The sequence below is a fragment of the Salmo salar genome, chromosome ssa25 (genome assembly GCF_905237065.1).
Source record: "Salmo salar chromosome ssa25, Ssal_v3.1, whole genome shotgun sequence".
NCBI classification, from domain to species: Eukaryota; Metazoa; Chordata; class Actinopteri; order Salmoniformes; family Salmonidae; genus Salmo; species Salmo salar.
Genome location: NC_059466.1, coordinates 7,430,589 through 7,552,484, shown reverse-complemented (window position 1 = coordinate 7,552,484; position 121,896 = coordinate 7,430,589). Strand labels below are relative to the sequence as shown.

Sequence of the window (121,896 nt, the reverse complement as noted above, 5' to 3'; positions counted from 1 at the left end):
ATGCTTCAATATATCCACATAATTTTCATTCCTCATGATCCCATCTATTTTGTGAAGTGCACCAGTCCCCCCACAACATGATGCTGCCACCCCCGTGCTTCACGGATGGGGTTCTTTGGCTTGCAAGCCTCCCCCTTTTTCCGCCAAACATAATGATGGTCATTATGGCCAAACAATTCTATTTTCATTTCATCAGACCAGAGGACATTTCCCCAAAAAGTACGATCTTTGTCCCCATGTGCAGTTGCAAACCGTAGTCTGGCTTTTTAATGGCAGTTTTAGAGCAGTGGCTTCTTCCTTGCTGAGCAGCCTTTCAGGTTACGTCGATATAGGACTCGTTTTACTGTGGATATAGATACTTTTGTACCCGTTTCCTCCAGCATCTTCACAAGATCCTTTGCTGTTTGCACTTTTCGCACCGAAGTACGTTCATCCCTAGGAGACAGAACGCATCTCCTTCCTGAGCGGTATGACGGCTGCATGGTCCTATGGTGTTTATTCTTGCGTACTATTGTTTGTACAGATGAACGTGGTACCTTCAGGCATTTGGAAATTGCTCCCAAGGATGAACCAGACTTGTGGAGGTCTTGGCTGATTTCTTTTGATTTTCCCATGATGTCAAGCAGAGGCACTGAGCTGGAAGGTAGGCCTTGAAATACATCTATAGGTACACCTCCAATTGACTCAAATGATGTCAATTAACCTATCAGAAGCTTCTAACACCATTACATTATTTTCTGGAATTTTCCAAGCTGTTTAAAGGCACAGTCAACTTAGTGTATGTAAACTTCTGACCCACGGAAATTGTGATACAGTGAATTATAAGTGAAATAATCTCTGTAAACAATTGTTGGAAAAATGACTTGTGTCATGCACAAAGTAGATGTCCTGACCGACTTGCCAAAACTATAGTTTGTTAACAAGAAATTTGTGGAGTGGTTCAAAAATGAGTTTTAATGACTCCAACCTAAATGTATGTAAACTTCCGACTTCAACTGTATACTTTCAGTCACCAACAGTAATTGGTTATCACTTATTTTCAGATGGACTATTCTGGTGACAGAGCACATCTCAAGAAATGGAAACAGTAGCTATAGTAATTTTTATGGCATAGTTGGAATTCATCCTCTCTACATAACGATTGAGTGTGTACAAGGAGGTTTGAGAAAAGTTTGCTCAGGGCATGCTTGAATTATCATCATTATTTTTTTAACATCTGAATCCTAAACATAAAGTGTGAAATTTTCTTCAGTCTGTGTGCACGCTCTACTTCAAGACACCAAAGCGTGGACAGCAACAGATCAAAGACAGAATCTCAATATGGTGAATCTCAATACAGAGCTCATTCTGTTTTTTCACACTGTCTGTATGCCCCTTGTCTACCCTCCCCATTAAACTAAATAATGATTCTCAGGCCTAAGAGGCAGATCTGACAAAGCCTAGTTTTGACCACTGATTGCGGTGCTGCCTGAGACAAGGGCAAAAAACTCAGCAACCTGGTCTTACACAGACTTCCGTATAGTAGTACAATTATGAACAGACATGTTTGACTTTTGCTCTTTTTCTACAGTGGATAGTATGTGACTTCTGGCAGATAGAAAGCTTGCCCCAAATATTCCCCATGTCTTTTCTGGTCTTGAGTTTGAGAGCTATTATGCTCCTGAGGAGCATCTCAAGATTTTAGCAGTTAGGGGGATATTCTTGTAGGGTCAGGAGGAAGGATGGTCTTCCATTCTCTGCCTCTCTACCACTCTCCATCTCCCCCTATAATCTCCATTCACAATCCGAGTTTAATCCAGCAGCTTGGAGTGCTCTATCCTGGTAATGGTCCAGTCCGGCGGCACCCCCTTAGTAAACTCCCTTTGGAATCTGCAAACAGCCATGATGTATAAAAGGGTTGTTAAACAGGAAGTCTAAACATTAAGCACGTGAGACACTTGACAGTCATGCAAAGGAGGTTACTGCAGGTAGTTGTTCAGATCTAGGATCTAAGAGTGGCTCATCCCTGAGACTGTTGGCAGACTTAAAGCTTTCTATTTGTCAGAGAGATACTTAGTATGAATTGCTTTATCACAGCCACTTCCAACTGCAGACCATTAAATCATCTGTGACAGATTCATTGTACTTTAGCAACAATAACAACAACAAAAAAACTCACTCATAGTTCGCTGTGAGCAGTCTCTTAGTCTCCGGCTCACCCTCACCACCTATGGCCACCTGAAAGATGCGTGTTCCCTCCAATGATTCCTCAGGCAACCGGGCACTTGTTAGATACCAGTACCTCATCAGAATACTGACAAACTTCCGCCCTGAAAGAATAGAGAGAAATGTTTTTGTAACAACAACAAAACGCCTACAGTAGGGCTGTGACAGTCATGGAATTTTGGATGACGGTTATTGGCCAGCCAAATGAAAGTGGTCACCGTTATAAATGGTAGAATAGCAATTTTTTTTTTTTATATACACACATTTTCTCCTCTCCTCCTTTCCTTACTGCATGTGCAGCCATAGAAATAGAATGAATAGAACAGGCGTTCGCATTCAGGTCGATGATGGCATAATGAGTGGACTGGCGGCTATTGCAATTGTACCCATAGGAGCAAAGCAGGAAGTAAAATCAAGACGTAAAAGCTAGGTTGAAGATAAAAGCAGGAAGTGTACCCATCAATATGCTGTGATTTGTTGATTCAACTCAACTGACCTTAAAAAAAAAAAAATGTCATTGCATGAGCCATGTCAACATAATTTGAATGAATATTTACATTACCATGGAAATTATACCAGGCAGCCACACTCCGAGTCAATATTTACGTAATAATAACAAATTCCCCTCGACCACGCCCACAAATTGGAGAAAACAACATTCTTTCCCATTGACCCCCAGTGTAAAAGAGCCAACTTCGTCGTAGATTTTTTTGTCTTACAGAAATAACAAAGCATGCTGAAAAGCTGCTGTGTTGTTCAATGTACATGTAACCAGATCAAAATTCCCACCTATGGTTCGCAATGCTCCCACTTAGGGAAATAGGGCCTTGGAGAAGAGCCCTGTGGCTTCAGACTATTCAGCATGGGGAGTAGGAAATTGTGGGGACAGGGTGTCCAAGTAGGCTACACGTACAGTAGCTATGTGTGTGGAATACATTTAAATCACAGGTAAGACATTTAACTCATTTAGTATCCATTATATTGCTATGCGTGCTGTTGCAGGGAGGGGGGTGTTTCCTAGGCAACCAAAGACTTGTTTGCTACAACACCTGGCTTGTTTCAGCAAGGAGCAACAAAGTTTCATCATGTTGTAAATAGTACATGTTACCTTAGAAACGGACTCAACCGCACGAATGCTGGCCGTCTCGTCTCTGATCAGTTCCATTCTTTTTTGGGGGGGGTAATTTTATTTTCAGGACAGTTTTCATCCATAAACGTCAGTTATACAATAATAGTAGTGCCAGCCCTAAAAACGCCTATGCCAGGTCATTCAGTGCTTATGGCAAATGCATTTATTGCACACCAGGCATACAGGCTCTGGTGAATGAGACTACTGTGATAACTCATTTCCTTCCCTTGATGAGCTCCCATTTGTCAATCTGAAATGTAATGGCACAGTGCTTACTAATCCAATCACTTATTCCATCCCTACAGATATGCAATCGAAGTCAATACAGAAGGAAATACATCATTTTATTGGAATCCACCCACATTTAGTTACAACATATTACTGACTGTTAACATCAGAAATGATCAGTCACAGTAAAGGACTAGGTGGTTTAGTGTGTTGTTTTCTGCTGTGTAGACATAACCTGGCTCTTACCATCATCATCATAATAGATGCCAACATCCCCTGGTGTTGTGTACATCAAGTCTTCCGGATCTGCAGAAAGCGCTTGCAGGTGGCTGGGAGGGAGCAGAGCACATTTCTCTTCCAGTTTTGCAATCAGCTGTGAGGGAGAAAATGGAGAGAGAGGAAATATGAGAAAGGGCCTAATGACTGCAGATAATGTGGTATACATTTATATTTTCGTTATTTAACACAGTAGTTCGGCAGTCCGGCTTTCAACTTACTCCTGAAAGTTGTAATAGTAGAATGCACAAGGTGACATTTCAAAATTGGGTAGCGCATCGTCAGTTTTCCTCTCGTCATGTCAGTCATTGCACACCTTAGAGCAGGGTTTTCCAAACTCGGTCCTGAGTTTGGGAAACCCTGCCTTAAAGAGACATTTATAATTTGGAAGGAATGTCTAGATGAACAAGCCCATAGATTATGTTGTAATGTTTGAGTCACTCAAATATCACATGAATACACATTAGACATGGCAAAATGTATAGAATTGCAATAAAGAAAAAAACAGAGGGGTGTGAACAGTTTGTGTCATGAACAGTGGTTGTGTCCATAGAAACTGATGTGGGGGGGAAGAGGATGTTCCCCAATGCTGGAAGGGGGGCCTGAGTGAAAAAGCTTTTGAACCCCTAATTTAACAGACACTAGTATCCAGAACGACTTACAGAAGCAATCAGGGTTAAGTGCTTTGCACAAGGGCACATTGGCATATTTTTGACCTAGTGAGCTTGAGGATTTGAGCCAGCAACCTTTCGGTTACAATGTTCTAAACCGCTAGGGCTGGCTGCCACCCCCAACCCACTAGCAGCTCTCCTATCAATGCTACACTGAAATTACTTGTGCAAAAATGTCTGAGAATATAATACTCACGTCTTTAGCAACCAGACCTTCAAGAGACTCAAATTGACTCCCTGACAACAGTCTTGAAACATGGGAGAATGCCTGCAACAACATATTATATTTTAGCTATAATAACACAACGTAACAATTATGTAAGATGCACTAAGGAACAAGTTCAACTGTTCATGATTAGAAGGGGAAACAGTCAAACATTTCACAAGAACTGGATTGTGTACAAAACTTGGCTTGCAGTAACGCCCACGTTATTTCTCTTGGCAAGCTGGGGTCTTTAGCCAAGCATACTTTAAGAAATGAAGTATTTCTGGTCTAACGAGCTTCCACTAGCTAGAGACCACTTATTCCACGGACTGTTGACTCCCTACCTGTTTCGATCCCTCTGTGAATTCTTCGATTTTGAATTCCTTGTCAAAATAGACCCGAATCAAAAAATAGTATATTCGGGTTCGGAACCATATGAAAGGGTTGGGGATGCCAACCACAACCACCTTCTGGTTTTGTTTACCTCCACCTCGATCAGAGCTGTAAGGTCGGACTGTGGGCACGACACCAACGGACAAAGTTGGAGCCAGGCGAGTAGTCTTGTTGGACTTGGGCTGCACAACGTGATCAGGTTTCAAGAAACGAATCAGTACTGAAGGCGGCCTGCTACAGTAGCAACCTCTTAACATGGGCAGCGCCATCTTTTCCTTCCACAGCAACTCGGTCCTTTAGTCTGCATCGTCCGACAGAAAACATGGGTACACATTACTTGGTTACTATACAACCTCTGACGATAAAATCGAAAACTATGAACGTTTGAGATATAATTCCTACATTACTTAATGTGTACTTTACTTAACATAGTTGATATTTATATACATATTTTTAAGTAATATAAACAACACAACATTCACCCACTGATGGCTAGTATACTATGGTTCAATTTTTTTTGCGGAAGGTAAATAGTGTCACACTGATACATGCTCGCATATGGAACTTAAACCATAATATCTGTCGAGTTCGGGTGTATAAAATGAAGTTATGGAACACCAGGAGAAAGTTTCACTCCCTGTCTTTACAGGAGTGGATAAAGACAATTTAGCACGAGACATTTATCAAATAGTAAGCCATCTCTTTCAGAAAAAAAAAAATCGAGTTAAATCAAATCTAAGTGTAATGGTCTCTTACACAGTTTAGCAGATGTTATAGCGAAATGCTCATGCTACTTTAACCTAACACTGTGTAGTAAAATGTCAAACAAGTACACAAATAATTAAAATGTACAATACAAATAAACTAGAAATCAAGAACTTCTGGGCGAATCCAATTAACAACCCAAATACACTGAAACTAATCAAAACGCAATCAACAGGACCACACCTACTCATTCAAGGGCTTTTCTTTATTTTTACTATTTTTTACATTGTAGAATAATAGTGAAGACATCAAAACTATGAAATAACACATATGGAATCATGTAGTAACCAACAAGGTGTTAAACAAATCAAAATGTATTTTATATTTGAGATTCTTCAAAGTAGCCACCCTTTGCCTTGATGACAGCTTTGCACACTCTTGGCATTCTCTCAACCAGCTTCACCTGGAATGCTTTTCCAACAGTCTTGAAGGAGTTTCCACATATGTTGAGCACTTGTTGGGTGCTTTTCCTTCACTCTGCGGTCCAACTCATCCCAAACCATCTCAATTGGGTTTAGGTCGGGTGATTGTGGAGGGTGGACAGGTCATCTGATGCAGCACTCCATCACTCTCCTTCTTGGTCAAATAGCCCTTACACATCCTGGAGGTGTGTTGGTCATTGTCCCGTTGAAAAACAAATGATATTCACACTAAGTGCAAACCAGATGGGATGGAGTATCGCTGCAGAATGCTGTGGTAGCCATGCTGGTTAAGTGTGCCTTGAATTCTAAATAAATCACAGACAGTATCACCAGCAAAACACCGTCACACCACCTCCTCCATGGAGAACCAGAATGTTGTTGTGCTCCATAACCGCACGGTGTGTCTGCTCCCTCACGCTTGTGTAGCCAAAATGTCCCCGCTTTGGGGTACTTTTCAGCAGGTCACTGTGGAATGACTCCAAATAGCTTGAATTTGAACTAAAAGAAAAGGTAAAAAGATAAGAGGGGTAGACTAAATTGAGGACATTGTCTGGAAGGTACTCTGTGCCCCTCAGGTTACATCTAACCACCTGTAATCCAATAACACAAACCATACAAACACTACCCAATTCATTTTTATCATGCTTACTGTAAATTTTGCCATCAGCTTGTAAATATTTTGGCCAATTTACCTTCACCTTGTGCAGAGCTAGGGGTTGGAAATGCATGTTGGTGGAATCAGATTCCACCTACAACAATACACAATGTAACCACCCCACTAATTGTATTTATCTCTATTAGACTGGATAGCTAAGCATGGACATTTCAATATTTTCAACTTGCTGTTAGCTAACTAGCGTCACTAAATTGTCAGCAAGATTTCTAGCCAGCCGAGACTGGCTGAGGACCAACTAACCAACCAAAGATGATTTATACACATTCATCATTGTTACCAACACACAAACAGAGAGTGAGTTAGCTATAACAATTCTATTTTTAGTGTTTTCCAGACAAGGGTGGAATAGACGGCTACCAAATTGAGATACCAAATAAGAGTAACATTAGCCAGCTTATGTTCGCTAACATCAGTCAAAGATGGAACTGAAATTGTGTTGACCATGTGTATACCAAATGATATGATTTAGCTGATGTCTTTCAAAGTTCAATACAGGACTGACACATTAGTTAGCTAGCTAACGTTAGGTTAACTCTAATTGAGAATTGTCCGTTTTGTTGTGGAGGACCATCATCTATGGTATCACATCATTTCTCAGTTGACGTCGAAATGGATTCCCCTCATCAGTTCAGCCTGAACATCCCTCTGATAATCTTTAGTCACCGCATCATTCTTGATGGCCGCAAGCCACTAGCAGAATCGGGGTGAATCTCTGGTAGGTAGAACCGTAAAAGGCAACTAATTTTCACGCTTGTGTGTAATTAGTACAGCCAGGCACAGAACACCACACGGGCATGATGACAAACATTAGTCAAAAACTGTTTTCCCAAAAATTTAGCTAGAGAGGTTCTAAGATTACTGTGTATTGGTCATTCGAAGTAAACAACTCCATTATTCAAGTTTGTGGGAAGCAGTGTTGCCAACTCCTCAGTAAGGAAAGTGGCTATTGGCTGTCCTAAAAGTCGCTAGAAGTCGCTAAATGACATCATCACCTAATTTGCATAATTGGCCATGTGCATGTAATTGTGATGGATGCTGTAGGAGAGAGGAATACCGTCTTGGGAGAGACAAAAAGTTAGTAAAAAACACCAGGTGGGCTGCAGCGTTCTGGATAAGTTGCAGGGTTGGATGGCACAAGCGGGGAGCCCAGCCAACAGCGAGTGAGGTAGGGTTGTACTCTGTGGATGTTGTAGAGCATGAACCTGCAGGAACAAGTCACTGCTTTGATGTTTAAAGAGAATGACGGGGTGTTGTCCAGGGTCACGCCAAGGTTATTTGCACTCGGAGGGGAACACCGTGGAGTTGTCAACCGTGATGGAGAGGTCTTGGTGCAGGCAGGCCTTCCCAGAGAGGAAGAGCAGCTACATCTTTTCGAGGTTATGCTTGATGTGGTGGGCTGACATCCATGCTGAGATATCTGCCAGTTGTGGAAAAATGGGTGTCAACAACTGGGTGTCAGAAGTGAGGAAAGGAGAAAATCACTTGAGTGACATCTGCACAGCAATGATAGGAGAGACCATGTGAGGATATGATGGAGCCGAGTGACTTGGTGTATAGAAAGAAGAGGAGTGGGTCTAGAACCGAGCCCTGGGAGAGACCAGTAGTGAGAGTACGTGGTGCAGAGACAGATCCTCTCCACGTCACCTGGTGGGAGCAGCCTGCCAGGTAGGATGCAATCCAAGAGTGCGTAGAGTCTGTGACGCCCAACCCTGAGAGGGTGGAGAGTAGTGTCTGATGGTTAATGGTGTCAAAGGCAGCGGATAGATCTAGGAGGATGAGAACAGAAGAGATAGAATCAAATTTGGCAGTTTTATTTTTTATTTTATTTGACCTTTATTTAACTAGGCAATTTAGTTAAGAACAAATTCTTATTTTCAATGACGGCCTAGGAACAGTGGGTTAACTGCCTTGTTCAGGGGCAGAACGACAGATTTTTACCTTGTCAGCGCGGGGATTCGATCTTGCAACCTTTCGGTTACTAGTCCAACACTAACCACTAGGCTACCTGCTGCCTGCGACAGTGCGGAGTGCCTCCGTGACACAGAGAAGAGCAGTCTTGATTGAGTGACCTCTGACTGCAAGTAACTACAGAGGGTAGTGCGTACGGCCCAGTACATCACCGGGGCCAAGCTTCCTGCCATCCAGGACCTCTATACCAGGTGGTGTCAGAGGAATGCCCTAAAAATTGTCAAAGACTCCAGCTACCCTAGTCATAGACTGTTCTCTCCGCTACCGCACAGCAAGCGGTACCGGAGCGCCAAGTCTAGGTCTAACCCCTCCTCACTGCTACTCTCTATTATTATCTATGCATAGCCATTTTAATCATTCTTCCTATATGTACATAATTACCTCAACACTGGTGCCCATGCACATTGACTCTGTACCAGTACCCCCGTATATAGCCCCACTATTGTTATTTACTGTATTGTCTAATTATTTGTTATGCTTATCTCAAACCCGGGAAATGTTGGGTCAATTGTGTGCCACCCTATGGGACTCCCAATGACAGCCAGTTGTGATACAGCCTGGATTTGAACCAGGGTGTCTGTAGTGACCCACCTAGCACTGAGATGCAGTGCCTTAGACCGCTGCGCCACTAAGGAGCCCTTTTCACTCCTGGAGATATCGGGAGTCCTCCTAGTTATAGAATGAAGCACTAATCACACAACATATAAAGATATTTTCTAATAATTTTATTGAAAAACATAAGACTGCCATGAAATGGTTTAGAAGTGTATTATTTTATTAGGGTTGACAAGTCAATAGCCCATTTCTCCATCACATTTTTGGGCTTGTAGGAAACGTCTTCATATGAGAATTGCACCATAGGGATAGCTCTCTGAGGGTGGTCATTTGTTGGACTATACAAGGAGAGGTGGGTTGAAGCATTAGGTTGCTAAGAGAAGGACAAACGGAATTACTTTCATGGAGGACTGGCTTGACTTGTGAGGATGACCACACAATTTATTTTCATCATACTACTTGCCAAACATAGAGAACTGATACTCTATACTGGCCGTTGGGGTGGGCTTTGGGGGGGTCTGTGGGTGGCTTTTGACCATTTAATTTGATTATTCACGCTGAATCATTGTTTAGAAGAGGTTTGGTCCAAATCGGATGTTGGGTAATATATTTGTTGAATATTATATGAATCCTACCAATTGAAATGGCCAATTTGGGTGCAATGATTTAGCTTAATTTCTCAGGTCAAATTATCTTTCAACAAAATGATGTTTCAGGAATGCTAATCGTATCTGTTTTAAAATACATAAACCATTTCAGAACAATCTGTGACGGTGGGTGTTGAAATCCTCTTTCTTCTGCTTTTTGAGGTGAAACAACTCCGGTGCCATGTAAGGGCTGTCTGAGGAAGTGGATCAAAATGCAGCAGAGTTAGTGTTCATCATCATTTAATAAAGAACGAACACTATACAATTTACAAAACAAGAAAACTGACAGCCAAACAGTCCTGTCAGGTGAAACACACTAAACAGAAACAATTACCCACAACCCCAAGGAAAAACACACACTACTATATAGGACTCCCAATCAAAGGCAACTCAACACACCTGCCTTCAATTGGGAGTCCAACCCCAATTAACTAACATAACACAAAACTCTGCTACGTCCTGACCAAAACAAATACAATTACGCCCTCTGCTGGTCAGGACGTGACAGTACCCCCCCCCAAGGTGCAGACCCCAGAATGCACCTTAAAAAAGAAAACACAAAAAATCCCCAACAAAACCAATAAACAATACCCCCTAAACAATAAGGGAGGGAAGGGAGGGTGGCTGCCGTCAACGACGGCACTGTGCTACACCCTCCCTCCCCAACCCACCTATCCTGGAGGTGGCTGAGGTGCGGGACGTGAACCTCACTCCACCTTCGGCGTCGCCCACTTCGGTGGCGCCGATCGCTGCGCCGGACAGACGGACCGCTCTGGCTGGGCCGGAGGACAGGCGGGCCGCTCGGGCTGGGCCGGAGGACAGGCGGGCCGCTCTGGCGGCTCCTGACTGGCGGGCGGCTCTGGCGACTCCTGACTGGCGGGCGGCTCTGGCGACTCCTGACTGGCGGGCGGCTCTGGCGACTCCTGACTGGCGGGCGGCTCTGGCGACTCCTGACTGGCGGGCGGCTCTGGCGGCTCCTGACTGGCGGGCGGCTCTGGCGGCTCCTGACTGGCGGGCGGCTCTGGCAGCTCCTGACTGGCGAGGCTGGGCTGACGCACTAGACGCCTGATGCGTGGGGCTGGTACCTCCATGCTAGTGCGTATAGCGGGAAACACCGGACCGTAGAGGCGCACTGGCGGTCTTGAGCGCAGGGTTGGCATCAACCCTTCAGGCTCGATGCTCACTTCGCCCTGGCACATGCGGGGCGCTGGTACAGGGCGGACTGGGCTGTGCGTGCGTATAGGCGAGATAGTGCGCACCTCAGCGAAACATGGCGCCCTCCACCTCATACGCTCCTCCATGTAATCACGGGTAGCTGGCTTACGGCTCTTCCTTGGCCTAGCCAAACTACCCGTGTGCCCCCCAAATTTTTTTTATTGGGGGTGCCTCTCCGGCTTCCTCGCCAGCCGTGTTCCAGCATAACGTTCGCTCCCTTTACCTGCTGCCTCCGCTCTCCTGGCTGCCTCCACCTGTTCGTTGCGCTCTCTTTCCTCATAGAATCGCCTCTCCGCTCTCGCCGCTTCAATCTCCCACTGCGGGAGGCGATAATCCCCAGCCTGAGTCGATGGTCCCTCTCCGTCCAGGATTTGTTCCCATGTCCACGAGTCCATAACGCTGTACTCCTGTTGCTCCTTCCTCCTCCGCTGCTTGGTCCTTTGGTGGTGGGTAATTCTGTAAGGGCTGTCTGAGGAAGTGGACCAAAATGCAGCAGTGTTAGTGTTCATCATCATTTAATAAAGAACGAACACTATACAATTTACAAAACAAGAAAACTGACAGCCAAACAGTCCTGTCAGGTGAAACACACTAAACAGAAACAATTACCCACAACCCCAAGGAAAAACACACAATACTATATAGGACTCCCAATCAAAGGCAACTCAACACACCTGCCTTCAATTGGGAGTCCAACCCCAATTAACTAACACATAACACAAAACTCTGCCATGTCCTGACCAAAACTAATACAATTACGCCCTCTGCTGGTCAGGACGTGACATGCCATTCTGTCTAATTGTGTTTTTCCTTTTAGAACTCTCCCATTTCACGAGTTTATCAAAAGAGCGGCCGAGAAAAAGCACTCTGATTTCTTCCTCTGTGAGGTCAGTGAGAGATCTAAACCTTAACCTACAAAATACAAATTGGGATTGAATAAAACATTGACCAATAGCAAGCTACACACAGACCTCAATATATCACACACTGTAACCCATGTCAGTTTGTCTTATCTGACTCAATGTACTGTTCCTTTCGTTAGGAGAGCTATTATCTGCGTTCACTGGTAGAGGAAATTAGAAAGGTATCCGTCTGTTACAATAAAAGCTACCCTACTCTGTACTGCAAATGGTTTGAAATGATGAACTGGGCTCTCTCCTGCTGAATCCCAAACCAGTCCCTTCCCCTTCTCCTCGTCCCTCCATTTTCACGTTCACGTGCGCCTCCACCATATGTACAAGTGTCCCAAAGCTGAGGGATAGAAAGGTAGATGGTGTACGGGCTAATTAGACCTTCCGATCGCCACTTTGACCGATCCAAAAAGGCTGCCGGTGTGGGGACACTGATGGCTTCTAGGTTGTGGCTATGGAGTACAGCATTTTTGCTAAGCCTAACCCTTTTACTAACCTTAACCTAATTCTCCTAACCTGTTATGTTAATATTCCTAACCTGCTACATAAATTCTCCATCTAGCCACAACCGTGAAAGCCATCAGTTCTGAGAAACCATCAGTGCCACCACACTGGTTCCAGAGATACATTTTTGCAATTTAATACAAAAGAATGGATAGGTGTGCCTTATTATATGTCACATGCATTTATTTATGTATTTATTTGTGTCCGATTTCGAGGATTGACACGTACAAATGAAATATCTCCAAATGTAATGTTTTACTGTTACTGAGGTTCATATCTTGTAAAACTAATTAACTTAATAAAACCAGCATGAAATAAAAATTATTTAAATGTGGAACATGAATTGCAACGTTTAAGTCATGTGTGTCCCAAAGTTGATGGGTTTATTGTACAACCGAGGGCCCTGCGAGCGAGATGCTGATTTGGGATTCACCGTCCTCCCCCTCAGGAGCCATCTGACCTGAGGAAACACTTCCCTGACCTGGCGGAGGACTTCCATATCCCAGAGTTCTTTGAACCTGCCCAGTTTTTTTCCAGCGTGTTTCGAATCAGCTTATGTGGCCTGCAGCTGTGGACACACTACAATGTGAGTGAGGGACTGTGTGAAAGGAGAGCAAGAGAGGGGAAGGACTGCCCTTTCCATGATCTCGCCATCACGGTGGACAACTCCATTGTGTCCTCCTCCCAGAGTGCTAAGAACCTCGGCGTGACCCTGGACAACACCCTGTCGTTCTCCGCTAACATCAAGGCGGTGACCCGATCCTGTAGGTTCGTGCTATACAACATTCGCAGAGTACGACCCTGCCTTACACAGGAAGCGGCGCAGGTCCTAATCCAGGCACTTGTCATCTCCCGTCTGGATTACTGCAACTCCCTGTTGGCGGGGCTCCCTGCCTGTGCCATTAAACCCCTACAACTCATCCAGAACGCCGCAGCCCGTCTGGTGTTCAACCTTCCCAAGTTCTCTCACGTCACCCCGCTCCTCCGCACACTCCACTGGCTTCCAGTTGAAGTTCGCATCTGCTACAAGACCATGGTGCTTGCCTACGGAGCTGTGAGGGGAACGGCACCTCCGTACCTTCAGGCTCTGATCAGGCCCTACACCCAAACAAGGGCACTGCGTTCATCCACCTCTGGCCTGCTGGCCCCCCTACCTCTGCGGAAGCACAGTTCCCGCTCAGCCCAGTCAAAACTGTTCGCTGTTCTGGCACCACAATGGTGGAACAAGCTCCCTCACGACGCCAGGACAGCGGAGTCAATCACCACCTTCCGTAGACACCTGAAACCCCACCTCTTTAAGGAATACCTGGGATAGGATATAGTAATCCTTCTAACCCCCCCCCCCAAAAAAGATATAGATGTACTATTGTAAAGTGGTTGTTCCACTGGATATCATAAGGTGAATGCACCAATTTGTAAGTCGCTCTGGATAAGAGCGTCTGCTAAATGACGTAAATGTAAATGTAAATGAGTAGTCTGGGTGTGGGGAGACATTTCTATAAGTACGTACACCAGTGTCACCATATTTAAATACCTTTACACAACCTTCTTTGCTGGTGCCCACTTACCTTTCCTTGAAGGGCTAGACCAGGGCCCGGTTTGCTGATAGCAATGGAATTTAGGCTTATATGTGTTTTAACGATGCACCTTTCCTGCGACGGCCGAAAATGTAACATGCGTTTCCCATAACACCACGCAGAGAGGACATTCGTTAAGTGCGTCGTTGAGGCATGTGTTGATAATGATCAGATCGAAAGAAAGGCAGCGCTGCTCTCGGATCAGCTTTCTCCATTCAAATCTTAGCTTTAAAAAAATTCTGCGAAAACCAGATGTTTTAGGCTTAGTTATAGTAAAACACATATATTCTGGTCTTCATTTTGGCAGTACGCTTCAAAAGTGATATATTTACTCTTTTAATAGTCAGTCTAGCTCTTTTTCCACCTTACGGTTCAACTCTACCATTGAAATTGTAATGTAGTGACACCATCCAAAGGGAGGGGTTCGGTATGAAATACGCAGAGCTGGGTGGTACCACCTCAAGGCTTACTATAAAACCAGGTGACAGCATGCCTTATTTGGCAATGATCTTGGTAAATGCATTGTGACAATATATTTTGCATGATGCTTCCTTGACTAGACTGACATTACACAAAATTCAGAAGGCAGTAAGGAAGGGCACCTTTCCGCATATGACCAAATTCAGCTTACTGTTTCATACACATTTGTACTTTTACTTAGAAAAGAAACATGTAGTCTGAGGATTATACATTTACATTCGTAGCTACATCCATGTTAACAAGAAATAGATGACAATGGTGGTCAAATCGTTGTGTTTTTTCCAATCGCAATTTTTTATTAACTGCCAATATGCCAACATTCCATTCAAACAATGCAGTCAATCCTCAGCCATACACTGGCTAAAATCAGTTGATGATAGGACTTAGACTTGTTGGAAATGTAGTCACTTTACCACTACCTACATGTGCAATTTACCTCGACTAACCTGTACCCCCGCACATTGACTCGGTACCGGTACCCCCTGTATATAGCCTCGTTATTGTTATATTATTGTGTTACTTAAAAAAATAAAAAATAATCTTAAACTCTGTTTTCTTAAAACTGCATTGTTGGTTAAGGGCTTGTAAGTAAGTATTTCATGGTAAGGTCTACACCTGTTGTATTTGGCGCATTTGACAAATAACATTTGATTTGAACAAGTACTGGTATTGTATCATATAACAACACTCACAGCTTTCCAAGAAAACAACATCTGAGACATTTATGGTCAGTTTACATATATTTTGGAGGCTATTTATACCGAAAATGTGTTTAAAACCCGTATAAACTGTATTTATAATTATATGCCAATATTTTAAGTTGACTATAATTACATTACACAATTACATTACAATTACACAACATACATCACATGCCTTACTTTTAATTGTCATGCATAAGTAAAAGCAGGAAATGCATCAACTAGGACTCTACTGTCATTTATTCCAGTTAGACTGGTTTTGGATTTCTCCCTGACCTAGATGGCTACCATTTCCCCCCCATTCTGGAACTTTGAGGATTTATGACATAACTCCTCTAGTAATGTTTTTTTTTTTTTATAATACTTTTTTACCACTTTTTCATGATATACAATTGGTAGTTACAGTCTTGTCCCATTGCTGCAACTCCCCTACGGACTTGGGAGAGGCGAAAGTCGGGTCTGTAGTGGGTCTGTAGTAACGCTTCAAGCACTGCGATGCAGTGCCTTAGACCGCAACGCCACTTGGGAGGCCCCACTCCTCTAGTAATTCAATAGGATCTCTATGGTTTTTATACAGTACCCAAGACCAATCTGTAGGTTAATTTGACCATTGGAAAAGAGCTACTCCGTATATACTGCAATCTGGGTTGGATTGAATTTAGCCCCTAATCTTAATTTTCAAGGTGAGGATTGCACTTTTCTTCCCATCACAATACTGCAGGAAATGCAAGTCCATATTTCAAAGATTTTTTTTTTGTGCCCCATTGGGGATTCTAATTTACACCGCAAGTGGCAATAGATGTCAGGAACTAGACACCTGACCACTGTGAGCTAACTGTCCAGAGCCTTATTTGCTCGCAATGCATATAATTGTATTATCAGAGAGTGCCAGTGGATTTCTGGTAAGTATGCTTTAGTGAGAAAGTGTTAGGATCAGGTACAATTACGTTTACCCACCCCCAAAATTAATATTTAAAAGCAATTTCCCCCCCCCACCTTCAACTTCTCACCTGAATGCATTTTTTATTTGTTTGAATGGGTTGGGCAAATGCTGGAATTGAGAGTTAGAGTAACAACCCATCCGGCACGCTCATACTCAACACTGCAGCCCCTCAGGGGTGCATGCTCAGTCCCCTCCTGTACTCCCTGTTCACCCACGACTGCGTGGCCAGGCACGACTCCAACACCATTATTAAGTTTGCAGACGACACAACAGTGGTAGGCCTGATCACCGACAACGACGAGACCACCTATAGGGAGGAGGTCAGAGACCTGGCCGGATGGTGCCAGAATAACAACCTATCCCTCAACGTAATCAAGACAAAGGAGATGATTGTGGACTACAGGAAAAGGAGGACCGAGCACGCCCCCATTCTCATCGACGGGTGTGTAGTGGAGCAGGTTGAGAGCTTCAAGTTCCTTGGTGTCCACATCACCAACAAACTAGAATGGTCCAAACACACCAAGACAGTCGTGAAGAGGGCATGACAAAGCCTATTCCCCCTCAGAAAATTAAAAAGATTTGGCATGGGTCCTGAGATCCTCAAAGGATTCTACAGCTGCAACATCGAGAGCATCCTGACGGGTTGCATCATTGCCTGGTACGGCAACTGCTTGGCCTCTGAACGCAAGGCACTACATAGGGTAGTGCGTACGGCCCAGTAGCCTGCCATCCAGGACCTCTACACCAGGCGGTGTCAGAGGAAGGCCCTTAAAATTGTCAAAGACCCCAGCCACCCCAGTCATAGACAGTTCTCTCTACTACCGCATGGCAAGTGGTACCGGAGCGCCAAGTCTAGGACCAAACGGCTTCTCAACAGCTTTTACCTCCAACCCATAAGAATCCTGAACAGGTAATCAAATGGCTACCCGGACTATTTGCATTGTACCGCACCCCCAACCCCTCTTTTACGCTGCTGCTACTCACTGTTTATCATATATGCATAGTCTCTTTAACTATACATTCATGTACATTTGAAGTCGGAAGTTTACATACACCTTAGCCAAATACATTTAAACTCAGTTTTTCACAAGTCCTGACATTTAATCCTAGTAAAAATTCCCTGTCTTAGGTCAGTTAGGATCACCACTTTATTTTAAGAATGTGAAATGTCAGAATAATAGTAGAGAGAATGATTTATTTCAGGTTTTATTTATTTCATCACATTCCCAGTGGGTGAGAATTTTACATACACTCAATTAGTACTTGGTAGCATTGCCTTTAAATTGTTTAACTTGGGTCAAAGAGGCACTGAGTTTGAAGGTAGCCTTGAAATACATCCACAGGTACACCTCCAATTGACTCAAATTATTTCAATTAACCTATCAGAAGCTTCTAAAGCCATGACATCATTTTCTGGAATTTTCCAAGCTGTTTAAAGGCACAGTCAACTTAGTGTATGTAAACTTTTGACCCACTGGAATTGTGATACAGTGCATTATAAGTGAAATAATCTGTCTGTAAACAATTGTTGGAAAAGTTACTTGTGTCATGCACAAATTAGATGTCCAAACTGACTAAGAAATTTCTGGAGTGGTTGAAAAACGAGTTTTAATGACTCCAACCTAAGTATGTAAACTTCCGACTTCAACTGTACATACTACCTCAATTAGCCCAACTAACCGGTACCTGTATATAGCCTCGCTACTGTATATAGCCTCGCTACTGTTATTTTTCACTGTCTTTTTACTGTTGTTTTTATTTCTTTACTTATCTATTGTTCACCAAATACCTATTTTTTACTCAAAGATTGCACTGTTGGTTAGGGCCTGTAAGTAAGCATTTCACTGTAAGGTCTCTATACCAGTTGTACTTGGCGCTCGTGACAAATAAACTATGATTTGATTTTTAGTTGAGAGTTACCCTTTAACATTAGAATTACTCCACAATACTGACGACGGTTCAGCTCCTAGAGAGATATTATCACCTATGGCTGCAAATATTGAGGCAGATAATTCTAATGCTTATGTAAGGGATAATCAACGAGGGGCTGTGCGTTCTATGGAAAATAATGAACGACGTGGAAGGTGTGTTCTACGATGCGCTAGAGGAGTAATTAAGTTACTAGTAACTAGCAAGTTTACTAGATAGCTAGCTACAGTAGTTGCTGTGGTAACCAAACAGACTTTCTAGTTTAGCTAACCAAACTATCAGTCCTGGCTTGCTATTATGAAAATTGAATTCAACAGTACCAATACTGTTTTTAATTGAACTTTCACTTTTAAAAGCAGCTCAAACAAAACATGTAAAAATGAACGATAGCCATTGAATTCTACCGTGAAACTATACTGTGCATTATAGGGAAATAATGCACGCTCTAGAATGTCCTTCAAGCCAATGATAAAGGAGTATTCAAAAATGCCATGGTATAACCTATAATAATGCACTATGTCAAGATTTGGCACATCAGTGCGCACCTGACAACTTGTGTGCATGTTGATTGTGTCTATCCCCACCGGTTGAAACACAGATGAAACATTCATGGACATCTAGCTAGCTAGCTTGCTGTTGCTATCTATTTTGTCCTGGTATAGAAACATTGAGTTGTTATTTTACCTGAAATGTACAAGGTCCTTTTTTTTGCTGGATCTTTCTAGAATTTTGACCCATTTTGAGTCACACGTGTGTTCTCTACTACGACAATTAATCCACAGATAAAAGGGGAAACCTAGTTACTGCAACCAACTGGACTGGATTCTGGACTTTGAAAGACGAACAAATCACCCACACTTGGGTATATGCTGCTAAAAAACAATTGAGGAGATGGGAGATGCGGGACATGCAGCATGTCAAGCATCTAAAATTGAACCAAGTTCTATTTCAGCGCCTGGCTATGCAGACGATCGTGTTGACCTGCAAGTAGTTTGGATGAAATGATTGAATAACATGTACAGTATGTGTACATTTATTTTGCAATGCTCGTGCATGATCTCATGCCAATTCATTGCTGTGACTACGTCAACATTGCTTCCATGCTTGTTAAAAAGGAAGTTAAATATTTAGGAATTGTTATCACGACAAACCTTTCAGATAGAGAATCTTTAAACATAATTTCATTAAGTCAGTGGCTGCAACGTGATTTTGGGTCATTCTTTTGTCCAAGACTGATGGTTTATCTAGAATCATTTACCCAAGTCAGTCTCTTCTTCTTTATTCTAATAACATAGAAAAATCAATTATGTTATTTAGATTGATTTATTTGGAGCATTAAAACTCATTATATTCGGAAATCTCAATTAGTGAAAGACTGATTGTGGAGGTTTACAGGCTATTGATTTGTTGAAATTATGTCTGTCTAATCCTACCTCTTTTTTTTTAACCTTTATTTAACTCTGTTGTGTCATATCCCTAACAGTCTGTTTAATAAACTTGGTGGACTTGAATTCCTAATGAAAGTTGATTTATTTTGACCCTCCAAAATTACCTGTGAAATTGTTTCACCAGCTAATTTTATTTTTCTGGAAAAATCGTTCCTCATGATGCCATCTATTTTACAAAGTGCACCAGTCCCTCCTGCAGCAAAGCACCCCCACAACATGATGCTTCACGGTTGGGATTGGGGTCTTTGGCTTGCAAGCCTCCCCCTTTTTCCGCTAAACATAATGATGGTCATTATGGACGAACAGTTCTATTTCTTTTTCATCAGCCCAGAGGACATTTCTCCAAAAAGTACGATCTTTGTCCCCATGTGCAGTTGCAAACCATAGTCTGGCTTTTTATGGCGGTTTTGGAGCAGTGGCTTCTTCCTTGCTGAGTGGCCTTTCAGGTTATGTTGATATAGGACTCATTTTACTGTGGATATAAATACTTTTGTACCCGTTTTCTCCAGTATCTTCACAAGGTCCTTTGCTGTTGTTCTGGGATTGATTTGCACTTTTCGCACCAAAGTATATTCATCTCTAGGAAACAGAAGGCGGTATGAAGGTTGTGTGGTCCCATGGTGTTTATAATTGCGTACTATTGCTTGTACAGATGAACATGGTACCTTCAGGTGTTTGGAAATTGCTCCCAAGGACGAACCAGACTTGCGGAGGTCTACAATTTTTTTTCTGAGGTCTTGGCTGATTTCTTTTGATTTTCCCATTATGTCAAGCAGAGGCACTGAGCTGGAAGGTAGTCCTTGAAATACATCTACAGGTACACCTCCAATTGACTCAAATTATGTCAATTAGCCTATCAGAAGCTTCTAAAGCCATGACATCATTTTCTGGAATTTTCCAAGCTGTTTAAAGGCACAGTCAACTTAGTGTATGTAAACTTCTGACCCACTAAAATTGTGATACAGTGAATTATAAGTGAAATAATCTGTCTGTAAACAATTGTTGGAAAAATTACTTGCTCTCTAATTATCTCTCTCTTTTTCTCTCTTTCTCTCTCTCGGAGGACCTGAGCCCTAGGACCATGCCTCAGGACTACCTGGCCTGATGACTCCTTGCTGTCCCCAGTCCACCTGGCCGTGCTGCTGCTCCAGTTTCAAGTGTTCTGCCTGCGGCTATGGAACCCTGACCTGTTCACGGGGCGTGCTACCTGTCCCAGACCTGCTGTTTTCAACTCTCTATAGACAGCAGGAGTGGTAGAGATACTCTGAATGATCGGCTATGAAAGCAAACTGACATTTACTCCTGAGGTGCTGACCTGTTGCACCCTCGACAACCAATGTGATTATTTATTATTTGACCCTGCTGGTCATCTATGAACATTTGAACATCTTGAACATCTTCTGTTATAATATCCACCCGGCACAGCCAGAAGAGGACTGGCCACCCCTCATAGCATGGTTCCTCTCTAGGTTTCTTTCTAGGTTCTGGCCTTTCTAGGGAGTTTTTCCTAGCCACCATGCTTCTACACCTGCATTGTTTGCTGTTTGTGGTTTTAGGCTGGGTTTCTGTACAGCACTTTGTGACATCAGCTGATGTAAGAAGGGCTTTATTAATACATTTGATTGATTGATTGACTTGTGTCATGCACAAAGTAGATGTCCTAACGACCAAAACTATAGTTTGTTAACAAGAAATTTGTGGAGTGTTTGAAAAACGAGTTTTAATGACTCCAACCTAAGTGCATGTAAACTTCTGACTTCAACTGTATACCATGAGTACCTTTCATATAACCATTAATATAGTGCTTACCTTTAATCTCTTACAGGAATAAGAAAATAAAACTTAGTCAAAATGCTTTACACTTTAACTACAGCACTAGGCTCACATGGACTGAACAGTAACTAGCCTGGGCATTGCGAAGGACTTTACACAACTACGACACCAGGCTAACATGGACTGAACAATAAATAGCCTTGGAAATGCAAAGGACTTTACACAACTACGGCACAAGGTTCACGTGGACTGAACAATAGACTAGCCTGGGCAAATGAAAAGTACTAGTGCTTACACCTACGTGTCATTTCTTATAAAGTAATCTAAAGTGTACCAAAATGGATTATGATACTAGCTAATCACATTTTATAAAAGTATGAAAACTAAAATAGTTTGCATGGGCATCCCTGTTGCTTGCTCAAATCTTCTGCAAAGCGAATGCCCTTCTCCCTGCAGATCAGCGCCAGCTTTGCAGCTCTCCACACGTCGTCTCTCACGTTGTCTCTCACGTTACTCAACGCAAACATCGTGATGACCTGTGTCTGTTCTTCTTTCTCTTGTATCCGAGACAGTGTGTGGCTCAGTTGGTAGAGCATGGTGTTTGCAACGCCAGGGTTGTGGGTTCGATTCCCACGGGGACCAGTATGGGAAAAGAAAAAAAAAATGTATGAAACATTTGAAATGTATGCATTCACTACTGTAAGTTGCTCTGGATAAGAGTGTCTGCTAAATGACTAAACATGTAAATGTGTGCAACATCTACCGCAGGGTAGCAAGGGGGATATGGAACAAACTTCCAATAATGTCAATCCCGTTGATATTCACACCATCAGTTTCAGGTAGCCTGTTCAGTCTCAGTGCTTGTATTGGCCCTGTTCAGCACTGGAGCTGTGCACTTCCTGTACAACAGTTACATCAGTTCACTCTCCTTCAGCCCTGTGGTTCCATAACACCCTGGTGTTAGTTTGGCGAGGGTGTCAACATCTTCTGGTGCCACCTGCTTGCAGAAAGTTACAAGGACCCCTATGGTAATAAGAACCCTGTGGCACCTGCTTGGGCCTTTCAGGCACTGGAGAGGGCATTACACATTCTGAAATGAACTGCCAGCGGACTATCAGGACTTCTAAGCTGCGCATACTCCTCCCTGCCAGCTAGGGTGGCACGGGCTGAGTTGGAGTCTACGTTTCCCTGCAGCCCACTAGCTCATCTGGCTGAGGATGCTCCTCTGAAACTCAGTCCATGTCCAGAAACAATCTCTACCCCCTAGGCACTAGTGAATTAATATGTCTGACAGGATTTAATAGGTACGTAAGGGGTAGGCGCTAGGGTTTCTGGACACTGCCTTGGAGTACACAACTTAAACTTGAAATTACCACTTCTTTCCAAATCGTAGGCTCACATGACTGCCACATTAGCAGCTTTAAAATATGAATTTGAGACAACATGGACCTTAGATTAAAGAAGCCTCTATGAATGTGTGTAAGTGAGCCAGTTAATCAGAAATTCTATTTCACCTTCCTTCATATTGAATATGGGAAGAATTTGGTCCTTGTACTTGTAGAAAGAACTAAAATTGAGAGTGGGCACAGCAATCACTCATCTATTGGAGGTCAATTATTTAGACTCAGCTGCCGGTACAGCATGGTTGGACATTTTATTGCACAAATATTACAATTCCTTAAAGTCTCCTTACAAACATTTTAAAGCTTTGTAAACAGTGAAGCAGTATCTCCCTAGAGTGTGTGTGTGTGTGTTTGAGGGGGTCTCCTACCAACGTTCCCTTCCCCATTTTATGTAGTCTTTTTCATCACCATAAGTATCATCAGCACTAGCATGTCTCAACAAGCAAGAGTATGTGAGGTGGCAGGCCAACCAGTGACTTTATTGCTCGAGACTGAGGGAGAATCTCAATTGCATACTCCTCACCTCCTTAAAACCCATTGGAAGAGGCCAGAGGGGAGGGACCTCTGGCTTTTTCATGAAATGGGTTTTGAGGAGAGAGGAGTATGCAATTGAGATTCTCCCTGAGACAAACTTCAATGGGGCTCTACCAGATTGTCACAGATCTGTCATTGGCTGCTCTGAGCCTAACTCAAAGCTGTGGCTGTAGTAGATTGGTGAATTAGTTTTGTCAAGCTGTTTAGGACCTAACTACTGTCCTGTTCATTAGGGAACTGTAGCAAAAGGATTGCAACGGAAAATGAAAATGAGCGTATTTTATTGGACAATTTCAGGTAGTCCCTCCCTGTTTTACAATTTCTTGTTTGGTGCCTAATGAACATGACCTGGGTACATTCAAAGACAAATCTGTCAACAAAAATAAATATATGAATCTGAGTTCGAAAAATGGGTGAAATCACGTCGGCATGTAAAAACATTCTGTGTGACAATGATTATATTGATTGTGGTAATAGAGACGGTGTATATCCTGGGAAGGTGGGATGCAGCTTTCCATGGCCTTTAGACTACACACGCCCTTGGACTTGAGACACAACAGGTAACAAACATACACACCCAACCACGGTAAAATGTGCTCATACTTTGGCTTTAGGACACAGATGAGAGAAATGCAGGGTATAAGAGCGGGATAAAAAAATTAAATTATACACGTGCACACAAAATAAATGCTCTCATATACACAGCACACCATGTTAACCCAGTTCAGTCCATTGAGACTTCAGGCCATGTCCTCTCGGTTTAGTAAATGTGGACATAGGGGGTTGAGTGAGGAGGTGGGTGGTTCCGGACAGAGGGACATTCAGTATTAGTCTGTACACTGGGGATGTGGGGTGGATAGGACCGCCATGTAGCCCAAGCAGCCAGTTGCGGTCCAAGTCGCCCCCCTGTAGCGCCACATTTCCTACAATTCTCTGGTGCAGAGCAGCGCCACCCCCTGGTAGAGGAAGTGAGGCACACAGACTTCCTCTTTCCCAGCCAAGTAGTGCTTGGTAGGGGCATTCTGGGTGTCATTTACTGTGTCATATATACCTATGAAGAATTCTCATCATTGGAAAAAACAAAGACATGAAGAAAATGGCACATTGCGCATTTTTGTGTGTTGTGCGCTTCAGCGATTAGGATATCTCAAATTTCTCAAGGTTATTTTCATAAGGTTGCGAGGCAGATGGAGAGGAGAGCCCAGTGCAAGGTCGGACACTCCACTTCCGTCCTACGTAGGCAGCCATTAGTGGACAAATAGGATAGGGTCGGAATTATGCTGGCAGGTCATCGTTAGGGAGTCGGTGCCGTGGTGCGATTGGCCTTCATCTTGTCCAGCCGCTTGGAGAGGTGGCTGTTGTTCGACTCAAGTTCGTCTATCTTATCCAGCGTTGACCGCAACTGCCATAAAGGAAGGAACAGAAGGCACAAAGATCAATCATTAACTTTAAATCGAAGACGCTATTATTCAAGATCAACAATGGATTAGTAACACTGTTCCAATGTTTTTGTATTAAAAAAAATCCAATAAATGTTGTACCTTACAGCCCAATTCCCTTACTTCACCGTCTCCCAAAAGTGTGTGTAACAGGGTTGGTTATGTTTCCGCTTGCCTCTAAAGAAATGTGTATTTAATGTTCAAGCACTTTTATTGGTTGGTTCCATTTCGTTGACAATAAGGCGTGTTATTGCCACCACTTGCAGATAGGGGGAGATCGCGACTGTCAGGTCTCCCCAGTATGAAAACGTGATGCAAGGGGTAGGTCACGTTCTGAATACTGTATTCTATTTTACAATGTGTACCAGTTTGCTGTACATTCCTGAATTATACATGTGTGGGTATATGGTACCTGTCAGGGATTAAGGGGCTTTCCGGGATGTGCTTTGGAATATGAGTGTGTTAGCTAGCATGCACCAATGTAATGGTCACATAAGCTCACTGCTAACAGTTTTCATGCTACAGATTTGACCATCGACAGCCATCAACATCATTAAGCCCTGCACAACTAACGTGCTGTTTCCTATTTAAATCACAGATAATAAATAATGCTTAACTGGGACCATTGGCTGGGGTGATTTCTTTGAACTAAACACAACGCAAGGAGAGTACAATTAACATCTGTTACATCAGAAGCAATGTTCTGAAGATTGTAGGCCCCTGACATCTGGTCTCTGCATAGCAGCTTGATTCAAGCCACATGACTGACAGCTGGGGGCCATACCTCTCTCTGCAGCTTGCGTTTCTCAGCCTTCAACACGTCTTCCACTTTCTCGGCATTCTCTGACACACCCTTGTAGCGGGTCACCTGACCCTCGAGCCTGGTAACCTGCAGATTGGTGAGAATCATGAGAATCTCAGCCAATAAGTCAAACTAATAGTAACTATCTGTGATGATTATCGCTCTGCAATCAACCAGGTTAATGACAGTACACTTACATTCTGTTCCAAAGCGGTCACCTCCTGCTCTGATTTGACAAGTTTGAACTTCAGGTCACTAAGTTGCCTGCTGGCATCTCCTGCAAATGTGGGGGTGGGGGGGGAGAAAACAAGATCTGATGTGCGGCATATGAATGCTATGGAAATAGCATTGTTAGGACTAACATTCATTTGTGTCTTGAGTTATTCATTTCATAGGTCACAACATTTCAGGTGTGTGTCAGATGCTAAGGAACCAAAAAGCCAGCATTGAGCTGTGGATCTTACTCTGCAGGTCTTGTATGTGGGGGTCTGTGCCGTTCTTCAGAACCTCACCCTCTGGGCTGGAGCCCTCAGTCCCGTTCTTCAGTTTCTTTTGCTCTACTTGGGCCTTCAGTTTCTTCACCTATAGGGAGGAGCACATTCAGAACATAGTTAAAACATCTGTCTGTATGTAAGTGAGTGACTTCACATTGTACAGTGACTTCACAATTTAGTCCAGTCACCCATGCACCTCAGTTTATCGGCCTATCATTTCAACCAAGCATGATTTAATGTTAATTAATCTCTACACAATTTAGCTGCAGCAAGTTCATTTTAGGTCCTACAGATTCAGATTGAGAAAAGTTGCAGCCATATAAAAACAACAAGAAATAGCAGCAACACAAATGTAGCCAATTCAGTTGGGGAGTTCAGCTAACGTAACAGGTGACCCAGACAGACTATGGATGGATGTCCTTCCTCACCTGTCCTATCAAGTTCTCCCTCTCGTCAACCAGCTTCCTCAAGCGGATCTCTGAAAGAAACAGGCAGATTCACTTCAGTATTACAGAAAATGTTAGACAACTGCTTACAGTACAGGATCAGTCTCACATTAAATGTACATTAAATACACATTAAAAAGTCTCACAGAACTTCTCACAATTATCGGTATAACTTTGAGTAAGCATCTACAACCCAATTATTACACAATTGCATTACGTTCATGCAAGAACAATCATAAGAACATCTTGTAAAACCAATGTTGACATACCAGGGGTGGGAGGAGCCAAGTACATGGACAGGGAGGGGCTGAGTCAGAGTGGGAGGAGTTTAGAGTCCCTTGATGCATGCAATGGAGCAGGTGTCCATTGGGAGAGGATATGTGAGGGGTGTGGCTATGGTTAGCATGCAGAAACTGTGGAGAGGACACTCAACCTCTAGGGCATTTTTATGCTAAACAGCGAATGGATGATGGAAGACAAACATAAGAGATTTGCTTGTGCGTCAATGACAGGCAGACACCACTACATATTATACTATAATGTGTAAGTACTACAGTTCCTTTCTCAAAGCTGGTAATGACTTACTTTATTCATTAAGGACAACTGTCAAGGTATTTCCTTACAAAAAGTGCACATGAAGAAACATTGAGACCAGAGACTAACAAAGGAGTCATATTCTTACACTGTGTACGACTTGTCTAGCAGTCATATCATTATATGAATTCAGCAGACATGGCATACAGTGCGCCTTCGGAAAGTTTCAGACCCCTTGACTTTCTCCACATTTTATTATGTTACAGCCTTATTCTAAAATTGATTTAAAAAAATGTTGCCCTCATCAAATCGACAAACAATACCCCGTAATGACAAAGCGAAAATAGGTTAAGAAATTTTAGCAAATTAATGAAAAATAACAGTAATACCTTATTTACATAAGTATTCAGACCCTTCGCTATGAGAATCGAAATTGAGCTCCGGTGCATCCTGTTTCGATTGATCATCCGTGAAATGCTACTACAACTTGTTTGGAGTCCACCTGTGGCAAATTCAATTGATTGCACATTATTTGGAACGGCAAACACCTGTCTATATAAGGTCCCACAATTGACAGCACATGTCAGAGCAAAAATCAAATCATGAGGTCGAAGGAATTGTCCGTAGAGCTCCAAAACAGGATTGTGTTTAGTCACAGATCTGGGGAAGGGTACCAAAAAATGTCTGCAGCATTGAAGGTTGCCAAGAACACAGTGGTCTCCATCATTCTTAAATGGAAGACGTTTGGGACCACCAAGACCCTTCCTAGAGCTGGCCGCCTGGCCAAACTGAGCAATGGGGGAGAAGGGCCTTGGTCAGGGAGGTGACAAAGAACCCGATGGGCAGTCTGGAGCTTGTCAGAGTTCCTCTGTGGAGAACCTTCCAGAAGGACAACCATCTCTGCAGCACTCCACCAATCAGGCCTTTATGGTGGAGTGGCCAGACGGAAGCCATTCCTCAGTAAAAAGACACATGACAGCCCGCTTGGAGTTGCCAAAAGGCACCTAAAGACTCTCAGACCATGAGAAACAAGATTCTCTGGTCTGATGAAACCAAGATTGAACTCTTTGGCCTGAATGCCAAGCACCACGTCTGGAGGAAACCTGGCACCATCCATAGGGTTAAGCATGGTGGTGGCAGCGTCAGGCTGTGGGGATGTTTTTCAGCGGCAGGGACTGGGAGACTAGTCAGGATCGAGGGAAAGATGAACGGAGCAAAGTACAGAGAGATACTTTATGAGAACCTGCTCCAGAGCTCTCAGGACCTCAAACTGGGGTGAGGGTTCACCTTCCAACAGGACAACAACCCTAAGCACACAGCCAGGAGCTAGGAGTGGCTTCGGGACAAGTCTCTGAATGTCCTTGAGTGACCCAGCCAGAGCCCAGACTTGAACATCTCTGGAGAGACCAGAAAATACCTGTGCAGCGACTGTGATAGCGAAAATTACAAGATTATGATATAATGCTGTTTTTGCATCAAATGGTTGTTTTATGGAGTAGAATGGGGTTTTTGGAACACTCATCTGTACGTGGTCTTCTAAAATTGGGCCTCTGGGGCTAAATGCTTCCAGTAGATTTACAATGCCTTAGGTCACATTCCATTAATGTGAGGGAGATGGCTATGGATTGACTGGAAGGTACCAGGGAGAGATGGCTCGGGTATGGGTTTCTACACAATGAGAACAGTCTTTACAGCAGATACTGCCTGCAGTAAATTATTAGTATCGTTCATACAGATCCTAACCTTGTGACCCATTCCATACATCTGTTGTTTGTCATGAACATTCAGGAGGATGTACTTTGCTATAAAATGCTGTGGATCAAATCTGCTCGTTGGACCTACGGGTGGGTCGTCGACCAGCTTCATTATTGCAATAATTAATCTATGTTATTAATACATTTTTAATAAAGTAATATCCTGATTGGTGATTGATCTTGTCTCTCCTCATTATTGATTAGAATTTCCACGATACAGCGCTACCCCATCCAACCTGACAGAGCTTGAGAGGATCTGCAGAGAAGAATGGGAGAAACTCCCCAAATACAGGTGTGCTAAGCTTGTAGCATCATACCCAAGAATACTCAAGGCTGTAATCACTGCCAAAGGTACTTCAACAAAGTACTGAGTAAAGGGTCTGAATACTTATGTAAATGTGATTTCAGTTTTTTATTTTAATACATTTGCAAACATTTCTGAAAAAAATGTTTTTGCTTTGTCATTATGGGGTATTGTATGTAGATTGATGAGGGAAAAAAACAATTTAATCAATTTTAGAATAAGGCTGTAACGTAACAAAATGTGGAAAAAATAAAAGGGGTCTGAATACTTTCCGAATGCACTGTATACTAAACACAATGCAATTTTACAGTTTGCACATACAGTAATAGCCCAGGGCTTGGATTTCACCTGACACAGCCTACATGGAATTGACTTGTAACAAGGAGGATGTTTCAGCCAATTATTTTATGGCATGAGAGACTTGAAACAATTCCATCTGTTAGTTTTTTTCTTCATCAAACGCTTTTTCCTACCTATACCACCAAAGCCAGTAAATATTTTTTAGTTCTGGGTAACATTTTGACATTGTGAAGATGAAAGGTATTACAATAAATGATGTGCAATTAATTGCTACAGTATTTGTTTCTCTTGGTAATTACACAATATATAGATGCTTTATCATGCGTTGATGTAACACCGTCCTTTGAATAGATGCAAAAAAATAAAAATAAAATAAAGTCATTCAAAAATCAATCAATCAATATTATTACATTATATAGGTGCTTATATGAGAGTATGGGAAATGTACCCTGCCAGGGCCAATGTGGTCCAGGCAAGCAGTAACACACCTGATGGATTCTACTTATCAACTACTACAACTAGCTTTCTTAGTTGTATCAGTTGAGTTACTGCTTACTTGGGGGAAAAGTCTGCATGGTAAGATTACCCATCCCATGGCCAACTTCCCAAAGCACTTAAGCAAAAAACATCTGGAAAACGCTAATGGTGCATTTCACATAGGAAAACGCATTGTAAAATATAAAGCATAGTTCAAAGAAATAACAAAATAAATATATAATCCGCTGCAATATTGTCTACTCAACATCATTCTACCCATGTTGATCTACAGGATGTCATGCACATTAATATATATTCAAGATAACATAGAACAAAATCTCAACACAATTATAGACGATTCTGCACAGCATTTCACCTAAAAAAAAAAATAGTGTAACCCTTTACACTCGTGGGAATTGGCCTTATATGGATAGGGATAAATTGAAAAGTTTCTTACAGAAGAAATATGAAAATCATATGCATAACCATGGTAGCAATTGAAAAGGAAAAGTTTGGAGATGGGACAATTATTAGACCAAAGGTGAGTACACAACTGTTCACCTGACAGTACTGAATCCTAACATTACACAGATTTTATGTGCATTTTACATTTACTGTACTTTTCGCCGCATTTGTTAACAAATTCAGTAGCATAAGACTATTCCTGCAGAATGTGGGGTAGGTGCAACATAAGACCAAAAAAATGACAAGGGTTTGAGTGAGAGGACTAACTGGTGTCTCCATTGTCTCGGAGTTTCTAAATTGTTAGATTACTTGTAAGATATTACTGCATGGTCAGAACTAGAAGCACAAGCATTTCGCTACACTCGCATTAACATCTGCTAACCATGTGTATGTGACAAATAAAATTTGATTTGATGTGGCCATACACCTCTCCAAAGTGTGCACAGTTCCTAAGCAATTTCCAATACACTTTTATGACACAAAGACGAGTCTTCAACTATAAGGTACTTTTTGGAGCTCTCCTAGCTGTGCCATTGAGGAACTAGAGCAAGCACACTTGTAGTTGTTTCATTTGGAACACACTTCATCCCCACCATCACACAAGCTAAGTTATAAAATACAATCTTACAGTGTTAGGCTTTCACAAGGCAATTCAGAGAAACTTTGGTGCACGTAGAAAGGAGTCATGACTGAATTAAGGTGCGTGTGCCCTGGAAATTTGCTTCACAATTAACATAAGCTCATTCTGTTCAGGACAACCCAGGGTATAACGCCATGTCATCTTGCAACTGAACATCAAACATAGTGATCATAAACATTGACACTGTATATGACATGAGTTTTATGAATTTGAAGTTCAAATTTTGACTCGGGTGTTTGGCTTGCTTGTATGATACCAAAGCGTTAATAAACCTCAACGTCTCATCTTTCAAAATACATAGTCATCTTAATTTAGAGCTTTTCCCAGACAACCAAAATGGTACAAAAGTTGCCCAATTACAGGGAGGAATGGGGGAAACTTCTTGTCGCGCACCGTGCTCAAGTTCAGAACGGCTGTTCGTCAAACCCCATACAGCGCTGTGCAGCGCAGAGCCAGAGCTCTGACGTCATGTATAGCATGTTACTGTGCAGCCCAATTTAGGTGCTTATTAGTGCCCAATTCTGCCATTTTCAACCTGTATACGGGTACGAGTGTAAAGGGTTAATCGAAATGAGCTAAACTACCCACACACCTCTCTGATTGCTTTGGAATTCATTTGAATTGAAGGTGGTTCGGCTACAGCAGTTCAAATTCTGCAATTCCAATCATAAATATTTGCAGTTGTTTCTATTGAGGGCAGACCTAAACAAGGTCATTTGTCAGTCCTCTTTCCCCTTGCCTTTTCCTTTCTTACTGCCCTTTTTCGAGCCTGACCTAGATTTCTCCGTCACCCCCTGCTGAATATGTACTTCGACTACGCTCTCTTCTACCCTGCTTTGACCCATATGGGATTTTCCTCTTCCCCCTCTACTGGCAAAGCGCCTACCTCTGTTGCAATCTGCAGCCTCTCACTCTCACCTACACATTGTTGTTCAGTCACACACACTCCCTCTGCAATGTCTTTCTGTTCGTATATTACACAAATAAGTGATTAGTTGTTGTTCTTCATTGGCACTCTGGTTTGTGCTTTTTCTTCAGGGCTTCGGAGCGATTCTGGTGCACTATCTGACCCTCGTTCAAGTGGCTGCTTTGCCACTATTGTGCTAACTCCCTCTACTGTGGCCTGCGGTTTTCCTGTTGACTTGTCCCAGTCTTCCTCTTCCTTGATTGCCTTCTCTCTACCTGGCTCTACCTCCATTTTGTTGCCTTCCATCATTCTCACCTCCTGGCTGACCTCTTGGGATGTTACTGGAAACACATTCGCAGAAACCACCGAATCTAGGTCGTTAAAGTCAAACGATTGACCCTCATCGATATCATCGGCCCCCTCATCATTCCCCTGCTCACTGGGTCCAGGTACCTTGTTATCCTCCAGCTTGGCCTCAATGGGATCGTCTTGTTCTTCTGCTTCGGCCACCATAGGGCATAGTTTGCTTTCTTTGTAGTACTGTTCCCTAAAAAAGTCAATTGTCTCCGAAGTTTCTTTTACAGGGTCCTGTAGTCGTGTTTCTGTATCATTCAGCTTGGTCTCTGTGGAGATCCCTCCATTTGAGGTCTTTTCTTCATCAAGTGTTACTGGCTCGTTGTTTTCATCTAAGTGCTTGTCAGCGACTGGACAACCAGGTAGATCCATCAATTGTTCAGGCTGTCTTATGGTCTCAGCAGCAGGGCAGTTGCTGTCGAGCGATGTGCCACAGTTCTCTCCTGATACATTTTTGCATTCATCTACACTTGCTGGCAATGCTATCGAAATATCTTTATGTACAAGAGCATTTTTACACTCATCTGGGCTCCCATTTTGTTCATCCTGACCTGCCACTGTCAGGTATTTTATGGCATTTTCGGTAACATGCTCTGGGTGAGTAATGACACCATCATTGGCGATAAGGTCTTCAGGTACCATGCTCTTCTCGAGCACCGGTCTTAGAACTATGCGACTGTGAAAGTTAATTCCCTCTTCCTTTGTGTCTTGGATTGTTTGAGCCTCATCAACTGAGACCTTGATTGCATCTTCTTCTTTGATATTGTTTGAATTCCCAGCAGTGGACTCTTTCAAGTCCAATGGACATTTCGGGTCAGCTGAAGAGTTCAGGCAGTCTACAAAGTTATCAGGGTTGGTTATGTACCCTGACTCGTCTTTTTGGGTACCACTATTTGTTGTGGATTCTAATTTCACTTTAGGGTTATCAGCACTGGTTATACAATTGGTTATACATTGCTGGTCAACAGGATCCACAATACCAATGTCGCACTCATGGCATAATACTGATATCTGGCCTTCTGATTTCTCTGAAGGTTTTTGTTTGTCCTTTTTGACAACTTCCTCACTCTTGGCTTGGTCAGTCAGAGATACTTCTGGGGTTTCAATGGGAGGCTCCTCACTCTTAACCTCTACTCGGCCCTCTGCTAGTTGTTGTTCTTCCTTCAGGGTCCCTCCCTCAGCTATGGTTTGAGCTTTACCTATAGGGCTTTGGAGTTCTTGATTTGGTGAACTACCAGTCCCCTCCTCTAGAAGCTCCTGTGTCTCTATTGCGATAACTTCCTCCACTACTGGCTCCTTATCTGTTGAGATTGAGTCCACATCCTTTTCTGTTTTGCTCATCTTGTTATTGTCTCCCTGGTTTTCATCACTTTGTGTCTCTCCCTTCTTCTTGCCTTTCTTCTTCTTTTTGCCTCCTTGGGCCTGTGGCTGCATATCAGTGGCCTCTGGCAACACTTCAGCCTTTTTTGTTTTCTGAAGCTCAGGCTTTGATTCGACTGGGCTCTTAGTAGTATCAAGGTTTGTACTTTGGGGAATCTGTGTGGTATTTTTCATGGAGACTACACCCTTTTCTGTTGTGCTCTTCTTATAGTCTTCCTGATTTTCATCACCTTGTCTCTCTCCTTTCTTGCCTTTCTTCTTCTTCTTCTTGCCTCCTTGGGCCTGTGGCTGAGTGTCAGTTATCTCTGATAACGCTTCTGCCTTTGTTTTCTGAAGCTTAGGTTGAGGCTTACATTCTGATTTTATTGCGCTCTTACTAGTATCATGGTCAGTCCCTGGGCTAATCTGTGTGCCATTTTGTATGGTGTCCTCAATGGTTTCCCTAGGCTGAGGACATGAGTCTATACTTTTCACAACCTCTTTCCTCAATGCTATATTATCTTGTTCAGCTAATGCACCATATTCTGAGGTAGGCTCTTTTGTGTGATCACTACTCTTGGTGACTTTGGTCTCCATATCATCTGCCTTGTCATTTTTTACTCCCATTTCCCATTTGTTTGTGGCCTCTACTCTCCCTTGCACTGTCCCCTCTATGCCTGCTGGTTTGTATCCCTCCCCCTCTTCTGTAAGCTCTTCCTCAGGAACTGTTACAACCACAATTACCTCAGAATCGCAAACCGGTCCATGCTTGACCTCTACTACCGGTATGCCATTATCAGAGTCTTTGTTGTCATTACTGCATTCAAGCTCAACCTCATCCCCCAATTTGGGCGAGCATGGCCGAGCCTCCATAGATGTTTCGGTTTCAGAAACACCAGCGAGGCTACAGGAAGTGGGCGAGGTCAGATGGTTCTCTTGAACCGCCTCATGTGTTTCCACTTGCTGCCTGGACATTCCTGGATCCACCATCTTATCTCCTCTACTTCCCAATTCCATATCCTGAGCTCTGCCTAAGAGATCATGAGGGGAGAACGTAAGGGTGATACAGGCCAAACACTGTGGTCTGGTGTTTCAAGTATTGTCATTTTTCTGATGATCAAGATCTGTCAGTTGAAGCTGGGCCAATTACCGCAAAGCAGAATTTGTAAAGAATTTGGCCAAAATCTAACCAAAAAGGAAGAGAAGAAAGAAAGGGAAGAATAGGAGGAGATCACAAAAACAAAGCCCTTCAAAGTAGATGAATTGTCAAAGCAGAGTAGGTCAGAGGCACCTTGGTGCCTCAAACTTTGGCAAGCTGCAAATCTTTTAAACTCTGAAATGTCTGCTGTGGTGTTATATTGCTTTGGGGTCACGCTCACTTCCACAAATCAGACAGCCTTATGACCATTTCAATATGAAACCACTGTGTAGGATACCAAAACAAGGGTGTTTACGCCATGTGCTTTAAATCATGGTTCAGATGGATTAATTCAAATCAATCAGGTGTAGGGGTTGCAATGGGTTGGGAGGAGAATCAGCAGTGAAAGCTTAAAAGTTAGTCGCAGAAGTCCCCCAAAAATTGTGTCAGTCAACCAAACTCATGTTACGTATACAGGTTTGCATTAGATTGGGTGTGGGCATGATTTAAGTTTTCAAGTTAGCTATAATTTGGTAAAGCTATGAGGTAAGCAAAAGATGATAACATATGGCGATATTTGTCCAGTAATGGTGCTTACCGAGCATGATGTTCCCCCCTTCCTTGGGTGATATCTGGGAGACCTGAGCCAATTGAGAAGCTGGCCTTTCAGTTACCACCTCCACCTTTTCCCCATTGGTGGTCAGGTCAGTTCCGAGGACAATTCCATGTTTCTGGGTAGGACATGAACACAGACTGATGATATGCTTTTGGGTCTCACAACAGTAAATTATAGCTGCAATTGATAAACCCTGTTTCAGGGGCCACTGTTGCATATTCAGAGCTCCGACTCCCATGAGATGACAAAGTACCTTCAGAATATCTTTCAGCTGGACCAGCTCATCCCTGAGCTCATCTCGCTCATTTTTGACTGCGTCCAAATACTCCTTTTGTTGCTCTAAGGCCTGAACAGTGCCCCCAGTGGTGGGGAGGAGGAAGTGCAGGTGAAGAACAAAGGAGTGATATGGGTGAAGGAAGTGAAAGTGAGCATACAGAAAGTGAGGGTACAGTATACAGTTTCAAGTATTCATGCACTTGGCTAAAGTTAACTTCTCTGCATAAGTGAATAAGTGTATTTTAAGACCACAACACAGGTGCACATATCACAATTGTGTGTGGGGGTTTACACATGCATACACCAAATGTACTAACAAAGTGAATGGATCAGAGTTCACAGGGCATACCCCAATCTTTTTATCCTTCCACTCTACTGTTTCCTGCAGGTCAGATATTTCCCTAACAAAGCTGTCCTGCTTGAGACGCAACTGACAGATCTCCTGGACAGTAGAAAAGCAGAAGATGGAACAAATAGGAGAGAGGGAGAGTGTGTGGGAGAGGAGTGAAAACAGTAGAAGATCAGCATGCAAGTAAGGTGACCCGGAAATTCAGAAATAAGAAAACTGAAAGGTGGCAGGTAAGGTCGTTTTGGCTGATCTGACAAGCTTGGGGTATTCCTTGGAGGACTCACCGTTAGTAACTCCTCGCTCTGTTTTAGCGTTTCTTTCATCACGTTGAACTGGAACTGGAGCACGCCGTAGGCATGTTTCTCGTGCTCAAAGTCCTGGGAGAGATGACAGAGGAGATGTTTAAATGGACTTACAATATGCAGTGATGATTTTGGCCCTAAACAGCTGCTTTATAATCCAGGAAGTTGCACTAGCTACATTAGTTGTGGATTAAATCAATTTGGATAAAGGGTGTTGTACACTATGAATTTAGGGATTTGTCGGCCATAGAAATCCTTGGTCGGACCGCCTAAGCGTTTTTTGTTGTTGTTGTTGGATCGCCTAAATCCAAACATCGTAATATATACACACACTGAACAAAAATATAAAAAACGCAACATGCAACAATTTCAAAGCTTTTGCTGAGTTACATTTAATAAGGAAATTAGTCAATTTAAATAAATTAATTAGGCCCTAATCTATGGATTTCCCATGACTGAGCAGGGGTGTAGACATGGGTGGGCCTGGGAGGACATAGACCCACCCACTTAGGAGTTAGGCCGACTCACTGGGGAGCCAGGCACAGCCAATCAGAATTAGTTTTTCCCCACAAAAGGGCTTATTACAGACACTTTGCTGCTATAACAGCCTCCAATCTTCTGTGAAGGCTGCCCACTAGATGTTAGAACATTGTTAAGGGGACTTGCTTCCCTTCAGCCACAAGAGTATTACTGAGGTCAGGCACTAATGTTGGGGATTAGGCCTGGCTTGCAGTCGGCATTCTAATTCATCCCAAAGGTGTTCGATGGGGTTGAGTTCAGGGCTCTGTGCAGGCCCATCAAGTTCTTCCATACCGATATCAACAAACCATTTCTGTATGGACCTCATTTTGTGCACAGGGGCATTGTCATGCTAAAACAGTAAAAGGCCTTCCTCAAACTGTTGCCAGAAAGTTGGAAGCACAGAATGGTCTAGAATGTCATTTTATCCTGTAGCGTAAGATTTCCCTTCCCTGGAACTAAAGGGGCCTAACTGGAACCATGAAAAACAGCCCTATTCTATTATATCGCCACCAAACTTTGCATTCAGGCAGGTAGCGTTCTCCTGGCATCCGCCAAATCCAGATTCATCTGTCGGACTGCCAGATGGCGAAGTGTGATTCATCACTCCAGAGAAAGCGTTTCCACGCTCCAGCGTCCAATGGCGGCGGGCTTTACACCACTTCAGCCGACGCTTGGCATTGCGCATGGTGATCCTAGGCTTGTGTGCAGCTGCTCGGACATGGAAACCCATTTCATGAAGCTTCCGACAAAGTTCTGATGCGGCTTCCAGAGGCAATTTGGAACTCTGTAGTGAGTGTTGCAATCAAGGACAGACAAATTTTACACGCTAGGCGGTCCTGTTCTGTGAGCTTATGTGGCCTACTATCCTATGACGGTGCCACGTTGAAAATCACTGAGCTCTTCAGTAAGGCCATTCTATTGCCAGTGTTTGTCTATGGAGACTGTATGTATGTGTGCCAAATCCACTAATTTGAAGGGGTGTCCACATACTTTTGTATCTGTGTGTATATAGTGCATTCGGAAAGTATTGAGACACCTTCACTTTTTCCACATTTTGTTACCGCCGTATTCTAAAACGTGTTAGTTTTTTTCCCTTCAACCTACATACAAGTGTGTGAGTGTGTATAAAAAAAGGAAATATCACATTTACATAAGTATTCACACCCTTTACTCAGTACTTTGTTAAAGCACATTTGACAGCGATTACAGCCTCGAGTCTTCTTGGGTTTGACACTACAAGCTTGACAAACCTGTATTTGGGGAATTTCTCCCATTCTTCTCTGCAGATCCTCTAAAAATCTGTCAGGTCTCTCCAGAGATGTTCGATCGGGTTCAAGTCCGGGCTCTGGTTGGGCCACTTAAGGACATTGAGACTTGTCTCAAAGCCATTCCTGCGTTGTCTTGGCTGTGTGCTTAGGGTCGTTGTTCTGTTGGATGGTGAACCTTCACCCCAGTCTGAGGTCCTGAGAGCTCTGAAGCAGGTTTTAATCAAGTATCTCTACTGTGCTCCGTTCATCTTTCCCCTCGATCTTGACTAGGCTCCCAGTCCCTGCCGCTGAAAAACAACCTCACAGCATGATGCTGCCACCACCACGCTTCACTGTAGGGATGGATTTGGCCAGGTGATGAGCAGTGCCTGGTTTCTTCCAGATGTGACGCCAAAGATTTCAATCTTGGTTTCATCAGACCAGATAATCTTGTTTCTCATGGTCTGAGAGTCTTTAGGGGCCTTTTGGCAAACTCCAAGCGGGCTGTCATGTGACATGAGTGGCTTCCGTCTGGCCACTCTACCATAAAAGCCTGATTGGTGCAGTGCTGCAGAGATTGTTGTCCTTCTGGAAGGTTCTGTCATCTCCACAGAGGAACTCTGGAGCTCTGTCAAAGTGAGCATCAGGTTCTTGGTCACCTCCTTGACCAAGGCCCTTCTCCCCCGATTGCTCAGTTTGGCCAGGCAGTCAGTTCTAGGAAGAATCTTGGTGGTTCGAAACTTCTTCCATTTAAGAATGATGGAGTCCACTGTGTTCTTGGGGACCTTCAAGTTCAATCTCGTGCTTCTCTCTGTGGGCTAACATGTCTTCTGCGCTCTGAGTCCTGGGGAGCTGCCCAGCAGTCTCGGGCTACTGCACAGCTTAGAGGGAACATTGGTTGCAGCTCCAACTTTTGCCCTCAGAACAGCCTAAATTCGTTGGGGCAGGGAATCTACAAGGTGTTGAAATCATTCCACAGGGATGCTGGTCCATGTTGACTCCAATGCGTCCCACAGTTGTGTCAAGTTGGCTGGATGTCCTTTGGATGGTAGACCATTCTTGAGACACACGGGAAACTTGAGCGTGAAAATCCCAGCAGCATTGCAGTTCTTGACACAAACAGGTGTGCCTGGCACCTACTACCACACTCCGTTCAAAGGCACTTAAATATTTTGTCTTGCCCACTCACCCTCTGAATGGCACACACCCACAATCCATTTCTCAACTTAATCATATTTATTTTATTTTTTTACCTGTCTCCATCTACACTGATTGAAGTGGATATAACAAGTGACATCAATAAGGGATCATAGCTTTCACCTGGATTCACTTGGTCAGTCTGTCATGGAAAGAGCAAGTGTTCTTAATGTTCTGTATAATGCAGTGTTTGGTTTTCGCCAGGCTTAATGGGACCCATGTCATCTAAAAAGTTATATTTTTGACTCATCTGAAAATAGAACATTCTTCTAAGAGTCTTGATGATCATCCAAGTGCATTTTGGCAAACTTGGGTCCCATTATGTCTGGTGAAAACCAAACACTGCATTTCACAGTAAGAGCCTCATACCAACGGTCAAGCATGGTGGTGGTAGTGTGATGGTTTGGGGATACTTTGCTGCCTCAGGACCTGGACAACTTGCCTTAATAAAAAGGAACCATGAATTCTGCTCTGTAGCAGAGAATTCTACAAGAGAATGTCCGGCCATCTGTCTGTGAGCTGAAGAACAGCTGGGCATATATAAAAGTAATAAAAAAAATGTTTTGTTCAAGAAAAAAGTTAATCCAACATGTCCGAGCAGGAATGCATGATAAAGATATGTTGATACGCAATACCTAAACCAGTGATTGGCATGAATTATATATATAAATATATATAGCCAGGTGATGCAATGCTGGCCATATATATTTACATATATATGGCCAGCATTGCACCTGGCTATATATGAGTCCATGATCCCACGGGAAATCGGCTTATGGGTGTTTTTTCTTTTTAATGCTCCGGAGCTGAGAATATTGGTATATCCAGAGACCAAAAAGCTGAACAGATAAACACATTTCTAATTTGCATGAAATGTAATTATTAATTTCCAATGATTTACTGTCTGTATGGACTGGGTGCCGCTAGTATTCTAAAATAATTTAAATCTTTGAGAACTAACAAATCACCAATAAAAGGCTAGACAGTCAGGGAGAATTGAAAATTACAAAAACTATGAATTTAGCATTATTGATTTTGTTATTATTTGGAGCAAAAGAACAAAGCCATGGCAAAATGCATAGAATTGAAGGAAATTAGCTTTAAAACTTCAATCATTTCTCTCAGTTCCATGGCAGAATATATAGAATCACATAAAATGTGCTTTAAAAAAGGGCCAATTTCCACACTATGTGAAAAAAATGCCCTTGTAGTGTAAGAGCTGTTTGAAAAGACCACCTGAAACTTCAGCCTGCTATAGTGGGAGAAAGTTTTGGCCTTCCATGATGACATCGACATGCAGCAAATTAGTCAATAAAAATAAGAAATAGAGATCCAAACCTCTGCCTAATGCCATATTTTTCGGTTTTCCCCTCACCACTCCGACAGTCCTAGAAAAATTCTTGCTTGAGAAATTGCTATTTGCTAAGAAGCCATTTTTGTTTCTTTATGAGTTTTATTTGAAAAAAAAAAAAAAAATAGGTACTTAATTGTTACCCAGGAATGATTTGATATTGAGATAAAAACAGCTATATTGGACATTTAAAAAATAAACATTTTGTCATTTGCTTTAAAACAACATTTCACTCAGTTACAAGGATACATTTTTAGTGGCTTACAAATAAAATCTAATAAATTCTCTACACCACCAAGATGGGGGCATCTAAAATATTCTTTAAACTTCAGCCACACTGACCATGCCCATTGCCACACCCCCTGCCATGCCCACCACCTAAGCACCTTTTCGATCCAGAAAAAACCCCTGGAAATTATATCTTTACAGTTCATGTATATAATCCTCCATTGGCACAGGCAGCTATAGTTTCCAAAAGGCACCACTTGGCTAATGTCAGTCCCAGTTTTCACCTAATATCGCCCTCCTCTATAGCCTACCCCTTACTCTACTAACTTGGCCTCTTTTCCCGCCATCTTTCATCTTACTGTAATTGTATATTTCTCTTGATCTGGCCCTATCCTTTCTCTGCCTCTCCCTCCCATACCTTGGTCATTCCATCGTACTCGCGGCGTGACTCGGACAGCAGCTCTTCCAGCTCCATGAGCGAGTCCTTCAGCCTATCTACCTGGTACATCAGGTTGTTCTTCTCATTGTCCAGCTGGGCGTTGGACACCATGGCCTTGCGGTACTTCTCCTCCACCTCCACAAGGGAATCCTAAAGGAAGAGAAATGCCTGTTGGTGTTGTCATGACGTTGGCCTGTTGGTGAGGTTTATGACCCCCATAAATACCTTTCCCCCTTTCCTCTCTCTCTACAGAGTGACTCTTGGAAAGCCCTTTGTTAAAATAGAGTCAGGTAACATCAAAAGGGTGGTGAACAGAACCATATTTCGGTAATCCAACCAGTTGAAAATATGTGTTGGTACTTAAAGAATATGATATCAGATCAGTTGTCATCTGAGACATTATTACTGATGATAGGATGACAAAGGGTATCTTGGAAAGTCTACACATTATAGTTATCAGATTCACATGGAATTGTTGTGAAATAAATGTTTAAATATGAAACTATTTGTGAACAGACAAAATGTAATTTTAGCTTCTAAATGAGAGAATTGGTTTTCATAAGTGAACTAGGCTCAACTCAGTGGCCCCGCCCATGTGAACAGAAATTGGTTGTGAACTATGAAACACGCCCTTCTCTCCCTACTACATAAGCCCTTTACGAAAATGTAACATTTGTGTTTCCGACGACGACGGTCCATACGTTAAAAGGGCTAATATCAAACTACAGAACTAAGCCAACTTCAGCGTGAGCTCAAAGTATGGCAACTTGGTATGAACTTTGAACTCTTATTCACTAAAGAAGTGATACCGCCTAGCCGTTGAGTTAGCAGCAGCAGCTGTAAACGTGGGCTAGGAAAGGACGGACAAAGTATCTGTCAACCACACGACGACGGTACTACCACGTATCCGTTCTACCACCAGACATATTCTTCAAAGGACAAGGGAGATCTCTGATGGGCAACACGGCCTACCGTCTACGACCAACCTATTGAAGCACAGCCCAGAGTAAATATTTCTTGCATTTTCCTTTTCCAAAATGGGTGGTTATTTAGAATGCATAAGATTCTGTATTTACGATAGCATAGCTGCATTGGAGTCCGATAGAGACCCAAATTCCTTTGTTCCTCAGTCTTCCCGCACTTTCATTCAAAACCAACCCCCTTTCTTTGTGTAACCAGCCATCATATCTGTACCGTCCGCTAGGGACGTTTTCTTTTATGATATAATTAATAATCAATGTATGACCCATCCTGTGTATGTGTAATTGTTTAGGTATTAGTAAATAAATAAATAAACCACATTTTGTATCGTTGATTCAACTTGTTAGCCAGGGTTCGTGAAGATAACCAAGAATTCTACAACTTCAGATGAGACTGAATAAGGTGATGATTAAGAATTGACTGCTATTGATGTAAAAGATGACCAGATCTTTAAGAGTTTATTAGGAAGATAACAGCTCTATAAACATTTGTGGTGCCACGACTTTCTAGTTAATTACATTTACATGATTAGTTCAATCAGGTAATATTAATTACAGAGAAATTATTTTATAGAATAGCATGTCATATCACTTAATCCGGCGTAGCAAAGACATGACAGTGTATGCACATGGGAACACACACAGACAACATAACAGACAGAGTAACAAACACTCACAAAAAAATGAAAATATACAAAAGAACCCCCCCCCATTAAAGACACACCAATTTCCAAAAAGGGGTATTGTATCAAACGCTGCCACTTCCATTCTCTGTCCATCTCCACATTTCAATTCCATGCGGTCACTTGTACACTCAAGCGTAACATTGTCATCTATCGCCCACCAGGTGCCCTTGGAGAGTTCCTCAATGAGCTTGACACCTTGATAAGCTAATTTCCTGATGACGGCTCACCGCTCTTCGTACTTTGACTTCAACCTCCTGATGTCTGCCTCGATTAATTTCTTTCCAACACTCGCTTTCCCCTCCTTGCCTCTTTTGACCGCACCCTTTCCCAATCCCTTCCAACTCACAAGGCAGGCAAGACACTTGACCTCATCCTTACTAGAGGCTTCTCGCCTACTACTCTCACTGCAACCCCTTCCAGGTCTCTGATCACTACATTGTTTCCTTTTCTGTCTCCCTTTCCTCCAACCCTAACCGCTCAGCCGCTACACACAGATGGTCATGAGCCGTCACAATCTTTGCTCGCTCTCTCCCACTACTCTTCTATCCTATCATCTCTCCCTTCTGCTAAATCCTTCTCCCTCCTGTCTCCTGATTCTGCCTCATCGACCCTACTCTCCTTCCATTCCGCGTCCTACGACATTCACTACTCATTCTCTCAGCCTATTGAGTCCACTGGTCTCACTCACATAGAAATTCCGCTATGCCTTGACTTTTCTCCCCTTTCTCTCCAGATGACATCCTGCGACTCGTGAGGTCTGGCCGCCCGACAACCTGCCCACTCGACCCCATCCCCTCCTCCAGACCATCTCTGGAGACCTTCTCCCCATTCCTCACTTCCCTCAACTCATCCCTGATTACTGCCAAAATGGCCCAAGTTGCTCCCCTCCTCAAGAAACCAACACTTGACTCATCTGACGTCAAACTATAGATCTGTATCCCTTCTTTTCCTTCCAAAACATTTGAGCGTGCTGTCTCTGATTAACTTTTGCATTAACTCTCTCAGAAATATCTTCTTGACCCTAACCAGTCAGGCTTCAAGATGGGTCACTCAACCAAGACTGCTCTTCTCTGTGTCACGGAGGCTCTCCGCACAGCCAAAGCTGACTCTCTCCTCTGTTCTCATCCTACTAGATCTATCCACTGCCTTCGACACCGTGAACCATCAGATCCTCCTCTCCACCCTCTCAGGGCTGGGCGTTTAAGGCTATGCACACTCTTGGATTGCATCCTACCTGGCAGGCTACCAGGTGACATGGAGAGGATCGGTGTCTGCATCACTGCACCACTCTCACTACTGGGGTCACCCAGGGCTGGGTTCTAGGCCCTCTCCTCTTCTCTCTAGACACCAAGTCACTCAGCTCTGTCATATCCTCACATGGTCTCTCCTATCACTGATATGCGTATGACACTCAACTACTTTTCTCCTTCTGACACCCAGGTGGCGACACGCATCTCTGCGTGCCTGTCAGAAATCTCAATTTTCATGTCGGCCCACCACCTCAAGCTCAACAAGACGGAACTGCTTTTCCTCCCGGGCAAGGCCTGCCCACTCAAAGACCTCTCCATCACGGTTGACAACTCCACAGTGTCACCCTCCCAGAGTGCATAGAGCCTTGGCGTGAAACTGGACAACACCCTGTCGTTCTCTGCAAACATCAAAGCAGTGACCCGCCCCTGCAGGTTCCTGCTCTACAACAGCAGTAGAGTACGACCCTACCTCACACAGGAAGTGGTGCAGGTCGTAATCCAGACACTTGTCTTCTCCCGTCTGGAGTACTGCAACTCGCTGTTGGCTGGGCTCGCCGCTTGTGCCATCAAACACCTGCAACTTATCCAGAATGCAGCAGCCCGCCTGGTTTTCAACCTTCCCAAGTTCTCTCATGTCACCCTGCTCCTCCGCACACTCCACTGGCTTCCAGTCGAAGCTCGCATCCACTACAAGACCATGGTGCTTACCTACGGAACTGCCCCTCCCTAACTTCAGGCTATGCTCAAACCCTATACCCCAACCCGAGCACTCCATTCTACTACCTCAGGCCTCTTAGTCCTCCCAGCTCCCACTCAGCCCAAGCTCTTCTCTGTCCTGGTACCCCAATGGTTGAAACAGTTTCCCCCTGAATCTAGGACAGCAGAGTCCCTGCCCATCTTCTGAAAACATCTGAATCTCTACCTGTTCCAACAGTATCTTAAATCCCCCCCGCTTCGAGCTCTAACTCTACTGATATCTACATTTACTTTCTATGCCTGTGATATGTGGTTGTCCCACCTATCTATCTTAAGATGAATGCACTAACTTTAGGTTACAACACATCCGCCACACTGATCCTCAACACAGGGGCCCCTCATGGGTGCGTGCTAAGCCCCCTCCTGTACTCCCTGTCTCCCCCCCCCCCACACCACTGTTGTCATCTATGCATAGTCACTTTAACGCTACCTACATGTACATACTACCTCAACTAACCGGTGCCGCCACACATTGACTCTGTACTGGCACCCCCCTGTGGGGGGGTATGTATGTATGTGAATAGTACTTTTTTACTGCTGCTCTTTAATTACTTCTTACTTGTATCTCTTATTATCCATATTTTTTGAAACTGCACTGTTGGTTAGGGGCTCATAAGTAAGCATTTCACTGTAAGGTCTACAACTGTTGTATTCGGCACATGTGACTAACAACATTTGATTTGATTTTAATCTGGATAAGAGCATCTGCTAAATGTTATTGAATTTGACATCAGGACGGCATAACTTGTTGACTGATTTGAAAGGAAGCTGAAAAATATATGGGAAAAGATAGGCAAGCCATCTAGCCTGACAAGAACACTGTAAATTTGGCACTTGCCACAAGTTTTAATACTGCCAAATATCCTGCTGATCTGGACTTTCAACATCACTAGACAGAAATCGCAGAGCATCTATTACAATTAGAGGGGTCCCAGCCTCAGGCAACCATTTAATAGCAAGATAGGAGTCTAAAACTATCTGTAGTTGAAATGGGATAGGTAAAAAAATAAGTCTGAAACATTCATTAAACAGTCGCTAGGACTAATCATTGCTTAATAGGAGGCTCTCAACAACTTTATCACCAAAGTCTAAACCTACCATTGGTTAATTCTGAGGAGGTCCAAAACTATTATGGGCTTAAAGTAGTATCATTGGTCATCTCAAAAGCTTACAAAAGGGAAGACTAAAACCATATGAAGATTAACAGGGACGCAGGCTGGTTTACATTGGGGTGGGTCAGTCAGGTATTGTACCTTGACTTCTTTGAGGCTCTGCATGTACTTTGACTCCACATCTTGGATCTGATCCTTCAGCTCATGAATATCCTGGGGTGAAGAGCATGGAAGGGGTGAGGAAAGAGACAGAAGCATGCTGCGACAGGGTCGATACATGAAGTGATGAGCATAATGACAGGTAGAGAATGACATCTTCAGAGCAGTGTGTGTTGTACAGGGATGGGCTCTTAAAAGAGTGGACGTGATGGAAGAGGGTGCTAGAACACCCATGGCTTTCTTACCTTGATCTCTAGTATGGAGGTCTCTGTGTCGCCAGTGATCCACGATTCGCCACTTCCTCTCCGGGAGGAAGACCCGCTGAGTGAAGCGAGGGTAGCTGCCGTTCGGGTGGAAGTGGATTGAGATCCCTTTTCCAGGAAATCTCTGTCCTCCACCTGGGAACAAAGGGGACATACTGATATAATAGGGGCCACATCATGTCTTTAAAGGGCCAAAATGCCATGGATTCACAAGGAATGGGGAAAAAACACTGAAATTGAGTGCAGACGTAAGTCTGCACTCAATTTCCCCATCACATTTTTACCTTTCTCCACTTTGGCCAATCACATTATCCCTCCAAAGCTTTGGGGACGGTCAGCAATCTTTCCATCCAATCATAAACCACAAGCAGTTTAAATGCTGTTGCAACAACAATTGATGGGTAAGTTAAGAGTGCATGCCTAATTGTCAGAGTGGTCTGTGAACTTCAGTGCCTTGCATTGTTCATATCTGTCACAACAACTGACATATCACTACATATGGAATATCAAAACTGTCCTTAGTATTAGACATGCAATGTTAGTCATATTGTTCACTTCCCATGCCTATCAATCAGCATCAATACTGGTTACAGGAGTTCTTGGAAAATAGTTTAGTCAAAAGTAGTTCTTGTCCACGACACACCATATTGTTGTTAGTCTCATTTATCCCATTCTACAACACTATTTTGTTTAATCTACAACACACCATCCAACTGCATGCTATATAATTGCAATTCATATTTTTTATTAACTAGTGCCAGTGTTAACGTCTCATTAGTTCTAAAAGCACTTTCCCATCTTGACAATGATCCAGGATCAATCCAAGTCAGACATTAGTATCTCTCTCCAGGTCTACCCTCCAACTCCACACGAAAGCAGACAGTCTCTCTGTGTGAGTTGAGACCACACTGCCATGACTCTGGGAAGGCAGTGCCGCCCCACTCATATCAGATAAATCGGAGATGGTCATGTGACCCAGGTCTCTGGGCAGGCTACTGCCAGTGGCCGCGCTGCGCAGGAAGCTGCAGTGATCACAGTGGCCCACCAGAGGGCGCAATGCCACAAGGTATATTTCAGGGAGGTCACTTTCTCACATGCACATAAACACAGAGCTCTCTATATAGCCCAATACTCACTATAGCCAAATACTCATGTATATTGCCTCTTTCCAACCAAAACACATGTATGAATGAACACACAATAAATGGCTAAACTGAGAATGTGTCAAACGGACTCTAGGAACAAGGATCAGCCTACAGCTGTATAGAGTAATGAGCATTCCAGACAGTATACACAGCAGCCCACATGCACTAAATTGTGACAGGAGCGTTTGATTCTTATGTAAGAGATGGAGACCAGACAGGTTTCTTTAGGAAACTTTCTGAATGGACATACACCGAGTATAGAAAACATTAAGAACACCTGCTCTCTCCATGAAAAACTGGCCAGGTGAATCCACGTGAAAGCGATGATCCCTTATTGATATTGCTTGTTAAATCCACTTTAAAATCAGTGTAGATGAATGGGAAGAGACAGGTTAAAGAAGGATTTTTAAGTCTTGAGAAAATTGAGACAGATTGTGTATGTGTGTCATTTAGAGGTTTATTCAAATAATCTAAACTTGATGAGTTGGTTATTGAAACAGCTGTGTAGTGCTAGCAAGGCTGCAAAGGGCCAGAAACCTTCAGGTAAATATCGGGAATTGTTCCATGGGAAGTTGAGCAAAATTCCCCAAACTCTAGGGCTTAAATTCATCAAAAAAGTTAGCTTATTACAGTGAACCTTTTTTCTGTGGGATACACATAAGGCAATTCTAGGTCTTGTGGCATATTTTGGTTAAACTACCCCCAATTGAATGGAATGCACTCTTCCATCACATGTACAGTGGATTCTAAAGCTCTTGCACACTAATGAGATGCTATTGAGCCCACACTACTACACAGTCTGAGCCAATGACTACATGCTTTCTGGTAAGTTTTGATTACAATACTGGGTGGGGTGAATATATTACAATACTGGGTGGGGTGTCATACATTATTTTTTTGGTTAACTAGTAAATAGTAGCCTACAGCAAAGTGTGTTAAATCATTTCTAACTTAACAATTTCTACTAGTTAGTTTTTGCTACCATGTGGGTTTTAGCTTGCTTGAGCCTGCTAGCTGAGGTGTGTTAATTCACCTGTTTCCATACATGTTTCATTTTAAAACATGTATCTTACAAAAGGAGTTGTTTAACTATTATCTGTACATGGAAATGTATATATTTTTTACAATCTTTACAGGAAAATGCCACAGGCACCATCTGATGTGTGGAGACATTTCACTGCAGCTAATGTTGAAGTAAAAGCTGTGTACATTTGCAAATACTGTGCCAAATCATATGTGAAGAATGCAACAAAGATGCAGAATCATCTGGCCAAGTGCATAAAGTTCCCTCAGCGCTCACAACAAGCAACCTCTGACAAAAGTCCCTCCACTTCTATTTGAGTTAAATTATGAATTGGACACCTTATCGATAGCAACAGCTCATGGTCCTCCTCCAGGAGTTTTTTTGACTCAATGGAGGAACGTAGTCAGAGAAATGCTGATGAATGTTTTGCTCGAGCTGTGTATGCAACTGGTTCACCTCTGACGCTCACAGGCAATGTCTATTGAAAGAGACTTCTGAATGTTCTTCGCACAGCATATACCCCTCCAGCCAGACATGCATTATCTACTCATTTGCTGGATGCAGAGTTCAAGTGAAGGTCAAGCAAATCATAGAGAAAGTAGACTGTATTGCAATCATCTCTGATGGGTGGTCAAATGTACGTAGGCAAGGAATAATTAACTACATCATCTCCACCCCTCAACCAGTATTCTACAAGAGCACAGACACAAGGACAACAGACACCCCGGTCTCTACATTGCAGAAGGCAGTCAATGACCTTGGACCACACAAGGTATTTGCACTGGTGACCGACAATGCTGCAAACATGAAGGCTGCTTGGTCTAAAGTGAAGGAGTCCTACCCTCACATCACACCCATTGGCTGTGCTGCTCATGCATTGAATATGCTCCTCAAGGACATCATGGCACTGAAAACAATGGATACACTCTACAAGAGAGCCAAGGAAATGGTTAGATATGTGAAGGGTCATCAAGTTATAGCAGGAATCTGCCTCACCAAGAAAACTGAGAAGAATAAGTGCACCACATTGAAGCTGTCCAGCAACACCCGTTGGGGTGGTGTTGTCATCATGTTTGACAGTCTCCTGGAGGGGAAGGAGTCTCTCCAAGATATGGCCATATCACAGTCTGCCAATATGGACAGCTCCATCAAGAGGATCCTCCTGGATGATGTATTTTGGGAGAGAGTGGTAAGCAGCCTGAAACCTATAGCAGTAGCCATTGCACAGATTGAGGGAGACAATGCCATCCTGTGATGTTCAGACTCCCTGGCCTAGGCTACTATTCTACGTGGCAGGGATAGGAAGGCGGCAATTTTTTTGGTCTCGCTTAGGGCAGCATATCAGCCAGGACCGAGCCTGATCAGCGTTGATTAGTCTATAAATTAAGAAAAGATTCCATGTCAAATTATACCATGCCAGGTTGGAGAGGATTGGCGCATTGTCCATTTGAGACAACATTAGAGCATTTTAGGCTCAGAGCCAGAACAACCTTGTATACTGCTGTTGAATAATTAATGAAGTCAGATACATCCAAACTTTAAAAGAGCGATTTATTTATTTACTAGCAAGCGATGAAAATGTGAATTGTATAAAAGAAAGTCCAAACTTTTTTCTTTTACAATAGTAAAATACACCCCCGGCATGTAGCGGATTAGCTGCTTGTGCATCAAAGGACAGTTGGAAAGAGGAGGAGCTGTAGAACGTTTAAAAGACAGACTAAGTCAGCAAAACAATTGCTTATAATCATTAGCAAACACTCCCGCTATTAGGTAAAGTTTATCTACATGAAAATAAAGTTACATATTTGACAGTAATTTTATTTTCATGACGGTGTTCATCCATAACCGTCGGTTATTCAATTACTGTCACAGCCCTAAGTAATGGATAAGTTTTTCTGCATTCTGTAAGTTTAAGAAACATTGCCTTGAGAATCCATTACCAAAAACCAACATATCTTTAAGATATTTTCAAACCCCTCTCCCTCATGAGAGAGAAGATAATGAAAGTTCACAGAAGTAACAGGTAAATATAGATCTATCAATTAGTTAATGTGTTTACTGATATCAATTAAGTGATTAAAACTGGAAATGCCGTTACCAAAATCGGTAACAGATTTTCCGAAAAATCTGAATGGAATTTTTGCAATGGAATTGGCTACAATGGGAAATTGTTTGATGTCCAAACTAGTGAAACAGACTTCTATGATTGGTTCAGATTTGGTCCGGTCCAACGAAATTTGGTCTTATTGGGGGCAGAGCTCATTAAAATAATAGCTGGTGTGTAGAATAATACCCAAATATGCAAAGGAGGATATTACATATTTCTACCTTTGTGTATCTATTTATGACATCACCATGAAGAGAACGACATTCATATCCATAATTATGCATTTATGTGTAGTACAGATCAGGGACCCATGATGAAATTCGATTACCGCAATTCCGTTAACTAGTGTAAATCCAATTCACTTACTGTAGTTTAATTTTGTCAATGTGTCATGTGACAGTGACACCCCATTATTTCAGAAGACATAGTTGAATCTTAATTTGGAGCAGATATTTAAGAGTTTTTGGAAAACATGGACACAAAAACAGAGGGAGTTTTTGCGAAAAATTCTGTTACCAAACTTCGCATCTGCACATTTCTTCCATTAAATGTGTTTTGTGAAATGTTCAGTGTAAATTGGGAACGGTAGTCCTTAGAGTTGTATGGTTTGTAAAAATTTGAAATTAATGGTTTTGTTTGGCATACACTTTAAGTGAAAAATCGGAGTCTCAGCGCAATTCTGTTACACAATGGGAGTCTTACATGGGAACTGGAGCCGATGACCCTTCGAGACCCACTGTGCACTGTCCTCATATAAAGAGCCCCGCAGGGGTGGGATCGGATGTCAAACACACACAAAACAACATTACATTCTTCGAGGCAGTGCTCTCAGATCATGCTTGATAGTCCACATGACACAGTGACAATCATAGCCAATTTTCTCCAGTGCAGTTACTTCTCCAATAAAATAGGAACAGCAAAAGTGAAGTGATTGCTGCTATACAGTAAGTTCGATCGGAACTTCTTGTTTACCACAGAGTGGCTTATTTTCAAGAGCTGATGTTGATTTTTAATTTATTTAGTTGACTGTAGGAAAAAAATGTGTTACAGCTGGCATATACAGTGCATTCTGAAAGTATTCAGACCCCTTGACTTTTTCCAAATGTTGTTACGTTACAGCCTTATTATAAAATGGATTAAATAAAAAATAAAATCTCCGTAATGACAAAGCGAAAACAGGTTTAGACATGTTTGCAAATTTATAAAAAAGAAACATTATATTAACATAAGTACTCAGAACCTTTGCTATGAGACTCGAAATTGAGCTCATAGTAACATGTCATCCTTGAGATGTTACAACTTGGAGTCCACCTGTGGTAAATTCAATGCCAAGCGTCACGTCTGGATGAAACCATCCTTACGGTGAATCATGGTGGAGGCAGCATCATGCTGTGGGGATGTTTTTCAGCGTCAGAGACTGGGAGACTAGTCAGGATCGAGGTAAAGATGAACAGAGCAAAGTACAGAGAGAACCTTGATGAAAACCTGCTCCAGAGCGCTCAGGACCTCAGACTGGGGCAAAGGTTCACCTTCCAACAGGACAACAACCTAAGCACACAGCCAAGTCAATGCAAGAGTGGCTTCGGGACAAGTCTCAATGTCCTTGAGTGGTCCAGCCAGAGCCCGGACCTGATCGAACGTCTCTGGAGAGACCTGAAAATAGCGGTGCAGCTACGCTCCACATCCAACCTGACAGAGATTGAGAGGATCTGCAGAGAACAAATGGGAGAAAGACCCAAAATACAGGTGTGCCAAGCTTATAGCGTCATATGAAGATGACTCGAGGCTGTAATTGCAAACATTTCTTAAAACCTGTTTTTACTTTGTCATTATGGGATATTGTGTGTAGATTAATGAGGGGGGGGGGGAAAAAACTATTTAATCCATTTTAGAATAAGGTTGTGACATAACAAAATGTGCAAAAACTCAAGGACTGAATACTTTCCGAAGGCACCGTTCAGTATCATAATGGGTGGGGTCAAAGGTCAGATTAATGAATGCCTTCACAAACCCTGTGATGGCGCTGGTAGTAGATCTGGCAGAGTAGCCCAGATTACTAAATATGTTGGTACAGTAGGGAGGGAGTAAGAATACATGTCACAACATGTATTCAAAAGACATTGTAGTCAGTGCCTGGGTAACATTAAGACCATGTCATCTAGCCTGGTCCCAGATCTGTATGCCGCCTTGTCAACTCCTACGGTCATGGTCACACCAAACATATTGGCAAAACTAGCACAAACCGATCTAGGAGCAGTTCTGGGAGTGCACACCTCAGGAAAGAGGTAATTTTGTCTTTATAAACAACTTCGAAGTGTGTGTGAACAGACCTCGTAGCCATTGTAGGAAGAAAGCTGTTGTCTAGGAGAGGACAGATCATTTTTGTTGTAAAGGTCAGAGGAAGTATAGGATGCCTAAAATTCGAGAAAGAGGCAGAGGGGGTGGGATTGAAAGAAAAAGCAACACAGAAAGAGAGAGAGGAAACCGAAATGACTAGGAAACCTAAATCGAAATGTGTTTTGTTGAAAAGTTAAACTGGCCAATGACGATCCCATTCAATACAACAAAATTAGGTGGAAACATCCTCCTAGCCAACATCGCGATGTACAGTGGAGTCTGAAATTGACACCCTTGACAAAGATGAGCAAAAATGACTGTATAAAATAAATAATTCAAATCCTGAGCTGTACACCATTAGCATTATTTCTGCAGCCGTAACTTCACACACAGTTCACGGTTTCTTTCTAAAGTTTTAATAATGATGAACGAAACCATGCCGAGTCATACTAAGTCATAATCAGGTCAAACGCTTCTGGCATAAATTCATTTGGCATAAATGCTGAACAAGAGAACATATCCATTTAAAGCTAAAGGTGGAGGTGGAGGTGAAGAACCAAAAAACACCCAGATTAACTAGAAGAAAAAGACACTGAGTGAGAGGAGTCAGACATGCAGATATCACTTGACGGTTAGTGGACAAGCCGTGCTGAGAAAGAGAAAGGAGTGAACATTACGCAAGACGCACATATCGCACAATACAATTGGGGTCAGAAGTGAGATCCAGCATCTGTAGGTAACACCAAAGTATTAATGCACAGTCATTTACACGACACCCACCGGCTGCAGGTCTAGTCTGGAGGAGTGAGAGAGACTGCTAATGCTCATATCACTGAGTCTGGAGCTCTGAGAGTGGGTGAGGAGAGAGAGAGCTAAACCCTGGTGTCTACAACAATTAAGAAAACATTGCTATCAAACAGGCCACATTTCTGCCACAATTAATTTCCTTAGAAAGCGGAAGATGCAGGGTTAACCATCTTCAGATCAATACATTTTAATTCAAATGGTTCTTTATTGGCAGAATAAATGAAGGCAGTAGGGCTTTTACCAGAATTATAAAGGAAAGAAATAGGGAGAGGGAAAGAGGGAACCCACCAGCTGCAGGTCTAGTCTAGAGGAGTGAGAGACCCTGCTTGTGCTCATCACGGAGTCTGGAGCTCAGAGTGGGTGAAGAGGAGAGACGGAGAAAGCCTAATGAACTACAGGGCACCTAACTACAGCACAGTGAGCACACCATGTAAAATTGCACCCTTCTATCTGCGAAATCATAACCAACCCTCACTGAATCCAAAATTGAACAGTCAAGGAACTATCTTTGAATAGTTCAATGTGGTCAATAATGACCTTTTAAACAGTGGACTGATGAAATAAGGAATACGGAAAAAAACAGTATGGAATTGTGTGGCATGGAAACCCCACTATCCTGAAACTCCCTTATAAAACATGCGCAATGAACACACACATTTCTGACCATTTAACTTGTTCCAACTGAAGTCAACTTTTACCCATTGGCATCCATCCATTTACCCTGCTGGAGACTAGCCAGTTACTACGGGTTAAAAGACACTACTAACCAGACTGGATATAGCACTGTACCCATCGTCATAACTGTTGCTCTGTAAGGGACAGAAGCCACGCAAATGAGCAAGAATACCGCAATAATTTTTCCATTTGGGCTATTCATTAAGATCAGTGGCTTTCGTCTTTACATGTGTCACGATCTTTGTGTTTGTCTTTTTTCTTTTTCTTGGACTTCTTGTCCTTCACCCCGGAAAGGGAGGAGCAGCCCTGGGAGAGGGGGGTGGAGGAGAGGAAGATAGGACAGGAGGGTAAAGGTGTGTCAGGAGCTCTCTCCACCCATCGGGAAAGCCATCGGGCTGTTACCTACCCATGCCACACACGCACAGTAATTACTGATATACTGTACCAGATGTCACAGAAAGAATACATAAACACATGTGCAACAAGGCAAGATGCGAGGAAGAAACCTTGCAATCGCCTCATTGATTCCCATCACCACCAAACAACTGATCAAGATGTTAGCCATATGTTACTTTATGATTTGGGTCAAACAAGCAAACCGGTGCAAAAGCCAAGAAAATCCCAAACTGACGCAACTAGGCCTAGACCCATCCCTTTTTTGGTTTTAACAACTTGCGTTTCCCTTTATGGAATTGTGTCTCACTCAACATATCAACGCTACTCCAGAACCTTAGCACTACAATATTTTCCATGATTACTCACCATAAAACAATTCTCTATGAAGATTCAGACAACAGTGTTAAAGAGACACCGACGCAGCACTGAATCCCAAATGGAACTCTATTCCCTATACTGTGGGCATTATGAGTACGCACACTACCCTTGGATTTTTTTCACATTTTGTTGACGAATTGGGATTGAAACTGATTTAGTTGTGATTTTTTCTTCATTGATCTACACAAAATGTTTCATAATTTCAAAGTGAAAAGAACATTTACATTTGTTTTACATTTATGAAAGTCTAATAACTAAAACAGTTGTGATAGTATTCACACCTTTTGTTTATGCAAGCCTAAATTAGTTCAGGAGAAAAATGGCTTAAAAAATAATAATAAAAAAGTCACATGGACAAATAAGAAGGGGTTGACATTTTATGACTACCCTTTTCCTCGGTCCCCCATACATACTACATATGTAAGGTCCCTCAGTCAAGTATTGGATTTCAAGCACAGATTCAACTACAAGAAGGGCAGTCATTGGTAGATAACAAATCAGACATTACAATTTTAAGGAGATATTCAATTATGCTGTGAATGATGTATTAAACCACCCAACAAAGATAGTTGCCCTTCTAAAGTTGCCCTTCTAAACTGCAAGACATGAAGGAAACTGCTCAGGGATGTCACCATGAGGCGATTGGTTATTTTAAAACAGCTACAGAGTTCAATGGCCATGAAAGGAGAAAATTGAGGATGAATCAACATTGTAATTACTCCACAATAATGACCTAAATCTCAGAGTAAAAATAAAAATCTACAGAATACAAATATTCCAAAACATGCATCCTGTATGCAACTGGGCACTAAAGTAATACTGCAAAAACAAAACACAGCAAATGAATAACCTTTTTGGCCTAAATGCAAATCCAATGCAACACATCACTGAGTAACTGCCTCCTTATTTTCAACCATGGTGGTGGCTGCATCATGGTATGGGTATGCTTGTCATCGCCAAAGACTGGGGAGTTTTTCCAGGATAAAAAGAAAACGGGATGGAAAAATCCTAGAGGAAAACCTGCTTCAGTCTGCTTTACAGCACACTAGGAGAGTAATTCACTTACCAAGAAGACTGCGAATGTTTCTGAGTGGCCAAGTTACAGTTTTGACCTACATTTTCTTGAAGATCTATGGCAAGACTTGAAAATTGCTGTTTAGCCATGATCCCCAAAACCTTGACAGAGCTTGAACAAAATAATAATAATTTGAAAAGAACAATAAGCAAATATTGCACAATCCCAGTGTGCAAAGCTCTAAGACTTACGTATAAGCGCTGCCAAATGTGTTTCTAACATGTATTGAATACTTATCTAATCAAGGTACCGGTAACTGCCAAAAAAATGGAAACACTGGGGTAAATGAGAAATACAAAGTATATTGAAAGCAGGTGCTTCCACATAGGGCACGAGTGGACACAATGGTTTGATGAGCATGAAACGATGTATGCCATGGCCGGCTCAGTCACCAGATCAAAACCCAATAGAACACCCATGGGAGATTCTAGAGCTGCGCCTGAGAGAGCGTTTTACACCACCATCAACAAAACAACAAATTATGGAAATTCTCGTGGAAGAATGGTGTCGCATCCCTCCAATGGAGTCCCAGAAATATTCCACTTTGACAGAGTATTATGTGTAGATCGACAACAAAAAAATCCCAATGAAATGTATTTCAATCCCACTTTGTAACACAATAAAATGTGAACAAATCCAAAGGGGGTGAATACTTATGATACCCACTGGGCCCTGGTCCAAACTAGTGCACTAGAAAAGGGAATAGGGAGCCATTTGGGAGGCGACTTGTGTTTGTGTTGGAAAAGAAGTTTGGCAGTCAGGCTAGCCAGCTCTTTAATAGTTGATTTACTCCATTATACTAGCCAGGGACAAACAGAGTAGTGTGATAGAAAAGTCACACATTACCTGATTTGTTTAATATTAATAGTTAGGAATTAATACTTAACAAATAGTTGGACATTTCTGTTCTGTTTAATTCTGTGTTTCTGTAAAGAGATGGTTTCCACTCTACCTTCCTGCAGTTAGTCTGCTAGCGATAGCTTGAGCTGACAATGACTTGGTGATGATAACCTAAAAGATGGCATTCCATAGACAAGATGTGGTGCGTGTGACCCGAGATAGACATAGCCTGGAAGAGTTTAGAACAATGCCTCATTATCTCGTCTTCCTGGCATCTGGGAAACTAAGCTGGGTTGGAAGTAAAACAATATCCCGTGCAGATAACCAGGAGATGGACCAAGGTGGCTTATGGGAAGGTTGGAACCAGGATGACTAAGCATTTTTAGGTCCTATATAACATGTTTTTTCATTATCAGTTAAGCACTCCGCAACACACTTCAGAGTGTGGGGTCGATGGTTTCATTATTGGAATAATTAATCATTATTAAATAAAGGTTACTGTTTGAAAAAAACAGTACTGATTTCTCATGATAGTACTCCGCTGAAGCAATTATTTCTTAGGGCTGTGACTGTAATTGAATAACTGATGGTTAAAGACCATCATGAAAATAAAAGAAACATCAAAACCATTTAAATAAGGCTACATTCATTTTAGGATTATATTAACTTTATTTTCATGTTGATAAACTTTACCTAATAGTGGAAGTGTTTACTAATGATAAGCAATTGTTTTTGCTAACTTAGTCAACCAAACTTTCTACAGCTCCTCTTTCCATAATTTGATGCTCGAGCTACTAATCCGCTAGACGCGCCAGGGTGTTGAGCGAGCGCTATGAGACTTCAGTATGGACTTTTTTTGTACAATGCACGTTTTCGTCACTTGCTAGTCAATAAATAAATTGGTATTTAAAAAAAGGTTAAATCTAATTATTCAACAGCAGTTGACAAGGTTGTTCTGGCTATGAGCCTATAATGGGCTAATGTCCCAAAAATGGACAATGCGCCAAGACCTCTCCAACCTGGCATGGTATAATTTGATACGTAATCCTTTCTCAATATATAGAGTAATCAATGCTGATCAGGCCTGGTCCTGGCCGCTATGCCGTTCTAGGCAACAAAAATAAATAAATTGCTGCCCTATCCTCGCAAATTAGGGTAGTACCCTAGGATATATAGTGTCGGCCGCAATGCACTTTTACGAATGACCATGTGGTAGCCTTCCATTTGTAAAACAGGCAATTTACCATTAATCGCTGTCATTTGGTTACATTAATTTTGATAATGTATGTATCAATTACAGTAATTTACCGTTTTCATTCTCGGAGTGAAAACATTGTGGAGTTCACAACCGGTTTCTTTTAAGAATTTTTTTCTTCACCTCACACAGTAAATCAACAAAGTCTGTTTTTTTAACACCCATTCAAATTATAATAGTTCCAATTTTAATGATTGTCAATTTCATCTTCATACTATAGCATAGCTGTGCCCTTCATACTTTCCTTGTCAATTCATTATCTTATAGCCTACCTTCGGAAAGTCAAAGGTAGGCCTAGGTTTTTTGATAGGTTTTAAGGACACTATAAATATTTGCTTGTGTCTGACATACGCTGGTGGCTTTGATTGACGGATGCATTTACGGGGGTGTGCGCGCTCTATATGCCTTTATGTCCAATCAGAAAGTCTCCTAAAGTACCCTTCTGAACTCCATCTCTGGACCACCTGTTGGGGATCGGGGGCAGTATTGAGACATTTTGAAAAAAATATGTGCCCATTTTTAACTGCCTCCTACACCAACTCAGAAGCTAGGATATGCATATTATTAACACATTCGGATAGAAAACACTCTGAATTTTCTAAAACAGTTTGAATGGTGTCTGTAAGTATAACAAAACTCATATTGCAGGCAAAAACCTGTGAAAAATAGATTAAAAAATGTGAATTTTGTGACTGTACTATTTAGTGTCATTGTTTTATAGATACCATAGTGAGAAAGGATTCATTTCGCAACACCTACGGCTTCCACTAGATGTCAACGATCTTTATAAAGTTGTTTGAAGCGTCTATGATAAACAGAGAGCAAATTAGAATCCAAGGAAGTTGACATGTCATCACTTCATTTTTTGCGCCTGCGCATAAATCTGAGAAACGTGAGTTTTGTCTTCATTGTTTATCTAGACATAGGATAGGTTGTGTGAAAATATTACTGATGTTTAACGTTAAAAATGGACCAAAAGATTAATGCTAAACAACATTTGACATGTTTGAACGAACATAAATAGATTATTTACTAGTTTTTTTTAGCTTTTCGGCGTGATTTTACCAGCCCCACACCACGTTTTGTGGGAGCATAATGAACGCTAAGTACTTGGTGTTATTTGGACATAAATTATGAACTTTGTCAAAAGAAACCACATTTGTTCCGGACCTGGAATGCCTTCCGGACCTGGGATCCTGCCTTCTGATGGAGATAATCAAAGGTAAGGGGGTAATTACAATGTTATTATCGATTTTAGATGATGCTAACTGTATAGCATAGCCTGTTGTTCTTAGCATAGCACCCCGTTTATTGCAAAATGTGATTTCCCAGTAAAGTTATTTTGAGATCTGGCCATTCGGTAGCAATTACGAGATGATAATATATTATTCTTTGAATGACAATATTATAATTTACCAATGTTTTCGAATAGTAATTTTGTTATGTTCACCGGAAGCATTTCAGAGAAGAAAAAATCTGAATTTCACGCTACTGTAAAATGCTGTTTTTGGATATAAATATGAACTTGATGGAACAAAAAATGCATGTATTGTATAACATAATGTCCTAGGAGTGTCATCTGATGGAGATTGACAAAAGTTAGTGCATAATTCAAGCTGGTTTCTGCATTTGGTGACGCCTGACCTTGAATTGAAAATGGATGTTTGTACTTTTGTGGCTATGTACTGTCCTAACATAATCTAACTTTATGCTTTTGCCGTAAAGCCTCTTTGAAAATCGAACAATGTGGTTAGATTAAGGAGATGTTTATCATTTAAATTGTGTAAAATAGTTGATTGTTTGAGAAATTGAAATTATTAGATTTTTGATGTTTTGAATTTCCAGCCTTGTTAGCAATCCCGGCTCGGGGTTCATTGCTAACCTGTAGCCCCAACTAGTTTTAATAAGAATCAAAACGTTCATGTCATGATTTAATCTTGTAAAATGCCTATTTTCAGTAGCTTAGGCTGTTTTTGTGCATCAAAATAGGATCTGTATTAATATATATATATATATGCACAAAAGCCAACGGACAAGGTAGGCATATATACGAAAATGTGACAGATCCTCTCCAACCTGGCATATCTTAAATTTGGTGATTCATATTTATAAGTAATAACCTGAATAATAATAATAATAAAAAAACATGATAATAATGAAGTGTAATGGCTTGTTTCGAATAGGTTTTATTAAGAAGCATATCCATGTAAACACGTGTACAAACAGAAATGTGATTAAGTAAAAATGTAATGTAAGGAGGCTTTCCAAACAAATTGGTTTGGATTTTCCAAACTCTGGTGCGTTTCCCCCTTAGAGTATTCACACCGGTCCAAACTATCTGCGAACAAAACAACATCCAATTCCGTTCGCACCGTAGTGCGATTCGCTGCAGGTGAGAACACAGGAAAATATTCCGAGTATTATTGGCTGGCTGTGAGCATTTGATGAAATGCATGCATTACCATAACTTGATACCTCAAACACTGTGTTAGTAGCAGCACATTTATGAGCGCATCCTATGCAGATTAGGGGAGACGGGGATATACCGGGTATCTAGGCTATTCACATCACAGTTAGAGCGGCTATTGCGCTGCTTCCTCCCGCATATTGTTGGGAGACCAAAGCGAAAGTAATCTGAAGTATGAGACGCACAAATTATGCTTCTTGATAATCATAGATGGATTTAACTTGATAATTTTTCTCCAATAAACAAATGACTTGTTTTGTGTAGGCATTTTAGTTTGACATTTGGAAAAATTAAACCAACTGGACCAAATGGAGAAAAAAAAATACAATGTAACAAATAATCATACTAATTCGAATTATAGCTAAGAACTGTGTGTGAAAATGACCTAATACAAGTGCTTGTTTAGTTACTAAGCATCGAAACACATGGCTCAGAGTGGCAATCATTAGTAGTTCAGATGGTAATAGAACATGCAACTCAACTTTAGAACACAAATGTCAATTAGTCAGGCTTTGTGTCACACAGCCGTGCCAACTTTCTCCATTGAGCACACACCATTATGTCTGAACACAATTAGTCCTCCATGCTAATGTTTGTGACACACGCAGAAACACGAACCCAACACTGCACACCTATCCAATCTTCCAAACACACATTAAAACACATGGTTAGTAACTATCACATCAGCAGTTCAACTGATGGAAGGTTTGAGTTCATGTAAATAATGAGCCAACCGACCAATCTGTAGGTCTTCCTGTGAAGCTATTTTGCCGTCGCTAAGAGCAAAAACTACCGGGGCATAATTGGTGCCTGATCAAGGTATACTTAATTTTCTCCAAAGAGGACTGTCATGTATTGGTACTCCATTTTTACCTTGCTCTGAATAGAGTTTAAATTATATAAACGAAATGTTACCGACAAAAGGACCATTATGGAATGCAAGGTTTAGCTCTTACCTCTCCTCCGTAGGCCCCTATTGCATCAAGATCTGACTGCTCAATGACATAAAAGCATCGTCACCAAGGGTTTAAGCACCAAGTGATGGTTGTACTTGCAACCCCCTTGTGAGCAGCTATGGAAACATTCATGCGTAACTCTTTACGCAAGTTAATAGAAATTGCCCCTAACCACTGGTCCAGGGTCAGATGTTTATTTTTACTGTCCTAATGGCTACAGTTAGGATGTGGAACTAGAAAATCTGATCCTGGATCTGAGGTTAGGGGTAGTTTCTACCTCAAGTCTCTTAACTAACAGGGTCAGAGTTTGTGCAATTGGTTTGAAAATAAAGATGGCGGAGTTTGAGTGATACTGACCCTCACACTGCCTCGGCTGCCCACCGACATCTGCTCATCATCGTCTGAGATCTGTGTGGGAAACAAATAAGGAGGTTATTTTATTTCCCAGTACAACATCTGTATTTGGAAGAAAATGTTTACTATTGACATGTGGTTAAACAGTCAATTAAAGAAGTAAACAAATGCCAATTCATTTTTTGAAACAAGATTGGAATTTCAGTTTGCTTCCTGAATCGAAATGGACTTGACCCCAAACCTGGTGTTTAACATGGTTAATTGAAACATGATCTCTCCCCTCGGTCTATAAAATGACCTGACTGACCTTTGACCTCTTTCTCTCTGCTCCCTGACTGGCTGTCCAGCCCAGATAATGTGCCTGAACACACAGCTCAATGGCCCAGGGCACTGGAGTCAGAGTGGGCCACACAATGAGTTGACATACATCCCAACAAGCCTACTACATGATAAGGCATGTACTACATGATATTGTCAATCGACCCATACTAAATAGTATGCTAGTATGGATTGGATATTGGAACACTATTCGAGTGTATTGACTGATAGGATAATAAGATCATCATTTGACTCAAGTGGATCAGTGTCTGACTGGAACAAAAGCGTGCTGACATTGTGACTCTCCAGCACCCGAGTTCAAGGTATCCAGTAACGGTTCCAAGAAATGAAAGCTGCTTTTTTCAGATGGAGAGAAGGTTTAAAAAAGTGAGGGGGGGAAAGAATACACACCGAGGTATGTCTCTTAGGGGTGAGAGTACCTCTCACTGTCCTCCTGGAGAAATGAAAAGGAAAAGAGAATACACAGATAGAGATTAAGGGACAAATGACAGGACAGGAGGTGACGCTTAGGACAAGGTCAACATAGGTGTTCAATTAGGCATGTCAGAGAGGGGTTTCAGCAAGAACCCAAATTTAAACTCAACAGCACACTTGCATGCAAAAACACACAATGATTCCAAAAGGAAGACTTCTAGCACATATGCTCACTTCTTACAAGTCAACTCACTGTGGCTATTAAACTGAGGAGAATTGAAAGTGAAGGGTAATTGCCTGCTAAACTTTGACAGTGAACCATTGTCAATGGTCAAGTGCACTGCATCCATTCCCTAGGCAGCCATGCATGCAGTTCAACATATCACTATGGCCATGGATAGTAATCCTGTCACCCAACCACTCAAGCTGTAAACATGGTCACACACAGATTAGCTTCTGTTCTGCAGCGGCACCTCTCATACCTCCTAAATGCTGTGGTTGGTTACTTGGTATTGATGCCCGATACCTTCACATCATTTCAGTACATCTTTTAAAAACACAATATGACAAGAGACGCATGTCACACAGTGTCCAGTCTGGTGGATCTGAACCACCCAGGTAAACTGTACAAGAATAAGATAATCGTTTGGCAGTACAACAGGATAATCAAACCCCATGCAGTCCACACGAAAGGGATAGGACATGCAGATCCAAACCCATTCAACATGCACATATATTGTCTGAACAACTGGATTATCATTAGATGTGCGACCTTATAAATCAATAATCCGCTCTAGAACTTCTAAGCTAAAAGGTACATTGCACACAAAAGCCTCTTGGATAAAAACAAAAAGCAAATGCAATACAGGTTTAGGAGGAAAGCCCATTTTTTAAATCTCAGCTTTGCCCTGTGGCTAACAACTGACATACCACTGGCTCTCTGACATTTTTAACAGTTTTGAATATTCAAAATGAGTAAATTTCCATACTGCATTAAATCAAAACAAATGATTATTCCACAACTGTTAGTACAGCTAATTCATTCAGCGATGCATAGGTTTGTCAAAGATGAATTCTTGTTATTGACTCCCATAACCAGGAGGCGACTGTACCATCCATTGCGTGACGTTCATATTTGAGATTATTAAAAGTAGCCACCCTTTGCCTTGACAGCTTTGCACACTCTTGGCATTCTCTCAACCAGCTTCATGGGGTAGTCAACTGGAATGCATTTCGATTAACGGGTATGCCTTGTTAAAAGTTAATTTGTGGAATGTCTTGTCTTCTTAATGCATTTGAGCCAATCAGTTGTGTTGTGACAAGTTAGGGGTGGTATACAGAATATTGCCTTTTACCATATAGGGCAAGTCCATATTAAGGCAAGAACAGCTCAAATAAGCAAATAGAAACGACAGCCCATCATTACTTTAAGACATGAAGGTCAGTCAATAAGGAACATTTCAAGAACTTTGAAAGTTTCTTCAGGTGCAATCGCAAAACCATCAAGCGCTATGATGAAGCTGGCTCTCATGAGGACCGCCACAGGAAAGGAAGACAGAGTTACCTCTGCTGCAAAGGATTAGCTAGAGTTACTAGCCTAAAATTTGCAGCCCAAATAAATTCTTCAGAGTTCAAGTAACAGACATCTCAACATCAACTGTTCAGAGGAGAATGTGTGAAATCAGGCCTTCATGTCTAATTGCTGCAAAGAAACCACTAAAAAGGACACCAATAAGAAGAAGACTTGCTTGGGCTAAGAAACACGAGCAATGGACATTATACCGGTGGAAATCTGTCCATTGGACTGATGAGTCCAAATGAGATTTTTGGTTCCAACCGCCATGTATTTGTGAGACGCATATCAGGTGAACGGATGATCTCCGCATGTGGATCCGACTGTGAAGCATGGACGTGGTGGTGTGATGTGTGGGGGCACTTTGCTGGTGATACTGTCTGTGATTTCTTTAGAATTTAAGGCACACTTAACCAGCATGGCTACCACAGCATACTGCAGCGATACACCATCCCATCTGGTTTGAGCTTAGTGGGACTATAAATTTGTTTTTCAACGGGACAATGACCCAACACACCTCCAGGCTGTGTAAGGGCTATTTGAGCAAGAAGGAGAGTGATGGAGTGCTGCATCAGATGACCTGGCCTCTACAATCACCCAACCTCAACCCAATTGAGATGGTTTGGGATGAGTTGGAACGCAGAGTGAATGGAAAGCAGCCAACAAGTGCTCAGCATATGTGGGAACTCCTTCAAGACTGTTGGAAAAACATTCTACGTGAAGCTGGTTGAGAGAATGCTAAGAGTTTACAAAGCTGGCAAAGGGTGGCTACTTTGAAGAATCTGAAATATATTTTCATTTGTTTAACGCTTCTTTGGTTACTACATGATTCCATAAGTGTTATTTCATAGTTTTTATGTCTTCACTATTATTCTACAATGAAGAAAATACAAAAATAAAAGAAAAACCATGAAATGAGTAGGTGTGTCCAACATTTATAATGGGAATGCATTTTTTTTTTTTACTACTTAGCATTTGAATTCAAGCACATTTTTACAAGATGATAATGAAAGTAGAAAAACAGTACAGGAAATACATTTTAAAAAGCAAGTAGCAACAAGCCTTCCTTCTGAACCTGATAGATCTATAGAAGCGGCCAGGGCAATTGAGGAGGAACCAGGGAAACAAAGGGAAAGAATAAAACAAGTGACTTTGGGAAACAAAGAGAATAGAAAATAGATAGACCGAGAAAGAAAAGAAAAAAGAAAGTAAATCTGTATTCGGTATGTAAAGCTACATAGGAGAGAGAACAGTACAGTAATTAGAGTAAGGGCCACACAGAGAGAAGATATTGCTAATGACAGAACAATAAATATACTTCCAAGAGCTCTGCTGAGATTGGGAGAAGTGTCCAACACATCACATCCGGAGGACACTGATGCAATTCTGATCTAAGTATTTATATATATTTTTTAAATTATTAAAAAAACACCTTTATTTAACCAGGTAGGCCAGTGGAGAACAAGTTCTCATTTACAACTGCGACCTGGCCAAGATAAAGCAAAGCAGTGTGACAAAAACAACAGAGATACACAAGGGATAAACAAACGTACAGTCAATAACAATAGAAAAATATGAGTACAGTGTGTGCAAATGAAGTAAGGCAATAAATAGGCCATAGTGATGAAGTAATTACAATTTAACAATTATTAACACTGGAGTGATAGATGTGCAGATGAGGATGTGCAAATAGAAATACTGGTGTGCAAAAGAGCAGAAAAACTAAAACAAATAAGGGATGAGGTAGGTAGTTGTTTGGATGGGCTATTTACAGATTGGCTGTGTACAGCTGCAGCGATCGGTAAGCTGTTCTGACAGCTGAAGCTTAAAGTTAGTGAGGGCGATATGAGTCTCCAACTTCAGTGATTTCTGCAATTAGTTCCAGTCATTGGCAGCAGAGAACTGGAAGGAAAGGCGGTCAAAGCAGGTGTTGACTTTGGGGATGACCAGTGAAATATACCTGCTGGAGCGCGTGCTACGGATGGGTGTTGCTATGGTGACCAGTGAGCTGAGATAAGGCAGAGCTTTACCTAGAAAATACTTTTAGATGACCTGGAGCCAGAGGGTTTGGCAACGAATATGTAGTGAGGACCAGCCAACGAGCGCATACAGGTCGCAGTGGTGGGTAGTAATTGTTTGACATTGTAATTTGTAGAATTTTTTTTGTCCATTTGGACAACAGAAATACATTTTCTGCTTTTCCAACAAAAAAACCCCCCAAAAAATTGACAGGCTTATGAATTCATTAATTATGAAATGCATTAGCAATTGCAATCACCAAATGAAGTCTGATGAACTCAATATGGGCGGTTCCTTAAAGTGTTTGTAGAGGCTCTTCTAAAAAGCCTCCAGTTTACTTGTACAAGCTTTTTGATCTGGTCTTGGTGGACATCTACGTGAGCAAATAAGCAAACCAAACAAGATCCTCCTACCGATCTGGTTCAACAACCGGTTTCAATTATCTGTTCTATACGTTGTAACTTTGAGCTCTGTCTACAAGCTGTGGTTGCTGAGTCAAAATCTCTCTCCCCAATACCAAGCCAACAGTGCTCCTCATACTTTTAATACTAGAACAGCCATAGGCCAACACACCCTGCCGTTTGATTTTGTAATAAAAATAAATCTGCCATTTCCCTGACTTTTCCTAAACAGTTGCATTTTACATTGCGCAGTTGTCAGAATTTTTAAGTCACGAACAGAAAAGTTTAGAGCCTGTTTACCAACAATCGTGCACACGACCTTACAATTACATTTGAATATCGATGATGAGTAAGGAGATTCAATTTAGAACAAAAGCAAATGAATGAAAAATTATGAACACCAAGAAAGCAGCTACTGCTGCCAAGGAGACAGCCACCGGAGGGGAGGTGCACCAAGCTGTCAATAATTCAACTGGCTAGTTTGCCTGTATGTGAAGAGAAGGGTGGGCTGTACTTTGATCCTGCTGCTCTGATTGAATGGAGATCGCTTCGCTCTATCCAATCGCTTCATATTTCACCCGAAGCCGGCTCCATTCTCTTGCTTCATATTTCACCCGATCACTCCTCATCACGTTTCGGTCTGATCATTGAGATTGCTGCTGCCTCCTGTTAGCCTGCTACTATGATAAATCAATAGGTGAGGATGTTTTCTAGCAAGCTATCAATATGCATAATATCTAATAAGCGAAGCGAGAGTAGGGAAATTAGAAGAAACACTGATGTGCATTCAGACTGAATAACAGCAAACTTATAGTTGAGTTTACATACACTAAGTTGACTGTGCCTTTAACTTCATTGGGATAGGGGGCAGCACTGGGAAGTTTGGATGAAAAGCGTGCCCAGAGTAAATTGCCTGTTACTCAGGCCCAGAAGCTAGGATATGCATATAATTGGTAGATTTGGATAGAAAACACTAACGTTTCCAAAACTGTTAAAATAATGTCTGCGTATAACAGAACTCATATGGCAGGCAAAAACCTGAGAAGAATCCAACCAGGAAGTGGAAAATCTGAGGTTTGTAGTTTAAGTGTTTGCCTATCCAAGATCCTGTGTCTGTGGGGTCAGATTGCACTTCCTAAGGCTTCCAGTAGATGTCAGTCTTTAGAAGTTGTTTCAGGCTTGTATTGTGAAAGGGGATCGAATAAGAGCTGTTTCAACAAGTGGTCAAGCTGAAAGACATTAGTTTAGTCTCACGCGTGAGCGCGACGCTCGTTCTCTTTCCTTTTTAATGACAACGGAATTGTCCGGTTGGAATATTATTGAAGATTTATGATAAAAACATCCTAAATATTGATTATATACACACATCGTTTGACATGTTTCTATGAACTTTGACTTTTAGTCTGGATTGATTGCCCGCGCTTTGTGCATTTGGATTACTGGACTAAACACGCAAACAAAAAAGGAGGTATTTGGACATAAAGATGAAATTTATCGAACAAAATGAACATTAATTGTCTAACATGGAGACCTGGGAGTGCCATTAGATGAAGATCAAAAGGTAAGTGATTAATTTTAACGCTATTTCTGACTTTTGTGACACAGCCATTTTCCAACCAAGGAGAGGTATGGTTCTCTGTGGCTAGGCGCTGACCTAACATAATCACATGGTGTGCTTTCGCCGTAAAGCCTTTTTGAAATCGGACACAGCAGCTGGATTAACAAGAAGTTTATCAAGAATCCTATGTCTAACACTTGTATCTTTCATCAATGTTTATGATGAGTATTTCTGTAATTTGATGTGGCTCTCTGCAATTTCACAGGATGTGTATTTGAGACAATGCATTTCTGAACAAAACGCGCCAATTTCAAATGAGGTTTTTGGACATAAAGATAAACTTTATCGAACAAAACACACATTTGTCTAACATGGAGTCCTGGGAATGCCATCCGGTGAAGTTCAAAGGTTAGTAATTCATTTTAACGCTATTACTGACTTTTGTGACTCCTCTCCTTCTTTGGAAAATGGCTATGGTTTTCTGTGGCTAGGCACTGACCTAACATAATCGCATGGTGTGCTTTCGCCGTAAAGCCTTTGAAATCGGAAACTGTGGCTGGATTAACAAGAAGTTTTCTTTAAAATGGTGTATAATACTTGTATGTTTGAGGAATTTTAATTATGAGATTTCTGTTTGAATTTGGCGCACTGCAATTTCACTGGCTGTTGGCGAGGTGGGACGCTCACGTCCCAAACGATCCCAGAGAGCTTAAACAGCTTGAAAAATTCCAGAAAATGATGTCATTACTTTAAAAGCTTCTGATAGGCTAGTTGACATCATGAGTCAATTGGAAGTGTACCTATTGATGTATTTCAAGGCCTACCTTCAAACTCTGTGCCTCTTTGCTTGTCATCATGGGAAAATCAAAAGAAATCAGCCAAGACCTCAGAAGAAAATTTGTAGACCTCCACAAGTCTGGTTCATCTTTGGGAGCAATTTCCAAATGCCTGAAGGCCCAACATTCATCTGTACAAACAATAGTACGCAAGCATAAACACCATGGGACCACACAGCCGTCATACCGCTCAGGAAGGAGACGCGTTCTGCCTCCTAGAGATGAACGTACTTTGGTGCGAAAAGTGCAAATAAATAGCAAAGGACCTTGTGAAGATGCTGGAGGAAACAGGTACAAAAGTATCTATAAAATGAGTCCTATATCGATATAACCTGAAAGGCCACTCAGCAAGGAAGAAGCCAGTGCTCCAAAACCGCCATAAAAAAGCCAGACTACGGTTTGCAACTGCACATGGGGACAAAGACCTTACTTTTTGGAGAAATGTCCTCTGGTCTGATGAAACAAAAATAGAACTGTTTGGCCATAATGACCATTGTTATTTTTGGAGGAAAAAGGGGGAGGCTTGCAAGCCGAAGAACACCATCCCAACTGTGAAGCGCGGGGGTGGCAGCATCATGTTGTGGGGGTGCTTTGCTGCAGGAGGGACTGGTGCACTTCACAAAATAGATGGCATCATGAGGTAGGAAAATTATGTGGATATATTGAAGCAACATCTGTCAGGAAGTTAAAGCTTGGTCGCAAATGGGTCTTCCAAATTGACAATGATCCTAAGCATACTTCCATGGTATTGGAGTGGCCATCACAAAGCCCTGACCTCAATCACAGAACATTTGTGGGCAGAACTGAAAGGGTGTGTGCGAGCAAGGAGGCCTACACACCTGACTCAGTTACACCAGCTCTGTTAGGAGGAATGGGCCAGAATTCACCCAAATTATTGTGGGAAGCTTGTGGAAGGCTACCCAATACGTTTGACCCAAGTTAAACAATTTAAAGGCAATGGTACCAAATACTAATTGAGTGCATGTAAACTTCTTACCCACTGGGAATGTGATGAAAGAAATAAAAGCTGAAATAAATCATTCTCTACTATTATTCTGACATTTCACATTCTTAAAATGAAGTGGCGATCCTAACTGACCTAAGACAGGGAATTTTTACTTGGATTAAAATGTCAGGAAATGTGAAACACTGAGTTTAAATGTATTTGGCTAAGGTGTATGTAAACTTCCGACTTCAACTGTATATAGACTATGCACGGCCCTGTTCAATTTATCAAATCAGTTATTGTTTCCTTGCTTAAACCGCAAGCAACACCTTTCAAACATTTCTCTCAAAACACAGGGATGTGGATTTGCATGGGAATAATATCAGAGGATTTTGGAGTTTGCCAAAAAAACTGTTGGTTATTCTGGCTGGAATTGTAACTCTCCTGCCATGTAAATGGCAGATTCGGACAGGACTAAAATTACAGATGTGTTTTGTGCTCGTACACATACAGCAATTACATTACCTGACCGCCCCAAGAAAATGAATGCCGTTCATATAGGGCTTTAGGCATAATAAAACAAGTATTTTTTTTCCAATCACTAGTATCAACTGTCAATTTACAGATATGATTACGAGTATTAGCCAGAAACGTAGGCAAAAAGGGGACGACCGTTCTCTAGCGGGTACTTGAAGGAAGAGAACCCCAGCGTTTCTATTCGCACGGGACTAGTATTACTATAGAAGGTCGCCTATGTGAGTCTGCAAAGCTGTCAAAGGAAAAGGGTGGATACTGAAGAATCTAAAATCTATTTTGATTTGTTTAAAACTTTGGCTTAATACATGATTCCATGTGTTAACAGTTTAAGTCTTCACTATTAGTAATATTATTATACAATGTAGAAAATAGTAAAAATAAAGAAAAACCCTTGAATGAGTAGGTGTCCAAACTTTTGACTGGTACTGTATATTACACTTGATCTTTCTTGAATAAGTAAGTTAATTTCTTTTTGTTTTTCCTCCAACTTATTCTGTGCCTCTATGGCACAGCTTTTATTGCCATCTGTGTTATTCCTTCCATTTCCTTTGTTAATATGGACTCTTGAACTAAATTGCTTTTGTTTAAGAGAGGAATATTGAATTGCATGGCCTCTAAAGGCATAATTGCAAAAAGTGTTTTCTAATGATCATTTATTTAGCCTTTTAAAATTATAAACTTGGATTAGCTAACACAACGTGCGATTTGAACACAGGAGTGATGGTTCCTGATAATGGGCCTCTGTACGCCTACGTAGATATTCCATTAAAAAAATCTGCCATTTCCAGCAACAATAGTAATTTATAACATTAACAATGTCTACACTGTATTTCTGATCAATTTGATGTTATTTTAATGCACAAAAAATGTGCTTCTCTTTCAAAAACAAGAACATTTCTAAGTGACCCCAAACTTTTAAACGGTAGTGTATATGCTAATTGTTTGATGGTCCGACAGCATTCGGTCCCCTTTCATCACTTTGAAAACTTTGGTGCCAGTAGTCTTAATTCATGATTTCCCTGTCTGACGTCTATGTCCGTGCTTGCTCCATCGTTCTAGCCAAAAGATCTTGCCCCAACCTTGGCAAAGTCCCCTCGCGGCAGATTCACTGACCCTTTATGGTTAATGCCCGAGACCTGTCAGAAGAGCAGTTATTGTTAGAGATCGACTTCTAAAGAGAAACGCTGACACAAGTCTGTCACATTCAAGGACCTCCGAGCTGAACAAACGTGTTTGCCATTCAATCTCCAAAATATCACGAAGGAAAATCATGTGTACTTAAATAAAACAGATGTCCCATTGCCACATGTATGCCAAATTCAAAATAAAAGCATTATGAAACCTCTTCTCCCAAGCTTTGACTGCTGAACTCTGACCTCAGAGCACTGTCTACAAAAGACACCTAGCTACTAAACAAAACCATGTGACAATCTGTTTTGTGGCTCTGTGAGACACGTGGGAGTCGGCATTCTGGAAAAGATGTTCTGAGAACCAGCATGATTTAAGTGCCTCTCAGCAAAATGTCAATCAACAATCCATATTTCTCTAGCGATTCGATTACAGAAAATGTTTTGGATTCAAGATCATTTCAAAGGAAACACCATTTCAAATGAAGGTAACACTTCGTATTCAAATCAAATGTTATTTATCACATGCTTTGTAAACAACAGGTGTAGACTAAGAGTTAAATGCTTACTTACAGGCCCTTCCCAACAATGCAGAGAGAAAAATAATAACACAAGGAATAACACAATGAGTAAAGAAAACACGGCTATATACACACACACACAGGGCAGCAGTACCGAGTCAACATGCAGGTGTATAAGGTAATTGAGGTAGATATGTACATACAGGTAGGGGAATAGTGACTAGGCAACAGGATAGACAACCAGTTGCAGCAGAGTTAGTGCAAAGGGGGAGGGTCAATGCAGACTGCTAAATAGTTAGTCTGTGTAGCTATTTGGTTGTCTTATCAGAGAAAGACATAATATGGAAAAGAGCAAACATGTTCACTCCTTACTGATGTGGATACAGAGGAACTTGAAGCTCTCGACCCGCTCCACTACAGCCCTCCATTTCCTGTAGTCCACATTCAGCTCCTGTCTTGCTGACATTGAGGGAGAGGTTGTTGTCCTGGCACCACAGCGCCAGGTTACTGACCTCATCCCTACAGGGAGTCTCATCTTCGGTGGTCAGGCCTACCATTGTCATGTCGTCAGCAAATTTAATGGTGTTGTTGCAGTCATGGGTGAACAGGGAGTACAGGAGGGGACTAAGCACGCACCCCTGAGGTGCCGCCGTGTTGCGGGTCAGTGTGGCGGCTGTGTTGTCTACCCTCACCAGCTGGGGGCGGCCTGTCAAAGCCCAGGATCCAGTTACAGAGGGAGTTGTTCAGTCCCAGGGTCCTGAGCTTAGTGATGGGGTTGAACACTGAGCTGTAGTCAGTGAACAGCATTCTCACATAGGTGTTCCTCTTGTCCAGGTGGTAAAAGGCAGTGTGGAGTGCAATAGAGATTGCATCATCTATTGATCTGTTGGGGCGGTATGCAAATTGGAGTGGGTTCAGTGTGTCTGGGATAACTGTGTTGATCTGCGACTTGACCAGCCTTCGAAAGCATTTCATGGCTACAGATGTGAGTGCAACAGGACGATAGTCATTTAGACAGATTACCGTGGCGTTCTTGATCACATGACTATGGTGGTCTGCTTAACCTGTTGGGGCTAGGGGGCAGTATTTTTACGGCCGGATAAAAAAAACATACCCGATTTAAACTGGTTACTCCTCTTGCCCAGAAACGAGAATATGCATATAATTAGTAGATTTGGATAGAAAACACTAAAGTTTCTAAAACTGTTTGAATGGTGTCTGTGAGTATAACAGAACTCCTATGGCAGGCCAAAACCTGAGAAGATTCCATACAGGAAGTGCCCTGTCTGACAATTTGTTGTCCTTCGTGTTGCATCTATCGAAAATACAGCATCTGTGCTGTAACGTGACAACTTTCTAAGGCTTCCATTGGCTCTCTAAAGCCGCCAGAAAGTGGAATGGGGTGTCTGCTGTCTCTGGGCAAAGTACAGCAGCAGAGTTTGTAAGTGGTCAGCCTGGGGACAGTGAGACTGAGATGCGCGTTCACGAGACTTCTCCATGTTTTTCCTTTCAGCCTTTGAATGAATACAACATTGCCTGGTTGGAATATTATCGCTATTTTACGAGAAAAATAGCATAAAAATTGATTTTAAAACAGCAATTGACATGCTTCTAAATACGGTAATGGAATATTTAGAATTTTTTGGTCACAAAACGCACTCGCGCATTACACTTCGGATAGTGACCTGAACGCACGAACAAAACGGAGGTATTTGGATACAACTATGGATTATTTGGAACCAAAACAACATTTGTTGTTGAAGTAGAAGTCCTGGGAGTGCATTCTGATAAAGAACAGCAAAGGTAATCCAATTTTTCTAATAGTAATTCTGAGTTTAGTGAGCCCCAAACTTGGTGGGTGTCAAATTAGCTAGCCTGTGATGGCCGAGCTATGTACTCAGAATATTGCAAAATGTGCTTTCGCCGAAAAGCTATTTTAAAATCTGACATAGCGATTGCATAAAGGAGTTCTGTATCTATAATTCTTAAAATAATTGTTATGTATTTTGTCAACGTTTATGAGTAATTTAGTAAATTCACCGGAAGTTCTCAGTGGGTATGCTAGTTCTGAACATCACATGCTAATGTAAAAAGCTGGTTTTTGATATAAATATGAACTTGATTGAACAAAACATGCATGTATTGTATAACATAATGTCCTAGGAGTGTCATCTGATGAAGATCAAAGGTTAGTGCTGCATTTAGCTGTGGTTTTGGTTTTTGTTAGATTAACGAGTCTTGTCTTTAAAATGGTGTAAAATAGTCATATGTTTGAGAAATTGAAGTTATAGCATTTGAGGTATTTGTATTTCGCGCCACGCGATTCCACTGGCTGTTGACTAGTGTGGGACGCAAACGTCCCACCTAGCCCAGAGAGATTAACCTCTCTTGGGTAGGGGGCAGTATTTTCATGTCCGGATGAAAAGTGTGCCCAAAGTAAACTGCCTGTTACTCAGGCCCAGAAGCTAGGATATGCATATAATTGGTAGATTTGGATAGAAAACTCTAAAGTTTCTAAAACTGTTAAAATTGTGTCTGAGTATAACAGAACTGATATGGCAGGCAAAACCCTGAGGACAAACCATCCCACAAAATAAATTCAGCCTACCACTGTTTAATGGCTGTCACTTATAAGACAAAATCCTCCCAGATTGCAGTTCCTAGAGCTTCCACTAGATGTCAACAGTCTTTAGAAAGAGTTTCATGCTGGGTTTTGTAAAAATGAGCCAGAAATTTTTGTTTTTCTAGGTGGCTCCCATTTTGGCTGTAGTGTTTCCAAGCGCGTGGAAGATAGCGCATTCTTTGGCATTTTTCTCTGGTAAAGACAATAACGATTCTCCGTCTTAAATGTTACTGTTTATTTACATATTAGGGTACCTAAGGTTTGATTATAAACATTGTTTGACTTGTTTGTAAAAGTTTATTGGTAAAGTTTGGGATTCATTTTGATGGAGGGAACCTGGGTGGATTATTGACTGAAGCGTGCCAGCTAAACTGAGGTTTTATGGATATAAAAAGGACATTATCGAACAAAAAGGACCATTTGTGATGTATCTGGGACCTTTTGGCGTACCAACAGAAGATCAAAAGGTAAGGCATTTATTATATCGCTATTTCTGACTTTCGTGGAGCACCTGTCTGGTTGAAATATGTTTTTCATGCTTTTGGATGTGGGGCGCTGTCCTCAGATATTCACATGGTGTGCTTTCGCCGTAAAGCCTTTTTGAAATCTGACACAGTGGCTGGATTAACAAGAAGTGAAGCTTTATTTTGATGTATTACACTTGTGATTTTATGAAAGTAAAATATTTATAATTCTATAGTTTGAATTTCGCGCTCTGCAATTTCACCGGATGTTGGCCAGGTGGGACGCTACCGTGATGATTTTCCTGTGCGATTGTCTCAGAGGTCATAGCGAAATTTCTTGTAAGCGCCCGTATTAGTGTCCCGCTCCTTGAAAGCAGCAGCTCTAGCCTTTAGCTCAGTGCGGATGTTGCTTGTAATCCATGGCTTCTGGTTGGGATATGTTCGTACAGTCACTGTGGGGACGACGTCATCGATGCACTTATAAGCTGGTGACTTGTGGTATTAGATGAATCACAGAACATATTCCAGTCTGTGCTAGCGAAACAATCCTGTAGCTTAGCATCCTCTTCATCAGACCACTTCCGTAATGAGCGCATCATTGGTACTTCGTTTGAGTTTTTGCTTCTAAGGCGAAATCAGGAGGATAGAGTTATGGTCAGATTTGCTAAAGGGAGGGTGAGGTAGAGCATTGTTTATGTTTCTGTGTGTGGCGTAAAGGTGATCTAGAGTTATCGGCTCTAGTTGCACAGGTGACATGCTGGTAAAAATTCAATAACATTTGTTATTGAAGTAGCAGTCCTGGGAGTGCATTCTGACGAAGACAACAAAAGGTAATCAAACTTTTATAATAGTAAATCTGATATTGGTGAGTGCTAAACTTGCCGGGTGTCTAAATAGCTAGCCCGTGATGGCTGGGCTATGTACTTAGAATATTGCAAAATGTGCTTTCACCAAAAAGCCATTTTAAAATCGGACATAGAGTGCATAGAGGAGTTCTGTATCTATAATTCTTAAAATAATTGTTATGCTTTTTGTGAACGTTTATCGTGAGTAGTTTAGTAAATTGTTAGTGAATTCGCCGGAAGTTTGCGGGGGGTATGCTAGTTCTGAACGTCACATGCTAATGTAAAAAGCTGGTTTTTGATATAAATATGAACTTGATTGAACAAAACATGCATGTATTGTATAACATAATGTCCTAGGGTTGTCATCTGATGAAGATCAAAGGTTAGTGCTGCATTTAGCTGTCTTCTGGGTTTTTGTGACATTATATGCTAGCTTGAAAAATGGGTGTCTGATTATTTCTGGCTTGGTACTCTGCTGACATAATCTAATGTTTTGCTTTCGTTGTAAAGCCTTTTTGAAATCGGACAGTGTGGTTAGATTAACGAGAGTCTTGTCTTTAAATAGCTGTAAAATAGTCATATGTTTGAGAAATTGAAGTAATAGCATTTCAAAGGTTTTGAAAATCGCGCCACAGGATTCAACTGGCTGTTACGTAGGTGGGACGAATTCGTCCCGCCTGCCCCAGAGAGGTTATAGCCCTATACAGCTTGTTGAGTGAGATTTTAGTGTCAGCATCAGTTTGTGTTGGTAAATAGACCGCTATGAGAAATATAGATTCAAATTATCTTGGTAAATAGTATGGTCTGCAGCTTATCATGAGAAAAACTTGAGACTTCCTTAACATTAGAGATCGCGCACCAGCTTTTCTTAACAAAGAGACACACCCCTCCCCCTTTTGTCCTACCCGAGGCTGCCATCCAGTCTAGACGATGCATGGAAAAAAAACAGCGAGTTGTACAGTACATTATCCATGTCAGCCACGACTCCGAGAAACATAGAATATTATGATTCTTCAGGTCCCGTTGAATAAACTCAAGCGGAGCTCATCCAGTTTGACTGTACAGTCGCTAATAGAACGCAGGGAAGAGGCGGTTTATATGCTCGCCAACTGTCTCGTCAGGATCCAGGCTCGCTTGACTGTTGCACCTTCATTTCTTTTGAATCCCGGCGATTAGGGCCCGGTCGGGAGTAAGCAGAAATTCCAGAGCTGCCGACTCGTTGAAGTAGAAAATTGTCATGCAAATCGAGGTTAGTGATCGCTGTTCTGATGTACAGAAGCTGTTTTTGGTCATAGGTAATAACTAAAAGAAGTTAAGATCAGCTTAAAATAAAACACAAAACATAATTGGTCAAGAGCCCATAAAATGTCCGCTATCCTCCACAGCACCAGGCCCCGACCAAAGTATTTGATAAATGCTGATAGATTTTCTTTAACGTAAATGCAATGTTATAGAAGGGTGCAGACACTTTTTTGGTGATTTCACTTGTTTTTGAAAAACTTACCCCAGCCGCAATAGACTTCCCCATTGCTCATTGTGCACTGTGGGGGTGACCAAAAGACCTTAATAAAATCCCCCAAAAACACCCAAATACGTCCCTTTTATAAACTGCGTGTAGCCCACGCAGCACAGCTGGTGGAAGAAATGGCTCGAGTCACACTAAATGGAATATAATGTTGCGGATAAAGCTAGGCATGACAATTTCATGTGTACAACATCTAAAGACCTACATCACTATACAGTGAGCGTGTCTGTTTTTGGTCAAGAATGAAAAGCGTTACTTAATTTTTCAAGTGTATATAAACACGTAAATACTTAACTTGCCTCGCTCAGTGCAAGCCAATTAATCAGATGAGTTACATTCACACAATAAGCTTTGGTACTGTACCGCCCACTTCATGTCCCAACTAGCTTCAAACAGCCCGAGCTCACCTTTCTATTTGGAGGGGTCCCCGGACGCCCATTGAGGGCAGCCCGGATCCTCCTCCCTGCCAACCACCGCCCGGCCGTCCTGCTGCTGTCACGATGCAAACGTAGCGTGTGCCATATAGACGTCGCCAATGATGACGGCCTGGCTTGCAGATGGGATCAGGGAGGTTGAAAGGTCCCAGGTCAGATGATGCTACAACAACGACCTGATGATTCAGGTTAGCGCTACTGTAGAGATACAGCTAGTAATCCACAGCTGGCTTGAGAGTTTCTCCAGTTGAAAAGTTTATCTCCTAAAGTTAGCATCCGGACAGTAGTAGAAAGCATAGCCACCCTCTGCTCGTGTTGTTCAGACTCAACGTCGTTGGAGCAAAGCACTGTTAGTCAACTAGAGGCTTCACTAAGGAGCACAGACCACTAAGCTACTTTGAGGCTTGGATTGAGGGTTTAAACTACACACAAACTTCCTGACCAGACTAATCTGAACACTGACTGTTAATCTGTGTTAATTGAGTCACTGACTCAAAGCCACAAGAGTGTAGAACATATTTCAAACGTTGCTTGATAGGGGGAGATGGTTGAAATGGTTTAGTCAACTTCCTCAATAGTTGGTCGAGATGATCCACCTGTTTATGTCTACCATAACACAGGGACGGTGCTATTTGCACAACCACGTGTCTTTTGAGTGTCTCATTGCTGGCATTTTTCACATCTAAAAATGGGACAAATGCTAAATATAATGACAAACTCCGGAGGTAGGACTAAGTCACTATTATTCAAGTCACAAGGTCAGAGTCGAGTCCCAAGCAGAGCGGATCGAATCAAGTCCAAGTCGTGCATTCTAACAGCAAGTAACAAGTCAAGTAAAAACAAATATCTATAGCCTACATGCAATGACTTGTTCAACTACAAATCTTTGTCTATTTATTGAGGCTACACCACATTTTTACTATGTAATACATTTTAAAAACAACAAATTCCAAATGCAAACGATCAATGTCAATTTACCAAAAGACCAGTAGGCCTATGCTAGTAATTGTTGCTTGATGCCCTAAGGCTGGTGAGCTTTCAAAGTAAACAGTTAATATTCTTGATCACCAATTTTTTTTGGAGCTACATATTTATGGCAATAGTCTTTCCCTACAATTTAATGTTTGCGCTGCACCAAATCCTATAGTTGTACAGTAAATCAGAAACTGCTCGCTAGCAGTGGTTCTTAAACTATTTTATATGGATAATATGAGGTAGGCTACTCTTTTTTCCAGGCAAACCCAAAGAAAATGAAATAAGTGCGCCTTGCTTACTAAAATGGATAGGATTATCTGTGTGCTAACCTTTGCGCTCCAATGCTGATGACCAGGTATTAGTCAACAGTCAAGAAGCACACCATTTTGTTTCTAAAGCACAGATTAGATGTTTTTGTAACTAAACCTAGCAAACAAAATCAATGTCCTCTCACTGTCAACTGTGTTTATTTTCAGCAAACTAAAAGGTGTAAATGTTTGTATGAACATAAGATTCAACAACTGAGACAAACTGAACAAGTTCCACAGACATGTGACTAACAGATATTGAATAATATGTCCCTAAACAAAGGGGGGGGGGGTCAAAATCAAAAGTAAGTCAGTACCTGGTGTGGCCACCAGCAGCATTAAGTGCTGTGCATCTCCTCCTCATGGACTGCACCAGATTTGCCACATCTTGCTGTAAGATGTTGCCCAAATATTCCACCAAGGCACCTGCAAGTTCCCGGACATGTCTGGGTGGGGGGTGGGGGGGAGAAATCAGAGCCCTCACCCTCTGATCCAACAGGTCCCAGACGTGCTCAATGGGATTGAGATCCGTCCGGTCTCGTCGCTGACCATGGCAGAACACTGACATTCCTGTCTTGCAGGAAATCACGCACAGAACAAGCAGTATGGCTGGTGGCATTGTCATGTTGGAGGGTCATGTCAGGATGAGCCTTCAGGAAGGGTACCACATGAGGGAGGAGGACGTCTTCCCTGTAACGCACAGCGTTGAGATTGCCTGCAATGACAACAAGCTCAGAACGTGGACGCTGTGGCACACCGCCCCAGACCATGACGGACCCTCCACCTCGATCCCGCGCCAGAGTACAGGCCTCGGTATAACATTCATTTCTTCGACGATAAACACGAATCCGACCATCACCCGTGGTGAGACAAGACCGTGACTTGTCAGTGAAGAGCACTTTTTGCCAGTCCTGTCTGGTCCAGCGACGGTGGGTTTGTGCCCATAGGCGATGTTGTTGCCGGTGAGGTCTGATGAGGACCTGCCTTACCTGCCTCCGACATTCTGTTTAGAGCCAGTTTGCGGCAGTTCTGTGAAGGTAGTAGTACACAGCGTTGTGCCTGAAGGGGAATAGGCTTTGTCATGCCCTCTTCACGACTGTCTTGGTGTGTTTGGACCATTCTAGTTTCTTGTTGATGTGGACAACAAGGAATTTGAAGCTCTCAACCTGCTCCACTACAGCCCCATCGATGAGAATGGGGACGTGCTCGATACTCCTTTTCCTGTAGTCCACAATCATCTCCTTAGGTCTTGGTTACGTTGAGGGATCGGTTGTTATTCTGGCACCACCCGGCCAGGTCTCTGACCTCCTCCCTATTGGCCGTCTCGTCGTTGATCAGGCCTACCACTGTTGTGTTGTCTGCAAACTTAATGATGGTGTTAGAGTCATGCCTGGCCATGCAGTCGTGGGTGAACAGGGAGTACAGGGGGGGACTGAGCACACACCCCTGGGGAGCTCCAGTGTTGAGGATGAGCATGGCAGATGTGTTGCTACCTACCCTCACCACCTGGGGGCGGCCCATCAGAAATTCCATGATCCAGTTGCATAGGGAGGTGTTTAGTCTCAGGTTCCTTAGCTTAGTGATGAGCTTTGAGGGTACTATGGTGTTGAACGCTGAGCTGTAGTCAATGAACAGCATTCACACATAGGTGTTCCTTTTGTCCAGGTGGGAAAGGCCAGTGTGGAGTGCAATAGAGCTTGCATCATCTGTGGATCTGTTTAGGCGGTATGCAAATTGGAGTGGGTCTAGGGTTTCTGGGATAATGGTGTTGATGTGAGCCATTACCAGCCTTTCAAAGCACTTCATGGCTACGGATGTGGGTCTGTAGTCATTTAGGCAGGTTGCCTTGGTGTTCTTGGGCACAGGGACTATGGTGGTCTGCTTGAAACATGTTGATATTACAGACGCAATCAGGGACATGTTGAAAATGTCAGTGAAGACACCTGCCAGTTGGTGCGAGCATAGAAGTGATTTAGCTTGTCTGGTAGGCTCGTGTCACTGGGCAGCTCGCGGCTTTGCTTCCCTTTGTAGTCTGTAATAGTTCGCAAGCCCTGCCACATCCGACGAGCGTCGGAGCCGGTGTAGTATGATTCAATCTTAGCCCTGTATTGACGCTTTGCCTGTTTGATGGTTCGTCGCAGGGCATAGCGGGATTTCTTGTAAGCTTCCGGGTTAGAGTCCCGCACCTTGAAAGCGGCAGCTCTACCCTTTAGCTCAGTGTGAATGTTGCCTGTAATCCATGGCTTCTGGTATGTACGAACAGTCACTGTGGGGACGATGTCCTCAATGCACTTATTGATAAAGTCAGTGACTGATGTGGTGTATTCCTCAATGTCATCGGAAGAATCCCGGAACATGTTCCAGTCTGTGATAGCAAAACAGTCCTGTAGTTTAGCATCTGCTTCATCTGACCACTTTTTTATAGACCGAGTCACTGGTGCTTCCTGCTTTAATTTTTGCTTGTAAGCAGGAATCAGGAGGATAGAGTTGTGGTCGGATTTACCAAATGGAGGGCGAGGGAGAGCTTAGTACACGTCTCTGTGTGTGTATAGTACAGGTGATCTAGAATTTTTTTCCCTCTGGTTGCACATTTAACATGTTGATAGAGATTTGTTAGAACTGATTTACGTTTCCCTGCATTAAAAAGTCTCCGGCCACTAGGAGCGCCGCCTCTGGGTGAGTGGTTTCCTGTTTTCTCATTTCCTTATACAGCTCACTGAGTGCGGTCTTAGTGCCAGCATCTGTTTGTGGTGGTAAATAAACAGCCACGAAAAGTATAGCTGAGAACTCTCTAGGCAAGAAGTGTGGCCTGCAATTTATCACAGTACACACTACTTCAGGCGAGCAAAATCTAGAGACTTCCTTAGATTTCCGGCACCAGCTGTTTAAAAATATGCACAGAACGCACCGCGCCCCCCCCACTCGGGAGGTCCTTAGTTTTTATATTTTTAATACATTTGCAAACATTTCTAAAAACCTGCTTTTGCTTTGTCATTATGGGGTATTGTTTGTATATTGATGAGGGAAACAAAACAATTTAATACATTAGAACCTTATTCTAAAACGAAATGTGGAAAAAGTTAAGGGGCCTGAATACCTTCCGAATGCACTGTAAGCTGGCAACTAGGTAGTACCATGTGCTCTAGAATATTCTAGATGTAAGGATTGCATAACTTCAAGATCACTCTAAGATTAGACTCATCTTATTAAGAAACGATGGGTCCAAAAGGCAAAACTAGGATCCCTTATTTCCTAGATCTCTAATGATAATGTTCTTGGCTGTTGATTATACTCATGGTGTTAAAGGGATAATGTGACTTTTTGGCAATTCATTTTTATGTCTCTGTGTGTAGTTTGAAGGTAGTTTCACAAGCGATTGCTAAATAACGTTAGAGAAGACTTAGTCATTCTGCTAACACTAGTTAGCAGTTGTGCTAAATCTATGTAGTTAGCAACTGCGCTTACGCTAGTTAGCAATTTCCTTCAAACTGCACGCAGACAAAAATAGTTGCCAAAGTCTCACACTATGACTTAAGAGTGTAGGCTAATTTGTTTGGTAGAAATGACCAGCTGTGCATTCTAGTGCAATGGAGATTACGGCACACCATTAACACTGGTGACGTCTGGACCCACCCTGGCACAGGACGTTTAAGAATGAAACACTGTTCACAGGAAATGCCTTTTGTCTTTAATAGCAGACACCGCTTCCCGACCTGACTCCTTGGTCATGGGTCATGGTGCCTAAAGCTTGGGGTAGTTTTGGGATTAAGTCATTGTAAGGTACCTTACTACATCAGGTCTGGTTTTGTCTGTCGTTTTGAACTGTAGTTGTTCTGTAGGTATGGATACTATTTTGCATGCATGTTTGTGTGCATGTGTTCTATAACATAAGTGTAAACATTGTGTGTGTATTGGGGTGTAATGTAGTGCTCTTTAGTTATACCTCCTCCTGTTGTCTCTCCAGCTCCTTCATACGGATTTCTCTGGCCTCTGCCCTGGCCACCCTCTTCAGAGCAAGCCTGGCCTCTGCCTAAGTTAGAGAGAAAGATGAAAACAGGGAGAAAGAAAGGGAAGATGAATAGAGAGCAAGGGAGAATGAGAGAGATCATTAGTTTAGCATGAACTCCAACATCTATAAATGGAGAGGATGAACATGTCACCAGAAATAATTTTCCTAGACAGGGCTCATGTTCCCAACAGTATGTTGCAATGCACTGCTGGGAAATTAACCACGTCAACTTCCATTAATAATAGAACATTGCTTATTTTGTAATATTCTACAGTATATGGCACACAATGATTCAATCTTTAAATACATTAGGAAAGGCAAACAGACACATGCAACCCTTGATAATATACATTTTTAAAAAATCAAGGTTTCATTTGGAAGGCTGGTATGTGAGTAAAATAAGCACCTGACTAAGTGACTATCAAAAGGGAGCTACATTATTTATTTAAAGAGTCTTTTACAGAAATAATTGTGTGTATTCCGGTTTGTATATTTACGTGAAATGTTCTAGTTTTATTAGTTGTATGTACAGGATACACATGGTATATACCGTCCAATGAAATGCTTACTTGCAAGTTCCTTAGACAACAATACGAAATAAGAAAATACCACCTCTGGGATTAATTGAAACGCCAACTGCGAGCCAGGCCTAATCGCCCAATATCAGTGCTCAACCTCACTAATGCTCGTGGCTGAATGGAAGCAAGTCCCCGCAGCAATGTTCCAACATCTAGTGGAAAGCCTTCCCAGAACAGTGCAGGCTGTAGCAAAGGGGGGGGGGAGACCAACGATTCTGGAATGAGATGTTTGACGAGCAGGTATTTTGGGGAAGGAGGGATTGGGGGAGCAAGTGTTTAAATTGTGCAGAATGCCAAGTCTGGTAGCAGTAGTTGTGATGTGTGTGAAGAGATTTGAAACCCAAATTGGTCTACATGGACAAGTTCTGGCCTGGTTTAGATCTTATCTGTCGGAAAGATATCAGTTTGTCTCTGAATGGTTTGTCCACTGACAAATCAATTGTACATTTCGGTGTTCCTCAAGGTTCCGTTTTAGGACCACTATTGTTTTCACTATATATTTTACCTCTTGGGGACGTCATTCGAAAACATAATGTTAAATTTCACTGCTATGCGGACGACACACAGCTGTACATTTCAATGAAACATGGTGAAGCCCCAAAATTGCCCTCGCTAGAAGCCTGTGTTTCAGACATAAAGAAGTGGATGGCTGCAAACTTTCTACTTTTAAACTCGGACAAAACAGAGATGCTTGTTCTAGGTCCCAAGAAACAAAGAGATCTTCTGTTGAATCTGACAATTAATCTGGATGGTTGTACAGTCGTCTCAAATAAAACTGAAGGACCTCGGCGTTACTCTGGACCCTGATCTCTCTTTTGAAGAACATATCAAGACTGTTTCAAGGACAGCTTTTTTCCATCTACGTAACATTGCAAAAATCTGAAACTTTCTGTCCAAAAATGACGCAGAAAAATGTATCCATGCTTTTGTTACTTCTGGGCTGGACTACTGCAATGCTCTACTTTCCGGCTACCCGGATAAAGCACTAAATAAACTTCAGTTAGTGCTAAATACGGCTGCTAGAATCCTGACTAGAACCAAAAAATGTGATCATATTACTCCAGTGCTAGCCTCCCTAGACTGGCTTCCTGTTAAGGCAAGGGCTGATTTCAAGGTTTTACTGCTAACCTACAAAGCATTACATGGGCTTGCTCCTACCTATCTTTCCGATTTGGTCCTGCCGTACATACCTACACGTACGCTACGGTCACAAGACGCAGGCCTCCTAATTGTCCCTAGAATTTCTAAGCAAACGGCTGGAGGTAGGGCTTTCTCCTATAGAGCTCCATTTTTATGGAATGGTCTGCCTACCAATGTGAGAGACGCAGACTCAGTCTCAACCTTTAAGTCTTTACTGAAGACTTATCTCTTCAATAGGTCCTATGATTAAGTATAGTCTGGCCCAGGAGTGTGAAGGTGAACGGAAAGGCTGGAGCAACGAACCGCCCTTGCTGTCTCTGCCTTGCCGGTTCCCCTCTTTCCACTGGGATTCTCTGCCTCTAACCCTTTTACAGGGCTGAGTCACTGGCTTACTGGTGTTCTTCCATGCCGTCCATGGGAGGGGTGCGTCACTTGAGTGGGTTGAGTCACTGACGTGGTCTTCCTGTCTGGGTTGGCGCCCCCCCTTGGGTTGTGCCATGGCGGAGATCGTTGTGGGCCATACTCGGCCTTGTCTTAGGACGGTAAGTTGGTGGTTGGAGACATCCCTCTAGTGGTGTGGGAGCTGTGCTTTGGCAAAGTGGGTGGGGTTATATCCTGCCTGTTTGGCCCCGTCCGGGGGTATCATCGGATGGGGCCACAGTGTCTTCTGATCCCTCCTGTCTCAGCCTCCAGTATTTATGCTGCAGTAGTTTATGTGTCGGGGGGCTAGGGTCAGTCTGTTACATCTGGAGTATTTCTCTTGTCTTATCCGGTGTCCTGTGTGAATTTAAATATGCTCTCTCTAATTCTCTCTTTCTGTCTTTCTCTCGGAGGACCTGAGCCCTAGGACCATACCTCAGGACTACCTGGTATGATGACTCCTTGCTGTCCCCAGTCCACCTGGCCATTCTGCTGCTCCAGTTTCAACTAAGCTGACTCATCATTGTTGGTCATCAGGCCTACAACCATGGTGTCATCAGCAAACTTGATGGAGTTGGTGTCGTGCAAAGACACGCAGTCGTGGGTGAACAGGGAGTACAGCAGAGGGCTGAGGACACACCCCTGGGGGGCCCCTGTGTTAAGAGTCAGTGTGGAGGAGGTGTTGTTGCCAATCCTCACATCCTGTGGTCTACCCATCAGGAAGTCCAGGATCCAGTTACATAGGGTAGTGTCCAGACCCAGGGCTTGGCGGGAACAATAGTGTTGAATGCTGAACTGTAGTCAATGAACAGCATTCTCAAATAGGTGTTCCTTTTGTCCAGATGTGTTAGGGCCGTGTGAATAGCGATGGAAATAGCATCTTCCATGGACCTGGTGGAGCAGTAGGCAATTTGGAGTGGGTCCAATGCCTGGCATGCTGGCCTTGACGTCGGCCATGACCAACCCCTCGAAGTACTTCATGATGACCGGGGTGAGTGCAACGGGGCGATAGTCATTTGGGCATGTCACCTTGTTTTTATTGGGCACTGGGATGATGGTGGTCTCTGAAGTAGGTGGGCACTACAGCCAAGGACAGGTTGAAGACGTTCGAGAAGCCGCCTGCTAACTGGTCAGCAAACACTGAGGACGCGGCCAGGGATGCCATAAGTATTCACTCAAGAGTTTCTCACATCAGCCTCAGAGAGCGAAAGCACCTGGTTGTGTTGTCTGCCTCGAAGCGAGCATAGAATGTGTTAAGCTCGTCTCGGAGGGAGGTTTTGGTGGGCACTAGACAGCTGGAACATCAATTAAAGTTTGAGTCTGTATTGTCTTTTTGTGTCCCTAATGGATTTGTGGAGCTCGCACCTGCTTGTCTTGTATGCTTTGCGCACCACCGAGGCATCAAGGTTCGTTCTGCTGACATTGAATGCGGCAGTACGGGCTCTCGTCATGGCACAGATATCTCCGGTCATCCAGGGTTTTTGGTTGAGGTATGTCCGGATTGTTATTTTGGGTACAACAGACACACTTCCTAATGAAGCCTGTGACTGACGATGTACACTCCTCAATGTTGATGGATGAGGCCTGGGTGGATGAATCTTTGAACATATTCCAATCAATTTTATCAAAACAGTCCTGCAGCATTGAGTCTGCCTCCTCTGTCCAGAACCGCTGTTGGTGGCTCGCTCTTGAATTGATGCTTGTAGGTGGGGAGTAGGAACAGGGAGACGTGATCTGATTGGATGTTTGTATGTACATGGTCCAGTATGTTGTTTCCTCTCGTGGGGCAGGATACATATTCGTGATATTTGGAAGAATGTTTTAAAACGTGCTTGGTTAATATATCCCACGACAATACAGACTGCTTCCGGGTGAGAGGATTCTTGCACAGTTCGCGGAGTGCCACCTTGATGTTTGTTGTGGCGGTATGTACACAGCTGTGATAACACACGTGAATTACCTCAGCATATAGTGGGTTGGCATTTTAGCAACTCCAGGTCAGGTGAACAGGAGCTTGAGATGTTTTCAACTTCGGTAAACCAGGAATGGTTGATGAGGAAGCGTACACCTCCCCCCTACTCTTACCAGAACCTGTCGTGTTATCCATATGGAAAATGGAAAAGCTGTCTGGTTGAATAGCAGAGTCGAGTGTAATGTCCGTAAGCCATGGCTCTGTACAAACAAAGAAACAGCATTCCCTGATGTCCCTCTGTGATTGAAGCCTTTCTGAGTTCAAAGTTGATTTTCCAGCGATTGGACATCAGAATATTAGGAAGAGGAGGCCATGTAGCCCGTCTTTTCAGCCTAGCTTGAAAAGCATTGCTGTGGGTATGGCCATGCTTTATGTGTGTATGTGTGTGTGTGTGTGTGTCTCATGCATGTTGACTTGGATCCACTTGAGTGAGAGCAGGGCCTTTTCCTTCAAAGTGACAGTGTTAGAGAGGGAGATCGCCAGAGTGTGTGAGAGCGTGCGTAAGCACTTCCTTCCTGTCCCTGGGGCTGTCAGAATGTGCCTCTAGGTGGGGTCACTGTACAAGCTTGCACAGAATGCTCTAACGCCTCCTCCCTCGCCCCTCTGCGTTTCCCCAACTCCAGACCATGTGTTTAAAAAAGGTCCTCGTCATTCACTTTCTTCTACAGAAATGTAGGGTGACATTTGGTATTTTATTATGATCCCCATTAGCTGTTGAGAAAGCAGCAGCTACTCTTCCTTGGGTCCACACAAAGCATGAAATATGACATAATACAGAACATTAGACAAGAACAGTTCAAGGACAGAACTACAAATGTAAAAACGGGACATAGCCTACATATCAATACATACACACAATCTCTATGTCAAATACTGGAGAAGCATTTTGCAGTGAGGTGTTGCTTGACCCGTTTTTTTTTTTAAACCAGGTTTACGGGTTTATTTGAGCAATATGAGATGTGACTTCCATGCAATAATGGCTCTATATAATACTGTATGCTTCTTTGAATTTGTTCTGGACTTGGGGACTGTGAAAAGACCCCTGGTGGCATGTCTGGTAGGGTTAGCGTGTGTGTGTCAGAACTGTGTGTAAATTGACTATGCAAACAATTTGGAATTTAACAACATTTGTTATAAAAAGTGATGCAGTCAGTCTCTCTTCAACTCTGGCATGCATAGTATTTATATTAGCCTTCTGATTACCATGAAGAGCAAGATGTGTCACTGTTTTGGGCCAGCTGCAGCTTAACTAGGTCTTTATTTGCATCACTTGACCACATGACAATAATAAGACAAAACTAGAGCCTGCAGGACTTGCTTGTGTGTTCCATACAGGCAGTAGTGAAAGAGAACTCTCTCCCTGTCGTTGTGAAACATACCAGACCAGTTTATAGTCCACTGCCTTGACCTGTGAACTCCACAATGCAACTCTAGGCCCTGTTGAAATGAGTTCTGCCTTCCTAGTTTTCTTGAAGTAATCACTGATCTCACACAATTAGATAAGATGAAAGCTAGCCCAGCCGTCACCTATTCAACAGTGTGAGATCAGGGATTACTTTCAAGAATGGAGGAAGGATGCATTTTCGATTGGAACAGAGCCTTTTTTCCTGTAACAGCATACACCACTGGTAGAGGCCACAGAGTACCAGTGAGGAAAGGTGGATGATGTAGTAGTGGTTTAGAGGAATGGAAATGTCAGCTCAGGGAGTTTACATTAGATTCCGGCAAGACCGTCCGCCTTAGTCTGTTCTTGAAAGCGTCTGGAACGGAATCATTTTCCAGAGAAGTGGAAGGCTGCCTAGTGCCTACCAAGCGAGACCCACTTCTGGGAAATCCTTTTCTGATAAGTGGTAAACAGCCATGAACAACTTGTAGCGATGCCAAGAATGGGTTCATCAGGATCATTGGTGGTCATTAATTTAATAGTACTATACTATTTGAATGCGTTTTTAAAATGGTGTGATAGTTGCTCCCTCAGTTAAATCATTCCTCAGTGTACTTGTAATTCTAAAGCAGAGTGTAGGTGTGTGTGTGTGTTTGTGTTTGTGTACGGTCAGTTCAAGAAAGACGATTAGTGGATCTCTTTGGAATGGCTTTACTTCTCCGATCTCCAGTAAGCCACGTTGAGCTTTCGTTAGCTCCCAGGGGAGAGTAGGAGTTACATAGAGAGCTCCGTGGCATGAGATTTCTTGTTAGCTTCAGCCTTAAAATCCCACCTAAGGGAAGAGTTTTCCCTGTGAGCCCTGTGGTATAGCAGTTGTCATTACCATTAGCCTAGCCTATCCCCTTTAAGTCCCACTCCGACCACAAGTGGCTCACAAGCTAAGGACAGGGTCATTCCATTTAGTTTCAGCAAGCCATGACACCCACCATCTCAGATTGTTCTGAAATGGTTTCTGTAGTTACCCGTTTCTAAGATAAATGTTCTTTCAACAAAATTTTTCAGGAATGTTTTAACTGAGAATTTAAGCCAATTGATTGTACCAAAATTGGCCATTTAAATTTAAAGGATTCTTATAATGATTATTAAATATAATACCTAACATCCGATTTGGACCAAACCACTTCTTAATGACAGACGTAATGAATCCAAATAAAATGGTCAAAAGTCGAGGAACAACTGACCCCCTCATCTTTATCAAAACACAGACAGTGCAGCCATAAAATGCACTATATGCAGCCATTAGTGATTAGCAATAGCATTTGCTAATACTAGTCATTATCTCAAAGCATTACTCTAACCCCACCTGGCTACACACAAAGTAATCTTGGAGTCAAGTATTGGTCACATCAGTCAATCAACATAGAGAGTGGTAGTTGATGTACCCGAAGAGAAGGTAATAACGTTGCAAGTTCACAACTGGGTAAAAGGAACAGCTGAAACAAGTTGGTTTACATCTAGTTTAAAACACTAATTGTTAATTCAAGTACTGTAACAATTACAGGAAGGAAGTTAGAAAGCTGACAAAGTTGTTCGGTCTCACAACCTCAGTCATACTGACAGACCCTTTCCTATACAATTCACAGAGAACAACATCTTCCCATCACATATTTCTGTTGGGGTTTCACATTTATGCACAAATACAAAGGCCTGCAGTACACTGTAGACCACAAACACACACAACAAAACCTGCATCACATAGGAGGTATAATAAATAACAATACACGATAATGTCCGTGAGAGAGGGGGAGAGCAATCGCTTTCCCCTCCTGCTGCTCCTCTCCTGCACAGCTATTTTTTCTGACCTATATGGCCCAGAGTTCTGTCAAAAAATCATTTAGGTGGATTTCAAATGGTGTGACTGTCCTCTGAAGACGCAGAGTTAGTTCATCGCACTGCATCAAATGTGGGGGATGCTGACACACAGCTCTGTGCCATTTAACAAAGTGCTGCAGGAACCTTAACCATGCCTGTCCCCAGAATTATCTACATTTGGTGTCAGAAGTAAGATCCAAAGTTCATGTCGATGGGATTGCTGATGGGTTCAAGTTTGCATGGAGAACATAAGATGTGCAGCATGTTTATGTGCAGCCTTTCAGAGGGGAATCGAGAAAAAATAAATACATAAAAAAAAAAATGTAACTCTCCAGGTCAGCGTTAAATCCTTATTGTGGCTAGCTTCACAGATGGGTCCAACCACCATTAGTCAAATAATAACTGTCTTATAAATTTGGGTTATTTTAGATGACATCAATCTATCTATATATATATATTAGTTAGCTACTGAAACAGATTTTATGCTATGTATCGATGAATCGTTGTGACATGAAATACGAGTGAGTGTAATAACTACGTAAAAAAATGTAAGAATGCGTTAAAGTATTGTGCAGTCATATTCAGGTCCTGATTGGTCAACAAGCTTATTTCACGTTAAATAGAGTTATTTGGCATGCAAAGACCCAAACAGCGTTCCAATACTATGAGAAATCCTGGTTGAGAATGAAACGACTGAACAAATAAACAAAACAGCAAGTATGTGAAATAAATAGGTTTTGATTATGTTTTAAATGGTAATGGGGACATGAATAAATACCAACAAAATAACTTTTGTGTGTGTAACACCTTTATTTAACTAGGCAAGTCAGTTAAGAACAAATTCTTATTTACAATGACGGCCTACCCAGGCCAAACCCGAACGACGCTGGGCCAAATTGTGCGCCGCCCTATGGGACTTCCAATCACGGCCAGATGTGATACAGCCTGGATTCGAACCAGGGACTGTAGTGACGCCTCTTGCAATGAGATGCTGTGCCTTAGACCGCTGCGTCCATGTGTGTACTACACTAGAATGCTTAAAGGGGCCGCTAAAATTTTAAATATCGGTATTGTTTTGGCAAGGAAAATATCTAGGGATGCACGATATAGTCAGTAAACATATTGGAATCGGCCAATATTAGCTAAAAATGCAAACATCGGTATCGGCCCAATGTCTAGTTTAACGCCGATGTTAAATCGGATGTCAAAGCTACCGTGCATACCTATTAGAAGTCGACCGATTAGGATTTTTGAACGCCGATGCCGATTATTGGAGGACCAAAAAAAAGCCGATACCGATTAACACATACATACATACATACATACACAGTTGAAGTCGGAAGTTTACATACACTTATGTTCGAGTCATTAAAACTCGTTTTTCAACCACTCCACAAATTTCTTGTTAAACTATAGTTTTGGCAAGTCGGTTAGGACATCTACTTGCATGACAGAGTAATTTTTCCAACAATTGTTTACAGAGATTATTTCACTTATAATGCACTGTATCACAATTCCCGTGGGTCAGAAGTTTACATACGCTAAGTTGACGGTGCCTTTAAAGCGCTTGGAAAATTCCAGAAAATGATGTCATGGCTTTAGAAGCTTCTGATAGGCTAATTGACATAGTGAGTCAATTGGAGGTGTACCTGTGGATGTACTATTTCAAGGCCTACCTTCAAACTCAGTGCCTCTTTGCTTGACATCATGGGAAAATCAAAAGAAATCAGCCAAGACCTCAGAAAAAAAAAAAATGGTAGACCTCCACAAGTCTGTTTCATCCTTGGGAGCAATTTCCAAACGCCTGAAGGTACCGCGTTCATCTGTACAAACATTAGTACGCAAGTATAAAAGCCATCGGACCACGCAGCCGTCTTACCACTCAGGAAGGAGACGCGTTCTGTCTCCCAGACATGAACGTACTTTGGTGCGAAAAGGTCAAATCAATCCCAGAACAACAGCAAAGGACCTTGTGAAGATGCTGGAGGAAACAGGTACAAAAGTATCTACATCCACAGTAAATCGACTCCTATATCGACATAACCTGAAAGGCTGCTCAGCAAGGAAGTAGCCACTGCTCCAAAACCAGTTGTTGGAAAAATTACTTCTGTCATGCACAAAGTAGATGTCCTAACCGACTTGCCAAAACTATAGTTTGTTAACAAGAAATTTGTGGAGTGGTTCCAACCTAACGGCATGTAAACTTCCGACTTCAAATGTATATACAATGAGCAAAGTGATCATGCTGTTGATGTGGCTGCTATGAAAGTGAACTGTTTTTGCATGTGATCAGGGGTGTATTCATTCTGCTGATTAAGAAACATTTTTTAACAAACTCTTTTGTAACTGTTGAGTACACCCTAAAATCAGCTAGATGCATGCAAGAGTGTGCAAGGCTGTATTGGGAAAATCTTTGTATCTTGAAGTAGCTTAAACCTGTCAATGTCACATTGAGTTGGGTGAATGGAATAGGAATGACAGTCATCCAATATGCTGTAATAGAAATAAGGCCATGCTCATAAAATAATAATAATAATCTTCCCTCATCTTAAAATCCTTGTCCTACATAGAGGTCAAACTCAATCAGCCATTGTGTGCAGCAAGTGAACATTTCACATGCCTTTGCTTGTAATGATGAGGGGATTGATTAGGCAATATGACACAATTACCTCTACAGCATTGACAGTACTGTTTATTCTTGACATGTGGTTTCTTCCTTCCTACAAACCAATCAACACAAGCATTAAGAGACTTTGACCAATGAACTGTGCTTCCCCAGGTAGGGAGGGAGCACAGTAGAAGCAAATCAACAGGAAGGCGTTTGTGATAATCTCTACGGGTCCTGTGTGTGTGATGTCACCAAGAGGAAGCCAAAGCACAGTGCCTCCATATATGGAGACTTCCCTTTTTAGGGGTCAGAGCAGGTTAGTCTAACCGAACCCACTCGTCCATGTCTCAACATATGGAGGAAATGTTTGAAGTACTAAATGTTTGCATCTGCATGTTTGTGTGAGCCTCAGTCTGCTTTTTTATTTGTCTAACTTTTTAGCTAAACTAATAGATTTGGAAATGCTGGAGTTCAAACAGGAGTGAAATGACAGCTCATTGTTAAATTGTTTAATAATTTAGCCTAATTGTCCATATGTATGCAGTTTTGAAATACATCTCTGCATTTATCTGTGTGTACGTGACTGCATGCATTTGTGTGGTGTGCCTACGCACATGTGTAGGACTGCCAATTATCTGGCCTGTCCTATTGATGACAGTCAGATTAAGGAAGACGGTGTGTTGTGTCCCTCCTTGCTTCAGAGTCCCAGACTAATCCTCCCTTAACACTTGATTCACCCCCTCATCGCTCCACTGCCCCTCAGTCTGTCACTTAACGCTGACCTGGCAACTTAATCCGCGGCTTACTTTGTCTCCCAACGGCACTCAGACAAAACACACCAGCGTCAACAGAATACTTGACAGCAATCAGCACCGATACAGACACTGGCCTGGTCAGAGGATGCCCTGCGTCTATATTTCCGTCCACCACTCTCGTGAATGGTATTCCTGCAAAGATGATACAGCAATCCAAGACATGCCGGTTTGTAAAGAAAGTGTCACGCAGGTGCAGCAGGACGAATGGGAACTTATTTGACCCTTTCTCGGGGTTTCAATAATTTCATCTTCCCTCACTATCACTTAGAAAGGCATCCCCAGTGGGGTATCCCGTGGTTATTCAATCTACACTAAAGCTTTCACCTTCTACAGACATAATCCATATCCTCACTGACAGTAGTAAGACAGGTTTTCAACATACATGCATTCAGATTACTCAGATCATGTTCACACTTTTCACTACAACTGCAGGATGTAGGACACCTATGTAGACAGAAACAAGATCAATGTGACTAATTGTAACTTTTGCTAAAACCCCCCCATCTAGGACATTCAAATCATAATTCAGGGTCTGAACTCTGGAAATGAATCAAATGAAGCTAGTCTAACCATGGACCCTACAGTATGTGGATTTTACAGGGAGCCATTGCGGTCAAGAAAATTAGTTGATCGCAGAATAGGCTACATTGAACAGGAGGTGATCATAGCACACGGTGGCACCCATGATAGAAAACACGTGCGGAGATCATTTCTTCTGGATGCGCCAATGGCAGAAAAAAATAATGCTAGCTACTTTTAAAAACAAACCAAATTCCTTAGAAATGCGCACGTATAATTGTACAATGGCATTACACAAACAATGAAAACTCGTATGGGCTTGCACCCAGGACAATTAGCTTATTGTTTAAATAAAAATGACATGTGGTTCCACTACAAAAGCAGTAAGCCCTCTTGCTTCTCTTGCCAAAGGTGATCCCAAACTATTTACCTGACAAACAAAACAGTGCCCTTAAATGGATTTTCCCCCCCCATTAGTCCACTGTAAATACAATCATATGACACAAAGTGAGTCATACCTTCTGTATTTCTGTCTGCATGAAAGTGCTAGATCTTGAAAACTTGACTTAACATGCAAACATTTTTGGGACTCTATTTACAGTGGAATAAAAAATAAAAAAACTATCAAAAGATAGTTTTGGAGTGTACCCACAGCAAGTGTTAAGACGCTGTTTTGTTTATCAAATGTATGAGGTAAATCCCTCTACACCCATACTACTTCAAAGATGGAGTCTGTGCCTCCTTACAATCATCAACACTGGGTACTATTCAAAGACTCAATTGTGAGAACACTACCTGTGTAGAAAATGTAATTGCTGATGGACTGTTTCATTCCCATATCCCAACCTTTGGTCTGAATAATGCTTCAGAGTTTCTTGTATTGAAAACAGTGGGCTCGCTGTTTGTCGTCCATAGAATATTACCACCTGTTCATGTGGGATATGTTTTGAATGGTTCATCCGAGTAACTCTGGTGTAGACATAGGGATCCCTATTATTAATGGCATACAAATAGAAGCTTAATTCAGATCAACTGCCTCCGATCGTCAGGTTATAAGAATTAGAGGTTGACCGATTAATCGGCATGGCCTATCCCCCACGACAGACCCAATCTGAATGCAGTGTGCAGTAACAGCTGATATTTCAGGGCCTTTCTATTTTTAAAGCCCTTGTAGCAGAATCGGCCAGCACATCCAGACTGACATGCAGCCCCTTGACAGGATGGTCAGTGTGGGACTCGACCCAATCTGCACTTAAAAAGGCACAGTATTTTCTCTTTACTGACTGTCTATAGCAGTTATAGTATACAGCATTTAGCCAACTGTCCTGAAACTACACCAAGCTACCTTCCAACAGCAAACAGTCCAATGACAATTGTTTTTTAACCAAACCATAACTCAGGAAATGTGCAAGGGCAGCTATAGGGAACTGCCCCTTGACACACTATTTATCAAACCCTAAAACACAACTAGCAACTTCACCAGCACGTTCTGCCCACTGCACATTGACTAGAGGAAGCAACAATTACTAAACTGCAGGAATGTGCAACTCCAGAAAAATACCCCCAGACTGTAAAGTAAATAAAGTCTGCTAACTTGATACCAGAAAAGTGAAACATTCAAATAGCCAACTGTTACAGACTTGCCAGGGGTAATGATGAAGCAGCAGTCACTAGAGTGTCTGGTGTGTGAGGTGAGATACAAAGTTCATGCAACATCCGGTATGAGTCTGAACAGACCACACTTCCTTCTATTCAACAGTTGTGTTTCTACCGTGGTGCATTGCAGGTCCCATTCTATTAAAAGGGACCACACTGGTGAAGTACTACACCCTCTAATCATGTACTTCTAAAACTGCCTGAGCTGTATTACCAAAAGTGTCTTAAAATGGTTGGCTTGGTACAGCATGATGATATGACCATTTAAGAACTAGAAAGAATGTGTGTTGGCACCCTCAGAAAGTCACCATATGTAGGGTGTCCAATCCAAAACAAATGTTTTGACCAATGGGTAAAATAATATATTCATTGGTGTTGATAGTCCTGTAAGAAAACCAATGGTCCGAACCTCATGTCTTGATCATAATCCATTCAAACGTTATTGGAGTTTTTACCCTTGTAGGATGGCCAAAATTAAAATGACTAAATCAATGGAGGCCAGAGAAGAAGAAAAACAAAAAAAGTGGCCAAAAATCGGAAAAAAATAAGCTGTGTGTCAGTTAGGCTGGATGCTGAGCGAGAATGAATTGCACAATTGGCCCAGCATTGTCCGGTTTGGCCGGAGTAGGCTGTCATTGTACATTTTATTTAACTAGAAAAGTCATGACGGCCTAGGAACAGTGGGTTAACTGCCTTGTTCAGGGGCAGAACGACAGATTTTTACCTTGTCAGGTCAGGGACTTGATCTAGCAACCTTTCGGTTACTGGCCCAACACTCTCTAACCACTAGGCTACCTGCTGCCCACAATAAGAAATAAGAATTTCTTCTTAACGGACTTGCCTAGTTAAATAAAGGTTAAATAAATAGTAATAAGATAGATATCTATTTTGAGACATGACATAGTATTTTCATATATATTTGAGGACATTGGATGCACCTGAGCTCAATTTAGTGTCTTGGTAAAGGGGTGTGAATACTTACAGAAGTATGTAATTTATGCATTTAAATTTAATACATTGTGTGTAGATAGATGAGGGGGGAAAATGTAATCAATTTTGAATTTAGGCTGTAACACAACATTTAGAATATATCAAAATATATTACTGCCAACTTGGTGAAAGGGGAGGGAAAAGGATGAGCGTGAAATAATATGAATACTGTCAAGTGGACATTGGTTCTACTGACCTTATCAATAACTGTGTGAAAAATAAGGTACTTCCCACTTCCGTATAGTTTTCTAATCTAAAAAACGTACCTCTCTTGCAATGAGATTAAGGGTATCATCCTCGGCCGTCGACCTGTCCTTATTGGGATTTCTTTTACGTCCAGTACCCTGAGTCCCCATGTCTTGGTTTCTGCCCGGTAATTAGGCTACTGGTCCTAATCGTTGAATGTAGAAGAGAAATCCAAAGCACGTCTCAAGGAAAGAAAGTACAACTAGCCTGTCACAATGTTGGGAGAAACATTTGTCAAATCACAAATGACTGGGCAAACCGTTCGTTACCGCTCGCGACATTGGTCATTGGTTTACATCCGTCTTCAAGACCTCTTCCTGTGAGGTTTCTATCCAAACGCTAAATTGGACATTTCTAACAAATGTTGCAGTCGTTTGTATCGAATCCGCCCATTTGTAACACGTGAGCTGCCCAGAGGAAATCACAAATAGTTGAGTACCCGGTAAACACGCATAATAAAGATAAATTGACTGGCAATATATCTATTCAGATATGGAATCCAAATAATTGAATAGGCTATGTAAGATTTTTTTTCAACATAAAAATGCTAGGAAAAAAAAATCGAACCTATTTTTAATTATATCTTTGTAAATCCACTTGGTTAACACGCTTGGACAGAGACACGATGCTGTCAGATCTGACAGCCTTTAAAGTAAATGCATGCTTGATATGAAAGGCTTCGTATGGCGGGTGTGACGCAAACTCATTTTCCGGGGCTCATGCAGGCAGCCACCAAATTGCCATGGCACTACAGCAGTCTCTCACACCCTCGCCACTATTTTTTATGAGTTTTGAGCGCTAAAAACAAACCTTATCGTGCACTTCTTATGCTTCGAACACACCGACTGTGTTTGGCGTTTTCATACACCAGAAGTACATTCATTTCGAATGGAACGCTGCGTTTGCCTTGCAGCATTGCGTTGCAGAGGCAGTTGCCGTGCGTTCTGTGTCGAACTTATGAGTCAAATTGTATGCGAAGACTTGATAGAAAGTAGCAAAATGTGAATGTTGAATTTTTTCAGCAAAAAAATATGGGATTACATAATAAAAACAGTTTCACTGGAGAATTTAACGTTTTTTATTCATTTATTTGCCAAGTATATTATTTATTCGATGACATCCACAAATTAATTGTGAGAGCCTAAAATATAATTTCCCGAAATGCAATAATAAATGCAATAATAAATAGTCAAGATAGCAGAGTAGGCTCTTTCAACAATGAGACCAACGTTGAGGAAGGTGGTCTTGATCACGCTGTTGGGCCGGGACCAGCCCCACCGAAAGCGCAGGTTTGTGTAGGTTCAGAAATGGTTAAAGCCCCGAAAGCAGGCAGGGGAGTTCCACCGTCTCATTCAAGAGCTTTGAATGTTTGGAGAGGAATTCCGACGTTACTTTCGTCTGGACCGAAGCCAGTTCGATCACCTGCTCCAGATGGTTGGAGCCAGGATCGCCCTGATGGAGTCCATCAGCCCAGTTGAACGCCTGGCGATTTGTCTCCAGTAAGCTACATTCTAGTACATTTTTAAAGCCTTTGATACCATAATTGATTGATATTTGATACATTGTTTTATGTGCAACCTAGCTAGCTAAAGGGCTCTCTAGTAAATAGTCCCTATTTGACATCAGATGTACTTTTACAGAATATTCATTAGGACTATAACTTTTCCCAAAGTTGGTTTATAATCCTTTTTTAATTATGCAATGTTACCAAATGAAAAGAAAGTTTAGGTGCCTTCTGCCCTGATGAAGGTAGGCTAGTCTTCTCCAGGACCCATTGTTGTTCAAGACAGTTAGTCATTCATTACATTCTTACTGGACTCACATACACTCTTAGAGAAAAAGGTTCCAAAAGTGCTCTTCTGCTTTCCCCATAGATAACCATTTTTGGTTCCAGGTTTAAGGTGTGGTCTTTATTCACAAATGTCACTTAAATATAGCTTCCAAATGAAGAGAGACAATGATACATAAAGTAATCTGGGGAATTTTTATTTATTTTATGGACAACGGTGGATGGTTCTTAAAAGAACCTTTGTGTTCTTAAAAGAGCTGTTTCACTCCACGGCATACTGCCATGGGACTTCACCTGCTGGCAATGAGAAGTAGGTGGTCAGCTTCTCCCTCACCTGGAGTGCCTGTCTGGGGGCGTTGTTGGCACCTGCCCTGGTGAAATCAGGAAGGTGACCCTTTGGCGTGCCCATCTCCATCCAGAATCCTGGAATGACCTCCGCCGGTAGTTGTGGAGAACACATGTGGCCTTCACGCAGGCATCGACATTTGAGGGGCTGAGACCAAGCACTCTGATACATTCTCCCCCGGGCTGCCAGAATCCCAAAGGCACATTCAACAACTAACCTTGCCCTGGACAGTCGTTTGTTAAAGATCCTTACAGGCTTTGGCAATGGCAGCTGGCGTCCAGCGAAGGGCCTCATGAGGTTGGGTCTTAAAGGGAAGGCCTCGTCGCCGACGAAGACGTGAGGAACAGGTCCCAGGTCTTCAGCTCCAGGGAGTGATGCAGGTGGTGGAATCTCCAGGGTGCCATTCTGAAGTGCCTGGCCGAAGGCAGAGTCCCGCCATCACTTCCCTTGCCGTAAGCACCAACATCGACAACACGGAAACAGTAGATGGCATCTACTACAGCCAAGAGTACAACTGAATATGTACCCTTGTAGTTGTAGAATTGCAAACCTGAGCACGGTGGAGCCTGGATTACTATGGAGCCAATACAGTTGGGGAAATTCTACCCCTCCAGGAACTCGGCAGCGATGGCCCTCCAGTCTTCCTCCTTGGGGACAGGCATGTATTCACCAACCAGACAGTCCCAAATGGCTTGTGCCACAGAGGGGACAATGACGGCCACCGTGGACCGTCCAACTCGGAAGCTGAATCCTATGGTCTAATTAATCCTATGGTCTGAATCCTATGGTCTAATATAATTCAAAATAATGATCAATATTGTGTGTAACTTGAATTCCACCCACATATTATATCTACTCATATAGCTACCTCATTACTGTTTATTATGCTCTACTAATTATATTGTAACCATCATTAACAATGCCTTGAAACAGTACAATTCAGTCTATGACTATATCATTAAACTGTAGCCCAGGCCAACTCTACTCTTAGAAAGAATGGTACTATCTACTTAAAAGGGTTCTCCGGCTGTCCCCATAGGAGATCCCTTTTTGGTTCCAGGTAGTACGCGTATTGGGTTCCATGTATAACATTTTCCCCAAAGGGTTAATCCCTTCCCTCTCCCATTAACGTCAGGATTATACACACCTGGCATGGTACATCAGGTGAGCAGGAGCACTAATTAAGGTTATACAACATACAGTTAGTATGATAACAAAGGGAAAGGGTAACCTACAAATAGTACAGTTTACCACCATGATCACTGGCCTGACAAAATCCAGGTGGAAAAAAAACTAAATAGGAAGAGAATGTGTTTTTACTTTCATCTTGTCTTAGATCTGCAAAGGTGTAGGGAAGAAATAACCAGATTAAGTCTAAATGAGATATTAATAAACAACTGAAACAACTAACTATGAAAACATTATAATTTAATAAGTATTCAAGTACAGGAAAGAACATGACAGGTATGTGTGTTGTAAAAATGTTTAAAAAAATTAAACTATTGAAAAAGGTGTGTGTGTGCGTGTAAAAAATAAATAAAATGAATGTATAGCCTGTAATCTGTAAGAGAACAACAAGAGCATGTTATTTTAGCACAACTGCAGACAGATACAGGGACTACTCATAAAGCCTAGACGTAGTAGGGGAACTTCAGACATGGCCATAAAGAGCGAGAGGGCAGGGCACTGGAGATCTGAGGTACAGAGAGGAGTGGAGTGGAGGAGAGGTGTGTGTGTCTCTGTCTCTGAAAAAAAGAAAATAATAGGTTGCCATAACACAGCTAAACAAACAAATGGCCCCTGGACGTCATGGACCAGTCGATGGAACATAACTTCACAAAAAGTTTCAACACCCTGGTTTTCAAGTGGTTTTAAATGAAATAAATATATTGACCTTTTAGTCTCGTAAGAGACCAACAAGAGCATCTGTGAATTCTCCGGTATATGAGATTCAATTCAGAAATATATGTAACACTAATAATTAATGCTATCCTAAGACTTTATAAACAAATGACTTTATGAATTGACTGAATTTAAACGGAACTGACTTGTGTGAAAAGAAAGGTACAATGGGGGGGGGGTCAAAACAACAACAAGACAACTCTTCTCCTCTTCCTGTCCTTCTTGTGAGCTGGTCGGCTAAATTGACTCCATCTCTGGAAGGAAAGACAAAAACAACACATACAAGCTTAACATAATAGAACACCATAAAAGGTGAGATTTATGTTAACTAAATACTGCTTGTATAGTGTAGTTAGAGGCATAAATATTGGAACAGTGTGGTAAAGTTGGTATTACTTGCTGTTTACTCATAGAATTTGTATTTCAGATCAAAAGATGAATATGACAGGCAAATATTTAGACAGCAAACTGTTGTTTTGGGATATTTTGTAACCTAGAAACAACAGCTATACATTTGCCTCATTAATACTTTGATCTGAAATACCAATTAGCCTACATGAGTATACTGTAAAAATGACCTATTTTACTTCACTGTCGCAACACTTATGACACTACCTGTGATGTGGAGAAAAAAAAAACGTACCATTGAACTCGGCTTCGAAAAGCAGCTTATACATTTTAAACTTGACTGCTGCTTTTCTTTGCTGAGGCAGCCTCTTCAGTGTTCGCACCAGGCTCATGGCAAAGAGGGTCTCTTCATCCTCCTTCATGTGAGCATCAGGTTGGGCTGCATCCCTCTCGACGGCTTGGAGGAGCCTCTGCTGAAATGAATTCAGTGGGTCTGGGGGCTGGTACCTCTGACGCCTGGTGTGACGTTGTTCCTCTTCGTTTCTCTTTCTGTTTCTCTCCTCGTTTGTCTCCATGGCCACATCCTGTTCAACGAGGTCCTCAGTGGTCACTTCCGTGAGGTTCATAATAATCTCAGGTGGTCCTAGATCCAGAGGTGCTTTCTCCATTTCATCGTCTTCCATGGCTGCACCGGTGGTGGTCATACTTGTGGATGATGTAGACGTTGTAGAGGGTCTCGCTGCACCGGTGGAGGCGATGGTCGCACTTGTAGATGACGTTGAGGGTCTTGATGCACCGGTGGCGACAACACTTGTGGATGACGTAGTAGAGGGTCTGGCTGTAAAATTGCCACTCGTTGCCATAGGCACAATAAATGGATCCAGAAAAGAAAGACTGTGGCAGAAGCACCAAGGCTGCTGGCCTGAAGCTGCTGACCCAGACCTCTTCTTCTCTTTCTCTGCCCTTCTCTCTCTCTGATACCTGTCCCTGAGTCCTCTCCACTTCCTCCTAAAATCTTCTTCTACATAGACATTAGCATGATAAGCCAAACCATTACCTAGCATAACTATAGTTATTAGATAGCTATCATGAACATGTCACCTACTGACACACACACACACACACACACACGGTTATCTGACCAAATTATCAGTGGTACAGTAGTATCTACCATTTCTATTACTATTTATCTGACATACACACTCACACTCTTTCAAACATGATTATTTGGTAAAGTTATCAGGAGTAGTAACTAGCATAATTTATGACTTTTTTTCACACACACACCTCATTGGCTAGGTTAGCAAGCGAGGTTAGCAAGCGAGGTTAGCAAGCGAGGTTAGCTAGCTAGCTAATGTTAACTAGCCACATCTAGCACAACTTCACTACTAAACTGACCTGGCAATCCTACTATCGTGGACACTTGTCTCCAAGCAGCGTTTTTTGTGTTTATATCCCTGTAGCTGTCAGCAGTTGTGTCAAAAAGACACGGTTTTGAGGATACTGCGAAAATCATCTCCTCCATGTGTCCAACTGCATGCGACCATCTGCAAAAGATACCTGCATCAGTATAGTTGCCTAGCTGCGCAAAATGTTATGCAGCAGTGATGCAATGACGTAGTCGGTGTGTTCGAAGTGTTAAAGGCAAGGACTATGATAAATGGCTATGCATATTTCACAACAATAACATTATATTTGATCCACTTATGTTCAAAAGTGCCTATTTGTTGTGAAAATTATGTTCTACAGAATATTATTATATTTTATTTCCCTCCATGTCCATTCAATGAATATCCTATTAAGTATTTCAACAGTGATTGGGTTAGGCCTATTTGTATTTATTTGGAATTATATAATGTGCTTTTCAAGTAATATTCAGATTGTAGACTAGCCATAAACAAAATATGGTAATATTGTAACTTAAAGGGATACTTCTGGATTTTGTCAATGAGGCCCTTTATCTACTTCCCCAGTCATATCAAATCAACCTTTATTGGTCGCATACACAGATTTTCAGATGTTAGTGCAGGTGCAGCAAATTGCTTGTGTTTCTAGCTCCAAGTGTGCAGTAATACCTAGCAATAAATAAAACAAATACACACCTAATTCAGAAGAATGTAATGTTCTATAGCATGAGCCATGACTAGATACAGTATATACATATAAAGTGGGTGAAACAGTATGCAAACATTATTAAAGTGACCAGTGTTCAATGGCTCTATGTACATAGGGGAGCATTCTCTAAGGTGCAGGGTAGAGTACTGGGTGGTAACCGGCTAGAACAGTGACTAAGGATCAGGGCAGGGTACTGGTGAAACTAGTGGTGAAGCTGTTTCTCAGTCCCAGTTTTGATGCACTTGAACTGTCTCCGTCTTTTAGATGGTAGCGGGGTGAACAGGCCATGGCTCGGGTGGCTGAGATCCTTGATGATCTTCTTGGCCTTCCTGTTACACCGGGTGCTGTAGATATCTTGGAGGGCAGGAAGTGTGCCCCTGGTGATTTGTTGGGCTGACTGCACCACCCTCTGGAGAGTCCTGCGGTTGCAGACGGTGCATTTGCCGTACCAGGCAATGACACAGCCCGACATGATGGTTTCAATGGTGCATCTGTAGAAGTTTGTGAGGTCTTAGGAGCCAAGCCAAATTTCTTTGGCCTCCTGAGGTTGAAGAGGCGCTATTGCGCCTTCTTCACTATGCTGTCTGTGTAAAGGGACCATTTCAGGTTGTCAGGGATTTGCATGCCGAGGAACTTGAAGCTTTTGACCCTCTCGACTGCGGCCCTGATGAACACATTGATTAAAAAAATTATGTCTCTGCGTGCAGTTTGAAGGAAGCTGTTAACTTGCCAAAATCCTGAAGTATCCCATTAAATTCTATTGAGTCATGGTTGTTCCTCCGTAAGCCAAACTGTTGCCTAATTGTTGATCCATGTTGCCTTATTTGACTATTATCACTATAGAAAGTCAATTAAACTCATTGATTTGATCATAGAAGTAATAAAACCCAGACAATAGCATATTTAGAAGTGTAGTTAAAGTTTTTGGAATCTGGAACACTGTCCATAAACTTGGAAATCTCTCAAAACGTTTGGCTCATAAATCTACTTGGCCTACAAGAAATGCCTTCCTCTGGTGTTGGTCACATGTCTTGCAACGCACCTGAGAGATATCTAGACTTGAGAGACTTCACTGAGTAGACACAGGGTAGAGCATTGAAAAACTCGAGTTTAGTTGTAGAGGACTTGTTTCACTACATTAGCAAAAATAGTTGTTTTTTTTGTTTAATGATTTTGATATAATTCCAATGCAATATCACCATACCTGTTTTTCAGGGTTAAACCACAAATTGTCCTTCAGGCCAATGTTGGGTTTTAGATAAATCTTTCATAACAAACCACATAAAACAATCAGGCCATACATTCCTGCAGGACATGCAAGTGTATGAGGTTTTCTGATGGTTGTGTACACATTTTTGTATAATCAACAATAAAGTAGTAACCACCCACTGGGCACACATTGAATTGATGTCTGTTCCCAGGGAGCAGTCAACTGACTCACTTATTTTTTGTATTTCACATTGAAACAACCTTCATTGTTGTAATACAGTGCATTCTGAAACTTTTTCCTCATTTTGTTACGTTACAGCCTTATTCTAAAATGGATGAAATTTGTTTTTTTCCCCTCATCAATCTACACACAATACCTCATAATGACAAAGCAAATTAGGTTTTTATACATTTTGGCAAATGTATAAAAAATAAACCTGAAATATCACATTTACATAAGGATTCAGAACAAGCTTGGCACACCTGTATTTGGGGAGTTTCTCCCAAATCAATTTATAACATTTTTGACATGCGTTTTTCTGGATTTTTTTGTTGTTATTCTGTCTCTCACTGTTCAAATAAACCTACCATTAAAATTATAGAATGATCATTTCCTTGTCAGTGGGCAAACGTACAAAATCAGCAGGGGATCAAATACTTTTTTCCCCTCACTGTACAATGAATTAATATTGTGGTCTGCTCTCCAAGGCTGGACTTTGGTTTGATCTTCACCTATAATCAGCTAAATTAGAGAGACAAACCATCATAATTCTGCACATTCTTTCCTGGCTTCACATTAACTTCTGCCCACTTGTGTGTTTGTGAGTTCTTAAGCTAAAACTACAACACCAAATATTTGGATTCTATGAGCGCTGGCTTTGTCTGTACCAGTAACAGTGGAGTATCCTGTGGTTGTCCCTCCTCTCTTGATGGTGGAGAGGACTCAAAGGAGAGCATCAACAGGGACCGGTCCCCTGGGCAATCAACACTGACAAGAGAGGCCAGGACTTGACTTCCGATTCAGTAAGGATGAGTTTAAGGGAACTTTACCCACCGTAGGCTGTGAGTACACATACGTGATGTAAAACTGTGTCATTGGTAGTACTATGGTTGCTGCAAGTGTATTGGTATCATGTTAATGGCTATTTCAGCATTATGGTCATAGTGCTATGTGCCAAAGCTATGTGCATATTTGCCTGGCATTTTCTTTCAGATGTGCAATTTTTGCATTTTTCTGGAACTTGTTTTTTCATATACCGTAGTAGTATCTCATTTCAAAACCACAAGCTAAGTTGTCTCTCTGGTATATTTTTGTCATGAAAATGTTTTGCTATGCTGTTTTGCTAAAAATGTATTTATTTCATAAGGTTGCCAAAGTAATTGCTTATAATTTCCTGTATGTATCAGGGGATGTGCATTACGTTTCAGTAACATTTTAATACTGTCACTGGGCTCTACCGCAGAGATCTGGTTGAAGAAAGTTGCCTCATAGGGTAGGTTACTGTATGTCTTTATTCTACCTGGTGTCACAGTATATTCTGTCTCCCCCAGGTGCCTACCTCACCCAGGTGGTATGTCTGAATGATGTCACACTTCACTTTGAGATCTGGGATAATCCGGAGGAGCCCACGACGCACTGGTGGTGTACGATATCAGCAAACAGGTAAAACTAACACGCACATGCACAAATGCACATAAACACACACTGGATGTAGATTGCTTATACCTAATGCATGCCCTGTGTGTGTGTGCGCGTTTACGTGCATTCGTGTGTGTGTGCACGCGTGGGTGTGTGTATTTAGGAGAGCTTCATAAGGTCCCAGCTGTGGCTTAGGGAGCTGGAGAAGCATTGTATTCCAGGTTCCATCGGGATGGTTCTACTAGGGAACAAGGGGGACCTTTCAGAGCTGCGCCAGGTGACATTACAGGTACTGTACTCACTGTATACAACAACACACACACACAAATACATGTACACACTCTTGCATAGTCACACTTGCACCCACCCTCATAACACACCCACATACACTGTACATGTAACAGCACACAAACACATTCACACAGAATATAGGGAGACTGTAGGGAGTCATACATATGTCCCACGGGGATATTGACTGCATTCCTATATGATGACCATTCTGACATAATCATCCCTCTCCCATCCCACAAACCTATACACATTGTACTGTACTTTCACAATGGTCACCATGTGACAGCAATGCAACTTCCCACTCATATTCGATTACTATTTTATCCTCTCTATTTATTTCATAGGAAGGACATAGTCTTGCCATTGACCGAGGCTTGCTTTTTATGGAGACCTTGGCCAAGTCAGGGAATCAAGTCAGTGAACTGATGCTGGCTATTGGTAAGTAGTTGTGCATCTGTAAGAATCATCATATTATAATATTTCTCCATTTCTGTTCTTTGATATTCAAAATTGCGACATAAAACATTTTCTCACAGCTTTACATGTGTAGGTATGAAGATACACCACTAGAGAGCAGCAGATACAGACAGAAACATATATTATCCATATTTCTTCTAATGGAACATTTAGTCGATACAGAAGAAAAGTGAGAAAGCAGCAATGTTTGGTGAGAAATATAGATGGATGCGGTGTGTGTGATCCCTCTCTGTCAGCCCGCACGGTGTGATTCAGCAGCAAGTCAGTCTGATAGAGTGGCAGGAGACAGTTAGTGAACCTGCACTACTCTGAAAACCTACATTAGCCACTGGCAATCTGTTGCCCCTCCATTGGACCCTTATGTGTGTTCTATGTGGATAGGTGTATAGGTGTGTGTGTATGTGTTTGTGTGTTGTTATTAAAGGAGATGATAAGATTACAGACCGAATGGAACTGCAGTTCCCCATGACCTTTTAGTTTGATCACCCAAATGTGAAATCCTTAAGGAAAGAGGAGAAACTATGTTCAAAGATTTAAGGTTAACCAAAATCAAACATTTCCTTACTTATGTACAGTGCATTCGTAAATATTCAGACCCCTTCTCTTTTCCACATTTGTGACTCGTTTCAGGAAACTAGGCGTATGTCGCGCGTCACTGCTTCACAGGAGTGCCATTTGAACGTAAACTTTTTTTAATCAAAATGCGTTTTGGGGCAGAAATGCCTTCTGGAACTTTCATGTGCCTTAATAACAAACTTGTATGCCATCTGTAAATACGAATAAAATTGTTAAATTATGAGCCTAGTAGGTTTAGCCACGGAAAAAGTCAGCAACCTTCCCGCTAGACATGAGTGGGCTGGATATGCCAAGAGATGAGTTCGGATTGGTCTGTCATGTAGCACACTTCTGTCTACAACATGAGCTGGTCAGTATGTGTAGGTATTCAGCTTTTTTGAAAGATATCACGTTGTAGAACTGCATAAGTGTTGATCTTCGCTTTCTGGATGACCGAGTTTTGAAATCAGTGGAAATAGAGTGTGATAGCTAAGGAGATGGAGAAAATTCTGCCGTTTGATTGCAAATATGCAGACAGATTTGAAAAGAGAACAGACAGAAGGCTGTTGTATAAAACACCTGTCTCCGGATTACATCTTCAAACTAAGGGCAACCATGGTATCTGTGACAGAGAGGGAGAAGCGTCCATCTATGTATACGGGTAAGATAGTCTAGCTAGCTACCATTTCAGATATTACACATTTCTAATTTTGTTAGAAAGTCGTTTTCATTTCAAATTAAAGTGTATTGTTAGCTGGCTGGCTAGCTAGCTAAAGTTACATGTATGATCTGTGTAGTAATATTATTAATATCTCAGAGCCATTTGCATTGCTAGTTATAGCCTAATGTTAGCTAGCTAATTCATGAAGGGTAATAACATTGAGTTGGGATTATGGTTCATTGTTTAGCCAGCAACTCCAGATTAAATTTAGGGACACACCCGCAGTATAAGCCAGCCTTTAGTCTTGAAATCTTTGATTGTTTAGCACATAGCCTCACATGTGAATCCTGAAAGAGATGTGTGGGGCTAAACTTAAGAGGGCGTGAACAATGCTGAATGGGTGTAGACAAAGAAGAGCTCTCCAGTAGGTATCAAAACATTCAAGCGCCATTTTCTCTAAAGTGAGGTTACAAGTTTATCAATTTTCAAAGCAGAATTACTTTACCATTGTTCCTCAACTATAGTGTATGAAATATCATTTTGTAACTCTGAGTCTCTACTTTTATCCAAAGTAAAAAACACCTTTTCAAATTTTGCTACATAAGACCGAATCAAGTCGGTCGGTCACATTTTGTTACGTTACAGCCTTATTCTAAAATGGATTAAACAAATGTTTTTCCTCATCAATCTACACACAATACCCCATGATGTCAAAGTGAAAACAGGTTTTTAGAAAGGTTTGCAAATGTATTAAAAATATAAAACAGAAATACCTTATTAAATATTCAGACCCTTTGCTGACACTCAAAATTCAATCTATCAAATGTATTTATAAAGCCCTTTTTACATCAACCAATGTCAAAGTGCTATACAGAGACCCAGCCTAAAACCCCAAACAGCAAGCAATGCAGATGTAGAAGCACGGTGGCTAGGAAAAACTCCCTAGAAAGGCAGGAACCTAGAAAAACACCTAGAGAAGAACCAGGCTCTGAGGGGTGGCCAGTTCTCTTCTGGCTGTGCCGGGTGGAGATTATAACAGTACATGGCCAAGATGTTCAAACGTTCATAGCTGACCAGCAGGTCAAATAATAATAATCACAAGCCTAGCCCCCCAACACAAACTATTGCAGCATAAATACTGAAGGCTGAGACAGGAGGGGTCGGGAGCCACAGCATATAACCCCACCAATTTTGCCAAAGCACAGCCCCCACACCACCAGAGGGATATCTTCAAACCACCAACTTAGCACCCTGAGACAAGGCCGAGTATAGTTCACAAAGATCTTCCCCACGGCACGAAACCGAGGGGGGTGCCAACCCGGACAGGAAGATCACGTCAGTGACTCAACCCTCTCAAGTGATGCACCCCTCCTAGGGACAGCATGGAAGAGCACCAGTAAGCCAGTGACTCAGCCCCCGTAATGGGTTAGAGGCAGAGAATCCCAGTGGAGAGAGAGGAACCGGCCAGGCAGAGACAGCAAGGGCGGTTTGTCGATCCAGTGCCTTTCTCTTCACCTTCACACCCTTGGGCCAGACTACACACAATCATAGGACCTACTGAAGAGATGAGTCTTCAATAAACACTTAAATGTCAAGACTGAGTCTGCGTCTCTCACATGGATAGAGCGACCATTCCATAAAAATGGAGCTCTATAGGAGAAAGCCCTGCCTCCAGCTGTTTGTTTAGAAATTCTAGGGACAATAAGGAGGCCTGCGTCTTGTGACCGTAGCGTACGTGTAGGTATGTACGGCAGGACCAAATCACAAAGATGGGTAGGAGCAAGCCCATATAATGCTTTGTAGGTTAGCAGTAAAACCTTGAAATCAGCCCTAAGAAGCCAGTGTAGAGAGGCTAGTACTGAAGTAATCTGATCACAATTTTTGGTTCTAGTTTAGCACTAACTCTAGTTTATTAGGTGCTTTATCTGGGTAGCCAGAAAGTAGAGCATTGCAGTAGTCTAATCTAGAAGTGACAAAAGGATGGATTCATTTTTCTGCATCATTTTTGGACAGAAAGTTTCAGATTTTTCCATGTTACATAGATGGAAAAAAGCTGTCCTTGAAAAAGTCTTGATATGTTTGTCAAAAGAGAGATCAGGGCCTAGAGTTACGCCAAGGTTCTTTCACAGTTTTATTTGAGACGACTGCACAACCATCAAGATTAATTGTCAGATCCAACAGAAGATATCTTTGTTTCTTGGGACCTAGAACTAGCATCTCTGTTTTGTCTGAGTTTAAAAGTTAACAAAACTGTTAAAAGTTAACATCCACTTCCTTATGTCTGAAACACAGGCTTCCAGGGAGGGCAATTTTGGGCCTTCACCATGTTTCATCGAAATGTACAGCTGTGTATCGTCTGCATAGCAGTGAAAGTTAACATTATGTTTCCGAATGACATCACTAAGAGGTAAAATATACAGTGAAAACAATAGTGGTCCTAAAACGGAACCTTGTTCCTGTTGTACAGACTCAGGACAACTGAGCTTTGGAGAAATACGCAGATTTAAAGAGGAGTTCGTCATTTCCTTTCTAATAATCATGATCTTTTCGTCAAAGAAGTTCATGAATTTATCACTGCTGAAGTGAAAGCCATTCTCTCTTGGGGAATGATGCTTTTTAGTTAGCTTTACGACAGTGTCAAAAGACATTTTGAATTGTTCTTATTCTCCTCAATTAAGTTTGAAAAATAGGATGATCGAGCAGCAGTGAGGAATCTTTGATACTGCACGTTACTGTCTTTCCAAGCTAGTCAGAAGACTTCCAGTTTGGTGTAGCGCCATTTCCGTTCCAATTTTCTGGAAGCTTGCTTCAGGGCTAGTTTTTTATGACAAATGTTTTTTGTTTTTAGGGGTGCAACTGCATCTAGGGTATTACGCAAGGTTAAATTTAGTTCCTCAGTTAGGTGGTTAACCGATTTTTGTACTCTGACATCCTTGTGTAGGTGGAGGGTGTCTGGAAGGGCATCTAGGAATCTTTGGGTTGTTTGAGAATTTATAGCACAGCTTTTGATGATCCTTGGTTGGGGTCTGAGCAGATTATTTGTTGCGATTGCAAACATAATAAAAATGGTGGTCCGATAGTCCAGGATTATGAGGAAAAACTTTAAGAGCCACAATATGTATTCCACGGGTGTAACGAGGGTCGTATGAAGGGGACCAAGGCGCAGCATGTAGAGTGCTCATACTTTACTTTAATGAAAACACTTAAACAAAAACAACAAAACGACAGCCATCAGTTCCGTCAGGTATACTAACAAAACGGAAAACAACTACCCACACCAACACAGGAAAAACAGGCTGCCTAAGTATGGCTTCCAATCAGAGACAACGATAGACAGCTGCCTCTGATTGGAAACCATACCTGACCACAACATAGAAAACAAAAACATAGAATGCCCACCCACCTATCACACCCTGACCTAACTAACCAGAGAAAACACAGCTCTCCTAGGTCAGAGCGTGACAACGGGACAAAACTAGGTCCAGAGTATGACTGTGGCAGTGAGTAGGTCCGTAGAAATGTTGGACAAAACCCACTGAGTCGATGATGGCTCCGAAAGCGGGTCTGTGGACTTTTCCATGTGAATATTAAAGTTACCAAAAATTTTAATATTATCTGCCATGACTACAAGGTCCGATAGGAGTTCAGGGAACTCAGTGAGGAAGGCTGTATGTGGTCCAGGAGGCCTGTAAACAGTAGCTATAAAAAGTGATTGAGTAGGCTGCATAGATTTCATGACTAGAAGCTCAAAGACAAAATGCAGTCTTTTTTTTGTAAATTGAAATTTGCTATTGTAAATGTTAGCAACACCTCCGTCTTTGCGGGATGTGCGGGGGATATGGTCACTAGTGTAACCAGGATGAGAGGCCTCATTTAACACAGTAAATTCATCAGGCTTAGGCCATGTTTTAGTCAGGCCAATCACATCAAGATTATGATCAGTGATTAGTTCATTGATTATAACTGCCTTGGAAGTGAGGGATGTAACTAAGTAGCCCTATCTCTTTCAATAATGACAGGAATGGAGCAGGTCTTTATTCCAGTGAGATTGCTAAGGCGAACACCGCCATGTTGAGTTTTGCCCAACCTAGATCGAGGCACAGACACGGTCTCAATGGGGATAGCTGAGCTGACTACACTGACTGTGCCAGTGGCAGACTCCACTAAGCTGGCAGGCTGGCTAAAAGCCTGCTGCCTGGCCTGATAACAGCCTGCTGCCTGGCCTGCACCCTATCTCATTGTGGAGCTAGAGGAGTTAGAGCCCTGTCTATGTTCATAGATAAGATGAGAGCACCCCTCCATCTAGGATGGAGTCTGTCACTCCTCAGCATGCCAAGCTTGGTCCTGTTTGTGGGTGAGTCCCAGAAAGAGGGCCAATTATCAACAAATTCTATATTTTGGGAGGGGCAGAAAACAGTTTTCAACCACCGATTGAGTTGTAAGACTCTGCTGTTGAGCTCATCACTCTGCCTAACTGGGAGGTGGCCAGAGACAATTACTCGATGCCAACACATCTTTCTAGCTGATTTACACGCTGAAGATATGTTGCGCTTGGTGACCTCTGACTGTTTCATCCTAACATCGTTGGGGCCAACGTGGATAACAATATCCCTATACTCGCTACACTCGCCAGTTTTAGCCTTAGTTAGCACCATCTTCAGGTTAGCCTTAACGTCGGTAGCCCTGCCCCCTGGTAAACAGTGTATGATCACTGGATGATTCTTTTTAAGTCTAATACTGTGGGTAATGGAGTCCTCAATGACTAGAGTTTTCAATTTGTCAGAGCTAATGGTGGGAGGCTTCGGCGTCTCAGACCCCGTAACGGGTGGAGGAGAGACCAGAGAAGGTTTGGCCTCTGACTCCGACTCGTTGCTTAATGGGGAGAACTAGGTTGAAAGTTTCTGTTGGCTGAATGAGCGACACCGGTTGAGCATTCCAACAGCATTTCCTTTCAGAAGCCATGAGAAAATTGTCCGGCTGCGGGGAAAGTGCGAGGTGATTTATACTACTATCTGTACTTATTGGTGGCACCAACGCTGTTTCATCCTTTCCTACACTTAAATTGCCCTTGCCTAACGATTGCGTCTGAAGCTGGGCTTGTAGCACGGCTATCCTCACCAAAAGTCGATCATTCTCCTGTATATTATTAGTACAGTGACTGCAATTAGAAGGCATAATGTTAATGTTACTACTTAGCTTCGGCTGGTGGAGGTGCTGTAGAACCATGTCCAGATAAAGCATTCGGAGTGAATAAGTTTAATGAAAAAAGTTGAGCGAGGGAAATAATGTAAACATAAAACGGTAAAAACCGTCAACTTGGCAGTTAGCAAAGTAACATTAGCAAGAAACAGCTCAGCAGCATGTAAACAAGTCCACAAGTTGTGACCGGAAATGACGTCAGAATCTGCTGATTGAGCTCAGATGCATCCTGTTTCCATTGATCATCCTTGAGATGTTTCTACAACTTGATTGGAGTCCACCTGTGGTAAATTCAAATGGACATGTTTGGAAAGGCACACACCTGTCTATATAATGTCCTACAGTTGACAGTGCATGTCAGAGCAAAAACCAAGCCATGAGGTCAAAGGAATTGTCCATAGAGCTCCGAGACAGGATTGTGTTGAGGCACAGATTTGGGGAAGGGTACCAAAAAATGTCTGCAGTATTGAAGGTCTCCAAGAACACAGTGGTCTCCATCAATCTTAAATGGAAGAAGTTTGGAACCACCAAGACTCTTCCTAGAGCTGGCTGCCCAGCCAAACCAAGCAATCGGGGAGAAGGGCCTTAGTCAGGGAGGTGACCAAGAACCCAATGTTCACTTTGACAGAGCTCCAGAGTTCCTGTGTGGTGATGGGAAAACCTTCCAGAAGGACAACCATCTCTGCAGCACTCCACCAATCAGGCCTTAATGGTAGAGTGACCAGACGGAAGCTAGAAGCCACTCCTTAGTAAAAGGCACATGACAGCCCGCTTGGAATTGCTAAAAGGCACCTAAAGGATGCTCAGACCATGAGAAACAAGATTCGCTGGTCTGATGAAACCAAGATTGAACTCTTTGGCCTGAATGCCAAGCGTCATGTCTGGAGGAGACCTGGCACCATCCATACAGTTAAGTATGGTGGTGGCAGCATCATGCTGTGGGGATGATTTTCAGTGGCAGGGACTGGGAGACTAGTCAGGATCGAGGGAAAGATGAACAGAGGGAAGTACAGAGAAAACCTTGATAAAAACCTATTCCCTGTGGACCTCAGACTGCGGCGAAGGTTTACCTTCCAACAGGACTATGACCGTAAGTACAAAGCCAAGACAAAACAGGAGTGGCTTTGGGACAAGTCTCTGAATGTCCTTGATTGGCCCAGCCAGAGCCCGGAATTGAACCCGATCTAAAGAAATGTAGGGCCTTCCTCTGACACCGCCTGGTATAGAGGTCCTGGATGGCAGGAAGCTTGGCCCCAGTGATGTACTGGACCGTACGCACTACCCTCTGTAGTGCCTTGCGGTCGGAGGCCGAGCAGTTGCCATACCAGGCAGTGATGCAACCCCTCAGGATGCTCTTCGTGATGCAGCTGTAAAACATTTTGAGGATCCGAGGACCCATGCCAAATATTTTCAGTCTCCTGAGGGGGAATAGGTTTTTATCATGCCCTCTTCACAACTGTCTTGGTGTGCTTGGACCATGTTAGTTTGTTGGTGATGTTGACGCCAAGGAACCTGAAGCTCTCAACCTGCTCCACTACAGCCCCATGCTCAGTCCTCCTTTTCCTGTAGTCCACAATAATCTCCTTTGTCTTTATCACGTTGAGGGAGAGGTTGCTGTCCTTGCATCACAAGGTCAGGTCTCTGACCTACTCCCTATAGGCTGTCTCATCATTGTCGGTGATCAGGCCTACCACTGTTGTGTCATCAGCAAACTTAATGATGGTGTTGGAGTCATGCCTGGCCGTGCAGTCATGAGTGAACAAGGAGTATAGGAGGGGACTGAACACGCAACCCTGAGGGGCCCACGTGTTGAGGATCAGCGTGGCGAATGTGTTGCTACCTACCCTTACCACCTGGTGGCGGCCCGTCAGGAAGTTCAGGATCCAGTTGCAGAGGGAGGTGTTTAGTCCCAGGGTTCTTAGCTTCGTGATGAGCTTTGAGGGCACTATGGTGTTGAACACTGAGTCAATGAATAGCATTCTCACATAGGTGTTCCTTTTGTCCAGGTGGGAAGGGCAGCAATGGAGTGCAATAGAGATTGCATCATCTGTGGATCTGTTGGTGTGATAGGCAAATTAGAGAGGGTCTAGGTGTTAAAGGGATGATAGTGTTGATGTGAGCGATGACCATCCATTCAAAGCATTTCATGGCTACAGACGTGAGTGCTACGGGTCGGTAGTCATTTAGGTAGGTTACCTTAGTGTTCTTGGGCACAGGGACTATGGTGGTTTGCTTGAAACATGTTGGTATTACAGACTCAGACAGGGAGAGGTTGAAAATGTCAGTGAAGACACTTGCCAGTTGGTCTGCGCATCCTCGGAGTACACGTCCTGGTAATCCGTCTGGCCCAGCAGCCTTGTGAATGTTGTCCTGTTTAAAGGTCTTACTCACATCGGCTGCGGAGAGCGTGATCACACAGTCGTCCAGAACAGCGGATGCTCTCATGCATGTTTCAGTGTTACTTGCATCGAAGCGTGCATAGAAGTTATTTAGCTCGTCTGGTAGTCTCGTGTCATTGGGCAGCTCTCGGCTGTGCTTCCCTTTGTAGTCTGTCATAGTTTGCAAGCCCTGCCACATCCGACGAGCGTAGGAGCCAATGTAGTACGATTTGATCTTTGTCCTGTATTGACCCTTTGCCTGTTTGATGGTTCGTCGGAGGGCATAGTGGGATTTCTTATAAGCTTCTGGGTTAGAGTCCCGCTCATTGAAAGCGGTAGCTCTACCTTTAGCTCACTGCGAATGTTGCTTGTAATCCATGGCTTCTGGTTGGGGTATGTACGTACAGTCACTGCGGGGACAACATCCTCGATGCACTTATTGATAAAGCCAGTGACTGATGTGGTGTACTCCTCAATGCTATCGGAAAAATCCCAGAACATATTCCAGTCTGTGCAAGCAAAACAGTCCTGTAGTTTAGCATCTGCTTCACCTGACCAGTTTATAGACCGAGTCACTAGTGCTTCCTGTTGAAAATTTAGCTTGTAAGCAGGAATCAGGAGGATAGAGTTATGGTCAGATTTGCCAAATGGAGGGCGAGGGAGAGCTTTGCATGTGTCTCTGTGTGTGGAGTAAAGGTGGTCTAGATCTTTTTTCCCTCTGGTTGCACATTTAACATGCTGATAGAAATTAGGTAAAACTGATTTAAGTTTCCCTGCATTAAAGTCCCCGGCCACTAGGAGCGCCGCCTCTGGATGAGTGTTTTCCTGTTTGCTTAGTGCGGAAAACAACTCATTGAGTGTGGTTTTAGTGCTAGCCTTGGTCTGTGGTGGTATGTAGACAGCTACGAAAAATACAAATGAAAACTCTCTAGGTAGATAGTGTGGTCTATACAGTGAGGGAAAAAAGTATTTGATCCCCCGCTGATTTTGCACGTTTGCCCACTGACAAAGAAATGATCAGTATATAATTTTAATGGTAGGTTTATTTGAACAGTGAGAGACAGAATAACAACAAAAAATCCAGAAAAACACATGTCAAAAATGTTACAAAATGATTTGCATTTTAATGAGGGAAATAAGTATTTGACCCCCTCTGCAAAACATGACTTAGTACTTGGTGGCAAAACCCTTGTTGGCAATCACAGAGGTCAGACGTTTCTTGTAGTTGGCCACCAGGTTTGCACACATCTCAGGAGGGATTTTGTCCCACTCCTCTTTGCAGATCTTCTCCAAGTCATTAAGGTTTCGAGGCTGACGTTTGGCAACTCGAACCTTCAGCTCCCTCCACAGATTTTCTATGGGATTAAGGTCTGGAGACTGACTAAGCCACTCCAGGACCTTAATGAGCTTCTTCTTGAGCCACTCCTTTGTTGCCTTGGCCGTGTGTTTTGGGTCATTGTCATGCTGAAATACCCATCCACGACCCATTTTCAATGCCCTGGCTGAGGGAAGGAGGTTCTCACCCAAGATTTGACGGTACCTGGCCCCGTCCATCGTCCCTTTGATGCAGTGAAGTTGTCCTGTCCCCTTAGCAGAAAAAGACCCCCAAAGCATAATGTTTCCACCTCCATGTTTGACGGTGGGGATGGTGTTCTTGGGGTCATAGGCAGCATTCCTCCTCCTCCAAACACGGTGAGTTGAGTTGATGCCAAAGAGCTCCATTTTGGTCTCATCTGACCACAACACTTTCACCCAGTTGTCCTCTGAATCATTCAGATGTTCATTGGCAAACTTCAGACGGGCATGTATATGTGCTTTCTTGAGCAGGGGGACCTTGCGGGCGCTGCAGGATTTCAGTCCTTCACAGCATAGTTTTCTTGGTGACTATGGTCCCAGCTGCCTTGAGATCATTGACAAGATCCTCCCGTGTTGTTCTGGGCTGATTCCTCACCGTTCTCATGATCAATGCAACTCCACGAGGTGAGATCTTGCATGGAGCCCCAGGCTGAGGGAGATTGACAGTTCTTTTGTGTTTCTTCCATTTGCGAATAATCGTACCAACTGTTGTCACCTTCTCACCAAGCTGCTTGGCGATGGTCTTGTAGCCCATTCCAGCCTTGTGTAGGTCTACAATCTTGTCCCTGACATCCTTGGAGAGCTCTTTGGTCTTGGCCATGGTGGAGAGTTTGGAATCTGATTGATTGATTGCTTCTGTGGACAGGTGTCTTTTATACAGGTAACAAACTGAGATTAGGAGCACTCCCTTTAAGAGTGTGCTCCTAATCTCAGCTCGTTACCTGTATAAAAGACACCTGTGAGCCAGAAATCGTTCTGATTGAGAGGGGGTCAAATACTTATTTCCCTCATTAAAATGCAAATCAATTTATAACATTTTTAACATGCGTTTTTCTGGATTTTTTTGTTGTTATTCTGTCTCTCACTGTTCAAATAAACCTACCATTAAAATTATAGACTGATCATTTCTTTGTCAGTGGGAAAACGTACAAAATCAGCAGGGGATCAAATACTTTTTTCCCTCACTGTAGCTTATCATGAGATAATCTACCTCAGGCGAGCAAAACCCTGAGCCTTCTTTACATATCATGCACCAGCTATTGTTTACAAATATGCATAGGCCCCCGCCCCGTGTCTTACCAGACGCTGCTGTTCTGTCCTGCCGATAGAGTGTATAACCTGCCAGCTGTATGTTCTTCATGTTCTCGTTCAACCACGACTCGGTGAAACAAAAGATATTACAGTTTTTAATGTCCCGCCAGTAGGATATACGTGCTTTCAGTTCGTCCCATTTATTTTCCTGAAAGATAGCTAGCAGAATGGACAGCAAGGGCAGATTAGGCACTCATCTCCTGATCCTCACAAGGCATCCTGATCTCTTTCCGCAAAACCAACATTTCGTTTTGGGCCTGGTCGGGTGTCCGTAGCATGTCCCTCACGTCCGACTCATTGAAGAAGAACTCCTTGTCCAATGTGGTGTGAGTAATCCCAGTTCTGATGTCCAGAGGCTCTTTTAGGTCATGAGAGACGGTAGCAGCAACATTATGTACAAAAGAAGTTACCAACAACGTGAAAAAACAAACAAAATAGCATGGTTGGCTAAGAGCCGATAAGACGGCAGCCCTACCCTCTGGCGCCATCTTCCACTTGATGACCGAAGCGCGTTATGTAAATGTAATATATCCGTTTCTTATTTTTAAGACGTTTTTGCTTTGTCATTATAGGGTATTGTGTGTAGATTGTTGAGGGAAAAAACTATTTAATACATTTTAGAATAAGGCTTTAAAGTCACAAAATGTGGAAAAAGTGAAGGGGTCTGAATACTTTCCGAATGCACTGTATGTAGCAGTGTAAATATTTAAGTTTGTTTTATTTTATAAATTTGCCCAAAATTCTAAAAACCTGTTTTTGCTTTGTCATTATGGGATATTGTGCGCAGAGTGATGAGGGGGGGAAAACTATTTAATACATTTTAGAATGAGGCTGTAACGTAAAAATTTTTGGAAAAGGTGAAAGGGTCTGAACACTTTCCGAATGCACTGTAGCTGCATATTTTTATACTGAAATGGAACACTAAAGATAATTGAGGCTTGATAAGGCACCAATCGTATCTTTGACCTTGACTGGCCATGGACATACCTCGTAACCAGACTCTAAAACGTACCATCTGAAAAAGAGAAGGGTTATGGCATAAACCACCAAAAAATACATATTTTGAGTATGGTACTGTGTAACTGCTAATGCCAAGTCAACAGACAGTGCTCAACCATAATCGTCAGGGAGAGGAACCAATATTAAAAGAATATAGCCTCTCTGATGTTCATAACAGAAATGCAACGACCAAGTTGAGCCAGACAAAAAAGTTTCCATTTGTTGACAATGCTAATCTCGGATGGCGTCAGTATGAATTTGACTGAGCATACTTTGAGGCTTAAAGACCCAGTGCAGTCAATATATTTTCCTGTATTTTATATCATATTGTACAACAGCTGATGAAACTAACACTGTGAAAGTCTGAAAAGATTTGACCAGTGTCATTAGCTAATAGTTGTTGGTTGAAAATACAATTTACACAGGACCTTTTTAATCAGCAAGTTGCATGGGCAGGACGTTCGGATTTCCATTGTTACATCACCATACGGTAAATTGGTTAATAGACTAATAACAACGAGAGTTCCAAACCTCTCTGCCAATAACAGCTAGTTTTCAGTTTCCCCCTCCCCACTCAGACCACTCCCAGACAGTCCTAGCAAAATTCTGGTTTGAGAAATAGTTTTTTTGCTAGAAAGTTATTTTCTCCCATTTTAATAGTAATCTATTACAGTACCTAATACAAACGGCTGCATTGGGCCTTTAAATAAAAAATGGCACTATCTGGATACATGTAAGCTCCGTGAGTCAGATGTTCAACTGATACCAATTAGATACAGTGTCTCTCTGTACATCCAGAGCCAAGCCCATGGGAACATCCTGAGGGAGCTGGGTGGGTTGTATTCGTTATGGCACATGAGCCTCTGTCAAATGAAATGCATGTGTGTGTCAAAAATGTATACAATGACACAAACTGCCTGTGTGTGAAAGTTTCAGTGTTTATGTACTGTATGCACTATACACATGATTGTGTTTGTGTGTGTACTGATTGTGTCGATGTGCTTGTGTGGGTTAGAGTGTGAATCTGTTTTCTTTCGAGTGGCACTCTACAGCCATAGGAGACATTGACAGATGTACTTGAATCCAAGGAAAGTTTGTGTGTGTGTTTGTGCATGTGTGTGCGTGCGTGCGTGCAAAGAGAGCCTGT

At 42.3% G+C, this 121,896-nt stretch overlaps 4 protein-coding genes across 4 annotated transcripts; 1 reads left to right on the top strand and 3 right to left on the bottom strand.

Moving 5' to 3' along the window:
• Nucleotides 1–1,083: 1,083 nt before the first annotated feature.
• maip1 (matrix AAA peptidase interacting protein 1) lies at nt 1,084–5,557 on the bottom strand. Its single transcript, XM_014172966.2, has 5 exons — nt 5,059–5,557; nt 4,706–4,777; nt 3,809–3,935; nt 2,159–2,309; nt 1,084–1,869 (listed from the first exon to the last, which is right to left on the bottom strand). Exons 1-5 carry the CDS (start codon nt 5,374–5,376, stop codon nt 1,791–1,793), a joined length of 747 nt encoding a protein of 248 aa, XP_014028441.1. The 5' UTR covers nt 5,377–5,557; the 3' UTR covers nt 1,084–1,790.
• A 159-nt stretch (nt 5,558–5,716) lies between these two features.
• tyw5 (tRNA-yW synthesizing protein 5) lies at nt 5,717–22,748 on the top strand. Its single transcript, XM_045707889.1, is given in 8 exon segments — nt 5,717–5,797; nt 12,168–12,242; nt 12,398–12,439; nt 13,219–13,356; nt 22,078–22,204; nt 22,556–22,583; nt 22,585–22,714; nt 22,716–22,748. Coding segments are annotated over 8 exon segments (654 nt in total).
• Nucleotides 22,749–23,258: 510 nt separating this feature from the next.
• lrrfip1a (leucine rich repeat (in FLII) interacting protein 1a) lies at nt 23,259–99,039 on the bottom strand. The gene is made up of 16 exons (XM_014172961.2): nt 98,195–99,039; nt 83,909–83,995; nt 62,524–62,574; nt 46,687–46,839; nt 46,424–46,495; nt 41,478–41,648; nt 36,497–36,589; nt 35,841–35,933; nt 35,570–35,702; nt 32,207–34,864; nt 27,009–27,050; nt 26,722–26,771; nt 26,264–26,381; nt 25,997–26,076; nt 25,782–25,886; nt 23,259–24,960 (listed from the first exon to the last, which is right to left on the bottom strand). Exons 1-16 carry the CDS (start codon nt 98,282–98,284, stop codon nt 24,853–24,855), a joined length of 4,104 nt encoding a protein of 1,367 aa, XP_014028436.2. The 5' UTR covers nt 98,285–99,039; the 3' UTR covers nt 23,259–24,852.
• Nucleotides 99,040–102,296: 3,257 nt separating this feature from the next.
• On the bottom strand, nt 102,297–104,114 carry LOC106586086 (uncharacterized). The gene is made up of 2 exons (XM_014172947.2): nt 102,855–104,114; nt 102,297–102,465 (listed from the first exon to the last, which is right to left on the bottom strand). The coding sequence occupies exons 1-2, from the start codon at nt 103,621–103,623 to the stop codon at nt 102,449–102,451; spliced, it is 786 nt and encodes a 261-aa protein (XP_014028422.1). The 5' UTR covers nt 103,624–104,114; the 3' UTR covers nt 102,297–102,448.
• Between the last annotated feature and the right edge of the window lie 17,782 nt (nt 104,115–121,896).

What these genes read in the sequence shown, in the direction of transcription:
- maip1 (XM_014172966.2), bottom strand. Translation starts at nt 5,376, where the DNA reads ATGGCGCTGCCCATGTTAAGAGGTTGCTACTGTAGCAGGCCGCCTTCA. An exon ending in TCACAGAGGGATCGAAACAG is followed by an intron (nt 4,778 to 5,058) that starts GTAGGGAGTCAA and finishes ATGTTGTTGCAG; the next exon opens with GCATTCTCCCATGTTTCAAG. An exon ending in CATCTATTATGATGATGATG is followed by an intron (nt 2,310 to 3,808) that starts GTAAGAGCCAGG and finishes CTATTCTTTCAG; the next exon opens with GGCGGAAGTTTGTCAGTATT.
- lrrfip1a (XM_014172961.2), bottom strand. Translation starts at nt 98,284, where the DNA reads ATGGGGACTCAGGGTACTGGACGTAAAAGAAATCCCAATAAGGACAGG. An exon ending in AGCTGAAAGATATTCTGAAG is followed by an intron (nt 35,703 to 35,840) that starts GTACTTTGTCAT and finishes TGTCCTACCCAG; the next exon opens with AAACATGGAATTGTCCTCGG. An exon ending in GCCAATGAAGAACAACAACT is followed by an intron (nt 27,051 to 32,206) that starts AATCACTTATTT and finishes TCCCACTCTGAC; the next exon opens with TCAGCCCCTCCCTGTCCATG.
- LOC106586086 (XM_014172947.2), bottom strand. Translation starts at nt 103,623, where the DNA reads ATGCTAGGTAATGGTTTGGCTTATCATGCTAATGTCTATGTAGAAGAA.